We start from the raw sequence: 133,882 nt of genomic DNA, 5'->3' as shown, positions 1-133,882 counted from the left end.
TAATCAAATACTTGGGCCGGAGGCAAGCCTATGATATCTATAGGTTTTGTGATTTTTACGGAAGCATAGGTTAGAAGGCTCCTTCTTTTTCAAATCTCATATGGATTAGAAGACTTCTTCTTCTTCAAATCTCTTATGGATAAACTCTAATCAAATACTTAAACAATTATGGCTGGGGGTATGTTTCACCAATATTATCGCAGCATAAAATTATTTTGCTTGAGACAGTTTCTCATATTATAGTTTTGGAGCATCTTTCTAGTCTTATTGTTTAGTATTTAGATCTCAATTGTACGTGATATTTGACATTACATGGTTAGTTTTTATAAGCTATACCTGTATGTTTATTTTGGCATAGCAGAAATTCTTACAAACAATTTTGTGGGGATTTACTGAGCATGTCATAGAGACATATTTTAGAGTTCTCCGATAACAGGGACATTGACAGTTGGTGCATGTGAACCAATCATCAGAAGCCTTCATTGGTAACAGGGTTCACAAAATAGAACCATATGTGTGCCATGTGGGTGAAGAATTAAAAAAAATAAAATTGCTGACTGTTGAATTAAATGATTGAACCAAATTAGATTGAGTCAGTTTATTTTTTGGTTTACTATGGTTCACATGTAATTGGTCAAACTGGACTTAATTAGTCTAATTTGGACTGCATTATGATTTAATTTGTGCCTTTTTGTATGATACTTGATTAGTTCCATCTGATTAAACTGAGATAGACACATTATTTGATTTAATTTGACTGCGGTTTATGTGAACCAATCTGGCCTGGGTTCAACAGGAACCATAAAGGATCAATCTGTAATAGAATAAAGAAGACAGGGACCTGTGAATAATTTCTAGGAATCTATTTATAAATTTTTTTTACAGTTAAGGACAGAAGGGACCTACATGTAACAGCATGTTTGTTTTGCACACTACATGATTAATTTGTCCATTTTATTTTATCAACATTTGGATAAGTTGATAATTTATTTATAATATAATATTTTGAGATATCATAGGCTTAGGAGTAGCCACAACATCTTAAGTCATTATGGTGCATAATAAATTTTAGTCACATATGGATAAATGATTATTTAATGGCATAGTTACTCGGCCTACAGGGAGGTGGCCATTTTGGTGCATTAATTGGAATAAGATAGTAAACTAGACATGAAAATAAAAATTTTTCTAGGCCAACAGGTTTTATTTTGGTGTTTCTATTTGCTAGTCTTATCAATAAAGAATTAAGTAAATTCTATGCATTTTCCAACCCCTATCCACATGAATGTTTAGAATTTACTATTGAATTTAACAATTGGTTGATTCAAATCAGATTTATGTTTCATAGCATTGATGTATATTGGTCTTTGGTTATTATTTCTACTACTGCTTTTCTTAATAATTCTTCTCGTATTCTAATGCTATTGGGTGATAATTATTCTAACCGGAAGGATAAGATACTCTTAACTTTGGGATGTATGTATTTGGATTTGGCTCTATATGTAGATGAACAACCCATCCCTATGGAATCAAATATGCCAAATGAGAGGACTACTTATGAACGGTGGGAGCGATCTAATTGCTTAAGTCTTATGCTTATTAAGTCTCATATGAGTAAGAGCATTAGGGGCTCAATCTCGAAATGAGATAAGGTCGGAGACTACATGAAAGCTATTGAGGAACAATTTGTAAGCTCTAAGAAGGCATTATCTAACACCCTAATAAAGAAGCTTTCGAGCATGACACATGATAAAAGCAGGAGTGTGCGAGAGCATATTATGGAAATAAGGAACATTGTTGCTCAATTGAGATCCCTAGAGATTGAGACTTCTGAATCATTTTTAGTGCATTTCATTCTCAACTCTCTTTGTATAGAATATGGACCGTTTAAAATATCGTATAACACATAAGGTAAAATGGTCGATTAATGAACTATTGATCATGTGTGTGTAAGAAGAGGAGAGGTTGAAATATGAGACACCTAAAAGTGCTCATTATGTGAACGTGCTAAAAGAAATGCTAAGAAAGGTAAAGATATTCCTTAAAAAAAAAATTGTTGTACAAATGAAGCGGGATGGCAATAAGGATAAATACCACTTCTACATGAAAAAGGGATATTTTAAGAAGGACTATGCCAAGTATACGAAATGGCTCGAAAAGAAAGGTAATATCACATTTGTGTGCATGCTATGAATCTTGTGTTATTGAAACTCTCAATAATACTGCCTGGTGGATTAATTCAACTACTACAGTTTCCATTGCTAATAACGCACAGAGTTTTCTAAACTTGAGAAAACCAATGAAAAGTGAACAAGGCATCTATTCAAAAAACAGGATGCATTCACATGTGGAAGCAGTGGAGACTTATAAACTAGTTTTAAAATCTGGTTTTTGTAATAACCCCAAAATTTTTTTTTATTTTTTTTATATAAAAAAAGGGATAGAATAGTCCTTTAAAATTGATATAAGGGGTAAAATTGGAAGGAATCAAAAGTTAATGGCATAATAGTAGATGCGTTGAAGTGTTAGGGGCAAAATGGGAAGGAATCAAAAGATAATGGCATAATTGCAGATATATCGAAGTGGCAAGGGCAAAATGGGAATTTAATAATATTAAACAAAGGGTGAATAGTGTTTTGATGTGATTTAATTAGAGGGTTGTGCTGTCGGTGGAATGAAACCGAGAGAGAGGGAGTCTCAAGCGTGAAACAGAGAGGAAAGAAAGAAAGAAAAAGAGAAGAAGAAGAAGAAGAAAGAAGAAGAGGAAGGGGATTCGAGAGGGAAAGGGATCCCGGTTGCACTTCCAGCTGAAGGAAAAAGTGTAGATCTCCTTCCCCTCTACGCAAAGACCTCGATTTCCAAAAAGAAAAAGGTAAATATCCGTCCCTATCTAGTCTTTTGATGACATTAGGCTATACAAAGGGTGGATATAGTCTAGAGGGGTCGGATAAGGGTTGTAGAGGCGGTTAAAAAAGGAAGAATCAGATTTTGACAAATTTTTCCGGCACTACGGAAAAACTGTGTCGAAGTCCCAACTTCGGCAAATTATTTAGGGGGTCAAACGGCCTTCGATGATGATGCATGTTATCTCTTTGGAATCCTCTGTGAGTGTAGAATGTTAGGTAAAAATTTCATCAAATTTGGAGTCCTGAAAGTGGATCAAAACCGGGATGAAGTAACCCACTGTCAGTTCGGGTTACTGTTCATCCGGGTGGAAAATAAGGGATTTCATGCCATAATAGGGTATTAAGCCTAGATTAGGCTAAGGGAGACCTTGTACTCGTGCAAGGGAGTCCCTAATACACATAAATGATGAGTTAATTAATAGAAAAAGAAAAAGAGAAAGAAAAGAAAAGATTTAGGAAACGGGGGAGTTGAATCAATTAAAGTTCCCTATATTATAATTGGCACGTAGATTATAGCCCTTGATACAAGACTAAATGTATTGTAAATGCATGTCACAGTTGGGCAAGAAGCTAGGGAACAAGAGGAAGAAGTTCCCCACTGCCTGCTGTAGATTTTTGGAGGCGTATCAGGGCTGTGCCAGATTGACAGGTGAGTGGGAGTCATGTACTTTGCACCATGAGCATCCTTAATTCATTTTCATGAATGTCGCCAAGTGTGAATTGATTCCACTTGAGCATATTGATTGATATTGTAGTAGATTCCTCTATAATTTTGTTTCTCCATACTTGATTATCTTGTGCACGCATTTGAGGGAACATTGAGAGAAATTACGAGGGGTTGATGAGTAATCAAATTGATTCCGAATTGTGAAATGATTTCTTTTGTAAATTGATTTCATTTCCTCTATTTTAAAGACTTGTGAGTCGTAGCTTGATTATACTCCTTTATGAGTAATGAAATTGGATCTGAATTGTGAAATGATTTCCTTTGTAAATTGATTTCATTTCCTCTATTTCAAAGACTTGTACAGCCCTTCTCATGGTATATTGAGTTGCATTGTACTCCCGTGATTCCTCACTCCCAACCCTGATGTTAGTTTATGATTGGGTCATGATCGAGTGAGTGGTAATCTTGATTATACTCCTTTTTAGTAGAGTATTGGGAGGGTGCATTATGGCATTTATGCATGGCTTGGCAGTATCTGCAGGACACCTATAGTCGATGGGGGTTGAACATCGGCCTTTGTGCACATAGTAGCCTTCTGGGTGGGCGGAGCCCAGTCCCTTCCTAGGGGGGGACACGGCCCTAGGCGTAGGATCGGCCGGTCCTACGACTTATATTCTGCTTGCCGCCGGGCATAGTAAGACCCCGCGAGGTGCAGTATGGCTTTCCGCGGATGTAGAATTCTCGCGAGGTGCCGTTTAGTATGTAGATGTGAGATGGATTTCTGTTCTGGATACTGGCCGGCATTTATATGATCAGTGTGGTGTCTTATCCTGCATATGCATGTGACAGTAGGGAGTTGTTGCTGGTTCGCCTGGGGCGTAAAACCCACCTCCCGATAGCTGTCTAGCATTTACGTTATCGGTATGGTGTCTTATCCTGCATATGCATGTGACAGTAGGGAGTTGTTGCTGGTTCGCCTGGGGCGTAAAACCCACCTCCCGACAGCTGTCTAGTGATGATTTACATGATTAGTGTGGTGTCTTATCCTGCATATGCATGTGACAGTAGGGAGTTGTTGCTGGTTCGCCTGGGGCGTAAAACCCACCTTCCGACAGCTGTCTAGTGATGATTTACATATTGGTGTGGTGTCATATTCGATGTATGCATATGGCAGTAGGGAGTTGTTGCTGGTTCGCCTGGGGCGTAAAACCCACCTCCCGATAGCTGTCTTGTTGATGATTCAGCCTATTGACACCTGATTTATATGATTCAGTACTATGACCTGTTGAACATATTCATGAGTAGCATATATGTTGACTTGATTATTCCATATATGCTTCAGATGAGTTGATATTGATTGTGGTGATATTGATGATTTACTCCATATTCTTTATGTTGAGTTCATGTTCATCTTGTTATTGATCTTGAGATTTCATCTCGAGCCATGATTATATTCTGTCTCATGTGCATAGTACTCTCTACTCCACTCACTGAGTATTTATATACTCACTCCCCAGTTTGGTGTTTTTGATTGCAGGGCAGGTATTGTATAGAGAAGAGCAGGATTAGTGGTTGCCTGCTAGCTGTGCCGCTCCATAGTATAGTATAGTATAATGTAGATAGAGGTTCATACCTTTTGGTGTATTATAAACCTTCTATTGTATATAGTGCATAGTTACAGTCATAGATCCTGTTGTGGATATGGGTTTGACCATGGATGGATTAGGAAGCAGGTATATATATATGTGTGCAGATGAGTTATATGCCTGAGATGATGTATTGCTATATATTGTCCAGGTTTATTATGTGACAGATTATGTGATTGCTGCTCTGACAGGTAGTGTATTGTATGTATTGAGATAATCCTGACAGGTCACTATAGGAAAAGTGATCATTTTGTGCATGCATCATGCCAAATTTTTTCAAGATTTATTGATGATTGATAGGTAGTAGGGTTCTACGCGGTGGCTGGTGGCCTTATGCCTACCCGCACCCTAGGACCGTCGCGGCGGCCCGCCGGAAATGGGGCGGGGGTCGTGACAAAGCTTGGTATCAGAGCAAAGGTTAAGAAGAGTCCTGTCAGAGCAATAAAGTGAGTCAGGATTAAGTATAGGATTATACTATGGAGCATAAGGTTTTTCTGTATGTTAATTTATGAGTCATTTACAATTCAGTAAAATATATTATGACTCAGTGTGTAACGACTGCCCTCTCTTTTTAACTCTTTTAGAGACATATAAAGAATACCTCCAAGGAGAGGATCTGCTCGTCCTGGAAGGAGGATGGAGCCAGATATAGCATTGGATGCGGGTTCTGCACATGTCGAGCCCCAAAGAGAAAAACCTCCTCCTGCTGATAGACGGAGGGTTGATGATCAAGGAGATGTAGGAAATAGAGATGCATTGATGGAACAGTTACTGACGGAGAATCAGGCTCTGAGGGAGCAGATTGCTCGGGGGAAATCTCCTGCCCCGTCAGTAGTATCCATCTCACCTCCTGTACCTGTGCCAAGAAGTTTGGTCAGGCGGGCTCTAGATGATGAGGGGATTACTGTACAGAAATTTCTTAGGCTCAGAACCCCGGAGTTTAAGGGGGAAGAAGGTGAAGATCCTCAGAGATTTCTGGAGGAGACTGAAAAGATGATACGGAGACTGCCCTGTTCTGATGCAAGAGCTATAGAACTTGTAGGGCTTACAATGAAGGAAGATGCCTGGGACTGGTACCAGGGACAAGTGGAGGACAGATTGTACAGCAGGAATCCTCCAACCTGGGAAAAGTTCAGGCAAGCAGTGATGGATGAGTTTTTGTCTCCGGCTGAGAGGCAGAATCGGGCTCTTCAGTTTGAGAGGCTGAAGCAGATGCCCGGAATGAGCGTATCTGAGTACGCTCGTGAGTTCACTAGATTGGGGAAGTATGCTCCTTATATCATCCCCACTGAAGCTGCCAGGATAGAAAGATTCAGGCAGGGTCTGATTTTTCCGCTTTATAATGCAGTGTTGGCAGTAGAGGTCCCCACCTTATCTAGGTTGATTGATAAAGCAAAACAGTGGGAGACCAGAAACAAAGAGGAAAGAGCTGAAAGAGAACAGAGAAAAATGAGTATGGGGAAAGGGCAAAGCAGTAGAGATAGATCTGAGGGAGTAGATCTCTCGGAGGGCCCGATGGAGCAGTCTGTACGCTCAGCTCCACCTGCCCCACGTAATAGGAAATGGAGGGAAAGAGGTCAATCACAAGATACTTTTCTACCATCAGTACCTCGTCCTCCAGTCACTATGGCCAGAACTGAATCTAGGTTCCAATCATGGCCAGTATGTGGCATATGTGGGAAGCAGCACCCTGGCAGATGCAGAATGGGTCAGGGAGTGTGCTACAGATGTGGACAGCCGGGTCATTTTGTCAGAGAATGTCCGCAGGGTGCCACCCAGCAGTTTGTGCCTTTGGCATCCTATCCTTCTGTGCAGATGGACAGGCCTAGTAGTAGGGAGCCTGTAGGCAGAGGTAGAGGTCAAGCACAAACATCACAGCAGAGTGCTGGACCATCTCAAATGTCAGCTCCAGTAAGCAAAGGGCAAGGAAGGGTGTTCACGGTAAATCCACAGGAGGCACAGGCATCAAATGCAGCTGTGACAGGTATGCTCCTCATTGATAAGATTAAAGCTAGAGTGTTATTTGATTCTGGAGCTACCCATTCATTTGTGTCCCCTTATTTTGCTAAAAAGTTAGCTAAGGATAAGATATTAATGCATATCCCCTTAGCTATTAGTACACATGTAGGGGATAGTATAGAAGCGAAGTATGTATATCCTACCTGTGTGGTAGAGATAGAAGGTAAAACACTCCCAATTCATTTGATTTCCAATACCACACCGAGCAGAAAATGAAGAGCAAATACCCTCACCTCTTTGAGTAATCAGGTAATTTACTCTTTTAAATTCGAGGACGAATTTTATATAAGGAGGGGAGGATGTAATAACCCCAAATTTTTTTTTTATTTTTTTTATATAAAAAAAGGGATAGAATAGTCCTTTAAAATTGATATAAGGGGTAAAATTGGAAGGAATCAAAAGTTAATGGCATAATAGTAGATGCGTTGAAGTGTTGGGGCAAAATGGGAAGGAATCAAAAGATAATGGCATAATTGCAGATATATCGAAGTGGCAAGGGCAAAATGGAAATTTAATAATATTAAACAAAGGGTGAATAGTGTTTTGATGTGATTTAATTAGAGGGTTGTGCTGTCGGTGGAATGAAACCGAGAGAGAGGGAGTCTCAAGCGTGAAACAGAGAGGAAAGAAAGAAAGAAAAAGAGAAGAAGAAGAAGAAGAAAGAAGAAGAGGAAGGGGATTCGAGAGGGAAAGGGATCCCGGTTGCACTTCCAGCTGAAGGAAAAAGTGTAGATCTCCTTCCCCTCTACGCAAAGACCTCGATTTCCAAAAAGAAAAAGGTAAATATCCGTCCCTATCTAGTCTTTTGATGACATTAGGCTATACAAAGGGTGGATATAGTCTAGAGGGGTCGGATAAGGGTTGTAGAGGCGGTTAAAAAAGGAAGAATCAGATTTTGACAAATTTTTCCGGCACTACGGAAAAACTGTGTCGAAGTCCCAACTTCGGCAAATTATTTAGGGGGCCAAACGGCCTTCGATGATGATGCATGTTATCTCTTTGGAATCCTCTGTGAGTGTAGAATGTTAGGTAAAAATTTCATCAAATTTGGAGTCCTGAAAGTGGATCAAAACCGGGATGAAGTAACCCACTGTCAGTTCGGGTTACTGTTCATCCGGGTGGAAAATAAGGGATTTCATGCCATAATAGGGTATTAAGCCTAGATTAGGCTAAGGGAGACCTTGTACTCGTGCAAGGGAGTCCCTAATACACATAAATGATGAGTTAATTAATAGAAAAAGAAAAAGAGAAAGAAAAGAAAAGATTTAGGAAACGGGGGAGTTGAATCAATTAAAGTTCCCTATATTATAATTGGCACGTAGATTATAGCCCTTGATACAAGACTAAATGTATTGTAAATGCATGTCACAGTTGGGCAAGAAGCTAGGGAACAAGAGGAAGAAGTTCCCCACTGCCTGCTGTAGATTTTTGGAGGCGTATCAGGGCTGTGCCAGATTGACAGGTGAGTGGGAGTCATGTACTTTGCACCATGAGCATCCTTAATTCATTTTCATGAATGTCGCCAAGTGTGAATTGATTCCACTTGAGCATATTGATTGATATTGTAGTAGATTCCTCTATAATTTTGTTTCTCCATACTTGATTATCTTGTGCACGCATTTGAGGGAACATTGAGAGAAATTACGAGGGGTTGATGAGTAATCAAATTGATTCCGAATTGTGAAATGATTTCTTTTGTAAATTGATTTCATTTCCTCTATTTTAAAGACTTGTGAGTCGTAGCTTGATTATACTCCTTTATGAGTAATGAAATTGGATCTGAATTGTGAAATGATTTCCTTTGTAAATTGATTTCATTTCCTCTATTTCAAAGACTTGTACAGCCCTTCTCATGGTATATTGAGTTGCATTGTACTCCCGTGATTCCTCACTCCCAACCCTGATGTTAGTTTATGATTGGGTCATGATCGAGTGAGTGGTAATCTTGATTATACTCCTTTTTAGTAGAGTATTGGGAGGGTGCATTATGGCATTTATGCATGGCTTGGCAGTATCTGCAGGACACCTATAGTCGATGGGGGTTGAACATCGACCTTTGTGCACATAGTAGCCTTCTGGGTGGGCGGAGCCCAGTCCCTTCCTAGGGGGGACACGGCCCTAGGCGTAGGATCGGCCGGTCCTACGACTTATATTCTGCTTGCCGCCGGGCATAGTAAGACCCCGCGAGGTGCAGTATGGCTTTCCGCGGATGTAGAATTCTCGCGAGGTGCCGTTTAGTATGTAGATGTGAGATGGATTTCTGTTCTGGATACTGGCCGGCATTTATATGATCAGTGTGGTGTCTTATCCTGCATATGCATGTGACAGTAGGGAGTTGTTGCTGGTTCGCCTGGGGCGTAAAACCCACCTCCCGATAGCTGTCTAGCATTTACGTTATCGGTATGGTGTCTTATCCTGCATATGCATGTGACAGTAGGGAGTTGTTGCTGGTTCGCCTGGGGCGTAAAACCCACCTCCCGACAGCTGTCTAGTGATGATTTACATGATTAGTGTGGTGTCTTATCCTGCATATGCATGTGACAGTAGGGAGTTGTTGCTGGTTCGCCTGGGGCGTAAAACCCACCTTCCGACAGCTGTCTAGTGATGATTTACATATTGGTGTGGTGTCATATTCGATGTATGCATATGGCAGTAGGGAGTTGTTGCTGGTTCGTCTGGGGCGTAAAACCCACCTCCCGATAGCTGTCTTGTTGATGATTCAGCCTATTGACACCTGATTTATATGATTCAGTACTATGACCTGTTGAACATATTCATGAGTAGCATATATGTTGACTTGATTATTCCATATATGCTTCAGATGAGTTGATATTGATTGTGGTGATATTGATGATTTACTCCATATTCTTTATGTTGAGTTCATGTTCATCTTGTTATTGATCTTGAGATTTCATCTCGAGCCATGATTATATTCTGTCTCATGTGCATAGTACTCTCTACTCCACTCACTGAGTATTTATATACTCACTCCCCAGTTTGGTGTTTTTGATTGCAGGGCAGGTATTGTATAGAGAAGAGCAGGATTAGTGGTTGCCTGCTAGCTGTGCCGCTCCATAGTATAGTATAGTATAATGTAGATAGAGGTTCATACCTTTTGGTGTATTATAAACCTTCTATTGTATATAGTGCATAGTTACAATCATAGATCCTGTTGTGGATATGGGTTTGACCATGGATGGATTAGGAAGCAGGTATATATATATGTGTGCAGATGAGTTATATGCCTGAGATGATGTATTGCTATATATTGTCCAGGTTTATTATGTGACAGATTATGTGATTGCTGCTCTGACAGGTAGTGTATTGTATGTATTGAGATAATCCTGACAGGTCACTATAGGAAAAGTGATCATTTTGTGCATGCATCATGCCAAATTTTTTCAAGATTTATTGATGATTGATAGGTAGTAGGGTTCTACGCGGTGGCTGGTGGCCTTATGCCTACCCGCACCCTAGGACCGTCGCGGCGGCCCGCCGGAAATGGGGCGGGGGTCGTGACAGTTTTCAATTAGACCTTGTAAACATATTCTATGTTCCATCATTTTTTAGAAATTTGGTTTCTGTTTCAAGATTGATTTGTATTAGATTTGAATTTAATTTTCATGGGTTCAACTGTGGATCTTTTGAAAGATAAGAAAATTGTTGGTTCTGAAATTTTAGTTGATAATTTATTTAAATTTGAATTAGACCCCACTTATGAGTTTAGTCTTTTAACCCTGCATGATAATAAAGTTGGCATTAAATGTGGTGTTATTAATAAATGCTTCTCTAAACTTTGGCATAAGAGATTGAAATATATCTCCATAGAGAGAATTAAAAAGTTACTAGACTACAGAGTCCTAAAGGCTCTAGACTTTCCAGACTTTGGTACTTATGTAGACTGCATAAAAGAAAAGCAGACCAACAAGACCACTAAAGGTGTCAAAAGGAGTACTGAGCTTCTAGAAGAGATCAACACACAGATATCTAAGGACCATTTTCTACCCCATGTCTAAATGGTCAGAAATATTTTATTTTATTTATATCTCTATCTCTTATTTGATAAAGCAGAAGTACTTGATGCATTTAAGATTTTCAAAGAAGAGGTAGAGAAACAAAAGAAAAAAAATAAAAATTGAAAGCTCAGACAGGCGGAAGAATATTATGAAAGGTACACAGGAAAGAGATAAGTACCGGGTCTATTTGCAAAGTTTCTTGAAGAAAAGGGCATTATTATCCAATACTTAATACCATAACAAAATGGTGTAGCTGAAAAAAAAACCACACACTATTGGACATGGTTAGGAGCATGATAACCAATTTAAGTTTACCTTTATCCTTATAGAGTGAAGCCTAAAAACCACCATGTATATATCTTAAATAGGGTTCCATCTAAGGCTGTTCCTAAAACACCTTTTGAAATATAGAATGGATGAAAACTAAATTTAAGGCATTTACACATATAGGGTTGTTCAATTTAAGTGAAGGTTTATAATCTGCACCTAAAGAAACTGGATGCAAGAATAATCAATAACTTTTTTATTGGTTATGTAGTTAATTCCAAAGAATATAAGTTTTATTGTTCCTCACATACTCCAAAAATTGTAGAGGCTAGAAATGCAAATTTCTTAAGGACCGTGAATTTAGTAGGAGTGAATTTTCTTGTAGGATGGAATTTAAGAAAATAAGGAAATCACTTGTGGCAACCTTAAATACACGAGAGCTGGTATCTTTTCAAAGTAATCCAGAGTTGATATCTTTTTAAAGTAATCCTCTGGATTTCATTGAACATCAACCAATTCAATTACCACCACATCACAAGGAGACATGCTATGAAAGAATTAATAATATGGAAAGCACTATTCAAGATTTAGATGAAACAATGGAAGTAAGAAGATCCTCAAGAATTAGAAGGCTATTCAATTTCTAGCAATTATATCTGACTATGATGTTAGACCTAAAGATGATCCGATTTCATTTTCACAAGCCATGAGTGGAGAAAATTTCACACTTTGGTATGATGCTATGAAGGAAGAGATAAAATCCATAGCTAAAAATAAAGTATGGGATCTCGTTGAATTACCAAAAAGAGCCTCAATTGTTGGATGTAAATGGGTTTATGAGACCAAAAGGGACTCATCTCATAATATTGAACGATATAAGGCTAGACTTATAGCTAAGAGTTTCACTCAAAAAGAAGACATTGATTATCATAAAATCTTCTCTCTAGTTTTAAAGAAGGATTTATTTAGAATAATCATGGCACTGGTAGCTCATTGTAATCAAGAGCTATATCAAATGAGTGTGAAAATAGCATTTTTAAATGAGAATCTTGAAGAAGAGGTATATATGTGTCGATATTATTACATTCCAATTCCTTCCCGATACCTCCCAAGGAAAATCCCGAATTGGTTCACTGTTGGCGGAAGCCAATGTCCCGGGGACTCATTCTGACTTAAACAAGGGGTGGGTCTTTACCAACTTCAAAATCCAAGATTTAGGGAAGAAAAAAGAGGGGCACTCTTCATTCTTCATTCGAAACTCATGAATGTCGGGTCGGAAGTTTCTGCCTTGTTATCAAAAAGGGGGGAACAGAAACACAAGGAGACATGACAACGAGGATCGCCGACGGAACGAAATCGAATGCCATTAAGCAATTTAAGGATTCCAGTTTCACAATGTGAAGAGCTTGAAAACTTCCTGCTTTTTCTTGGATTGAAGTGGGCAAGAAGGGGAAAGGTAAGGCTGTTACTGAGGACTCCAGGGCCTTACTTGCTTGTGCAGAAGCTTCCCCCTCGGTTTGTGATGCTAAGAAGGGTGGGATAGTAAGGAAGGATATCCAATCTAAAGTCAAGTATGCCAGAACTCGTAGCCTTGTTGAAATAGTCTCCTCTTTCTTGTCTTTCTTCTCCCCTAAAAGAATAATATAGAACTGGAGATCCCGAAAAGGTTGGTTCTGCTTTCTTTTTGTTTTTTTTTTTGCATCCCAATCAGTATTTCTCACCTGGGAATTGGTCGTTACCCCCCTTCGGCCTGTGGCCTCGTCCCCCTCAGGGGGATTTACTTATTCGCGCACACATGCGCGCTGTAATGACACAAGGTGTCATTTTAAGGTATCACTTTATAGACGAAATCGCGCTATAACGCGATTTCTTCACTCCAATGAGGAATCATCCACAAACGAGCTTTACTCCAGCGATAATAAATCCTAATCCATCAGTGCCGTAGATAAATGGGTCCAGGATTACGCCCTGGATCATTAGATAAAAATCCGAAGATGAAGAGAGAAACAAAGAATATCACTACTGTATAAACGAATAGGTCGAATTCTAGCAGCGAATGAGAATAGAGGGTGTAGGATCGAAAGAGGAATTCGTTTTACTTTCTCGGCTAGTCTAGGGCCCTAGACCTGGCGGGAAACTACTCCAGCGATAATAAATCCTAATCCATCAGTGCCGTAGATAAATGGGTCCTTAGAAGGATTTACTCGGGAAAGCTTTTCATACTAGGTGATACATGTTGTCCTGTTGGGTAGAAAGGACACGGGGAGCCGCCGCTCCGTTGGGTGGTATTCCGAGGCAAGCTAGAGGTAGGTCTAAAAGATTATTCCGTCAGGCTTGCCTCAGTCAATCAAAAAGGCAAATGAGATTATATCTCGGGGAAGGCAGCAGAGCATTGCATTGTCTGAGGGAGTAGGGTGAGTAAGCAGCGCCTACCAAGCTAAGCTTTCGTCGAAAAGGCTAGACTGGTTCCTTTTAGGTTAGGCGCCCGCCCTTTAAGACCTCCTTCGTCCAAAGGCTGACATACCGTTTGCCAGTTTACCGCATAGATTTTTCCTTTGTTCCCATTTGACCACTGAAAGTCTCTTTGTAAAGACTCCAGGTGGTCAACTGTTGATAATGGTATTGGTGCAAAAGCTCTTGGCGTAGAAGGAGGAGCTCCTAGACCTACTGAGGAAAGGGAATCTTGTATAGATAGATGACCCATATTCGCCCAAGAAGAACAAGCCACCAAAGATCATAGTTTCTAACTGATATGGACAATGGGGGTGATGAGCCATCCGCAATACGGTAGCAGTAAGCACGGCTGTCCACCAGAGCCGTCGGATTCCGTCTAGGCTGGGGTACCGGCTGTAGGCCTTCTCGCCAGCGTGTTATTCAATTTCTATTTAGATTACTTTGATCGAACATTCATCAACCGCTTTCCGCATCTTCCTTTTGTTCGGTATATCCATGATTTGAAACCCTTCGGGTTTCTAATCTTCGGCTTCGGGAAAAGAAACCCTCCGGGTTTCTTATCCCTCGTCCCTTATAACACTCCTACGTGAAAGTGGTAACTCCGTTACCTCTTTCACTCCTCTAGAACACGGAAAGCATCACTTTGATCATCCAGTTCTGCACTTCTTGCCTTTCTTGCAGGGCCTCTTCCTTTGGTCGTCTCCTTGAGATAGTTTGCTCTCGAGACTCCTTCTCTTGTGTCGATTGTTCTGCTAGCTCCTCTTCTTCAGCTATAAGCTCTGAAAGTGCAACATCTAGAGTGGGCAGAGGAGATTTGTGCAGGAGCTGGCCTCTGATGGACTCAAACTCTTTGAACCGGAAGCGAGGAGGTGCACAGCTGGCTCTTATGTCTAGTTTCGCTCTCGAATAGGCGGCTCGAGATCCCCTTCTTAGCGCTAAGGTAAGGCTAAGGCGTAGTCCCATCTGCCTAGTCACGAATTGATGTGATGATCTGCAGCGCCTGCGCTGTACTGGCCGGACCATGTTGGATTCTCAAAATCAAGTATCGACAGGCCTAGTCGTTTGCCTCTGCTTCTTGCGGGGCAAGAATTTGTCGAGTTAGATCAGCAGAATATGAGGGCAAGATCGATTCCTATTTTCTCAAAAGAATCTCCAGCTCAACCATCTGCTTCGGATAGTATATTAAATGGACGACTGGCTTTCGCAAATACAGGGGGTTCATCCCCAGTTGCATTTGTGGGTCCGTTCTCTTAGGTACCTTCTGTTGATGCGGGGGACAACGCAAACTGCCATGAAAGGCTGACTTTCTTAGGAACAGCCAAGGCAATATCTGGGCGAGAGATCGTCAGATAAACCAAACTGCCGACCAACTGTCTGTACTGCGTCGGATCAGATAATGGTGAGCCATTAGTCGGACGGAGTTTTACGTTATGAGAAGATACCCATACCTTGTTGAATGAAAAATTATTACATAATAAGGTTGATTTACTCAATGTTCCAACAGAACAAGCAAAAGAAAACAAGCTTGGCTACATGACTACTATGTGGTACCTTCCACACTTCACCAATGCATGAATAATATCAAATTTCGTGAAGATAGGAGAATAGATGGCGACATTCGCCCTTTCGATGTGCACGAGGTCGGGTATCTTATCGGTATGGGCATGGATGTTCTTATTTGGACATCTTGTTTGGGCTATTGGATTTATGTTAAAATCAATGTAATGTAGCGATTGGGGGGAAATTCGTATATTGCATCTACTTGACTTTATGGAATTGATGGAAAAGAAAAATTCTTGAGAAGAAACTCTCATGTCCGGTTCTGCAATAGAGATGGAATTAAGAAACAACCATCAACTATAACCCCAAAAGAACCAGATTTCGTAACCGCAATTGGTGCATTGGTCTTTGCATCGTTAATGCTTTTTGCCGGTTGGTGCCATTATCACAAAGCTGCCCCAAAATTGGCTTGGTTCCTAACGGATTAGCAATCCGCCGCTTTAGTCCACTCAGCCATCTCTCCCCATCCCCATTTAAAAATGGAAAATTTTTTATGTGATGTGACATGTGAAGTAAAGAGTTGATAGTTTTCATAGGGAGAAGGGCCATCACTTAGTTTGCAAGCTAAAGAAATATATATATGAACACTACAAAAGAAAGGATATTTTCCGGCGCTTTATTTGGTTTTTACCGATGCTTTTAAGCGTCGGTAGAATTCCTGCCAACGCCCCCCAAAGCGTGGGTAAGACATCGGGCAGGTGGGGATGGGCTCAGTTTACGCCGACGCTTGACAAAAGCATCAGCCATGTATGCCGACGCTTGAAAAAAGCGTGGGCCATGTATGCCGACGCTTTTAAGCGTCGTTCATCTGCGAGTTAACTGACGCTTAGAAGCATCAGCTAATATGGACCGACGCTTGAAACCGTTGGTTTGTGTCGAACTAGGCCGACGCTTAAAAGCGTCGGCTTGTCGGTTTTGCCCGACGCTATAAAGCGTTGTTAAAGGCGTGCCAGATTCCATTCCACTTGCTATTGCCGATGCTTTAGGAATTTTTTTTAAAAAAAAAATTCATAAAAGCAATTTTTAATACTCTGTATACATTAAATTCCAACAAAATAAATACAATAAATCACATAGATAACAAAATGCACATCACAGACAAGAACTTTTCATTCAAAATATTCATATTATCATATTTGATTACACTGTACTTCAAAAACACACTAAAAACATACATCTCAAATTCCTAAGTAAACAATCTACGATGTATCAAGGGTCGACGGCATCATCTCTACGAGTAGATGAAGTATCAGCAACCTACAAGAAGAAAAATACTTTAGAAACTAAGAATACGAAAGTCATCACGCTCATACAAGAATACATTATAATTACGTAAAATATTTATATAGATTTAGTTATGTACCGGAGGAGCAAATCTCTACAAAAAAGATGAAATATGGTCAAGCTGATCCTGCAAAGATTGTATCTTTAACTCTTGGCTCTGCTTCAACTCCGTCATATCAGTCATATGACTCTGCCTCATCTTCTCTATCCTTGTCTCATATGACTGCTTTATCTATGCCATCTCTGTCTTCAAACTACAAACCTCTGCAGTGCTACAACCTTGTCTGGCATCTTGGATATATCGGCTCACTGCAGACAGCTGAGTGGGAGTAACTCCGACACCATAACCCCTCACGCGACCATAACATTCTGAGCCCATCAATTCGGCATAGACCTGAGCCTCGACGCGACTGGCCACGTCGGATGATGATGACTCCCCGACGCGCTCTGAAATAAGAGTTGTAGCTCTTTCCTATATCTCTCTCAAAAAAAATAGTCACATTAATATTTTAAAAGAAGTAAAATTAATAAAAAAATTATGAACAAATAAAAAATGAATACATACAACTATATCTCTCAACTTGTCCCGGACAAAGCTGCCATCTCGGTGAGTGTGGGTCATTTTATAAAACTCTACCTCACCAAGCTCCCTTCCATACTCTACTATCTACACATACGGAAAGTATATTGGCAAACTATATATCATGATACATGCTATATGTTAGTAGAGTTTCAAATAGTTTCAAAAAAACTTACGACTTCATTTCTACATCTTGCATAAATCTTCGAGCCTGAAGTATGAGGAACTGCTTGAGATGCTCGTGCAGCTCTACCAATATTAGAATATGTCTGCCAAAATAAAAGCACACAGTATAATATGATTCAATGTATATATTTGCAATCTATATTAATAATAAAGATAATATAAGATATTGAAACAATATACGTGACCTATCCTCTTTTAGAAAACCAGTCGTAAACAAGCTCCCTCCACTGCTGAGGGTATACATCAGGAGGAGTCATACGAGCAACCTCCTCCTCTGTCATACCCTTACGCTTGAAGTCCATTTTCAATTTTGCTTTATATTCTTTCCATTTGCGGTTAAGGAACTTTAGCACCCAATCATGGTTCTCTGAAGGGAGTACAAACTTACCGTACAATAAGATACAGAATGTTATAATAATATTAAACCTCAAAAGTAAAATTATGGTAGTAAGCAAATTAACATATAGGAGGTCTTAAATTAAAAAGAAAAAAATTAATTCATTACCTGTATAAGTCTAAGAAGCTCAACCTTATATGAAGGAAGCATGTCATTCCACTTCGTATAGTTGAGCGGACACAGCTGACCCTTCCATACAACTGATCCTAAAAAGTTTGATAGAAGACTTCCAGTTCTATTGATGGGCTGCCCTAATTCATTGCATCGGATGATGATCTTCTCATCCGGAGGAAGCTTCCACACATCCTTTGCTTGAGTGGATCCCCGTCTCGTCCTCACCGTCCCTTGTCCATCTATTAAAATTAAATAAAATGTCTTAAAAAATTGAAGATGTAATAACCCCAAATTTTTTTTTTTATATATAAAAAGGGATAGAATAGTCCTTTAAAATTGATATAAGGGGTAAAATTGGAAGGAATCAAAAGATAATGGCATAGTTGTAGATGCATTGAAGTGGTAAGGGTAAAATTGGAAGGAATCAAAAGTTAATGGCATAACGGTAGATATGTTGAAGTGTTAGGGGCAAAATGGGAATTTAATAATATTAAACAAAGGGTGAATAGTGTTTTGATGTGATTTAATTGGAGGGTTTGAGCTGGTGAAACCGAGAGAAAGAGGGAGGGGGTTCTCAGGCGTGAAACAGAGGAAAGAAAGAAAGAAAAAGAGAAGAAGAAGAAGAAGAAAGAAGAAGAGGAAGGGGATTCAAGGAGGAAAGGGATCCCGGTTGCACTTCCAGCTGAAGGGAAAAACGTAGATCTCCTTCTTCTCTACGCAAGGACCTCGATTTCCAAAAAGAAAAAGGTAAATATCCGTCCCTATCTAGTCTTTTGATGACATTAGGCTATACAAAGGGTGGATATAGTCTAGAGGGGTCGGATAAGGGTTGTAGAGGTGGTTAAAAGAGGAAGAATCGGATTTTAACAAATTTTTCCGGCACTACGGAAAAACTGTGTCGAAGTCCCAACTTCGGCGAATTATTTAGGGGGTCAAACGGCCTCCGATGATGATGCATGTTATCTCTTTGGAATCCTCTATGAGTGTAGAATGTTAGGTAAAAATTTCATCAAATTTGGAGTCCTGAAAGTGGATCAAAACCGGGATGAAGTAACCCACTGTCAGTTCGGGTTACTGTTCATCCGGGTGGAAAATAAGGGATTTCATGCTATAATAGAGTATTAAGCCTAGATCAAGCTAAAAGGGACCTTGTACTCATGCAAAGGAGTCCCTAATACACATAAATGGTGAGTTAATTAATTAAAAAGGAAAAGAAGAAAGAAAAGAAAAGATTTAGGGAACAGGGAAGTTGAATCAATTAAAGTTTCCTATGTTATAATTGGCACGTAGATTATAGCCCTTGATACAAGACTAAATGTATTGTAACTGCATGTCACAGTTGGGCAAGAAGCTAGGGAACAAGAGGAAGAAGTTCCCCACTGCCTGCTGTAGATTTTTGGAGGCGTATCAGGGCTGTGCCAGATTGACAGGTGAGTGGGAGTCATGTACTTTGCACTATGAGCATCCTTAATTCATTTTCATGAATGTCGCCAGGTGTGAATTGATTCCACCTGAGCCTATTGATTAATTGTTGTTGTATATTCCTCTATATTTTGATTCTCCATGCTTGATTATTCTGTACATGCATTTGAGGAAACATTGAGAGGAATTACGAGGGGTTGATGAGTAATCAAATTGATTCTGAATTGTGAAATGATTTCTTTTGTAAATTGATTTCATTTCCTCTATTTCAAAGATTTGTAGAGCCTTTTTAGTGGTATATTGAGTTGTATTGCACTTCTTTGACCCTCACTTCTAACCCTGATGTTAGTTTATGATTGGGTCATGATCAAGTGAGTGGTAGTCTTGATTATACTCCTTTTTAGTAGAGTATTGGGAGGGTGCATTATGGCATTTATGCATGGCTTGGCAGTATCTGCAGGACACCTATAGTCGATGGGGGTTGAACATCGGCCTTTGTGCGCACATAGTAGCCTTCTGGGTGGGCGGAGCCCAGTCCCTTCCTAGGGGGGGACACGGCCCTAGGCGTAGGATCGGCCGGTCCTACGACTTATATTCTGCTTGCCGCCGGGCATAGTAAGACCCCGCGAGGTGCAGTATGGCTTTCCGCGGATGTAGAATTCCCGCGAGGTGCCGTTTAGTATGTAGATGTGAGATGGATTTCTGTTCTGGATACTGGCCAGCATTTACATGATCAGTGTGGTATCTTATCCTGCATATGCATGTGACAGTGGGGAGTTGTTGCTGGTTCGCCTGGGGCGTAAAACCCACCTCCCGATAGCTGTCTAGCATTTACATTATCGATATGGTGTCTTATCCTGCATATGCATGTGACAGTGGGGAGTTGTTGCTGGTTCGCCTGGGGCGTAAAACCCACCTCCCGACAGCTGTCTAGTGATGATTTACATATTGGTGTGGTGTCATATTCGATATATGCATATGGCAGTAGGGAGTTGTTGCTGGTTCGCCTGGGGCGTAAAACCCACCTCCCGATAGCTGTCTAGTGATGATTTCAGCATATTGACACCTGATTTGTATGTTCCAGCATTATGATCTGTTGAGCATATTCATGAGTAGCATATATGTTTACTTGATTATTCCATATATGCTTCAGATGAGTTGATATTGATTGTGGTGATTTTGATGATTTACTCCATATTCTCTATGTTGAGATCATGTTCATCTTGTTATTGATCTTGAGATTTCATCTCGAGCCATGATTATATTCTGTCTCATGTGCATAGTACTCTCTACTCCACTCACTGAGTATTCATATACTCACTCCCCAGTTTGATATTTTTGATTGCAGGGCAGGTATTGTATAGAGAGGAGCAGGATTAGTGGTTGCCTGCTAGCTGTGCCGCTCCATAGTATAGTATAATGTAGATAGAGGTTTATACCCTTTTGGTGTATTATAAACCTTCTGTTGTATTTAGTGTATAGTTACAGTCATAGATCCTGTTGTGGATATGGGTTTTACCATGGATGGAATGGGAACCAGATTTTTATATAGTTGAGTTATATGCCTGTGATGATGTATTGATATATATTGTCCAGGTTCGTTATGTGACAGGTTATGTGATTGCTGCTCTGACAGGTAGTGTTGTTGTATGTATTGAGATAATCCTGACAGGTCACCATAGGAAAGGTGATCATTTTGTGCATGCATCATGCCAAATTTTTCAAGATTCATTGATGATTGATAGGTAGTAGGGTTCTACGCGGTGGCTGGTGGCCTTATGCCTACCCGCACCCTAGGACCGTCGCGGCGGCCCGCCGGGAACGGGGCGGGGGTCGTGACAAAGCTTGGTATCAGAGCAAAGGTTAAGAAGAGTCCTGTCAGAGCAATAGGATGAGTCAGGATTAAGTATAGGATTATACTATGGAGCATAGGATTTTTTTTTATGCTATTTGCTGGGTCATTTACAATTTAGTAAAGCATTTTATGACTCAGTGTGTAGTGACTCAGTATGTAGATATATAATAAATACCTCCAAGGAGAGGACCTGCTCGTCCTGGAAAGAGGATGGAGTCGGATATAGTATTGGATGCGGGTTCCGCATACATCGAGCCCCAAAGAGAAAAATCTCGTCCTGCTGATAGACGGAGGGTTGATGATCAAGGAGAGGTAGGAAGTAGAGATGCATTGATGGAACGGTTACTGGCGGAAAATCAGGCTCTGAGGGAGCAGATTGCTCGGGGGAAATCTCCTGCCCCGTCAGTAGTATCCATCCCACCTCCTGTACCTGTGCCAAGAAGTTTGGCCAGGCGGGCTCTAGATAATGAGGGGATTATTGTACAGGAATTTCTGAGGCTCAGAACTCCAGAGTTTAAGGGGGAAGAAGGTGAAGATCCTCAGAGATTCTTGGAGGAGACTGAAAAGATGATACGGAGACTGCCCTATTCTGATGCAAGAGCTATAGAACTTGTAGGGCTTACAATGAAGGAAGATGCCTGAGACTGGTACCAGAGACAAGTGGAGGACAGATTGTACAGTAGGAATTCTCCAACCTGGGAAGAGTTCAGGCAAGCAATGATGGATGAGTTTTTGTCTCCGGCTGAGAGGCAAAATCGGGCTCTTCAGTTTGAGAGGCTGAAGCAGATGCCCGGAATGAGCGTATCTGAGTACGCTCGTGAGTTCACTAGATTGGGGAAGTATGCTCCTTACATCATCCCCACTGAAGCTGCCAGGATAGAAAGGTTCAGACGAGGTCTGATTTCCCCACTTTATAATGCAGTACTGGCAGTAGAGGTCCCCATTTTGTCTAGGCTGATAGATAAAGCAAAACAGTGGGAGACCAGAAATAAAGAGGAAAGAGCTGAAAGAGAACAGAGAAAAATGAGTATGGGGAAAGGGCAAAGCAGTAGAGATAGATCTGAGGGAGTAGATCTCTCGGAGGGCCCGATGGAGCAGTCTGTACGCTCAGCTCCACCTGCCCCACGTAAGAGGAAATGGAGGGAAAGAGGTCAATCACAAGATACTTTTCTACCATCAGTACCTCGTCCTCCAGTCACTATGGCCAGAACTGAATCTAGGTTCCAATCATGGCCAGTGTGTGGCATATGTGGGAAGCAGCACCCTGGCAGATGCAGAATGGGTCAGGGAGTGTGCTACAGATGTGGACAGCCGGGTCATTTTGTCAGAGAATGCCCGCAGGGTGCCACCCAGCAGTTTGTGCCTTTGGCATCCTATCCTTCTGTGCAGATGGACAGGCCTAGTAGTAGGGAGCCTGTAGGCAGAGGTAGAGGTCAAGCACAAACATCACAGCAGAGTGCTGGACCATCTCAACTGTCAGCTCCAGTAGGCAGAGGGCAAGGAAGGGTGTTCACGGTAAATCCACAGGAGGCACAGACATCGAATGCAGCTATGACAGGTAATTTACTCTTTTAAATTCGAGGACGAATTTTATATAAGGGGGGGAGGATGTAATAACCCCAAATTTTTTTTTTATATATAAAAAGGGATAGAATAGTCCTTTAAAATTGATATAAGGGGTAAAATTGGAAGGAATCAAAAGATAATGGCATAGTTGTAGATGCATTGAAGTGGTAAGGGTAAAATTGGAAGGAATCAAAAGTTAATGGCATAACGGTAGATATGTTGAAGTGTTAGGGGCAAAATGGGAATTTAATAATATTAAACAAAGGGTGAATAGTGTTTTGATGTGATTTAATTGGAGGGTTTGAGCTGGTGAAACCGAGAGAAAGAGGGAGGGGGTTCTCAGGCGTGAAACAGAGGAAAGAAAGAAAGAAAAAGAGAAGAAGAAGAAGAAGAAAGAAGAAGAGGAAGGGGATTCAAGGAGGAAAGGGATCCCGGTTGCACTTCCAGCTGAAGGGAAAAACGTAGATCTCCTTCTTCTCTACGCAAGGACCTCGATTTCCAAAAAGAAAAAGGTAAATATCCGTCCCTATCTAGTCTTTTGATGACATTAGGCTATACAAAGGGTGGATATAGTCTAGAGGGGTCGGATAAGGGTTGTAGAGGTGGTTAAAAGAGGAAGAATCGGATTTTAACAAATTTTTCCGGCACTACGGAAAAACTGTGTCGAAGTCCCAACTTCGGCGAATTATTTAGGGGGTCAAACGGCCTCCGATGATGATGCATGTTATCTCTTTGGAATCCTCTATGAGTGTAGAATGTTAGGTAAAAATTTCATCAAATTTGGAGTCCTGAAAGTGGATCAAAACCGGGATGAAGTAACCCACTGTCAGTTCGGGTTACTGTTCATCCGGGTGGAAAATAAGGGATTTCATGCTATAATAGAGTATTAAGCCTAGATCAAGCTAAAAGGGACCTTGTACTCATGCAAAGGAGTCCCTAATACACATAAATGGTGAGTTAATTAATTAAAAAGGAAAAGAAGAAAGAAAAGAAAAGATTTAGGGAACAGGGAAGTTGAATCAATTAAAGTTTCCTATGTTATAATTGGCACGTAGATTATAGCCCTTGATACAAGACTAAATGTATTGTAAATGCATGTCACAGTTGGGCAAGAAGCTAGGGAACAAGAGGAAGAAGTTCCCCACTGCCTGCTGTAGATTTTTGGAGGCGTATCAGGGCTGTGCCAGATTGACAGGTGAGTGGGAGTCATGTACTTTGCACTATGAGCATCCTTAATTCATTTTCATGAATGTCGCCAGGTGTGAATTGATTCCACCTGAGCCTATTGATTAATTGTTGTTGTATATTCCTCTATATTTTGATTCTCCATGCTTGATTATTCTGTACATGCATTTGAGGAAACATTGAGAGGAATTACGAGGGGTTGATGAGTAATCAAATTGATTCTGAATTGTGAAATGATTTCTTTTGTAAATTGATTTCATTTCCTCTATTTCAAAGATTTGTAGAGCCTTTTTAGTGGTATATTGAGTTGTATTGCACTTCTTTGACCCTCACTTCTAACCCTGATGTTAGTTTATGATTGGGTCATGATCAAGTGAGTGGTAGTCTTGATTATACTCCTTTTTAGTAGAGTATTGGGAGGGTGCATTATGGCATTTATGCATGGCTTGGCAGTATCTGCAGGACACCTATAGTCGATGGGGGTTGAACATCGGCCTTTGTGCGCACATAGTAGCCTTCTGGGTGGGCGGAGCCCAGTCCCTTCCTAGGGGGGACACGGCCCTAGGCGTAGGATCGGCCGGTCCTACGACTTATATTCTGCTTGCCGCCGGGCATAGTAAGACCCCGCGAGGTGCAGTATGGCTTTCCGCGGATGTAGAATTCCCGCGAGGTGCCGTTTAGTATGTAGATGTGAGATGGATTTCTGTTCTGGATACTGGCCAGCATTTACATGATCAGTGTGGTATCTTATCCTGCATATGCATGTGACAGTGGGGAGTTGTTGCTGGTTCGCCTGGGGCGTAAAACCCACCTCCCGATAGCTGTCTAGCATTTACATTATCGATATGGTGTCTTATCCTGCATATGCATGTGACAGTGGGGAGTTGTTGCTGGTTCGCCTGGGGCGTAAAACCCACCTCCCGACAGCTGTCTAGTGATGATTTACATATTGGTGTGGTGTCATATTCGATATATGCATATGGCAGTAGGGAGTTGTTGCTGGTTCGCCTGGGGCGTAAAACCCACCTCCCGATAGCTGTCTAGTGATGATTTCAGCATATTGACACCTGATTTGTATGTTCCAGCATTATGATCTGTTGAGCATATTCATGAGTAGCATATATGTTTACTTGATTATTCCATATATGCTTCAGATGAGTTGATATTGATTGTGGTGATTTTGATGATTTACTCCATATTCTCTATGTTGAGATCATGTTCATCTTGTTATTGATCTTGAGATTTCATCTCGAGCCATGATTATATTCTGTCTCATGTGCATAGTACTCTCTACTCCACTCACTGAGTATTCATATACTCACTCCCCAGTTTGATATTTTTGATTGCAGGGCAGGTATTGTATAGAGAGGAGCAGGATTAGTGGTTGCCTGCTAGCTGTGCCGCTCCATAGTATAGTATAATGTAGATAGAGGTTTATACCCTTTTGGTGTATTATAAACCTTCTGTTGTATTTAGTGTATAGTTACAGTCATAGATCCTGTTGTGGATATGGGTTTGACCATGGATGGAATGGGAACCAGATTTTTATATAGTTGAGTTATATGCCTGTGATGATGTATTGATATATATTGTCCAGGTTCGTTATGTGACAGGTTATGTGATTGCTGCTCTGACAGGTAGTGTTGTTGTATGTATTGAGATAATCCTGACAGGTCACCATAGGAAAGGTGATCATTTTGTGCATGCATCATGCCAAATTTTTCAAGATTCATTGATGATTGATAGGTAGTAGGGTTCTACGCGGTGGCTGGTGGCCTTATGCCTACCCGCACCCTAGGACCGTCGCGGCGGCCCGCCGGGAACGGGGCGGGGGTCGTGACAGAAGACAAATATGAACATAAAATATGAACTTTAAATTGAATTACCCTGGATCCGGAGCTCATCCTCCGGGCAATCAGCAAGAGGCTCGCACTGAGATCCTGACTCGTGCTGCTGGTGCTCACATGGCTGCTGGAACTGCAGGGACTGATCAGAAGTAGATCCCATCTGAGAATGCAGGAACTCCACATCTCTAAATCGTCTCCCTCGGGGCATATTGTTACCTGGTATGCACAAAAAAGAATCAATATTTGGTTAAATGATAAATTTATACTAAATATAGTGCTAATAAAAGAGAATATAATAACTCATTCAACGTATATTTGATAAATTTTACTTACCATTATGAAACTACATTCTCATTCAATATCCATTCTAATCAAACTCGTTGGCGCATTTACTTCATCAGTTGGTACAACATTATAAGGCATACACTGAGTATAAGTATCATCGTTCTCCTTTTCTAACCTTTTTTCCATATTATACAAGTCCCTAGGTTTCGTCTTAATAACAAGAGACCAATTTTTATCTTTTGAGTCTTGCACAAAAAACACTTGTCGAGCTTGAGATGAAAAAACAAATGGATTATCTTTTAATAACACACCAGTATGTATCAACCTTGAAAAATTTACAAGTGTGAATCCATTTATGTTTTGCCTCAAACCTCTAGGTGAGTTTATATCCACCCAATCACATCGAAATAATACTACCTTAAACTTTCCATAATAATCCAGCTCATAAATATCTGTTAGAGCACCATAATAATTTTTCCCGTCTGCCTCAACCAAGCAGCAAACCCATAATTCTCTGATTCCATATAAGGGAGATGAAACCAAATGAACAAAGGGATATTCAAAGAATCTAGTATTTGACACATGAAACATGAAGAAAATACAAGGCATTAGGTGAAGGGATCACTTAGAAAAAGGAATGATCTGGAAATGGAATCTCCATTTGCAACAATCATAACTTTATATTGCCTAAGTCCTAATTAATGTGCCCCACAGCTTATTAATAAGCCGTTGGGCACATTAATCGGGTACAATCATCACTTTATATTGCCTAAGTCCTACTTAATGTGCCCCACAGCTTATTAATAAGCCGTTGGGCACATTAATCAGGTACAATCATAACTTTATATTGCCTAAGGTCCTATTGGCATCATAAGTAGGTAAGTGTCGCCGGTTTTCTCAGCCAGCTGAAGGAGAGGAGTTGGCCAGACACTGAAAGGAGCTGGCTCCTTATCATGCCTTCACACTAACACACTATGATTAACCTGGATATCTTAAGGTAATGAGACTGTTTTATTAACCATTTGCCAATAAGATTTCATTTTCTAATATACATGCAACCATTTGTCTCGAATCGAATTCGTCGAAATGCATGCAGTCTCACGTTCAATGAGCCACTGCATGCCAAATCATGACAGATAAGATTTCCAAAGGTCTAATTAGCTGGATGTTGCAGGGCATGTTAATGATGAGATCTGCAATTTCTATTGTTGGGAGATTCGATTGCTTCTTTGATGAGAGAAGGATTCGACTTGGCATCGCCAAGGGAGTTTATGTTTAATCTATGTAAGAGAGAGGACCAAATAGTGTATGGTTGTACTCTTTTGTGGAGTTGGAAGTTTACAATTGTATTTAGGCAACTTGAAACGGGTTTGGTAGAGAGTTACGTTGTAAAAGAGAAGACAGCCGGGACCATCACGAGACAAGAAATTGGGGATGATTGTATTCTCCTAAAAAGGACTGGCTGAAGTATGTGCCTGATTTGGCGTATACAAGAAAACTAGATTCTTCTGAACAAAAAAACATCAAGTCAGTGGTTTCATACTTTGTAGACAGTGTATGAGTATATTTTCTCAACTTGTTAACTTAATGAGAAGCCATATATTAATCGTTAACATATGCAAAGTTATGAACTTGCATATGTAAAGAGGCAAACCCCTTGTGTGAGGAACCATGTATTGCCATCATGCAATTGATTTTGAAACACAATTTGATCTTATGGATTGCCATGTCTCTTCCCCATTTCTGTAATGCATGCATGGCGTCTCTGTTTCATGAATCCACCTGTTTTGGGAGATCTTCATCCATTGATTCAGAAAAAAAGAAAGCCACAAAAGTTCTTGTTGGTCATGGCCTAAGTCTTTTATTTTTCGGGAAAACCAAAGTAATCCAAGTTACAAACAGAATCCAGAACAGTAAGGTAGTACACATGACACTGTGGTTCTCCCATCCTCACTCTTCCCAATTTCATTCATATGAGTTCCGTACGCACACCAACCTCTATGATTAACCTGGATATCTTAAGGTAATGAGACTGTTTTATTAACCATTTGCCAATAAGATTTCATTTTCTAATATACATGCAAGCATTTTGATGACATGGAATCAAGAAATCCTATCACATAATCACTATGACATGGAAGTCTTTGCTTTCAGCAAAACAAAAATAAATTAGTAATTGCTAGACCAATTGAAGCTGGTGAAGAAGAAGGGTAACGATTACTGTGGAGTGTGCTTCTAATGCAGAACAGAGAGAGAAAATTAGGGATACAAATTCATGTCATAAAAGGGTTATAAATTTAGGGATGGAGGCAGTTAAAATTCAAAAGATTTTACACCAACAAATCAAACAGATTTGAACAAATTATTCCATATTCCATATAGAACAAAAGCAATTGATGATGCATAGTGCAATACCTCGGGCGGAGGCGGGCCTGGATCGATCGGGACTTGGGGCCGGTCGGTCGACGCCGGAGAGGAGGGAGGAGGAGAAGATCCTCGGGCAGAGGCGAAGCTCGATCAAGGCTTGAGGGTAAGAGAACAAATTAAAAAAGGAAACAAACCCACGAACACCCGAAGAAGAGGAGGAGGAGGAGGAGAAGGAGGAGAACAAGTGAGAAGGAGGAAGAGGAGGGAGGAGGAGAAAAATACCTCGGGTGGAGGGGGTTGGGGGCGGTCGGTCAACGCCGAAGAGGAGGGAGGAGGAGAGGAGGTAGGAGTCGGATGGTCCGCGCCGGAGAGGAGGAAGATGGGGGCTAAGGCAGCGCCGAAGAGGAGGAAGACGAAGGCTGGGGCAGCGCCGGAGAGGAGGAAGATGGGGGCTAAGGCAGCGCCGGAGAGGAGGAAGACGAAGGCTGGGGCAGCGCCGGAGAGGAGAATGAGGGGGCTCGGGGAGTAGCTAGGGCAAGAATGCGGGCTCGGAGTCGGCTGCAGGATTTTAAGGGGGCTTCGGCGACGCTTATAAGCGTCGTTTTAGCGTTTCAATTAACGACATGTATACGCGTCATCTTATGGCACAAAAACGACGCTTTAAAGCGTCGTTCGGCTTTCGGCCTACGACGGCGCTTTTAAGCGTCGTCCACTGCTTCAAATTGCCAATGTTTCTTAAAAGCGTCGGCAAAATTTGGCGCGGGAGAGGAATTTACCGACGCTTCTTTCTAGCGTCGGCATTTAAGCGTCGGCTTTTCCCTCTTTTACTGTAGTGGGACTACAATAGGCTTTCCATCAATGGTATATAAAGTTCCACAATGTTCTTTCTTCATATGTTTTTTTAGAGAACATCGTTGATGAATGTATATATTTTAAGATTAGTGGGAGCAAATACATTTTTTTAGGCCTATATGTAAATGATATTTTACTTGCAAGTAGTGGCTTGGATTATTGTATGAGACCAAATAATTTCTTATCCATAACTTTGAAATGAAGGATATGGGTGAAGCCTCTTATATCATTGGCATAGAGATTCACAGAGATAGAGCCGAAAGAACTTTAGGACTGTCTCAAAAGCTTACATTAAAAAGGTTCTGGAAAGATTTAGGATGAAGGATTGTTCACCAATTGCAACACCCATTGTCATAGGGGACAAATTTAGTTTGAATTAATGTCCCTAGAATATATTAGAACGAGAACAAACGAAAAACATCCCTTATGCTTCTGCAGTAGGGAGCTTCATGTATGCATAGGTCTGCACTAGGCCTGATATTAGATATGCAGTAAGAATGTTAGATAGGTACCAAAGTAACCCAAGTATAGAGCATTGGAAAGCTGCCAAAAGGGTTATAAGGTATTAGAAGAAACTAAAGACTTCAAGCTTACATACAGACATTCTGACCATCTAGAAGTGGTTGGATATTCAGATTCGGATTTTACTAGATGTACAGATACAAGAAAGTCTACTTCAAGATACATATTTCTTCTTTCAGGAGATGTTGTATTTTGGAAAAGTATAAAGCAAACTATTGGTACATTTTCCACTATAGAGGCAAACTTTATTGCATGCTATAAAGCTACATAATAGACACTATGGTTGAAGAATTTTATATCCGGCCTAAAGGTTGTCGATTCTATTGCTAGGCCATTGAAGATATTTTGTGATAATTTGGCTGTAATTTTCTTCTCTAAAAATAACAAAAGTGGAAGCCAAAATAAACACATCGACATAAAGTATTTGGTTGTAAGAGAAAATGTTAAAAAGCAACAAGTGGCTATTAAGCATATAAATACTGAGTTAATGACCGCCGATCCTATGACTAAAGGTTTGCTAGCTAAGTTGTTCAGAGATCATGTATGTTTTATGAGACTTGTTGGCTCATTTTGAGTTATTTCTTTTAATTCTCTAAGTATTATGTATGTTTATAAACATATTTAGTTAATTAATGACATGATGTCCATTGTGCATATTAAGTAATTTATTATTTACAAGATCATAATCTATTTAGACCAATAAAGTTGGACCTTGAATGATTTATAAGAATATCATTCATAAAGTATCATGAGGTACTCGATTAGAAAGTATCATATATTAAAATACATGAAAGAAAGTACTCGCCTAGAGAGCATAACCATCATAATTCATGTATAGAGAATTTCTATTAGGATTAATAGTTACATAACCAGCTAATCAATTGAATGACAATAAAGCGATTGTGGCCATACTATTGTGTTAACTGTCACTTATAAAGATTGTCTAACTACGTCATGCAAGTCAAGTGGAAGAATGTTGGATTAGTCTCTATGTGGCCCACATAGATGGTTTAGTTGGATAACTCTAGGTGGTAGATAATTACCTACTATCTCTAGTTATGCCTAAGCTAGATTCTTGATGAAAGAAAACTGATGAGATTTTGGCTATCTGATAAGGGTCTCTGGCCTAGCCTATTTTTAAGCCTGTGATATCCATTGATTTTATAACTTTTACCGGGGGTATAGTTAGAACTTAGAAGGCTTCTTCTTCTTCAAGTCTCTTGTAGATAGACTCTAATCAAATACTTGAATAATTCTACATAATATTATTTTGCTTTTGATATATAGTTTCTCATACAAATAATATCTTTTGGCTAGTCTTTTTAGGTGAGGTCTTTGGTTGTTACAATTGTAATCCTAGCTTATTTATTTGAGTTTTTTCATTGTTGGTTGAGCCCACTAAAGGCCAAGTCGTTACCTTCCCCTTATTTCAAGTTTTTCCGAGGGTGGTTAAGCCCGCTAAAGACCAAGTCGTTGCCTTCCCCTTTATTATCCAAAAAAAAAAAATGTAGAACTTGCTTATTTATTAAAAACAGGAGGAGAAAACAAACACAAACTCTGTGACAACAACAGCTTCCCCAGCACAATCCATTAAACCCAGACACTTTATTTTCAGTCGGCACACTATGGTATCTGAATCATCCTTCGTTTAGACCATAATCTTGTTTGCAATTCTAGCCAACCTTCCGCTATTAACGTAGTCTCTTGGGCTGTGGAACGCGATTCCAGGAAAGATGAGCCCAGAAATCCTATAGAGGATTGAGAGAAAGCTTTCCTTGTAGTCCCGGCCTTGTGTTGTACCTAAGAAGAGAGCCTTGAAGAGGTCGCTCCAAGCACTTCAGTACATGGGAATCGTATACTTTGGATCAAAGTAGTTGGGGTTTGGGACTTCTATCACCACCTGAACGAATGATAAGAATTCATGAAACCAATTCTAACAGCAGAACAACATCATTAGCTAGCACCGTTCTATAAAAAAGATGACATACCTGTCCATGATGCCAGCCTTTGAAGTAGATACAGGTACCAAAATGCTTGAACAGAGCGACTGGAGGCATATCGAATGGGATTCGAGGGACAATATCATGCCTATAGACCATTCTGTAATAGTCCAATCTCACAATGGTTTTGATGTAAGTTCCAAAGATGGCATCTCCAACTCTCGGCTGCCCGTAAGTCATGACACCATGCATGGAACTCAAGATATCACGCTCATCATGGAAGGAAAGCAAAGCGGGGAAGATGGCTGCAAGTGCACCACCCAAGCTGTGTCCAGTCACAACAATCTTTGCATTCTTATGCTGTTGGATTAGAGACCTGAGCGCTTCTCTCAGGGCATAATATGCCACAGGTTTGTCAGGAGTGCTCTTGTAGTCCTTGGGGAACCCTTTGAGGAAGTTCTTCTCATCTTGGAGACCAAGTGCCTTGAGGAATCCCAGGTGGATGTTCCCCATTTTGCCTGTGAAGAGCCAGGAAAGATCGACATCGGTCGACCAGTCCTGGGCATTGAAAGGTTCGGTGCCGCGGAAGGCCAAAACAATCAGATCAGCATCCTCTGCCTTGTTGCAGAATATGAAAGCTTGCGTCGCATTCTTCTCGAGGAACTCCGTGAGATTCCATACTCTTCAGGTTGGTTAATTATTCTATGGCTGAATTCTTTCTTAAGAAACTTGGTGGAGTAGATTCTTAATTACAGACATGAAAATATATGCTCCCGTTACTCTCTGATTGTTTTAAATAGTATAGTCTCATCAGCAAAGTAACATCATGATTTTTCAGGCCAAGTTTGGTTTGAGTACTTACTGTTCCAGCAATCGAAGAATCCAACAAAGTGCATCTGCAAATATTAAAATACAAAATTAGCCATCTAATGCTCTCTCTCCCTCTCTTTCTCTATCTATGTATCTCCATCTCTGCAGCAAATACTGTTTTGTAAGCAAACAGTAGCAGGCATGGTAGGTGCCATATTAATCAAGATATTGTCGTTGCACAAAAATCTTTTGTGGATCCACACTACCAATATTACGAACTTTCCATATGAATTCTAAAATTGTCTGAGTTCAAATGTCTTTTTTTTTCTTTCAACTGTATGAGATTTACTTTTCTCAAAAACCGTGAAAATCTTGTTGATCTAGACCCGAGGAACACCTCATATGGGTCTGAAAAATTGTATCCCAATTAAGTTTCATCAGGTCAATTCCAACGCGATTGATGATTATGGTCAAAAATGTATGAAAACATGGGATGAAAACCAAATTAGTTGTCGGTCACTCTCTTTACATTCCTTTAATCCAAAACTCAAATTGAAAATTTAAACGAAAGCCTGTGGGTTGCAAAACCAGGGGAGTCAAAAAGGGAAGGAAACAAAGGAGGATTGCCAAACTGCTTAGGGCCTGTTTGGACAATCCCATGCAATCCAACAGGATTCACACAATTTTTTCTTAGAGCAGGCCAAACCAGATTTTTTGTTTCCACCCTACAAGAATGGAGTGAAAGAGGTCCAATTGATATGGGCTGTGTCAGATCTCATATTCGTTAATATTAAACATAATTGGTGCACATTGTTTAGAAGATATGTGTTGGATGGGCCAAACCCGATTCCTGCAAGATTTTTAGCCTGATCCTCCAGGAATATCTAAGCAGATCCTTAAGAGGACACAAATTGAAGTTATTAATCTTTGAAATACCTTGCCACCATTTGGCTTAGAAAGGAAAAAAAAAAAAAAATTGAAACACCTCAAAAGATGTCTTGTATATTATTAGAAAACATTAGATAAATAGAGTAGTTGTCCAAAAAATTGAGAAAATATTTTTTTTTAACCCTATATTATCAACTCCTTTTATGTGAAACCTGTTCTCGTAACCCACTGGGAATTTCTTTCAGTGACCATACCTTCCAGTGATTAGTGACTGCATTCTCGACATAGGCTGGATTCTCATATGCAACCTTGGCAGCCATCATGGAGAGATCCAAGATTTTTATATCACCGATGTTTGCCGCGGTGTCCATCAAGGGGAAGTATTGGATCAGCGAGTTTCTCTTTTGAAGCTCAAGCCGGCCATCAATGTGACCAATGAAGGATCGATAGCTTGCAGCATCACGGTTGGGGAAGACGACAGACACTGGAAAAAGGGAATGGGCATACCGTGCCACCTCCATTGTGTTAGAATTACATGATGCAATTAGTAACATCCATGAAGATAAAGCTAAATCTAGTATTACAGCTGCCCCTTCAGGAAATGGATATTGGAGAATGCAGTAATGGGACCAAAACTAATCTTAATTGGTTTTCAATTAATTTTGAGGGAAATGGTTGATTTAATATCTTTTGAAAACCAAACTGAACTATTGATTGTTGGAACCAAGCTGAACCAACTAAGGATCAAGGTGGTTTGTGTTAGTTCCTTGGTTATCAAAAGAAAGTATTAATAAAACCATAGTATATCATACTGGCTTGAACCGGATGGTACGGAGCATACCGTACCATACCGATTTAGTACCGGTATCCAATACGGATGACATACTGATACTTGTTACGCCAAATAAATCTATACCAGACCGTACCGACACTGTGCTAGTATGGTACCGATATGGGATCCGCTACCGAAATAACAAATCTTGAATGAAATCATTGACAACAAGTAGAGAACAACATATGCTGATAAATCACCTATTCAACAAACTTGCAGGGATATAATAAATTATTTTTAAAAAAAACAAAAAATAGCTATATTTTAAAAGAAACAAATAATAGCTATATTTTAAAAGAAACAAATAATAGATATAATTATCAACTTTATATTTTATTATAATGTCAATCAGTTATAGTCATGTTAGATAGAGTTATTGATCTGGAACCTAACTAATTTGCAGATTTTTCAAAATGATTTTGATTGCAATTCTCTATCTCAAAAATAATAATTAAAATCAAACAAATTTATGCTTAAACCCAAGCAAATCAATGATCTCATGATAGCACATATTTTCCACATTAATTTCTTGACGCCTACGTCACGGCCCTGGAAACAGAGTGTATGATCCATGTAACCAAAAAGCCTTCGAAAGTCCATAGCAGAGCTTCCGCCCTCTTTGTACTCTTTACTTTCTTTTGACTTGGCAGGATGTACTCAGGTTAGAGCTATATGAATTGCCGTTTTCACCAAAAAAAAAAAATTCTTCGAAATATATATATTTTTGGTACATGTATTTAAACATTTTAAAAGTAGTTATCCTGACTCCTGCTTTCATATAATTTTTGACATCTATCAGAAGCTGGATATTTTCATGTACATATGTCTGCACACATTTGAGAGAGAGAGAGAGAGAGAGAGAGAGAGAGTTTAATATTTTATCTCTTAAGAAGAATAAATCTTATTACGAAAAGTTCATTTTTGTCTTTTTCATAAAATGTATACCATTGATCCCTTCAGAAAAAGAAAGAAAGAAAGAAAATTGTACCATTGTTGATTTAAATGGAAGAAATGTCTAGGATTTTTTGCATGAATATCCTTCTAAAAATTCAAATTTGCGCAAATGCTCTCTTAAAATTTATATTTATTTTTGTACTCTCATAAAACACTATTTTTGCACAAATGCCTCTAATATAATGGTTCTTCTAACACCGTTAATAAAAACCATATTTATTTTAATTAAAAATAAAATAAAATATTGAAATTATTTTTTTATCCTCCATTGCGATCGCTTTATAAATATTTCTTTTTATACACCTACTTAGTAACGATATTGTAGTCGTTTCAATTTGAAACTGTTAATGTTTTAACGACGTTAGACAACATAGGTACATATGCAAAAATGAGGATAAAAGATAGTAAAATAGCAAAATAAGTGTTTTATGAAAGTGTACATATAAATAGTAATTTTAGGAGGGTGTTCGTGCAAAATTCGGTATGTAGGGAATATCTATGCAAAAAAAAAACCCAAATGCATACTATTGTAAAATGGTCACATTCCAGTGGTCGCAACTCTTCCTACGTACCGACATGAGTAATTATGACATCATAGGGTTGCTTAAAAAATAATAATTATAACATCATATCATGGGTCACTTCATCCTTGTTTTATCTTTGAAAAAAAAAAAGATCATTCAAGAAAAGAAGAACAGACTCAGGCAGGACTTAACTACCTGAACAGGTAGATAATTACCAAATATCCGGACCCCAAAATACCCCCTTTCTCTAAAAAAAAATCACTCAAAAAAAGAATAACAAACTTAAAATCACTCAAGTAGATATATAAGACTTGAAAGCATGCTCGGCGGGAGCTATCCCACCATGATTTGGAGTAAGCCCCAGGTGGAATTTTTTTAGGGGATATAATATGATATATCTCACATTAGTTATAAGACTTAAAAGTTATAAGGGCTCGTTTTCACTTCATTTCATTATATGAACGGTATATGCCCCTATCCTGATTCTCTCTCTCGCTCAAAAAAAAAAAAAAAAAAAAAACTCCAGTTCATGTTGAGCTTTTTTTGTATGTGTGTTTTTTTTACGGTACGGACTGTAAAATAGTTTGTGATCAATGCTGAAAAAGAAAATGGTAAACGAAAAAAAAAAGCCTGATGCACCCATGCATGCTTTTAAAGGAATCCCAGACTCCTCTTTTATTATCAGTGTCGCAGAAAACTTCTAAATTAAAAACAGAAAGAAATATACTCCTTGTGCCACTGTATGTGTCTTCAAGCTAAATGTGAAATCAAATAGTATCCATCCAAAATAAAGTTATATCATGTATATTTCAGCAAACAAGTTGTTAGAAAACCTGTGATAATGTGCCAAATCAAGCGTAGGATGCCACCATTAAGGGCTACCAAGTTCAGGATGAACTCAGCAATGATTCCCACCCATGCCATGGGCGTGCTAATGGCTGATAAAACCTTCTGGATGAGCAAGGTTATAGCAACAACCCATGGATCGGTGCCCTCGAGGGCGGTGGAGGCGCCAACCTCTACAAACTTCTATCTTGCTAGGCTTCTCTTAAAGATCAAAAGGCTTAGTATTTGGAGCAGTCCTACTTTCTTGGGGCGAAAGATCATGTAATCCCCAGTAGTCGGACATTTTGAAGCCATAGCAGGAGTAGAGGGGAGAGAGAGAGAGAGAGAGATGGTTGCTGGAGAGAAGGATTGAACACTTGAGAATGGGAGAGGGATTGGAAAGAAGAGGTGCAAGGCTTCATGTTGGCAAGGGCTGCTTTATATAGCAGGCAAGCTGCCTTCGCTTGGCTCTCAGCGTCATCACAGGTAATAATTTATCTATATCACATGCACAAATGAAGCAATGGAGATCTCACTTTTCCCTTAAAAAAAATATCATATATACATAACAATGGCCCACGTTATACACATAGCAACCAGAAGCTGTCGAGATAAGACTGCCGGCGACTTTTTTCTATTTGGATAGATCTCATCTCTCTTTATGTGATACATGGAGTAGCGCGCCTAATGACACTATGTAGAATGATTCCATGATAATCATCACATAGTATATAGATGATTATGATTGGAAGATTAAGAAGAATCTCGATTTTATATATAATTTGCTTCCTCCATCTCTTGTTATATCTCTTGATGTGTTTTCTTGTTTCCTTTCTATTCCAACAATGTATGGACTTCTTTTAGATAATCTAATCTTCTTGTTGAGTGAATATAGTAATTTAAAAGGTTTTTTTTGCATGAATACCTCCTAAATATCTAATTTTGCATGAATATGCTTCCAAAATTAATATTTGCATGTATACTCTCTTAAAATACTTGCTTTGCTATTTTACACCTTTTTTTTATCATTATTTTTGCATATGTACCCATATCATCTAACGTCTTTAAAAAAATTAATGGTTTCAAATTAAAATAACTAAAATACCCTTAATGGGTCGATGTGCAAAAAGAAACATTTATAAGGTGATCGCAATGAAGGACAAAAAAAATCAAAATTCTATTTTATTTTTAATTAAAATAAATATGGTTTTTATTAACGGTGTTAGAAAAACCGTCATATTAGAGCATTTGTGCAAAAACAATGTTTTATGAGGATACTAAAATAAATATAAATTTTAAGAAGGTATTTATGCAAATTTGAATTTTTTTGGATCTTATTCATGTAAAAAATTCTAATTTAAATTTCCTAACCTCTTGCCGAGTATAAATGAATTTTTTTAGAATGAAATTTCCAATGCACTATATCGTATATAATAAGAGATATTGTCGACTTCTGAGAGTGCACTTGGACATTATACTGCTACTTTGGAAGCAGGATAAACAATTCAAGGATTATTTATTGTCCATGATGAGCATTAGTAGTTGGTCAATGCTAAGATTGACTAATTCTTCTTTTATGTTGGATAAATTATCTTTGTCTCCATCTTAGAGCTTTATTTTATAATAGTATAATTGACATTATAACAATGATTGCTTTGTTAAAAAACAAATAAATCATTCTTTGTTGTTCTGTTTTCCCAATATTTTTTTGATCACTTTAGTAATCAAATGGAATACAAAATGGAGATGATCTCAGTTATAGGTACCAAAGGAACAGTTGATCTTTTGTTATTCCTAGTTTGATGAAAGTCCGTTTCCGCACTACAAAATGTTGCTTTTGACCCCAGAATCAAATCTTGTGAAACTAGGAGATCCAGTAGAGCAAGAGGCTGTAACTCAGATCGTTGTCGTCACCTAGACTTTCCATTACCATAGTCATTCATGCATCATCGGTTGCATGCAAGCGTGGAATGGAAAGACAAGTCGCATAATATATATATATATATATATATATTCAGTGACACATCAAAAATTCATGTTACACACTAAAATTCATCATATATGCACTGAGCCACATTCTTAGATACAATAAAGTCCAACTTGCTTCTATCGAGTGTCGGCATATATATGTCGGCAATTACCATTTTTTCTATTGCGGAAGTCCATCCTTGGATTAATTCCAGCTTTGGTACAGGTTATCCTGAGGGAAACAGAAGTCCATGCGAACAAAATCTCAAGCCAACAGTTCAGTCTGGCCCTTAGACCACCATTTGATGAGGACCGAACCATCCATAGAGCCAAAGTCTCGTGATAACGGGGCCCTTCCATTATTACCGTAAAGAACTGGAGAAAAAGAGAGAGCCACCTCGTGACGGCCACCCGGAAAGCATGCACGTGTTGTCTGTGAGAGGAGTGCCGATTCCATACGGCAGGGTGAAGACATACGGCTAAGCCAGGTTTGTGGAAGAGGCGTTTGGTCGGTGGTCCGTGTTGATTGATAAAACTTGAGCGAAGGGACTAAACACATGAACCTCCCGCCCCACCCATCTTTCTCTCTCTTTTCTTCCTTTTATAATTTGCATGCTTTTTCACGTTAAGAATGATTTTTTTGTGTCATGCCATGCACAAGTAAAGCTTAAACCAGATTGGATATCAATATTAGTTGAATGCAAAAATTTATATCCATATTTGTTTTAAATGAATTCGGATATCAATCGGATTCTGAAAGTATGATATAAATATAGGTATAAGCCAAAAATATTACTAAGTGGATTATAAATCAAATTAATATAGTACATAAATAAAGTTATATATTTTTTTAAAAAATTAATGAGTACTATATAAAGTTAAATAGAATTATAAAAAGAATCGGATAGGATTGGATAGTTGTCTATCCATATATTTTTTTATGGATATGAATACGGATACAAATATTAGTCCGATGCTCAAATTTTTATTCATATTCGAATAGACTCTGATATGAAAATAGATCCAAATGAATATTATCTAATCCACTTTCATCCCTATCCATCGCTTATGCAACGGCCACCAATGCGTTGTATATATATTACCATTAGGTATGGAGAGTGAACAATAATTAGCAGCAGTGGATCCATGCAGATTTAATCTCCCCACGTTTCCCATAGTTTAGGTCCCGCCATATGCGTGGATAGAGAAATGCAATAAATAAGATTAAAAAACCAAATAAATAAGAGGGAAATGGTGGGAGTAGTTGGGTTGGTTTGGCTATCTTGACAGTCCTAAAATAAATACAAGTAGATGAGATATTTATGCGTATTCGATCATAAGAGTATAAATAGTGGACATATTTAATTGCATTCTTTCTTCCCCAACCATGCCGGTCTTCCGCATCATTTTTTTTTTTTTGAGAAAATTAAATCGACATTAACTAGCCAAATCACATGCAAAACTAGATATTAAAGAAACCTAGGTGGACCTTTTACAACCATATACTATACACCCATTAAAAGGATCGGGTCGTATCTTTCCGGCACACAAATCCACTATCATGTCACCGATTTCATAGTTCTCAAAAATACTCCGAACTCCATCATTTCTTTGCCTGTACAAATCTCGAAATGGTCAGTGGATGATCTAATGATGGATTCGTGCAAATAAAGGTTAATCCTTCTTTCACACCCCTCACACCCCTATAACAGCCAATCCTCAAATTAATATATTATTCTCAGATAAAAATGCTGTCTTATCTTAGTTATGAGTGACTAGTTGAGCTGTTTTTTTCCGAAAGAATCAGAGTAGCAAAAACTCAAGGTGTGTTTGGTTCACGGCCAAGATCGGAATAAGAATGGATTAGAAATTGGAATAATCATATTCTCCAATGTATTTGGTTGATGATTGGAATCAAAATCGAAATTGAAATGGCATAGTATCGAAATAGAATACTAGAGAAGAGTTGGGATTGGAAATTTGAAGAATATTAGAGCAATTAGAGAATCTCTATTTGAGAGTCACTTATTCTCATTCTTATTCCAGAGCCCAACTTCCCCCAAGCAAACATGCCCTTCATGTATGGGAGAGAGGGTAGTGCATTGCATGCCTTTCATAGAATTTTTCACCATATACATGATAAAGGATGGAGGATTTGTTTGTAGAATTAAACACCCTTAATCTTGTCATATGAGTTGATTTGTAGTACATGATGAGCGATAATAGAACTAGTTGCATCTTTCATTTTCTCAGGATAGGACTATTTTGCAATAATCAGGCCAAGTTCCACTTGTTTCATCCTTGGCCCATGCCGGAACATGGTTCCATTTAACTTACCACCAAATCTCTCCTGCAAACAACTATATCTTAGAATGTATGATAAATCTGAAAAAGTATTCGATTTATATCTGTATCTAGATAAGAAAATATGGATATATTTAATATTCGATTCATATCTATATTCATTTAAAATAAATATAAATATTAATTTTAATATTTATTTAATATTTATATTTGTTGAAAAATGAATATAATAATATTCGATCTAGTTAAACAGCTAAAACACCATAGCTAGAGTAGAGACTTGAGTATGAAACAGATATATAAGGGCACCCCATCATAAACAGAAATATCCCATACACTACCAGAAAATGCGCGTATAGTGACGGAAAATTCGTGACGGACCGTTATCAGTCACTATTTGTGACGGATTAGTGACCGACAGAAATTTGGTCACCGTGGTGTTAACTTAGTGACCGATTAGTGACAGACCGGTCACAGAATGCGCGGGTAGGATGGGCGCCAGAACTTAGTGACCATCATAGTGACGGGGTATCTGTCAACAATATGATAACCAAAATTGCAACCAGACAGTGACAAATACAGCCGTCACAAATATCGTAACCCAAATATTTATAAATTTTTAAAAATTATTTTTGGCGGTGACAGGTTATTAACAAAAATTTCCGTCACCAAATTTAATTTTTAATTCCAAAAATATTAAAAATATTATTTTTGAGTAAATGTAAATTTTAAAAAAAAGATAAAAGGAGGAAAATCTAAAATGAAACTAAGTATGCCCGCCGTTCCGCCTAAATTTCTTCGATAACCCAAATTCCAATTTTTCTCCAGAAAACTCAAATTCCTTCTTCTCATTTTCAAATCTCATGGTGTCGCCCATGACCCATTTGCACCCCTATTGCAACTTTCCTGCAATGGGATTGGATTTTGGAAGAAGGTCTGGAATTTTTTTACCATGCTTTATAGTTCAAAATTATTTTTTCCTTCATCCAATCAGGTTTATAGATAAAAAATAGCTTGATATGAAATTTGGCTTGCAAACCGACTTAGCCCACAGCCTTATAGGTAAAAAATAGTTTAATATGAAATTTGGCTTGCAGACCGACTTCTTAGTGGAGTCCCGAGTTAGGGATTTGGGCGGCTTCCCATCTCCTCTCGTCTCCTCCGCCTGCGGCCTCTCCTCTCCGGCTCCCCCTTGCCGACCATTTTTGCCTCCCCTCCGGCTTCCCATCTCCTCTCCTCTCCTCCACCTCCGGCCTCTCCTCTCCTCTACCTCCACCTCCGGCCTCTCCTCTCCTCCACCTCCGGCCTCTCCCTCTCCTCTCCGGCTACATCACGCCTCCCGATCGCGGCTACATCACCTCGTCGACGCCCCCCTCCTTCTTGCTCGTCGGCTAGAGTTTTCAGAACCCACAACTGGGCTTCCCGGAGGTAAACCCTAACCTACCGAGGGTTTCATTATTTTTTTGCTCGGCGCCTGTGTTCATCTCCTTCTCACCCGGGATCAAACTTGTGGCTACATCACCCCGTCGGCGCCCCCCTCTTTCTTGCTCGTCGGCTAGGGTTTTCAAAACCCTAAACTGGTTCTTCCCGGAGGTAAACCCTAATGGGACTCTTCTGGCCCAGTTACAAGTGTCTTTTAGACTCTTTAGCATGTCTAGTGTTGCTTTAGCTAATGGGACTTCTCCATATACAGGTTTGAGGAGGCTCCAGGTTCAAGGTCATTTTTTACTGGGATCATTGCTTCAATTTCAGATATTAAATTTGGACAAGATGGAAGGCACATCCTAAGTCGTGATTATATGACGCTTAAGGTTCATACAGTTGTATCCCTCTTGCAATTTAATTTCTTTATTATTTGCTTTTTCTTGAGGGATTAGCAATATGAATTATGCTTGCTGGCAACGTGTCATGCTTTTACATTTTAACACATTCCAGAAAATATTCTTTTGTTTTGGAAGTTGTGTGCAGTGGTTTCTAAATTTGAGCAGTAATTTTGGAGACAAGATAATTAATTAGTATTTATGGAGGAACTAAGTCAGAAATATTTTGAACATAATATTTGATAAATTTTACATCCTTTTTTAAGCACATGATGGATCATTTTAATTAATCAAGAATCCTCGAGATGTTGTGCTAAATGATATGAGTTTTTGTAGTAATAGGTGAAACTTTCCTTTGTTTTGATTTTTTTGTTGTTGTTTAGGGCTTTTTTTTTTCTTTTTTTTTTCTTTTTTTGGGCGCGCGGGGGAGGGGGGGGGGGGGGGGGGGCGCATAAATTAGGGTCAGGTGAGGTTTTTTAGTCCATTATTGGTGTTAGAAAGGGTTTGGAGGAGGACAGATCTGAGCTCTGCTAGCTGAATTTGAGCACTCTCTCCTCTTCTTTTTCTCCCTTCCCCTTTCCTCTTCCTGTTTGAATTCCAACATCAACAAAGTAAATGGGACTGGTGCCTTTTTGACTGCATTCAGGGCCCCAGGATGGTATTCAGCAGAACCAGCTGGTGCTGGTCCTTGTCCTGCTTTGTTTTGGTTGATATAGTCTTGGATGGTCTGGGTCTGAGGGATCAGGGTCTTGGGCTTCTCCCAGGACCTAGTTAGTCACTGGTTCAATCTGGATTCCCAGTATGGAGAAGTACCGACAAAGCCTCGAATCCCTATTTTGCTCCATTTTATATCATGAAAAAAGTTCATAAAAAGTAAAAGTCGAATACCCATCTCCTTGGTTTAAGTCATGCACCCATCATCCTGGGCTGAGTGAGGCTGATACTCTTTATGCACAGACTCTCGTTCATATGCACACATACATGCTTCATGTGTGCTAGGTGATGGTAGCAAATGGTTGAACTCTTTTTTTTTTCTTCTGTCCCCTGGCTTTGGCACAATAAAAAACAAATATTGGTAAAGTATATGGCACAGCTTCGCTCTAGTTCATTTATAAGCTAGTAATTCTGCCCTTTAATTGAGACACATGAAAGTTTTTCCCTTCCCTTGTTAATTTTTTAATATGAAGAATGATGATGTTATTTGTCTAGCAGTATTGCAGCTCTACCTTGATTTTGTGTAACTATTTCTGGTGTCTGTAGGATTTACATGTAGCTATTTTTGATGTCTGTTTGTAGCATTAGTCTGTTATATCTTTTGTAGTCTTTCCTATGAAGCTCATGATGTTGGTTTTTGTTTTATTTTGTTGTCTCATTTAGATTTACTTTTCTTTTTTTTTCCTTATGCGATTTTTCCAGTTATGGGACATAAACATGGACTCTGGTCCTGTTGCAACTTTTCAGGTCCATGAATATTTAAGGCCTCAGGTAATTTGTTTTTGTTACAGTTTAGCTCATGTTAATTATAGTTGGCGAGAAAGATGTAATGCACCATGTACTTTGGTTATGATGGTTCTATTTTCATACAGCTATGTGATTTATATGAAAGTGACTCCATTTTCGACAAATTTGAGTGCTGCCTAAGTGGTGATGGACTACGGGTAGCAACTGGTTCTTACAGGTGTGCGTCCTACTGGCCTGTTTGTTAGGTTGTTGATCATGGTAATTTTACTTACTTATTACTGACAAAATGATTAGACTCAAAACCTTTTTTCTTGTGTGTGTGTTGTCCGCGGGGGTGTGGGGGGGGGGGGGGGGGGGATTTTTGTTTTTCTTGATGTAGAATTCGCTGAAATGTCATAATATGCAGCCACTGTATCTTAGCGCATATCCAGATCTGGCCAATACATGTTTAATTTATATGGTTGAAAATACATGAAAATTTTATACTTCACATTAGAATCATATTAGCTGAAAATTTGCATGCTGTTTTTTTAATATATATGTAGCTTCAATTACAAGGATATGGACTTGGGAAAGATTTAGCCCTTTATATTAGTGAATGATGGGGAAGGGTATGCAATGTCAACCCAAATTGTTGGTTTAGTTTTGAAAGCTATGGGATTAATGTCGATAATGCACAAGTGCTGGTACCCGATGATACTATGGTGTCTGAGAATCTACAAGTTTAAAATTGTGCTTGTAATTTTGCTGTTGTTAATGAATTTTTTCTTTTCTCTTTTGTAGAAATTAAAGTTAGGTAGGGAGCCAACAATAGTTGAATCTTTTAATCGAACGCATAAGACAAAGCAAGGCATGGGAGGATATGTAGATAAGAGAAGTGAAGCTGTCATGGTAAGTATAATTTTTTTATGATTCATAAATATTATTGAGCTTGCTCATGTTTATCTCTTGTTTGATCCACCATAATGTTTTTCTCTTCTTTTAAATCAACTGGCAGGCAAAGTATTCAGCTGAATACTCCAAAAAATATGGTGATGCCTCCACCTCAGATGCTCCTCCACGTGATTATGACTTGTGGTTTGAGGCAACTGGTGTCCCAACTCATGGCCATGTCTATGGCTTTAGTCCCCTAGAGGATCTCACTGGAATTATTGGGCAATCATCATCCTCTTCCACCTCTACAAGTCAAGCTCCAGAGCTGTACACTCATGAAGACCTTCTACGTATTCTTGAGCAGGAAAAGAAAAAATGGCAAGAGGAGGTTCTTCAAAAGATGAGAGAAGAGATTGGCTTTGGACCAAGGCATGCAGATCGGGGGAGTAATGGTGATTCTGGTTCTGCTGATCATGCTTCATTATGATTGTTTTTGCCTTAGATGATAGGTCTTTGCATTCCTAGGAGGAATGAAATCTCTGTTGATCTTTATGACATATTTTTAGACTTTGATTTTGATGGATTCAGGACATGTTGATGCCAATTTTGAATGACATTTAAAATGACTTTTGCGTAATGTTGAATGCCTTTGCTATTAATGATATTATTATTATTATTGTTATGAGCCAATCAATGTACCAAATGTACCAGGTTATTAGATTGCGATCGATGACCAAATTTTGGTTACTAAATTGTTTACCAAGTATTGTGACGAGTAGTCATAAACTTAGTGACAGGATTTTGGTTAATAAAAATTGATTTTGCTCAGCGCGTTTGTAACCAATTAGTGACGGTAAACTTATCACTAGGTCAGTGACGGGATTAATGACAAATGTAGTGACAAAATGTGTGACCATGTCTGTGACGACTAAATCTGTCACTAAAGGTTGTGACAGATTAGTGACCAAACTTGTGACCGCATTCTGTGACAAAATCAGTGACCAAGTTACCTTCGTCACTAACTCCGCAACTAGATAGTGACGGAAAATACATAATTTCTTAAATATTTAATTCTTGAATTTGTAACGGCTTAGTGACGGCGGTTCTGTCACGGAGGTTAGTGACGGAAATCGCCGCCGTCACTGAGAATTTAGTGACGCGTGTTTTTGTAACCAAGTCAGTGACGGAAGCTCCGGTCACAAATTCCATATTAGTAACCGGAAACACGGTATAGTGACGGGAATATCCGTCACTATACGCGTATTTTCTGGTAGTGATACTTCCTTAGAATTAATCACCTTTTCTACACCTTTGTAAGAATTTTGTAAAATCTCCCATACTTCCTTAGAATTGATAGCACTAGCAACCTTCTCAAAAGCGGCCTCATCTACCAAGGCCTAGATGAGGCCGCTTTTGAGAAGGTTGCTAGTGCTATCAATTCTAAGGAAGTATGGGAGATTTTACAAAATTCTTACAAAGGTGTAGAAAAGGTGAAGAAGGTTCGCCTCCAAAGCTTGAGAGGCGAGTTTGAAGCTTTACAAATGAAGGAGTCCGAAGTTGTGTCGGACTATTTCACAAGGGTGTTGACCATTGTGAACCAATTGAGGAGGAACGACGAGACACTTGATGATAATCGGGTCGTGGAAAAAATCCTACGATCCTTGGACCACAAATTTGATTATGTTGTGGCGGCCATTGAAGAGTCCAAAGACTTGGACACTATGACGGTGGATGAGCTTATGGGTTCACTTCAAGCCCATGAGCAAAGAATACTAAAGAGAAGACAAGAGCCATTGGAACAAGTTCTACAAAGCAAGCTCTCTATCAATAATAAAAAGAAGGATTCAAGAGGCGAAAGTAGCCAAAGAGGCCGTGGTCGTGGCCGAGGACGTGTTCATGGTAGAGGTCGAGGTGGATTTTATAGTCGTGGTAGAGGCCGTGGTGACCACAACAATATTGAGGAAGACAACCAAAATCATGGAGGAAGAGGACAAACAGGTAGAGGCCGAAGATATGACAAGGGTCAAGTTCAATGTTACAATTGCAACAAGTTTGGGCATTATTCTTTTGAGTGCTACTCTAATCAATCTAGTCAAGTTCATGAGAAAGCCAATTATGTCAAAAAGGAAGATGATGGAGATGACGTGCTTCTACTAGCACGAAAAGGAGGAGATGCTATCAATCAAAATATGTGGTACTTGGACTCCGGTGCAAGTGACCACATGTCGGGGCACAAAGAAATTTTCATGGAGCTTGATGAATCGGTGAATGGCCATGTCTCATTTGGAGATGCTTCCAAGATAAAGGTGAAGGGCATTGGTAAGATACTTATTCAACTCAAAGATGAAAGCCAACAGTTTATTTCCAATGTCTATTATGTGTCTGATATGAAAACCAATATTCTTAGTATTCGACAACTCTTGGAGAGAGGATTTGATATGCAACTAAACGAAGGAAGATTCTATCTAAGGAAACAAAATAAATTGATTGCTCATGTTCCTATGTCAAATAACCGCATGTTTGTATTAAACATAAATCATATTGTTGCTAAATGTCTAAGTGCATGTATGAATGATGTATCTTGGCTTTGGCATTTGCGGTCCGGACATGTAAACTTCGGTGCTCTAAAGCTTCTTTCAAATAAAAAAATGGTGAAGGGGCTGCCTTATATTGATGTCCCTAATAATATATGTGAGGGGTGTGTTCTTGGCAAACACTCAAGGAGGAGCTTTCCAAAGAAGTCTTACAACAAAGCAAAAACACCACTTCAACTTATCCACACCGATATTTGCGGACCAATCACTCCAAGCTCATTTGGAGGTCGTCGCTATTTTCTAACTTTTATTGATGATTTCAGCAAGAAAACATGGGTGTATCTCTTGAAGGAGAAGTCAGAAGCATTTCAAGCTTTCAAGAAGTTTAAAACTTTGGTGGAGAATTAAAGTGGCTATACTATCAAGGCGTTGCAGTCAGATCGTGGAGGAGAATTCACATCGAAGGAGTTTGAAGCTTTTTGCAAAACTCATGGTATTTGGTGACCCTTGACTGCTCCATACCTCAATAAAATGGCATCATGGAAAGAAAAAATAGGACTATACTTGACATGGTCCGAAACATGCTTAAAATAAAGGAGTTGTCGAAGGAGTTTTGGGGCGAGGCCGTCAATTGTGCGGTCTACTTGCTTAATAGATGCCCCAGAAAGAACTTGGAAGAAGTAACACCACAAGAAGCATGGAGTGGATACAAGCCTGATATCTCTCATTTGAAGGTGTTTGGGTGCATAGCTTATGCATATATTCCGGATCAAAGGAGAAGCAAGTTAGATGATAAAAACTTACCATGCATCTTTATCGGGTACAATGCAAGATCCAAAGCCTATAAACTCTATGAACCAAAGGAGAAGAAAGTCATTGTAAGCCGAGATGTGGAGTTCCAAGAAGACGGCGTTTGGAATTGGAACACTAACATGGCGATGATACAAGATGAAGAGCAGATCAAGGAGCAAATTAGAGAGCCAACACCACCTTCATCTCCTACTTCATCGGTTGAAGATGTTTCAACACCACTAAAGACAAGAAACATTCAAGATTTATATGAGGTGACAACTCCCTTAAATCTTATTTGTCTTTTTGCTAATGAAGAAATAATTTCTTTTGAAGATGCTATTAAAGATAAGAAGTGGAGGAAAGCCATGAATGAAGAGATAGAAGCCATAGAAAACAATGAGACATGGGAGCTTACTTCTCTACCAAGTGGGCTTGAACTAATTGGAGTAAAGTGGGTTTACAAAGTCAAAAGAAATCCACAAGGTGAAGTGGAGAAATACAAAGCACGACTTGTGGCTAAAGGCTACAAGCAAAAGGCCGGAATTGACTACGTGGAGGTTTTTGCTCCCATTGCTCGAATGGAGACCATTCGCTTGGTGATTTCTTTGGCAGCTCAAAACAAATGGAAGATTTTTCAACTTGATATCAAATCAGCCTTTCTTAATGGCTATTTGAATGAAGAAGTGTACATTGAGCAACCCAAAGATTATGTCAGAAGTGGACAAGAAGACAAAGTGTTGAAATTAAAAAGGGCGCTCTACGGTTTGAAGCAAGCACCTAGAGCTTGGAATTCAAGAATTGATGCTTATTACAATTGATCAAAGAATTCAAACAAGCAATGACAAAGGAGTTCGAAATGACCGACATGGGACTTATGTTCTATTTTCTTGGTTTAGAAGTGAATCAATTAGAAGATGGAATTTTTCTTTCCCAAGAGCAGTATGCAAAGAAAGTGATTAAAAGGTTCAAGATGGAAGATTGCAATCCTATTAACACACCAGTGGATTGTGGTGTAAAATTGTCCAAGAATGATGAAGGCAAGGTGATTGATCCTACACTCTACAAAAGCTTGGTAGGGTGTTTGAGATACTTGACATGTACAAGACCAGACATACTATGTGGCGTTGGTTTGGTGAGTCGGTTCGTGGAGGAACCAAAATCATCTCATTGGAAAGCGGCAAAGAGGATCCTATGTTATGTTCAAGGTACTCTAAGCCTTGACTTATTCTATTTTTATTCTAATAATTTTCAACTTGAAGGCTATTCTGATAGTGATTGGGGTGGAGACTTGGATGACCGAAAAAGTACTTCCGGATTTATATTTTTTATGGGTAATACGGCATTCTCATGGATGTCTAAGAAGCAAGCGATTGTTACTCTCTTAACTTGTGAAGCAGAATATGTTGCGACATCTTCATATGTTAGTCATGCAATATGGCTAAGGAGCTTGCTAAAAGAGATAAATATTGATCAAAATGAAGCTACACAAATTTACATTGATAGCAAGTCGGTAATTGCTTTAGGGAAGAATCCAGTTTATCATCAAAGGAGTAAACATATAGATGTTCGTTTTCATTCAATCCGGAAGCATGTGAAGAACAAAGATGTGGAGCTTATTTATGTGAAGACTCATGGTCAAGTTGCGGACATTTGTACTAAACCACTTGGAGTTGATCTCTTCAACAAATTCAAAGGTTTGCTTGGTATGAAGGATGGAAGACAATTAAGTTTAAAGGGGGGTGTTGGAAATAAATAAACTTAATTGTGCATTAAACCAAGAGATGTTATTTGAGATATTTGTGTTTTCAAAAAGACCTTTTATCTTACTTATAAAATTTACTTAGAATTCCTCTTCATAAGTAAAACCGAAGTGTCATTCTTAAATATGACTCTTAGTATTTTGTATAGAGGTTACTTAAAGGGTTGTAAAATCCTCTTTATAAAGGGTTGTTACTTGAGTCATTTTTTAAAGAAGAGAGTTGAAGAAATTCAAATATAGATAAAAGTCCTCTTAATTCCTTAGTGAAAAATACTACGGTATTCTTCTTCTCCTCCATCCACCTCTTCACAACCCAAATGTTTGCTTGAATCTATAGGGTGTTGGAATATAAGACCATTTGATCAACTGAAGTTTAGTTATTTGCTTTTTAATGCAAGCTTTCAGCTTCATTTGTTACAAAAAAGAAATAGTGAACGAAACATAAACAGAGACGGCCAAGTAGCCATTCCAAATCCACTTCTTATTTCTTCAGAAAAGTTCTTAAACTTCTAACGGACTCTAGGGTCTTCTACATATAAAACTTAAAGAACAACCACTACTTAAGAGTCTTTGCCGGTTATCCTTGCAAGCCTTCCACCGTTGACGTAGTCTCTAGGACTATGAGATGCAACTCCAGGCAAGATCAGCCAAGATGCCCTGTAGAGGATCGAGAAAAACTCTTCTTTGAATTCTCTACCTTGGGTTTCCCCTAGGAGAAGAGCCTTGACGAGGTCACCCAAACCATTCAGATACACTGGAATTGCATATTTTAGATCAATGTAGTTAGGGTTCGGCGAGTCGTCGATCAAAGCCTGTTAGTCACAGTAGAAAAAGAATGAAAAAATGATGTCATTAAGGATTTTTTTTTCTCCCTTCTATTTAGAGAATACCCATAGACTACCAAAAAAAAAAAAAAGATAGATAAAAAGGAACGCAGAATACTAAGATCTGGTTTACCTGTCTCTCGTACCATCCGTCGTAGTAGATGCAAGTCCCGCAATGCTTGAACAATGCCGTCGGTGGCTTATCAAATGGAACTCGAGGGACGATATCATACCGATACACCATCCGATAGTACCTCTTGCTCAGGATGGATTCCATGTATTTTTTGAAGGTAACATCTCCAACCCTGGGCTGCCCATATGTCATTACAGCGTATATGGCATCCAGGATATCGTTCTCCTCATGCAGAGCTAGCAAAGAAGGGAAAAGAGCAGCAAGTGCTCCACCCAAGCTATGGCCGGTCACAACGATCTTTGCATTGCTGTGCTTCTTCAGCAAGGTTCTCAGTGCATCCCTAAGAACGTAGTATGCCACTGGCTTGTCATCGCTCCAACTCAAGTCCTTTGGGAAGCCTTTTTGGTAGTCCGTCTCGTCTTGCAGACCGAGAGCCTTTAAGAAACCCAAATGGACGTTGCCCAATTTTCCCATGGAGAGCCAAGATAGGTCGACGTCGGTGGACCAGTCGCGGGCGTTGAAGGGCTCGGTGCCACGGAAGGCCAAGACGATTAGGTCGGCTTCCTCTGGCTTGTTGCAGAAGATGTAGGCTTGCGTCGTTTTGTCTTCAAGGAACTCTGTAAGATTATTTCACGCCATTCTCATCAGCCACATCTTTCATTACTACAAGTCTTGGGATTGTATTCTTATATATGAAGACAAACAAATGATTGCAAAGGACAAAGCAAAGAGTCGAGCATTTAGCTCTTGGGAATCTAAGGACGAAAGGACAATTGAAGTTCCATGTTTCTTTTGTTTGTCTGTTTAAGATAAAATTACGGAGACACCCTTCAAAGTTTGGTTGGGCCCCATGCATTCAAACCTTAAAAGTTTAAAAAATATTAGAAACTTCAAATTTGTTATCATATGGTCCAGGCATCTACCTCCATTATAAAACATTATCATATGAGGATCTCTAATAACTAAAGTTTTATAAAATTTCAAAATGGCCCTTCTCTCTAACTTAGCATGTAGCTTTTGTTCAAGCAAAAAATGGAGGAAAGAGAAAGAAAAGCTATATTGATGGAGCATTTTGAAATCTGTGTAAATGGATAGATGACAAAAGATAAAGCTATTTGAAATCTATGCAAACAGATGAATGACAAAGAATCTATGCAATTGAATGGACGGCAGAGAATGGAGCGCTTTGAAAGCTTTGTAGATAGATAAATGAATGATAGAGGATGGAACACTTTAAGATTTGTGCATATAGATGATGACAGAGAATAGAGCCCCTTAAGATCTGTAAAGGTGGATGAATGATAGATAATGATGTGCTTTAAGTCTGTGCAAATGAATTAATGATAGAGAATGCAGCATTTTAAGATTGCCTGAAAATCACAATCTAATGTCCTCTCTAAATCTAGAGTTTATTTGGTTTTTTTTTCTCACTTTGTTATCAATGTAAGGATCTAGATGGACAGCTGGGCCACATTACAACAAAAATAAAGTTTTGGTGACTAATTAAATTTTTTAAAATTTTGGGATGTTTTATAATTTTATTTTATTTTATTGGCCAAAGTGAAAACAAGATTTAGGAAATATTAGGAGAAGGATGCTTTTAGGAAATATTGGGCTCTTTTACAGATTGTCTCTACCGGTGGGAAAACTTGTTTACAACCAACCCTCGGCAGGTACCAGTCTCTATTTTCAGGTTTTGCACAGAAATGTTTTGTCCATACTTGGCCAGCTTGGTCTCTTAATTGCCCCATGGCTACGCTTGGGAACATTAATTAGCAAGGATAGCTTAGGTATAGACCATAGAACAACCCAAGAGAAACAATCCTATAAATCATAATTTTATTTGCCAAAAGAAATGCAATTTTTCTTTTTTTTTTGTCAAACCACGGCGTCTCTGGTCTAAATATAGGTTATGAGTAGGAGAAGACGTGTCACAGCTTAATAAGAACAGTGATAATACTTACTGTTCCAGCAACTGTAGAACCCCACAAAGTGCATCTGCATCCAATCAATATCAAAACCAGAGTTAGCCGGTATATATTTGATTACAAATGCTTATTGCAAGTATAAAGACAATTAATGAGAATTAGTTTCCAATTCACGATCTGTATTAAAACCCAACTCATTTACTCAATCGATGGTTCCATCGATCGGACTAAGTTTTGAGTTAAAAAAAAATTGAACCACTGCTCATTATATGGAGTTTGAGCAACAACAAATAGGCACATGGAAGGCCAAATTTTATATCTTTGTAGCACTGCAGAAGCATCAAGTTGCGACCCCATGGAAATATATTAATTCCATGTGCCCAGAGGCCTACGGCATTGTTCTCATGCAAGTTGGCAGAAAAGAAACAAATCCCTCTGCCAACTCAAAACCTCTACTCTTGATTGATATGGTTTAACAAAAATATCAACCCAAGCGGAAAAGAGCATGTATCATAGGTGACTTGGTGAGCCTCTATGAGGTTCATTTTCTTACCTTCCAATGGTTGGTTACTGTATTCTTGATATACGCATAGTTCTCATAGGCTACTTTTGCAGCCATCGTGGAGAGATCCAAGGGATCTGTTTCGCCAAGCCCTGTTAGCGTATCCATTAAGGGGAAATTATGGATCCAGGAACTACTCTTGTGGAGATCGGTTCGTCCATCGAGTTGTGCAATAAGCGACCGGAAATTAGCTGCTCCACGCCTGGGGATCACAACAGAAACTGCAGGGTATTGATTGGTTAATACTTTTCGTTAAAAGTATGTATGTATTAAAGGTGTATTATTTGACATGAGGAAATACATTATGATACGTAGTAAATACTCCAAAAAAGAAAAAAAGAAGTAGGTAGTTACTTATATATATGAAATATTATATTGTAGTTAAGTACAAAAGCCATGTGGCGGTGACTCGTTGTGGGACAAGTAAGTGGAAAAATCGACATGCGGACAAATTTTTAGTTGGTTAGTTGGACCAGGTCCAATGAACCAGATCCGGTCTATCTAATAATTTCTCGTTTCTTTAAAAGTTTAAATTCAAATTGTATAAGACATCACCTGCAGGATCTCCTTGATCTATTAAGGACTGAAGTTATGTTTTCATTTACATGTATGTTTAACATATGTTTTTTGTTTCATACATACACACAGGTTGATTGATAGATAGATGTGTATGTATTATATGTATTAAAGGTGTATCATTTGATATGCGGAAATGCATTATGTCGTATATACTCCAAAAAAGAAAAAAGAAGTAGGTAGGTAGTTATATATATGAAAAATTATTTTGTAGTTAATTACAAAAGTCATATGGTGAACCCTTGTGGGACAAGTAAGTGGAAAGATCGACCTTCTGCCCCGTTCTTAGGACAAATTATTAGTTGGACCAGGTCTAGCAAACCAGATTTGGTCCATCTAATAATTTCTCGTTTCTTACAAGAGAGACTAAGTCTTACGCAATTTTGAATTCAAGTTGTTAAAGAAATAAAGACCTCGGTTTTCTTTTGATTAAATGGGAGGGGATGAGAACCCATCCTTTATTTTCATTACAGTTAAGCAATATGAAAGATGCATCCTGGGGCCTAAAGCAATCCACTGAGCAAGCCAACGAGAGAAAACCTGTGATGACATTCCAGAATAAGCCTCGTACTCCACCATTAAGGGATAACAAGTTCACCAAAAACTCAATCACGCGCCCAATCCACTTCATTGGCATTCTGATCGCCGATAATATCTTCTGAAGAGCACACGTCAGGACGGTGATAAAGTCAGTCGGGACACCCTCGAGCCTGCCGGCCACCGAGCTGCTGCTCTCGACAAACTCACAACTGATCAGATGTCTTCTGAAGATGAGAAGGCGTAGTAGATGGAGCAGACTTAGTTTCTCATGCCGGTATATCATGTACTCATTCATGTGCCCATCACAAGAAGTTTCAGAAGCCATTTGGCAAAGTTGGGGGGGCAGGAGGGAAGGAAGAAGGGTATTGAGAAAGAAGAGAAGAAGAAGGAGAGGTGCAGCAACCAAAGGAAATCGGAGCACTTCTTATATAGAGAAGAAAGCACTACCTAAAACTTGCCTAAAACCAGATTACCTGTTTAGCTGCCACACACACAGCAAAATCTAGTAATGTAATGGTATATCTTTTACTAGTCATATAATGATGTCAGAGTACATTATCCTGCGTCGGTTGGATGATGAGCTGCTAAGAAGCTGCCATGGATGCACGTGCTACATGCAGTAATATTAAATTAAATTGTTTTGGGGGGAGTTTGCGTGGAAGACGGATCTCAAGTCTTCACGCGTGTATGAAAGTTGACACGAGTGTACGTGCAGGACGGGCAGTAATACATTGTTTGGGAGGACTTTTGGGTGGAAGACTGAGCCCAAGTCTTCGCACGAGTAGGACGGGACCACGACCACTTCAATTTTAGTAACGTGGCATCAAAAAAATCACCATGTACTAAATGTTTTTCTCCATCCAAATTATATACTAAATAAATATTGCAATGGGTTGGTGTTTATGAACAAAAGTTAATGCGTGTTTAACGTTTGTGGAATTTAAGATGGCAAAGAATCCCACCTAACTATAAGCCTCATCAAAGCTACTCAAGGTACATATAAAAATGATTTCCATATGGATTTACAAGGCATCTTGTTTATTGTACTCGGTCCTGCATGCACAGATAATAAAGCATCTTCAAAATATGCTCAATGTGTGTGGAATGTTAAAGACTTGTATTTTGCTTAAAAATGAGAGGAGAAAACTCAACTTCATTTTCTTCTTTTTTGAATCATATAAAACCTAAAGTCTGCAGCCTAGCTCTCTCACACTAAACAGATAAACTATATGTTATAATATGTATGTCCTTTATTGGCAAACATTGAGAAGTCAATTGTTAAGGCAAATTTTACTGCAGGACCAGATCAGAATCCTCATCTTATTATCATCAGTTGATGCTGATATATGCACTTTTACAGAATGAAATGAAAGGCCCAAAGTCCATGTTAGACTGCGTTATGTACCTAATTCCAGCTCTTGGCAATTTCGCAAACATTGAGAAGTCATTTTTGTAAGGCAATTTTGGTGCATGACCGGCTGATCAAGACTCCTCGTCTTACAATCATCACTAGATTCTAGTATTTGAACTTTTAATGGAAGGCCCAAAGTCCATGTTAGACCGAGTCATGTATCTAATTCCAGCTCTTGGCAAAGAAGTGAAATTTGAGCCACTGCGCTGGGCAAGTAATTTAGCTTTCTTCTTGCCGATGAAAAATTTTATTATAATTTTTTTTGCCATGCAGAGGTTCTTCAAGTAAAAGAAAGGGAACCATGCCCGTTGAGATGACCCTGCAGACCATCAATTCAAAGGTGCAGGTTCTGGTCTTTTGCATGAAAGATCATCCCGACCGCTCGATCACCCAGACAGCTTTGAGATACATGATCACGTGAGATGGCATGTAATTAGGCATGATCACATATCTCAAAGCATTATTGAGTGGTCGTGCATGCATGAAATCCTCAATTCAAGATGGCCTTGGGAGTTCTTTCGATTTATCTCAAGAAAAAAAGAGATAAAAAAAGTAAGGACAAGAGGAGTTCACGATGTGATTCTTTTATGCACATAGAGAAGCATATTCTTAAAATGTTGCATTCTTTCATTCTCTTCTTTTCTTTTTCTTTTTAAAAGAAGTGGTCCACCACTACTATTTTCTTTTTCAAAGAAGTGGTAGACCACCACTCATCTAATTAGCGATCCAAATTGCATCCTTTTATTCTCAAAGCGTGTTCACCTAGTTGTACTACAGCCAAATCACTAGGTCATTCAGTCTGGCTTAAGGTTCTTGGCGATAGATTTTATTGATCCTACTGACTTCTTTTGATTTAGTACTACTTCTTAAATTCATATATAATTAATTGAAATCTTAGAAGCATAGGAATTGGGTGATCTTAGCTTTAGTTTGTATTTCTTGGAAAGCACAAATCAACAAATTGAAGTTTGAGGTTTGCCAGATTGATTAGGTCAATCAGATAGATATGGTCGATCAAGGAAAGTAAGCTTGGCGCCTTAATTAAAGGGCTTAAACTTTAATAACTCAGTATCTCATCCAAAATGGCTAGCCGGAAGGTATTGTTTGGGTTCCTTGATCTTGTATATATATAAGTACCCAAGATCTACCCAACGAATAACTGATGTGGGACTAAACACACGCCCGCACGGATCCTCACATACTCCCTCCGTTCAAGTCCTGACGTCCTCGTCAGGCTAAGGGTTCAAATTCATTCAAATCTAATCATAAACACCACAATCGGTCCGTGGTCAACCCCAATGGATCCGTGTTGCAGTGTCCCCTAGTTCACATAAGTTATGGGCCGAGTCCACTCTGATACCATTTGTAACAACTCAGGATCTCACCCAAAATGGCTAGCCAGAAGGTATTGTTTGGATTTCTTGATCTTGTATAAGTATCCAAGATCTACCCAGCGAATAACTGATGTGGGACTAAACACACGTCCGCATGGATCCTCACATAAAAAATGTAAATGCCCGCATGTGGTTGGGCCGGCCTCTAAGCAAGGCGGCCCAACGCACGAGAAAGGGGGGAGGGAGACTCCCGATTGGCTCCCTCCCCTGTTTTCAAATTCTCCTCCCCCTCCTCCCGAATCCATCGGAAGGGAGGTTATAGGGTGATAAAACCCTACCATATCAGGCAAGGATCTCCTCCTTTCTCTGCCTAGGGCATCAGCCGAGAGGCTTTCACATACAAAAAAAAAGAGAAGGAAGATTGGGTTTTACCTTGCCGCGGGAGGAATCGGAGCGGTCGCCGTCGATCCGACCGGGAGGATCTCGCCGGAGGCAAGGTGAGTCGTCCCTCCTCCTTTCTCAATCTCTGGATCTTCATTCCTCTTGAATCCGGCCGGCGAGCCGTTGGATTTGGAGACAAGAAGCCCCGGTCGCTTTGTTTCTCCTTCCTTTCGACCGCCGTCGTCGGGGGTGGAGCGTGGCCGGCCGTCGCTGCACGTGGTGCATGGCCGGCACCACGTTGGGGGCCATCGACCGTTGGGGTCGCCGGCAACAGGTGGCCACTGCCACCGAACATGCCCACGAGGAGAATAGGAAGAAGGAGAGGGAGAGAGAGGAAGGGAGAGCCAGTCGTCTTTAACCTTCTCTTTTCTCTCTCTAGATTATCTCTAGTTGGGTTCTCTCTCTCTCAACTTACATCTGGGGAGATCATTATTTTGAGGGTTCTGGGTTGTCATTCATCTTGAGTAAATTTTAATATTTACTTGGTTCTGTAGGGGAACAATCTATTGGACAAGAGGACGTTGAGCAGGATTTTGTGCATTCCGGTTCTTTATCGCCGTGAGGGCGGGTGATTGGTTGTCTAAACTTTCAACAAAGGTAAGGATCCTTGTACACCAATCCTGCATGATATAATATTTTTATACTTAGATATATATGATATGTTATGATCCAGACAAATCAAAAATAGTTTTTATTAAATTATATTTTGATCGTGTTGGCTTGTGGTTGATATTATGATCGTATTCGCTTGTGGTTGGTATCATGATGGATGCATGCATGCGCATAACCTACACCTACATAATTGAACTGATAGATGTGATGCTCTAAACTAACCATGTGATATTGGTTGCCCCGTCACGGGCTGGAAACGTGACCGTGGTTAGTTTAAAGCCGGAAATAAATAAAAAAGAATTGATGTGTGGATGTAAACTGGATTGTATGAAAAGGGACTTTGGGTTTATCTTGTTATTATGGCAGGCCCCGTCACAGGCTAAAAATGTGGTATTTTGGTAGGCCCCCTCACAGGCTAGAAATGTGGAACTGTAATGTGCAGGCCCCGCCACAGGCTGAAAATGTGATACTTTGGCAGGTCCCCTCACATGCTAGAAATGTGGAACTATAATGTGCAGGCCCCGCCACAGGCTCAAAATGTGATACTTTGGCAGGCCCCATCATAGGTTAGAAATGTGGAACTATAATGTGCAGGCCCTGCCACATGCTGAAAATGTGATAATTTGGTTGCCCCACCACAGGTTGAGAAATATGACCGAGATTTGACCCAAAGTCGGAAAGATAATTAATTCGGATCAAGTTGAAGAAAAAGCATTGAAACTATAATACAGGTTTATGAGCTATCATATGCTATATCATTCTTGTGTGGCTGGACTTTTACTAATGTTTGATGTACATACTTATATTGATTATTTGAGCTTTGATAGCCAGTTTATGACTTCATGATATGTGCATCGACTTGTCGTGGTTTTCAGATTTATATTATTATTGTGTTGGTGTGGATGTGTAGGGATTCTTACTGGGCTGTAAAGCTCATTCCTTTTTGTTCTTTCTTTTTATCAGAGTTGCAGGATGCTTAGATTTGGATGGGATGGGCACAGAGTGTAAGTATCAGAGTCATTAGCTAGTTAGTTTGTTTATGCTTCTTTGATGACGATGAATATTTAAAGATCTTGTAATTGAACTAATTTGTTTATTTGGACATGTCGGACTTGCCTATTTGAATTACTAAGTTAATTATGGATTTGTTGGAATTTTTGTTAATCATAGGCCTTGCATGATCTTTAGGGCACTGCTCTAGGGCTCATGCGGCCGGTCGCGTACCGGACCCGGGTGCTGGGTTCAGGGCGTGACATAAACTTTCTAATAGGATGTGATATTGTAAAGAAAGAAAGCATTAAGTGGAAGTAATAACTCACATGTAGAGAAACAATTGATTGCATAGAGAAAATATTATTGAGAACAGTGGCAAGTGTTCACTGAAATAGAATGGTCATCACGATTGAGAATGGGATAACCCAATAAAGTCGAGGATGTGCAATTCTCTTAAAGCTCAATCAATCTCCTCCTAAGCAGAATAGGATGGTGCATTGGAGAACTTGGATCAGGTCCATAGATGCAACATCCCCTCAATAATCACCATGGTATACATAAACGATGCATAGAAGTCTTGTCCAATGTCATGATAGTCCAAGTGTTCACGAAAGAAGAGTGGGTGAGAGGGAGAATAGAGCATGCTCTCTCTTTTAGTGATGCAGATTGGTAGCTATCAACTTTTGGTGATTTCTTATCTTGATAATTTCTTCCTTGGAGGTTGCCGATGGCTTCCTATATGAATAACTCAATCTTATCCCAATAGCTTCCTTTAAAAAGTTAATTCTAGTATTTAAATCTAAATATGGCATTGTATATTTGACATGTGGCTAAGCACGATTTTTCAAGGATCATACATAAATGATTAACCAAATCTTGATTGGTCTTCAATTTTTGATCATTTATTATCATTAATTGATGATCGATTAACTTTTGGATGTAAACAAATACTTACGGTAAAAAAAATGCGAACACGCCATGGCCTAAATTCTTTTTTTTTTCTACCCCTTCTAGTTATGTACCATTATTTATAAATTCTATGATTCTCTAATGGGAGAAAGATAAAATATTTTGTTTTTTTATGTAAAAGAAAGATCCACTATCTTACCATTAAAATAATAAAATAAGTTTATCAAAATCAACTAATGGAAGATCATACTGTAAGTGCACTAGAACAACATATTAACCTAGTATAAGGATTGCATTTGGCTAACTTGAACAGGATTAGGCTGGGATTCGAAAACAAGACTTGTTTTGGATGTGGACTGGATTTGCATCGCTAAATTTCCAATTCAAACTCTAACCAACCAAAAAAAAACTTGTACACTACATATTTCAAACCTCTTTAAATATAACAAATTAATTAATCTTCTTATTTATTGAACATTACCTTCTATTGAGCATCAATGCTCCATAAAACTGGATATTTCTATCTTTTTGCAATGCAGGCATAGTAATTTATTTTTTTGGGTAACTTTCAGTTTTTAAGCCAGTAATTTCATTTCTTTGAGAATATATCCATTCCACCGTGCAAGATATTAGACTGAGCGGTTCCACACGTCTCTTAGACGCAAAAAAGTGGCTATATTCCAATTATTGCACTAGAATTTTCCCATGACGATATCATGTAAAGAAAGCATCGACCCATGAATAATTTAATGTCTTGACAAATTAGTGGGTTCGTATGAAACATGAAGTGTGGAAAGCGTCCAAAAGCGCCAATGGGCTATTTGATTTTACCTTCTCTCCATCTGCATGATAAATATGAACCATTCAATCTATATACTTGACAATAGGTGTGGTGGCAACCACAAAATTTATCGCTTCATCAATCCCCATCCTGTAATGACTACCATGTTGACTTGATGAAAGGAGCAGGTTATTTGGCCCAGTCACAAGGGAACAAGGCATCAGCTTTTGGAGCTTCCTTTATCCCTACCCCTCAACAAACGGGACCTTAGTGTGATGGAAATTTGTTTGCCCCCTTGGATGGCTGAGCTAGAATCTATAATAATGTATACATAATCTTAGGTCGAGTTTCCACTCAAAAATGACGTGACAACCATTAGGAGCAAATAATGAAGATAAGATTTAGCCTTGACATAGACCATGCTTTCAGAATTTGATATTTCTAATGTTGAAATCGAATCGGATATGAATATTCATATTTATATTTATTTTATTTGACGAATACAGATGCATATATAGATGTAGATAGATACTGAAAGTATAGATATAAATATTGAATCATGCAATATATTTTTCTCTATCTTTGGCTGCAAATATATTCGGAAAAGAAAATTAAAACAACTTTTTTTCTACACAAAAGGAAAAAATTAGAAAATTAATTGCAAGCTTTCCAAATTTGTTAAGTTTCTGATGAAACAAACAAATTAAACAATTAGATCCTCCAAAAAAACCAAAAGTTTATTAAGCGCTTGTTCATGAAACCAAACGTACCCTTGGTACTCGCAATGCACTTCCCTTCTCGCAATGTACTTTCCTTGGGTGACGAACCTCGCGGCAACTCGAGCGTTCCGCCCCTTTCCTTCTAATTTTTTTTGTGCCGTATCGCGTAGCAGCAAACCCCTTGTATAGTCGTATGCGTCATTATTATGCAACGAGGCCCTCCTCTTCTAATGATTTAGATAATAAGAGTGAATAGGCTTCAAGGTTAATTTGTGAAGTTGCTCGGAAGCCAAAGTAAAATTAAGGTCAAGGGATGTGGATTACTAAAGACAAGGGAAAGGAACACAATCTCGTTGAACCGATCCATAATTTGTCCGCACCATCATATCAATTAATGATGATCATCTCAATGTCTTAATGAATCTCCCACTTCCTCTCTGATTTTTTTAATGTTGTCATCAGGCTATCAGCAGATGACATTTCTATTCTCTGAGATGCCTTATCTGTTTATATCTGACCTCAGTAGAAAAAATATATTTATTTTGTTCCATGTTTGTAGCCTACTTTGGCTTATGGATATGCTGAGATAATATTGTGCAATGCATATCTCCTTTTTTTTGAAAGGCATTTACAATTTGGACGGTTCGGAATGTCCAAAAAAACTGCCTTCGAAAAACTTTGGCCTCACCATTCATCTGTTATGGTTACATCCTTCTGCAGTTCGACTGGGGACCATGCCCTGCTACCACTGTCAACAATTAATGCGCATGGCTTCTGCTGATCTCCGGCTCACTCAACAATTAATGCGCATGGCCTTTGCTGATCTCCAACTTACTCAACAATTAATGCTATCTACGGACCTCAAGCCCTCCACGGTAGACAATTGAGCTACTCAGCCACGTCCGATCAGCCACGACGACTCACTGGCTCCGGCCCGATCTCCCACGGCAATGCATTAATTCATATGATCATGCTCCATCACGACGGTAACCCGTTCGCCCCGTCACATCACAGGTACACTTGTACCCCTCTATAAAAGGAAAACCCCTCATCCTTAGAGGGGGCTGGACTCTAAAACTCCAGAGAATACTCTCTCTCCCTCTACCCATTAGCCCCCTCTGACTTAAGCATTGGAGGGCCAGCGCCGGAAACCCCAGCGACCGGCTTTTTGCAAGTCCCCCGGAGGACGCCGCTCGCCGATAGACCGCCACCCGCCATCTCACATCAGAGCTCCTCCTTCTCAGCCACTGGTCGCCTCCGGGTCCAATTTCCAGCAGCAAGCAACATTTAGGAAATGGATATTGGAGAATGCAGTAATGGGACCAAAACTAATCTTGATTGGTTTTGAATAAATTTTGAGAAAAATATTTGATTTAATATCTTTTGAAAACCAAACTGAACTATTCATTGTTGGAACCAAGCTGAACCAACTAAGATCAGGGTGGTTTATGTTAGTTCCTCATCAGTTATCAAAAGAAAGTATTAATAAAACCATTGACAACAAGTAGAGAACAACACACTACAACAAATGTTGGTTTTGCCGACTGACTTTTCCCGACGCTAGGGGAAAGCGTCGATAAAGTTTGGCTCAGCGCCAACCTTTTCCGACGCTTTGGGTTAGCGTTGGAAAAGCGAAACAAACAACGACGCTCTGAAGCGCCGTTAGAAGTTTAAGAAACAACGACGCTTATAAGCGTCGTTAGAAAACTTAAAACCCCAACCCCTCGCTCGATCGGCCCCCTCTCCTCATTTCCTATCTGCGAGCCCTAGCTGCGAGCGCGCCGACTTCCCCGCTGCCGTCGACCTCTCCTTCTGAGGTAAGCCACCTCCTTCTCCTCCTCCTCCTCCTCCTCCTCAAACTAATCTCACCTCCATCCCTAGCCCCGATCGGTGATCGAAGACTCCGCTACTCCGCCACCGTCGACCTTGCCGTCGTCTGAGGTAAGCCTCCTACTCCTCCTTCTCTTCCTTCTCCTCCTCCTCCTCCTCCTCCTCCTCTTTGTTTTCTTCTTGTCTTTAACTCTCGCCCGGCCCCGTCTCCTCATCCTCTGCCGGTCGATGCCCTAGCTACGCGCCGACATCTCACCTCCATCCCGAGCGAGCCGTAGCTACTCCGCCGCCGTCGACATCGCCGTCGTCTGAGGTAAGTGATCCTCATACTCTCCGTAAAGAAATTTTGGGGTAAATAATTCCAGTTTTCATGTTACTAGCAGAAATTCATTGCTATTTGTATGGTATTTCTGATGATTCTGTCATAATAATGGAGTCTATTTCATTCCTTAGCATCAGGTGGTCTATTTTATCTAATTATTTCATTGACAGTCTGATTTGGGTCCTGACATAAAATTAAAATATGTGGGAGAATAGATGGTGTTTTCTTCGAGAGGTAGATTTCTGCCTTTTATTTGCCAAGCCTATTCTCTAAGCTTAATTTTTGCATTGTTTGGATCCAGAATTTTGCATGGATAAATAAGAGTTCCAAATAATCCCATTCCTTAGAATAATTAAAGTTCCAATGATGCAACATATGTAAACAGTTTAACTACCTCTCCCAAAACATCTGAAAACCAAGATCATGTGAACTCTTTTATATCCCTAAATGTCTTGGCCAAATTAGTGAGGGCATTGAAAAAAAAATCTAAAAGAAGATTGCATGTTATGAACTACATTGCGAAACATCAATGCGATATGCATCGCAATGATGTTTAGACTAATGTACCTCATTGCAAGACACTGAAACCGAGATCATATGAACTACATTCCATTTTCTTGTCCAAATGAAAAATGCTGACAAAATTGGAATATGCCCACAAACAGTAACTTGATCTCATTTATCAGAATGCTACTTAAAACACTAAGTAAAGCCAGACCAAAGTGCACCGTAAACAATATGGCCAGTTAACAGAACCCTGAAGCACCAACAATTTCAGACAGGTTGTGAGCTGACAACTCTGTAGAGCTATAGATATACACATCCAAAATTTTGTAAGTACAAGTAGCTTCTGTAACAAATAGTGTAGAAAACAGAGTCATATATGGAAGAATAAAAAAAGTGGGGAGGATCCAATTAAAACAGGATGTCCTCCGGATGAACACCAACAACTTTATACGACATAGAAACCTATTTACCACAACTGTACAAGAAGGAAGACCACTTTCCAAACTTTTCCCATGCAGCATTTAGGAAATGAAAACCACCTTCTATAATATCAATTATCAAAATCTCTCCCAAAACCATAGAAGAATTCCAGTGCCACATCTACTATCCCCCTTTCTTTTGGCCTGATAAATAGAGCTCCTCGGTCTGCAGGGGAAAACTACCAATCAAGCCTTCTCTCAATCACAGGAAACAATCCGTATATTGATAATGATGCCTCCTGCTGAACTCCAACAGGCTCCCATAGGTGCGGTCTGCTGTGCTCACAAAGAAAGCCTCAGTATCAGGGCTAAAGGACATGCCAGCAATCTCCCCTTAAGTACAGCAAGGGACTCCGATAGATTTCTCACATCCCATAGCCGGCAGGTCGTGTCTTGGTTCCCTGTAGCCAGGATGTGTCCATCTGGGTGCCAAGCTGATGCAAAGGAATAATCCAAGTGTCCCTTGAGATTTCCAATTACCTAAACAATGATACCATAATAGAAAGCCAAAGGATGAGGCTGGGAAATGATTACCACACATATCATGAAATCAGAAATATAGAAACAATGCTTACTTTTCCTGACTTGGAATCTGCTATAAGACAGTCTACGTTGTCCCCAAGAACAGCAAGAAGCTTTCCATTAGGACTAACGGAAGTACTCCGTAGAGAGCAATGAGTTACATCAGGATAGCAAAAGAGATTCCAAGACTATTCTCTAAGCTTAATTTTTGCATTGTTTGGATCCAGAATTTTGCCTGATCATCTTTCATGATCTAGCTTGGGGTTCGACCGATCTGGATCAAATTACTGAACAACATATGCTTCTCGGAATCTTATATTTTGTATTAATAAAATTTGCCAAGATCTTTTTGTACCATGAGTTCGTATTGGTGATTCATACCCTAATTTAGTTTAATATTTTTTTATATTACTTGCAGTTCAATCAGTTTTTTAATAGAATGGACAAAAGTTGGATAAATAAGTCGAGATCCAGTGCCGAATATTTGAATGGAGTTCAGAATTTCGTTAAATTTGCTTTTGAGAAATCTGAAATGAATGAGAATATTTTTTGTCCACGTCAAAAATGTGTAAATTGTTATGCTATCGCTCCACAAATTGTTGAAGAACATTTGGTATGGAATGGTTTTCTGAAGGGTTATACAGAATGGATATTTCATGGAGAGTCTAAATTGTCGTCTTCATCTAACCAACCCTTAATTATAGAACACACTGCTAGTGTTGGATCTAGTAACACAGATATTTCACTGGCCGAACATTCAAATTGCGTGCAGCTCTTATATGGACAATCAATGATTTTCCTGCATATGCTAATGTATCCGGTTGGAGCACTAAGGGGCGTATTGCATGCCCTTCTTGTGGAGATTCAACTCATTCATATTGGTTAAAACATGGAGGAAAATTCTGTTATATGGGTCATCGAAGATGGTTAGAAGCAAATCATCCATTTCGACATCAGAATAATCAGTTTGATGGCACCATAGAGTTGCGATCTGCACCTATTCCACCAACTGGAACTGAAGTTCTTAAACAAACTCATGGCACTAACTATATACCTGGTAAGGCATTCAACAGTTCAAAGAAGCGGGGAAGGGGGGATGTTGGCAGCTCAATGACACAGGTTTTTGAGGACGCTGACAACTTCGAGAATGATGACAGCATTTATGGACAGGAAAATGACGATGGCACAAACTCGGTATCTACACAGAAGCAGTTATGGAAAAAAAGGAGCATTTTTTTTTGAATTACCTTATTGGGAGTATAATCTTCTTCGACATAATCTTGATATCATGCATATAGAAAAGAATGTGTGTGATAACTTGATTGGAACAATGTTAAATCTTGAAGGAAAGACTAAAGACAACTTGAAAGCGCGTCTTGATTTGAAAGACATGGGCATAAGACAAGAGCTTCATCTGAAAGAACAACCCAATGATAAATATTTTATACCTCCTGCATGTTACACAATGTCTACTACAGAGAAAGATCTTTTTCTAATGGTTTTGAAAAAGCTGAAGGTTCCAGATGGGTATGCATCGAATATTTCAAGATGCGTTAATCTTAAAGAGCGAAAACTTACGAATCTTAAAAGTCACGATGGTCATATTTTGATGCAAGATATCTTTCCATTGGCTTTAAGATCATCAACACATAAACAAGTTCTTGCAATTGTGTCTCAGTTATCATCCTTCTTTAAGGCATTATGTTCCAAAGTTCTTGATCCCAAGGAGCTTGATCAATTGGAGTCTAATGTTGCACTAACACTGTGCCATATGGAGAAGATCTTTCCTCCTGGTTTTTTTACTATTATGGTTCATCTAGTCATTCACTTGGTTGGGGAAGCTAAACTTGGTGGACCGGTTCACTATCATTGGATGTATCCTATTGAGAGGTGATATTCTTAAACTCGAATGTCCATATTTATTATTAATATGAATATATATTCTATTATCTTCGTCGATGTTGATGTTGAGCATTAAAATTTTTTGTTGAAGGTATCTTGTGCGCTTAAAGGAATATGTACGCAATCGAGCCTATCCCGAAGGATCGATTGCGGAGGGATATATTGCTGATGAGTGTTTGACATTTTGCTCGAGATACCTTGAAGGAGTTGAAACTGCTTTTAATCGACCACAAAGGAATTACGATATTATACATAATGCAGAGGAGTACAAGTTCTCATCTGGTGGAAGATTTGTGGAAAAAGCTGAAAGTACTGTAGTTCATCACAAATTATTGGCACAGGCACATCGTTATATCTTACTTCACAGTGACTTAATATCCGAATATCGCAGGTCAGTATGGTTATAAGAAATCACAATTTACTGTCATATCAGATATAATATTCAAAACAAATAAATTATTTCTCGTGCAGAGATTTTTTAGTGGCTCAACGAAGCGCCAACAATAACATTCATCCTACCCCAAGGATTGAGCAAAGATGGTTGGTTGAGTTATTTCCTGAATGGTTATTAAAACAGGTTAGACGTTGAATCCTATTAGGTCTTTTATTATATTCTACGATCGGAACTTTGAAAAATTAATTATTATCTGACTTAAATTTTTTTAGGTACCGACTATGATGGAGAGACATTGTTCCAATGAATTAATAGTCCTTGCTCGAGGTCCGAACAATATTGTCAACAGATATGATGGGTTCATTATAAATGGTTTTAAATTTCATACAAAAAAACGTGAAAAATTTAGAAAATCCCAAAATAGTGGAGTTATGGTTGAGGCGGACGGGAAAAATTATTATGGTGCCCTAACAGATATTTATGAGTTGGATTATTACTGAAACTTTAAGGTAGTATTATTTCGATGTGATTGGGTGGATATAAACTCATCTAGAGGTTTGAGGCAAGATATAAATGGCTTCACACTAGTAAATTTTTCAAGGTTGATACATACTGGTGTGCTATTGAAAGATGACCCATTTGTTTTTTCATCTCAAGCTCAACAAGTGTTCTTCGTGCAAGACTCTAAAGATAAAGATTGGTCTCTTGTTATTAAGACTAAACCTAGGGACTTGTATGATATGGGAAAAGGGTTAGCAGAGGAGGATGATGAGACTTATACTCAGTGTATGCCTTTTAATGTTCCGCCAATTGATGAACTGAATTCTACTAGTTTGGTTAGGATAGATTTTGAATGAGAGCTGGCTAGTTTCTTAATGGTAAGCAAAACATTAGTTACTATTTTGCAATTTATAAATTATTTATATACTTTTAATATTTAACTAATATTGATTCTTTTTTGTGCATACTAGATTACAATATGCCGCGAGGAAAACGTTTCAGAGATATTGAGTTTCAGCACACATCCGTGGGACCAAAGACTCATATACAAAAATTAACAAACAATTGGCATTCTTTTTGATCAAAAGTCCAATTTTGATCTTTGCTTTTGGGTATTTATTCCGGATTTTCAGATATCGTAACTTTTTTGCTTATATTGTTGATTGAGTTCTTTATTATGTGTGACTGCATTAGCAAAATGGGGGGTATAATACCATAACATTGAATCTATAGATTGAGGATATTTTGAAAAAAGGGGGGGTACCCCCACAAAAAAACCCTCAATATTCTATGAATTTTTTTTTCTATTCAATATCAAATCGCAGAAAATTCGAATTATGGTGTCGAAATGGATTTATACAAGGATAATAATCATAACAGGAGTATTAAAATTTAGAAAACACATATCCAAGTTATAGACAAATGCAGCTTAATCCTTGAACCAACCTTTTGTCAGCAGCAGCAATGCATAGAAGCTCATTGGTATCTGCCGAAATCAGTTGTCTTACTCCATCAGACTGCAAAATCTCTTCTTTTAAGAATTTGATGTTCTCGTCTGAAAGTGACCTCCACAAATTAGCACCTTTGGCAATTGTATTTGCAACTTCAAATGCCAGTATTGAAATTTTATTTCCTCGAGATGTAATTCCAGAGATAAATCCACTGCCAGCATTCAAGTTTGACATGCTACTTCCAAGGGTATCCAAGACCTCCACAGCCCTCTCTAGGCCAGCAATGCCAGCCCTTCCCAAAATTGAACTTGTTTCTGAAACCTAAGAAACACTGGCAGTTTGGCATCAGTGCATACAGATAAAATACAACAAATTCTACCTTTGACAGCAAACTGTTATCCACATATATCCAACTAGAAGTGACAATATTCATAATATGATAGTTAAAAAAAAGGAAAGGAAAAGAAATGAAACGAAAAGATTCAAAGTATTTCTATTTGAACATATTCGATCATTTAATTGTCCAAAACCATGGGAGGAGATAAGAAGATTGAGTTTCTAGCACAGATTACAATTTAATACAAGCTCATGATTTTGCAGAAAAAATAAAATCAAGTATTGCCAGGTGAATATTCTTCCATATTTTAAGAAAATGCTACTGGCAGCTAAAGTAATGCATGAATGATTAGGATAGAAATCACCACATGAAAGTTATGTCAAGATTTTGACATGGGCTTGGATAAGATACAGTAAATCAGTAATTTTGAGTATTCATTTCAAATTATCAATTTCAAAACATCACCAACAGCGTTTACAACTGCAACACAGAATTTGGACTTGTATCTCCTATTATTAGTCTTCTTCTTGAAGATAAGTCAGCATTTATAAAGTTTGTCTACACTCAATCTGAAAAATAAATAAATATAAACAAGAAAGAGAACAGGGATTGTGATAATGGATTTGTGGGTGAACCACATGTTTTAGCAAATCTAATAGTTATGCTGCATCATATATAAACATTACTCATCACGCATAGATTGTTCAGAAACCCTGGTATATTATGTTTGTCCCATACGTATGTGCAATGAGTTCTGGTTTCATCGTATATTAGTTCTCCCACAAATCAACAGCTTTAAGTGTGTTTCCTATCTTCACCTCTAAATGTTTTTGGCATCAGATTCATAGCTCCTGCTTGCAATTAGACCTCCATATCTTACTATTCTGTATCAGGATAATGCTCGTGTGTTTGCATTGACAGTCGGTCTCTGCTCCAAGTAAGTTTTGCATGCGACATTTAAATTTTTCAAACTTCCAACAGATGCTTAGTGACTCATTATTGTTGCAGGCTGGGGAACTGGTCATGTATTTAAAATCTGTTGCTTTAAGAGCTAATATTTGGACCAGCTTAAATGATCATGTAAAAGTAATGTACTTTTAATATTTATTAATTGTGAGAGAATAAGGAGTTTGGTGCGGGAATACAATATAGTTGAGAAGACTATCTTAAATATTCTCAATTCAGAAGAGGATGGTGGCAGTTATAAGAATATTAAAAGTAATGTACTTTTAATATTTAACTAATATTGATTCTTTTTTGTGCATACTAGATTACAATATGCCGCGAGGAAAACGTTTCAGAAATATTGAGTTTCAGCACACATCCGTGGGATCTACTTCTAATCGTTCCCAGCAGCCCGATGAGCCCCATACTCAGTCCGGGTCCCAGTCTGAGCACGCCCCACCTGCAGATCGTCCAGACACGGATGACGTGAACGTCCTGGGTAATTTGATTTATAGTTTTTATATTAATTTCTCTTACAATCTAACTATTTTAAATCATTTACCTTTAATGGACTTGTTATTTTATAGATGGACTGGGGAGAGTGAGGAGAACACGAGGGCCCACTCGAGCACGGGACGTATGGAGCCTACCTGAGGATGAGAAGATTGTCGTCCATTGCAACGAACTGGGGCAGCCCATCAAGAATGCTGCAAGCATTTTATCCACTTTTTTAGGATCAGTTGCGCGGAAGGGACAATTGTGTCCGCTCAACTATACGAAATGGAATGAAATGCTTCCTTCGTATAAGATTGAGCTTCTTAGAATTGTTGAGGTAAAGAATTGAAGTTGCTTACTATTTTCAATTATTTTTTGATTTAACATTGATATAACATTTTTGACTTTGATGTAGACAAAGTTTGTCCTTCCTGCAAATAGCCATGATTGGGTGCTGAAGTCCGTCAACCGCAAATGGAAAGAATATAAGGCAAAGCTAAAGGCGGATTGGAAGCACGAGGGCATGACTGAAGAGGAGGTGGCCCGTGTTTGTCCTCCAGATGTAATCTCTCATCAGTGGAGGGAGCTTGTCCACTACTGGTTTTCCGAGAGAGCTCAGGTTGTGTATATTTTTTCAATACCTTAGATTGTATTTAATATTATTATAGATTAGAAATTTATACATTGTATAAATTACATTGTTTATTGTTTTTCGGGGAAGACATATTCCAATATTGGTAGAGCTGCTCGAGCATCGCAGACTGTTCCTCACACTTCAGGCTCCATGAGTTATGCGAGGCGTAGAGCTGAATTCGTAAGTTTTGTTGAAACTCTTTAAATTTATCTTAAATTATTCTATCATATAGCATGTATACTCGTGAAATATACTTTTTGTTATAGGTGGATGATAATGGGAGGGAGCCTGGTAGGGTGGAGTTTTATAAGATGACTCACACCCACCGAGATGGCAGCTTTGTCCGGGAGGAGTCAAGAGATATAGTTGTATGTATTCATCTTTGACTTGTGCTGTATTTTTTTTTGGTTCTATTATTCGCATACATTAGTTTGATTTTTTTTTGAGAGATATAGGATAGGGCAACAAATCTTATTTCAGAGCGCGTCGGGGGGTCATCATCATCCGACGCGAACAATCATATTGAAGCTCAAGTGCTTACTGAATTGATGGGCCCAGAGCGTTATGGTCGAGTGCGGGGTTACGGCGTTGGAGTTACCCCCACTCAGTTGTCTTCAGTGGGCACATATATAAGAAATGCCAGAGAAGGTAGTAACACTGCAGAAGTTCGTCATCTTCAAGCAACTATTGAAGAGCTGAAGCAAAACCAAACAAATTTGCAGTCTCAGCTTACGAATATTACATCCATGTTACAACGATTTCTACCTTCTCAGGTAATTAACTTTATTATATTTCAATACTTTACATATTATCAATTATGATATATGAGTTAATGTATCACATTATTCCTAACTTTTAAGGTTTCTCTTTTTTTTTTTGTAGATTCCTGATTCTTCAAACGCTTGTAGACATGATGATGATGGAGCTGAATCCCGTCCCTGATGCATTCTAGATTATCTTTTATGAGTTTGATATGTACATGTTTCTTATTTTTCAGAGTACATTGTAATTTGAAGTCTATTAAGCAAATTTTTAATCAGATATGACAATATTCATATTTCGAATGATCTGAGTGTTTATGTCAATGTATCAATTTAATACAAGTTTATATTGTTATATTGACTGTATTGTAATGTGTGTTATGTCAATGTATCAATTTAATACAGGTTTATATTGTTATATTGACTGTATTGTAATGTGTGTTATGTAATATGAATTCATATTTTTATTTTTAAAAAAAAAAACAATTCCCGACGTTTTTAAGCGTCGGTAAAAGACCCCGTGGCACAGTACTGGCACGCTTTCACCAACGCTAAAAAGCTTTAAGCGTCAGGGAAAAACTTCGTGGGACAGCACTGGCATAAGGATCTACCGACGCTTAAAAGCATCGTAAGTTTCCGATGCTAGTTAGCGTCGGCGAAAACCAGAGAATTTCATACCGTCGGGTTATTGCCGACGCAAATGCGTGTTTTTGGCCGACGCTATATAAGCGTCGGTATATCCCTGTTTTTGCCGACGCTTTCGTCATGCGTCGGCAAAAAATTATGCCACTCTAGTATAATCGACGCTTTGGTGACGCTTTAGATTGCGTTGGCGGTACTTTAGCCGACGCTTATAAGCGTCGCTATAGGTCAACAAAAGCGTCGGGATAGCTCAGTTTTCCTGTAGTGACATATGTGGATAAATAACCTATTCAGCAAACTTGCAAAGAAATGCCAACTGGACTAATATTCGTTATTCAAAAATATCTATATTTTCTTTGCTGCTTACTTGGGAGAAGCTTTTTGGACACGTTATATAGTTGCCCCTCCACTCCTGCACCACATTCTCTCTCTAAACTCTTTTAGCTATACTCACGTTAGAACGGTGTGAGTAGCCGTTAGACCACCCCCCATAACAAACAATATATATATATATATATATATATATACAAATAATATATATAATAAATTATTAAACCCAAGCAAATCACACTTGATTTAGTTGCGGATATTTCTGATGACATTTGGTGATGACATATGATCCCTTGATAGCACATATTTTCCACATTAATTTCTTGACAACTATGTCACGACCCTGGAAACAGAGGGTATGATCCATGTACCCAAAAAGCCTTCGACTATATATATTTTTGGTAATTATAAGCGTCGATGTTAGACGACGCGTATAAGCGTCGTCGAAGGCGAGCACACCACCCTAATCCAACGACCGACCCCGATCGAGCCCTCATTTCTTCTCTCCGGCGCTGCTCGAGCTTCCGTGTTGCTCCTCTCCGGCGCTGCCCTAGGTTCCATCTTGCTCCTCTCCGTTGCTATCATCACTTTTGTCTTGCCCCTCTCCGGTGCCGGCCGTCCGACTCCAACCCCCTCTCCTCCTCCCTCCTCTCCGGCGCCGACCGACCGACCCCAACCCCTCCATCCGAGGTATTTTTCTCCTCCTCCCTCCGCTCCCTCCTTCTCGCTTGTTCTCCTCCTTCTCCGCCTCCTCTTGTTCGTGTGTTCGTTGGTGTTTCTTCCAAATTTTACTGATTCTCTTGCTTGGCCTCCGCCCGAGGATCTCCTCCTTCTCCCTCCTCTCCGGCGCCGTCCGAGCAGTCCTCAAGCCTCGATCGAGCGGTATCCCTCCAGTCCGGAGACCGGCGTCGACCGACCGGCCTAAAGCAACGAGGTACTGTTCTTTTTATCTGATTTTTATTTAAAGAAAAACCTAGGTGGGATTTCATTACCACCTGGAGGAAACATTCCTATGATTTCTCGAAAACAACCCTAGTATCTTCATGGTAACTCCATTGAACTGGGTTAACATTAAGGAACAACCTTTCTTCATCAAAGAAGAAAGATAGAACTAGGGAAGGGACCTTATTTCTTGATTAATTACATTAACGAGAGATACACAATTTTTTTCCTAAATATAGGTTATGAACAGTGATAATACTTACTGTTCCAGCAACCGTAGAAACCCACAAAGTGCATCTGCATCCAATCAATATCAAAGCCAGAGTTAGCCGGTATATATTTGATTACAAATGCTTATTGCAAGTATAAAGACAATTAATGAGAATTAGTTTCTGATTCATGATCTGTATTAAAACCCAACTCATTTACTTAATCGATCGGTCCATCGATCGGACTAATTAGTTTTGAGTTAAAAAAAATATGAACCACTGCTCATTATATGGAGTTTGAGCAACAACAAATAGGCACATGGAAGGCCAAATTTTAGATCTTTGTAGCACTGCAGAAGCATCAAGTTGCGACATATGCCCACGGCATTGTTCTCATGCAAGTTGGCAGAAAAGAACAAATCCCTCTGCCAACTCAAAACCACTACTCTTGATTGATATGGTTTAACAAAAATATCAACCCAAGCGGAAAAGAGCATGTATCATAGATGATTTGGTGAGCTTCTATGAGGTTCATATTTCTTACCTTCCAATGGTTGGTTACTGCATGTATTTTTGATATACGCATAGTTCTCATAGGCTACTTTGGCAGCCATCATGGAGAGATCCAAGGGATCTGTTTCGCCAAGCCCTGTTAGCGTCTCCATTAAGGGGAAATAATGGATCCAGGAATTACTCTTGTGGAGATGGGTTCGTCCATCGAGTTGTGCAATAAGCAACCGGAAATTGGCTGCTCCACGCCTGGGGATCACAACAGAAACTGCAGGGTATTGATTGGTTAATACTTTTCGTTAAAAGTATGTATGTCTTAAAGGTGTATTATTTGACATGAGGAAATACATTATGATACGTCGTAAATACTCCAAAAAAGAAAAAAGAAGTAGGTAGTAATTACTTATATATATGAAAGATTATATTGTAGTTAAGTACAAAAGCCATGTGGTGACTCGTTGTGGGACAAGTAGGTGGAAATATCGACTTGCGGTCCCATTTCTTAGGACAAATTTTTAGTTGGTTAGTTGGACCAGGTCCAACGAACCAGATCCGGTCTATCTAATAATTTCTCGTTTCTTTAAAAGTTTAAATTCAAATTGTATAAGACATCACCTGCAGGATCTCCTAGATCTATTAAGGACTGAAGTTATGTTTTCATTTACATGTATGTTTAACATATGTTTTTTGTTTCACACATACACACACAGATTGATGGATAGATAGATAGATAGATAGATAGATAGATAGATAGATGTGTATGTATTATAATTATTAAAGGTGTATCATTTGACATGCGGAAATGCATTATGTCGTATATACTCCAAAAAAGAAAAAAGAAGTAGGTAGGTAGTTATATATATGAAAAATTATTTTGTAGTTAATTACAAAAGTCATATGGTGAACCCTTGTGGGACAAGTAGGTGGAAAGATCGACCTTCTACCCCGTTCTTAGGACAAATTATTAGTTTGACCAGGTCCAGCGAACCAGATTTGGTCCATCTAATAATTTCTAGTTTCTTACCAGACAGACCAAGTCTTATACAATTTTGAATTCACGTTGTTAAAGAAATAAAGACCTAGGTTTTCTTTTGATTAAATGGGAGGGGATGAGAACCCACCCTTTATTTTCATTACAGTTAAGCAATATGAGAGATGCATCTTGGGGACTTAAGCAATTCACTGAGCAAGCCAACGAGAGAAAACATGTGATGACATTCCAGAATAAGCCTCGTACTCCACCATTAAGGGATACCAAGTTCACCAAAAACTCAATCACGCGCCCAATCCACCTCATTGGCGTTCTGATCGCCGATAATATCTTCTGAAGAACACACGTCAGGACGGTGACATGGTCAGTCAGGACACCCTCGAGCCTGCCGGCCACCGAGCTGCTGCTCTCCACAAACTTACAACTGGTCAGATGTCTTCTGAAGATGAGAAGGCTTAGTAGATCCAGCAGACTTAGTTTCTCATGCCGGTATATCATGTACTCATTCATGTGCCCATCACTAGAAGTTTCACAAGCCATTAGGCAAAGTTGGGGGGGGGTGGAAACAGGAGGGAAGGAAGAAGGGTATTGAGAAAGAAGAGAAGAAGAAGGAGAGGTGCAGCAACCAAAGGAAATTGGAGCACTTCTTATATAGAGAAGAAAGCACCTGAAACTTGCCTAAAACCAGATTACCTGTTTAGCTGCCACACACACAGCAAAATCTAGTAATGTAATGGTATATCTTGTAACTAGTCATATAATAATGTCAGGATACAAATCATGCATTCATGCGTCGGTTGGATGATGAGCTGCTAAGAAGCTGCCATGCATGCACGTGCTACATGCAGTAATATTAAATTGTTTTGGGGGGAGTTTCGGTGGAAGAAGGATCTCAAGTCTTCACGCGTGTATGAAAGTTGGCACGAGTGCACGTGCAGGACGGGTAGTAATAAATTGTTTGGGAGGACTTTTGGGTGGAAGAGTGAGCCCATGTCTTCACACGAGTAGGAGAAGTTCAAGTACAAGTGCAGGACGGAACCACGACCATTTCAATTTTAGTAACGTGGCATCATCTAAACATCTATTTTCTATCTTGTACTCTTTACTTTCTTTTGATCTAGCTAAATATACTTACATTAGAGTTATATGAAATACCGTTTTACCAAAAAAAAAAAAAATCACCATGTACTAAATGTTTTTCTCCATCCAAATTAGATACTAAATAAATATTGCAATGGGTTGGTGTTTATGAGCAAAAGTTAATGCGTTAACGTTTGCGGAATTTAAGATGGCAAAGAATCCCACCTAACCATAAGCTTCATCAAAACTACTCAAGGTACATATAAATATGATTTTCTCCATATGGATTTGCAAGGCATCTTGTTTATTGTACTCGGTCTTGCACAGATAATAAAGCATCTTCAAAATATGCTCAATGTGGAATGTTAAAGACTTGTATTTTTCTTAAAAAAAAGAGAAGAAAACTCACTTCATTCTCTTCTTTTTTGAATCATATAAAACCTAAAGTCTGCAGCCTAGCTCTCTCATGCTAAACAGATAAACTATATGTTATAATATATATGTCCTTTATTGGCAAACATTGAGAAGTCAATTGTTAAGGCAAATTTTACTGCAGGACCAGATCAGAATCCTCATCTTATTATCATCACTTGATGCTGATATGTGAACTTTTGCAGAATAAAATGAAAGGCCCAAAGTCCATGTTAGACTGCGTTATGTACCTAATTCCAGCTCTTGGCAATTTGGCAAACATTGAGAAGTCATTTTAATTTGTAAGGCAATTTTGGTGCATGACCAGATCAGACTCCTCGTCTTACAATCATCACTAGATGCTAGTATTTGAACTTCTAATGGAAGGCCCAAAGTCCATGTTAGACTGAGTCATGTATCTAATTCCAGCTCTTGCCAAAGAAGTGAAATTTGAGCCACTGCTCTGGGCAAGTAATTTAGCTTTCTTCTTGCCGATGAAAAATTTTATTAGAATTTTTTTTTGCCATGCAGAGGTTCTTCAAGTGAAAGAAAGGGTCCAAGTGTTCACGAAAAAAGAGTGGGTGAGAGGGAGAATAGAGCATCCTTTCTCTTTTAGTGATGCAGATTGGTAGTTATTTCAAGTAATAACTATCTACTTTTGATGATTTCTTATCTTGATAATTTCTTCCTTGGAGGTTGCCGATGGTTTCCTATATGAATAACTCAATCTTATCCCAATAGCTTCCTTTAAAAAGTTAATTCTAGTATTAACATGTGGCTAAGCACGATTTTTCAATACATAAATGATTAACCAAATCTTGATTGGTCTTCAATTTTTGATCATTTATTATCATCAATTGATGTTCGATTAACTTTTGGATGTAAACAAATACTTATGGTAAAAAAAAATGCGAACACGCCATGGCCTAAATTCTTTTTTTTTCTACCCTTTCTAGTTATGTACCATCATTTAGAAATTCTATGAATCTCTAATGGGAGAAAGATAAAATATGTTGTTTTTTTTAATGTAAGCAAGAGAGATCCACTATTTTACCATTAAAATAATAAAATAATTTTATCAAAATCAGATCATACCATAAGTGCACTAGAACATCATATTAACCTAGTATAAGGATTGCATTAGGCTAACTTGAACATGATTAGGCTGGGATTCGAAGACAAGACTTGTTTTGGATGTGGACTCTAAATTTCTAATTCAAACTCTAATCAACAAAAAAAACTTGTACGCTACATATTTCAAACCCTCTTTAAATATAAGAAATTAATTAATCTTCTTATTTATTGAACATTCCCTTCTACTGGGCATCAATGCTCTATAAAACTGGAGATGCATAGTAATTTATTTTTTTTGGTAACTTTCAGTTTTTAAGCCAGTAATTTCTTTTCTTTGGGAATATATCCATTCCACTGTGCAAGATATTAGACTGAGCGGGACCACACATGTCACTTAGACGCAAAAAAGCGGCTATATTCCAATTATTGCACTATAATTTCCCCATGAAGATATCATGTAAAGAAAGCATCGACCCATGAATAATTTAATGTCATGACAAATTAGTGGGCTCGTATGAACCATGAAGTGTGGAATGTTGGAGTAATTCAAAATTCTAAGCCTATTCTTCCTTCTCTTGTGTTCTTTCTTTAGTCCTACTCAATGGTCTTTATATAGTCTTCAGCCTTTTTAACCTGGTGAAGCAAAAAAAATAGGAAGCTCACATGTGCACGAGCCCAATAGAGGCCCAAGGCAATTTGGCATATTCGATCCGAAAATGGGTTAACCAAGCGCGTCGTGCTCGATCATCACGCGTAGGGAGGGACCTCCCTCCCGGGCGCATCGCGCTCGATCATCACGCACAGGGGGACCCCCCTCTCAGACGCGTCGCGCTCGATCATCACGCGCAGGGAGGGACTCCCTATAAGGGTATCAAGTAAAGAAAGCATGGACCCATGAATAATTTAGAGCCTGTTTGGTTCGCGGAAAAAGAAGGGGGGAAAGTGTGGTCAATGGAAAAGTAATGAGATGCCTCTTTGAGCCTCTGAACAACCTGATGAACCGCGTTAAGTGTTTGGTTGGAGTTTTCAAAGGAGAGAGACAGAAAAGTTGTATTCCCATGAGAATATAATTTCCACATTTCATGGGAAAGTCTTTCTAATGAGAAACATATAAAAGTTACTTTCCCATGAGGAACATGGGAAAGTTACTTTCCCATGAGGCGGGAATCACTCCATTTTTATTTTTTCTCAAAAAGGCCCTTCAGCATTAAAGAAGCATTAAAGAGGCATTAAAGACCTAATTTTTATTAAGGGTATAATAGGAATTATATATAACTTTCCAAGAAAAGTGGATGTTCAACCAAACATAAGCACTTTAGAAATTTGTAACTTTCCTATGGTCAACCAAACATGCTAAAAGTACTTTCCTAGGCATCCTCTTCCTAGGAATCTGCTTCCCAGGAATCATATTCCGAGAAGGAAAAATGCTTCCCGCGAACCAAACGACCCCTTAATGTCAAGACAAATTAGTAGGTTCCTATGAAACAGGAAGTGTGGAAAGCATCCAAAAGCTCCAATGGGCTATTTGATTTTATCTGTATGTCCTTGCATGATAAATATATGCTTGGCAATAGTTAATGACTAGCTACATCAATCTCCATCCTGTAATGACGAGCTACCATGCTGACTTGATGAAAGGAGCAGACTATTTGGCGCTCGATCATCACGCGCCGCCGCCGCCACCCCCCCTCCTCCCTGGGGGGCGCGTTGTGCTCGATCATCATGCGCAGGGGGGACTCCCCATGAGGATATCATGTAAAGAAAGCATGGACCCAGGAATAATTTGATGTCAAGACAAATTAGTGGGTTCCTATGAAACAGGAAGTGTGGAAAGCGTCCAAAAGCACCAATGGGTTATTTGATTTTATCTGTATGTCCTTTGCACCACCTCGATAAATATATACTTGGCAATAGGTAATAATTACCGGACGCGTCGTGCTTGATCATCGCGCTCGATCACCATGCGTCCTATGAAATGCATGGACCCATGAATAGTTTAATATCAAGACAAATTAGTGGGTTCCTATGAAATAGAAAGTGTGGAAAGCATCCAAAAGCGCCAATGGGCTATTTGATTTTATCTGTGTCCTTTGCACCTCCTCTCCATCTAAATGATAAATATATACTTTGCAATGGGTATGACTAGTTACATCAATCCCCATCTTGTGCCGCCTCGCAATCCCCCCTCCTGGGGGTGTCGCGCTCGATCATCACGCGCAGGGGGACTCCCCAGGAGGATATATAATGACTAGCTACATCAATCCCCATCCTGTAATGACGAGCTACGCCTCCCCATGAGGATATACAAAGAAAGCATGGACCCATGAATAATTTAATGTAATGACTAGCTACATCAATCCCTATCCTGTAATGACGAACTACCATGCTGACTTGATGAAAGGAGCAGGCTGTTTGGCGGGACCTCAATGTGATGCACATTTGTTTGGCCCCCTGAATGGCAAAGCTCGAATTTATAATAATGTATACATAATCTTAGGTCGAATTTCCACTCAAAAATAACCCGACAACAACGCGACAACCATTAGGAGTAAATAATGAAGATAAGATTTAGCGTTGACATAAACCGTATTTTCAGAATTTGATATTTTTAATATTGAAATCTGATCGGATATGGATATTCATATTCATATTGAATCATGAAGTATGTTTTCCTCGTAAGGATATCTTTGGCTGCAAATATATTCGAAAAATAAAAAGAAAATAATTATTTTTCTAAAGAAAAGAAAAGATTTTCAGAAAAGTAACCGCAAGCTTTTCAAATTTGTTAATTTTCTAATGAAACAAACAAATTAAAAAGTTAGATCTTCCAAAAGAACCAAGAGCTCGTTTGGTGTGCGGAAAAAGAAAGGGAGAAAGTGTGGTCAACGAGAAAGTAATGAGATGTCTCTTATTTAGTTGGAGTTTTCAAAGGAGAGAGATAGGAAAGTTGTATTCCCATGGAAATATGATTTTCACATTTCATGAAAAAATCTTTTCAATGAGAAACATGGGAAAGTTACTTTTCTATAAGGCGAGAATCACTTCATTTTTATTTTTTCCAAAAAGGCCCTTCAGCATTAAAGAGGCATTAAAGACCTAATTTTTATTAAAGGTATAATAGGAATTACATATAATTTTTCTAAAAAAATGGATGGTCAACCAAAAATAAGCACTTTGAAAATCTGTCATTTTTTTATGATTTACTAAATATACTAAAAGTATATGCTCAGGCATGCTCTTTTTAGAAAATTTTTTTTTAATAATTATATTTTTAGGAAAAAAAATATTTTTCGTGAACCGAAGAAGCCCCAAAAGTTCATCAAACGATTGTTCATGAAACCAAATGTACCTTTGGAATTTTTGCCAAAAAAAAACGTACCTTTGGAACTCGCAATGTACTTTCCTTGGGTGACGAACCTCGCGGCAGCTTGAGCTTTCCGCCCCTTTCCTTTTAATTTTGTTTGTGCCTTACCGCGTAGCAGCAAACCCCTTGTATAATCGTATGTGTCATTATTATCCAACGAGGCCCTCCGTTTCTAATGATTTAGATAATAAGAGTGAATAGGCTTCAAGGTTAATTTGCGAAGTTGCTCGGAAGCCAAAGTAAAATTAAGGTCAAGGGATGTGGATTACTAAACACAAGGTAAAGGGACACAATCTCTTTGAACCGATCCATAATTTGTCCGCACCATCATATCAATTAATGATGATCATCTCAATGTCTTAATGAATCTCCCACTTCCTCTCTAATTTTTTTAATGTTGTCTGCAATCAGGCTATCAACATATGACATTTTTATTCTTTGAGATGCCTTATCTGTTCATATCTGACTTCAACCCAGAATCTCATCCAAAATAACAAGTCGGAAGATATTATTTAGGTTCTTTGATCTTGTATAAGTACTCAACATCTACCCAGCAAATAACCGATGTAGGACTAAACACACGCCCGTACGGATCCTCACATACTTTCTCTGTTCAAGCCTTGACATCCTCGTCAGGCTAAGGGTTCAAATCCATTCAAATCTAAACACAAACACCACGATCGGCACGTGGCCAGCCTCAATGGATTTGTGTTGCAGTGTCCCCTAGTCCACATAGGCTATAGGCCGGGTCGGCTCTAATATCATTTGTAACAATCTAGGACCTAACCCAAAATGGCTAGCCGGAAGGTATTATTTGGATTTCTTAATTTTGTATAAGAACTTATGATCTACCCAGTGAATAACCGATATGAGACTAAATACACGCCCGCACGGGTCCTCATAAGATAATATATGTGTACACTTATAGACCAATCCAATTTGACTGCACATCAATGCATATCTCCTCTTTTGAAAGGCATTTACAATTTGGAGGATTCAGAATACCCAAAAAAAAAACTGCCTTTGGAAAACTTTTCACCCTAGCTCTCAAAATTAAAAAAAAAAAAAGATATTGGATGATCTTTGAAGTAGGCAATGATTCGTGTATTATCTAGGAAAATTAAGAGAGTGGTTATTTTGTTTTTTTCACATCAACTACCCTTGTGATTTTCACAAGCCTGAATTCCACAATCTCAATGATATATGTATGTATGTATATACTGAAATCTCAGGGATTGACTGTTTTAGTTTGTTTCTGGTGCTTTGATTTGGTATGCTATTGTACCCCATGTTAAATTGTGGTCCTAATGGGAGCCTTTACCCTCGGCACTAGGGCTGGAAGTGGGCCGGGCCACACCCCTACCCAAACCTATAGCATCAGCATGAAAGTTATTCCAAACCTTTCTATAACTGTGAGATAATATGGAAGCACTTACAAAAGTTTCATTTTATAGAGGATTTTCATTTATGATACTTGTAAAAAATATAAAACAAAGGAATGATGTATTCCCATGCAACCAAACAAGAAGTGGAAAAAAGATTCCTACAAAGAAAGGGAAGAAAGGTGAGGAGGGGAAGATCATTCGCACCTCAATACCTTTTCTGCGCTTCACAACTTCACCGAGCGCTCCGCTTTACGACGATAGGCTGGTCGGGGCTCCTCTTCACAACTTCGCCGAGCTTGGACGATCGACGACTGGTGACCAACGATGAGCCGACAAGAAGAAATGGAGAAACCCTAGCTCTACGCCTCCACCGCTCTACACCTCTGCAAATCCCAACCAGTATCGGGCAACAACCAACTGGGTTTAAACAATAAAACCCATTCGGCAATCAGCCAATCACCCAAGGCCAAATGGAAATGGGCAAACCGCGATTCAGGCTACTCCTCGAGCTGGAAGTGGGCTCGGGTTTGGGCCGGGCCCGGGTCGAGCCAATGAGATACCCGAGCCCGACCCGAAATAGAAATGGGCTTAATTATTCAGCCCGAGCCGGCCTGAAATGCATTGGGCCTAGCCCATAGCTCGGCCCGCGGGCGGCCCGACCCGATGGGCTTCAGGCCGGCCCGAGCCCACTTCCAGCCCTACTCGGCACTCACAAATGTATGTATCTCACGAGTCGTCGGTTTTTCTTTTTATTTAGAAAAATATATTAAAGTCGGTTATATTGCTATTTTCTGAGCAAACGGTGACCCATACCCACACTCTTCCAAAAAAATATTTAAATCAAGATTCACCAATATGATATAAAATATTTTTAGCATACTGAGTATCAGTACATCATCCGTACCAAATATTAATACCAAACCGGTATAGTACATCTTATACCCCCTGGTATGGCGTAGATTTAGATAGCCATCCATGGATTTGGAGATGGAATCTTATTTTCCTAAAAAGAAACACAATTAAAAATATCATTTTGTAGCCCTCAGAGACCGGTGTCTCTTGTATCATTCTAGCATGTTCCATCTGAAGCAGATCCTGCACCAGGAACCTAGGTTGATCTCACTTGATAAAGATATAAGATTCAAATCTAAAGCAAACTGATAGCAGAAAATAATTTGATTTAGCACAAAAGCCTCTCATTCTAGAGATGCTAAGGGGTACATAAAGCAGAAACTACCCGTAATAACGAACTTGCAAAATGGATCTGTTTATCATTAAATTCAATTTGCATTAAATTCAAAAAAATTCATCCATAATGTAATAAGTTACGATCCATGCTGGTGCTTTCGAGATGATGCACCACAAGTCCAAGTTGCAGAAACAGCTCCATATAATGCATCACACGTCCAAGTTGCAGAAACACCACCATACGTCCGGAAAAATATGAATCAGGCCTTTTATTTTCAAAATGTTTTCCCAATAATGATGCCATCAAAACCATACCTCTATTCCTCTATTACATCCTTCGAATCACATCCATTATCAAAACAAGCTTGCTAATGAATTCTAATTTGACAAATCCTGTTCACACATTGTAGTGCCATGCACCATATTGCATTCGATAGAATTCATCACAAAATAACCACGATCTGATCTCATGGAGGCTATTTTCCATGGCCGAGAACTGAGGCCCCATCAAGAAAAAATCAAATCAAATGGCAGACTACAAACGCTTCCACCTCTCCACTTGCATTGCTATGACACAGCTAAAAAAGAAGCCTCCCTTAGCAATCAGAATATCAAGCCAACAAAACCATACGAGGTTATGGAGCTGTAGCAGTTGAGCAATCAAGGACCTTCTACAATTCCGTCATGCCTTCAGCTCATTATGGAAAACATGTTGCATTGCATGCTAGTTGGAATGTATCTTGTACTCTGTTGATACCGCGGAAGGCTACTTGGCATTTCAGCCATCAAACGTTACCTGTATGAAAAACAAACCAGTTCAAACAATCAAAAATTAATCAAGAATTAAGACTCATGATATTCATTTGATTGCTTAGACTGGTTTCCGGAAACTCCATAATACCACTGTCTAGACAAATATTAATGAATCACAGTGAGAAGAATAGGCAAAGAGGGTGGCAAAATCACATCATCGTCCAAATGTCCCTTTAGATAATATTATCCATATAACTCAGCATGTGTTAGAAAATTCAATTACGTTCACAAGTCAGAACCAGGTACCATGTGACCCCATCCTCATATTCTGAAAATTGTACATGAATCTATGGTAGAAACTTATTGACCAATGTCTAGATGTCTTTTAAATATGTTGCACAAGTTAAACCAATATACTTCACAAGATGTGATTCCCAGGCTGCTAGATGAATAAGGTTCTGTTAAGGCCATAGTATATCTAAAGAGGATATCTCTATATCCAGACAAGTTGGTCTGAGTTGTTTCCTTTACTTACTGTCTGCAGGATCAACATGCACAAAGAAACTGGCAGCAACAATTAAATAGCATAGAATAAGCATTAGCCCCTTGAAATAGTTTGCAGTTCCTTCCTGAAAAGGGGGGGAGAACAGTGATCAGAGAAATATAGAGAGATCAATTTGTTTCTAGTTTCTACAATGCAGCTACCTCAACTATTTTGCAAATTTTAAAGTGCAAACATAAATACCGGCAGTTCAAGACATTAATTAACTAAGAGCTCACTATTTTAAGGAGTGGACAATTTGGACCAGCATTAAATATGCAAAAAAAGGGGTAAAAAACACAGTAAGTTCAGTTTATGAATTTTTAAGACAAGTTGATATTGCAATATTGTTGAAGGATTCCAACAAACCACCACCAAATTGGTGGAACAGGGCATGTTAGCAATAATTATGGATGTACTCAAGGATATGCCCTTTGTTTTCTTTTTTCTTCTGTTCTTTGCCATTTTCCTTCTTATTCCAAAAGAAACATCTAAATGTTTCTCTTCCTCTTTTCTTTCATTCCAATTCTCTCTTGCTCTCAAAGTTCTCTATCTCTCTTTCCTCTTCCTTTTGCTTCTCTGCTCTTTTATTCAGATCCTTCCTTTTTATCTTTCTATTTTCCTTTCTCTCTTCATTTTCTTCTCTTTTCTTCTAGATGACTGGCTAGGCAGTCAGGGATCCCTATAGCCAAGGGATTGCCATGACAACTGCGAAGAAAAGAAAAACAACAGCAGTATGTCGAGCGATCTTGGCACTGCTTAATTTATTCACATGTCAAGGTCAAGACTGCATAAATTATAAGAGTCTGAAAACAGTGTAAATAATCAGAAAAGTCCAAAAATTCAATAGAACGATCTTGGCATTGCTTCAATTGTTCACATGTCAAGGTCAAGACTGCCTACAGTAGGACATTCAGAAAACTGGGTAAATTATCAGAAAAGTCCAAACAGCCAACACAAGGATCTTATCACCGCCTCATTTCACATGTCAAGATTAAGACTGCCTACATTAAAGAAGTCAGAAAACAGTGTAAATTATCAGAAAAGTCCAACCAGTCAACACAGGGAAAGGCATGAATTTGCCATAACTGGACTCGTGGTTGATAACTAACTCATCATAAATTGGAAATCAGCAAGGATGAAGGAAATGGGTACCATGCAGAGGATGTCAATCAAAATGAGGAAGGAAAAATTTACCCAGTAACTAGGACTGTCGAACAAGCGAGCTGTTATTGCGCAGCTTGTGTTCAGCTCCCATGACAATGAAATAAGTGACATGAGCTAGATTTTTGAGATAGAAAAATAAATGAACAGAACACAAGCTAGCTCAAATATATATTATAATTATAATTAAACAAAAGGACACATATATATGTAATATGTTAACTATAAATTAAAATATATTAATATAGTATTCAATATTGATGAGTTCTATTTTGAAGAGGAATAATTCTGTCACAAGATTATGATCTGGCACATAAAATCATAGCAGAAATCATCAAATGCCCTAAGGTTCCTCCCATCTCCATTTTCCCCTGGGTTTGATGTCTCTTCCTCTCAGACTCCCAAGCAATAACCTCTCCCCAAGTCCCAGCTCCACACCTCCCAAGGCCTCACTGCCAACCTTCGTCGACCATGGCCCTCTCTGTCTCCCTGCAACTCACTTGCCTTCCCCTACCTTAATCCTCTGCTCTACATCTATGCCGCTTGTCCTCCTCTCTCTAGTGGTCCTTTATAACTAATTACCATGTTGTCAGCCTTCCTCTCCGCCACACCACCACCATCACCTCCCTCACTTGAATCATCATGAAGGATAGAGATCAAGGGCTGCCATCTTTTCTAGGGTTTCTTCATTCCCAAGCTCCGATAATGACCAAAGCCCTCTCTTCAAGTCTTCTAGGTGATGATCTATTCTCTCTAAACTCAACAGCATCACCTCAACTCTAGCCTATTTCAGGCCTGATCTTTAATTTACTGAACTGACCTGGATCTAGCTTTAGCTACTTTGACTTGAGCTCAAGAAAAGTTCAAGCTCAGCATAACTTGTTTTTGAGCCAAGCTGAGTCCAGCTTGCTCATGTTCGGCTCATTCACAACCCTACCCATAAGCATACATCTCTGAATCCATTCTCAAAACTCTGACATAGACCAATCAGCGTAAACAAAATGACCTTCAATCTAGAATCCATTAATTACAGAACAATATTGTTTTTTTTAATTTCTTTAAGGTAAATAAATTTCATTAACTAAATGGCAAGTTACAAGCCTCAGAAAGCCTACTATGCTAAGTGCCTGCCCTATCATCCTCAAAAAATAGATTGCTGGTAAACTCCAATAGCCTTGGGTAGAAGAAGACAATTCCTCTTTGGGAAAGAAGAGCATCACTGGTCAAGCAAAACTTTCAGGGAAGATAATTCCAACAAATAAGAAAATAAAAAAGTTCAATCCCAATACAGATGCATGAGATCTAAAGTAGATGTTGTCTGCTCAAAACAAACAAGATAACATGTTTCAACAACAATAGTAAAAAATTTAAAGCTTAAGCAGCAAAATAAATGTAAATGTCTTCCAACAGAAATTTCAGAGTTTCAGAATGGACCTGTAGCATAAATGCCACAACCAGTACTGTTATAAAGAGAGTAGCGGTCTCAAATAGTTGAAAATTCAAGTCCATGTGCTTTCCCATTATCCAACCAACAACCACACAGAAAGGAATCTGCAATCACCAGCACCATGTGATATTTAACGACCATGAGACAAATAATTATCATATATAAACAGCTTATACACATGTCAGTTTCTTCTATTCTTGTAGTAACTGAAGATGCAGCAAAGTTCTATTACGTAATAGTTAAAAGTAACAGAGCATCCATGGGAGGTTGCTGCAGCCTGGATATGATGCAGGAGCTTCATTCAAATGGATAAACTTAGGATCTAGAATAATCCTATTGACCTTCAATAGTATCTGGATTGAATTAGGATTGAGCTTCTTATTAGAAGTCCTTGTAGCTCAGTGAAGTGGCTCTTTTAGAGGTTTAACCTCACCAAACCCATCTATATATTGACAAAGTTATACAGCTGTAAACATTTGGGCCAAGATAAGTGACAAGAAGGTGTTTTTGTAGTTTATTTAGTTAGCTCAAGATGGCCTAAGATCTAACCCATGTGAGTTAATGGTCCAGGGTACTATGAGGGTAAATATTGTCCATAAAACTAAATAATGCCAAACACAACTATGCATTGTAAAGCACATTATTGACTAGATAATGAAGATTATTTATTTGAAAAGTTCACTATATTTTTAATAATGCAGCCCCAATTATCTTAGTTGACTCCTGCATCAATACATAATCAGCAAAAGGCCAGATATATAGTCCCCTTCTTAACAAACAGATATTTTTTCTATTGAAAATATTATTGCTTTCGCTCCTTCACACCCACCTACCACAAGATAATTCTCAAATTCATCGATCAGAAGCAGCCTGAGTATAAACATCTTCTGTTTCCTATCCACTCTTGTACTTAATCAGCAACTTTCTTATTCCTGCCTCTCATTTCGTTGAAGCAAATTTAGCTTCTTCTCAGGTGTAGATAAAAAGATTGACAGAATGAGAGGAGAGGGGGGGATCGACAATGAAGCACCCCATTTAAGGGTGCAAGTTCATTAATCATTTTGAGCAATATTAGGCCATAGTCACCTGCCTGTATCTATTTCCTGTTTGATCAAAAAAATGATTATTTGCTCAATGATTATTGGGCCATACCTAAGCTTCTTCTTAAGTAGAGATAAAAAGATTGACGCAGTGGTGGGGGGGGGGGGGGGGGGGGGGGGGGGGGGGGATCAATAATGAAGCTCCCCATCAAGTAGTGCAAGTTCATTAGTTATTCTAAGCATATTACAGAAAAGTCCCCTGCCTGTATTTATTTCCTGGTCGATCAGAGAGAATTAAAAGTTAATTCATGATAGGAAGATGCAATTGAATGATATAAATCATTTCCTCTAGGGAAAGTTCCCAGGCCCTTCACTGCTTATAGACTAAGAAGAACTTATTCTAATACAGCACCATAATTTAAACCTGTAAAAATGTTCAGAGGATTACCACAAACATTGATATCTGTGTAGATGATCCAATTGCAACCCCCAGTGTTATGTCCTACAGTGAAAAAAGAATGAAGTAGATAGAGAAAACTAATATGCAATGACTTCAGTTGTATGAATATGCTTTTCAAAACACTTACAAGTTTATCCTTCATGGCAAACATAATTGCACTTGCATGCTCAGCAGCATTGCCAACAATAGGAAGCAAAATGACACTAATAAAAGCCACTGGCAGGTTCAATGAGTCGGATGCTCCCTGAAAGAGAACCAGACAAGACAGTAAGCTATTCATAGAATTATCATCATACTACAATCCTTAGCCAAAAGGGTATCATTCAAGAACTCTTCAGTATTTCTGGATGACCAATCTGTTGGATAGCAGCATGTTAAAAAAAAGTCTTTCTAAAAATCACTAATGGGTATGCAAAAGCATATTGGAATACATTGTCTACCATACAGAAATGAAGATTGACAATTTGACATTTTCCAAAAAAAATAATATAGTTTTTGGAAAGGTTAGATTTCTGATGGCTGAACTTATTTAGAAGCAATGCAATTAACTTTAGTACTATATCCGGAGAAAGGTTTTAAAATACAAACCAAAAACACCTAGAGTAACAGTTGCATTGACAATTGACACATTATCAACAAAATCTCAGCAATGACAAGATGCTTGGATAAGACAATTAAGCAACATCATGTCAGCTGCATCCAGCATATTTTCCATATATTTAAATGTAAAATTGACTGGAAATTTCAAGTTAGAGACAAAACATAACTGATAAGACAGATATGAAAATCTAGACCACTACGTGCAAACACCTAAGACATCCACTTTTATAGTCTCAGAAGCTCAAAGCAGGTATTAATGGAAATTAACTCTCAAATACATGCACCAATGTGAACACCACTATTGCCGGCCCCAACCTCAGATGGGAAAGATTGAAGGTTGACATAAGTTGATAGCCAGCTAATAAAAACATGTCAAACTATGATGAGATAGACCCAAATTTGATATGGGTGAATGTTAGGGTATCCCACATAACATCAGAAGTGTCCCCAAATAGGATTAATTGGCAAAAAAGATTCATAAAGCTGTCACTAAATAGTTGAGATACAGGACGAAGGTTATGCTTATGGTATACATGCAGCGATGTTAGCATCCAGCATGACCCTAGAGTCTCTTAACAACATCAAAAATGCAAGGTGTTCATGCCATAAAAAGCCTGGACAGACCAGCAAAAGAACTAGAAGGCTCTAACCATGGTTTGCCATACCGGCCGGTACGTACCGGTCCGGCCTGGGACCGGTACCGGATCAGCATGAAACCAGTACCGGTAGCTTATCGTTGGAGAACCGGTATAGGACCGTACGGAACCAGTACAGACCGGTACGGAACCGGTACAAACTGGTATGGAACCGGTATGGGATCAGCGTGGAATTCGGAACTGGTACGGATCGGTACCAGACCGGTCCGGGCCGCCACCGGTACCCGTACGGAGGACCTCGGCTCTAACCATGGTCAAAGGCATTTGTTGGTAGGAATAAGTGGCAAAACAAGATGTTTAGATCCACTGATAAAAGGTTTGTTATTTAACTCCATAGTTTATCATCGAAAGTACGATAAAGGAAGCACAATTGTTAATCAGAAGCCGGCAACTATATAGCTTGAGAATCTGGTTTTTTTATGGAGAAAATCTGAATTAATAATAAACAAAAATCTTTTAGCAATTAACAGTAGAGAGAATGCATGCGAGGATCAAAGAATTGTAAGTAATGTCCATGCCAGTTCTGGGCTGGCAAGGTACAACATTGTGCCAACAATCAATATAGAACAACATGAGCCAAATCCAAAAGTGACACCTGCAGACAGTAATATATGTTAGCAGAATCTTTTTTTCTTTCCTTGTAAAATAGGCCACTGTAGTTGTTAATATTGAACAAGACACATTTTTTTGATAAATCAAACAAGTTCAACTCATATCTTTGGGTCAAATTAAGCATACATGTTTTTAAGAACAACCTAAATGCACAACGTACATTGTTTCAAAAATATTGGACCCTAGACAAATACATGTTTACTATGAATATGATCCCAATGATCCAAAAGAAACATGATGTTTAAAATTGTAATCAACTGAAAATATAATTTGAATAATCAATATTTTACATGAAAGTATACTGTATTTAAGGGATGTCAAAACTAGTTATCAAATGACAATATCAAAACTTGAACCCAATTAGGCTATTTTTGGACTTATTAGATTTGGATGGGAAAAATGGGGGAAATGCTTTTCTTTGCCAAATTTGTTCTGTTCATTGTTATACAAGCATAAATCCATGAGTATAATCTTGAACTAGAATATATAGTTTCAGTGTTATAAAAGAAAAACCTAGCATTAGCATGTTAGGATATTAAAAAAATGAATATAAAAAAAACTCTTTGAATGTTGGATTGGCCCTTGACTACATAGTTCTCAACTTTGATCTCACAAATGCAATTCTTATAGCTTGCATAGTACTAAAGTATCTCTGGTAAAGGATTGGGAGGCAAAATATATAAAAAATAGGCAATACTAATGCAGCCCTAGGGTTAAGGCCTGTTCATGAGGGTTTATGAGCTTTTGTAGGTCTAGGTTGGTTTAGAGAACAGAGAAGACTGCTGTTCAACAAACTGTGTGCAGAAAGTTGCAATTTTCCAGTGGAATCAATAAACCAGTGGCTACAGTGGCTTTACATTAGGTTTATAATTTAGAAGGGGATATATTAGGTTCATATTTTAAAACATGTTTGTAGCGGAAAAAATAGCATTCCAAAATTTCAGCACAAAGAAAATAAAAAAATTCATCAGAACTGACATTCAGATCAAATATGGCCTCTAGCATGTGCATGAAAAAGAAATGAAATGTTAATTAATGGTTCCATTACTTATCATGCAAATCAGTCATAAACAGCAAAAAAAAGCAGTATACAGCAGGTTTATCATGAATCAGTCATAAGCAGCCAAAAAAATCAGATTCCAGCAGGTACTAAAGTGTACACAAAGAAAAGGGATGAGAAGAGGAAAAGAAGCATAAGCATGTGTGTCAAAGAGAGAAGGGGGGAGGGAGAGAGAGAGAGAGAACCAAAAAACCCACAAAATCTTCCAAAAACCTAAAAATATAAGGCATATGGCTCCCCCTTTATAGACCCTAAGCCCCTCTTCAAACAAATCACCAAACAATTCCTGACTTGTACAATTCATTTCAATAAACAATTCAACTGTTAGATTGAGATATAGAAAAATCTCCTCTCTCCGATTTATTTTTCAATATTAGAACTACAAAGAGATATTTCTAAAACCTAAAAATAGAGATAACAGCACAAATAAGAAACAGATAAAAGGAAAAAAAAGAACTGAACAATTTGTTACCTCTATGGCATTAACAAGGTATTCAGAAAGAACAGAAACCCAAATGGTCAAAACAGCAAGCCATGAGATTGCTTCCCATTGGCCTAACTCTGGAAGTTCCACTACATCAGAATCATCCTCGTTCTGCCTCTCTTCCTATCATACCCACTAATTATTGAAATGTACAATAATTATATAACAAACAAAAATATCAAGACTAACAAAAGCTACATGCATGGATAAACACGAACTTAGCTATATCACGTCATCGACACTGAAAAATAGAATTGCATAATGCTGCTCTGGACTGGTCTTCTATGAAAACATCTTCACTATAAAACATGATATCACAAATTATCTATCTGATAAGAAAACAGAAAGTGCCTAAAAAGGAGGAGGCTTTTAAAAGAAATTGAAGTCTAGTCTAGTCCTTAAAAGAGGAACTATAGCAATCAGAATACGGAACAAGCTCCGGAATGGTGTGAGAGAGGGAAGCAAGAAAGGCTCCTTTTATTAGAATCTTGAACAGTGATTCATGCATCAACAGGAAAGAATTGCATGCAAAAGGAAATGAAATTACTACATTATTAGGGAAATGTTTTACTCAGTGACAGAAATGAAGTTAGTAAAGAATCAGTTTTAAGCTAGCAATGCATTTCTATAGAAAAATGAAATATAGCAGTTCTGAAAACAGGAGTCTTGATACACTGGAACTCTATAACGAACACAAATAATAACAATTAAAGATGATACTCAGAAGAACATTACAACTTCAGATCTCTCAAGAAGTGACTGTTAACAATAATCATAACTAAAAATCCCTATCTCTATCATTTGGGTTTGGCATTTTGACATTCTCGATAATCTTATTAAGTAAACAAGTCTGATACAACATAAAAATATTAAGAAAGAAAGGCAACTGGCTCTCAACAAAATTTAGAATTGTTTATGTAGATGATAGAACCAAAGTCAACTTCAGACATACATGGACATGCTTCAGTCTGCATGAATCTTTTTTCTTATTCCTCTGCTGTCTCTTGTAAATAAACTTACTGAGCATAGCAACTGATAGATCATTGATGATTTATGATTAACAACCAAGAAGAATTTTTGTGTCTAGAGAAACATGTACACAGGATCCTATAAGGAGCACCAATTGGTTTTGTGATATATTAAGAAAACATATTAATATTTACATGGTAAGTAGGAAAAGGTAGGTCAACTAACTAAAGTCTTCACAAATAGTTCTTGGGTCATCATTTACAATAACTATTCAGTTAGAGCGATAAATCTCTTCCTTGAAAGACAGTGTATTGTCAGGAAGGAAAATAGTGTTGCTTGTGTAAATAATTATCCAAAATGATCATCACCAATGACTTGTCCTGCCAAACAGGAGGAAATTATGGTGCATCACTGTCGGCAGAGAAGGTTTCAACAAAGGAAATGGAAAAATTTCTATGACCAGCTGTCTATCTATTGTCAATTTGTAAGGAATTCCACCTAGGTGGGTTTGGGCAGGAGAAGGAAAAATTAGGAAACCTAAAAGAACAGTTAACATGTATGAGGATATAGTTTATCAATTAAACAGTTCAAGCCAAGGTAGGCCAAACCGAACCGAACCTCCCGGTTCGGCCCGTACCGAGCTGATCCGGTGGAAAACCAGGTTGGTTCATTCATTAAAATTGGTTTCGGCCTCAAACCGGTCGGAACGGATTCCGAACTGACCGAAACTAGTCAAAAAAGGCCCGAACCGGCAGAATCAGCCGGTTCCGTTCGAACTCAGTGTGAACCGACCCGGTTTGGAACCGAGCCCCCTCCCTCTTTCCTTCTTTTGTTAAAAGGTGTTGGGAAGGCCATGTTTCCTTTAGTGTCTTAAGGCCTAAACGGCTCCTCCTTCCTCTCAATTTGCGAAATCACACTGATTCAGCGTGATTGAAGAAAAATACAAGCTCAAATAAAGTGTGCTTCCTCTCTCCTATCTCATTCCCTCTATTTTTTGGGGAGAGGGGCTTGAAAAAATAGCTCGAAATTTGCAAAATGAAAAAAGATCATGCCAAAATTTTTGATTTGGACTTAATTTTATTATATGTTGTAGATCTATGAATGATCTACATGATGACATAAAAAATTTTAATTTTTGGATTATATATAATTTATAAAAATTAAAAATATATATTTGAATTAAAATAAAATATATATATATATATATATTAATAAATAAAATTCAAAAAAAATATAAAATTAGAAACGTATGTAGAGACATACAAGGTACTCTTCCAGACGGTCTTCTCAAATGGTTGTGAGCGCAATTGGTCAATTTTCGTCCTCATCCACAACAAGCACAAGAACCGTGTGACACTGAAGCGCCTCAACAAATTTATATATATTCACTACAATCTGAGGTTGAGGATGAAGTGCATTTAGGAGAAAGTGGAAATAAAGTATACAGATCTAATCAATAGTGCTTTCGTTGATGATGAGAATAATCCTATGATCGGATGGCTCGCGGACCAGCAGCAGGAGCTGGAGCTTGATTGATGAGGATCAGCTCCACGACCAGCCAGTTTCGTAACCAGCGAGGCCAGGGTCGATGCAGGGCAATGGGTAGAGAGCAATATTCCACGCATCCTTCCAGCTGATCAACCCCAACCATAAGGGAGCCGATCACCACATAACTCTTTACCCGAGACATTCTCTCAGAGATATGATAGAGAGATGCTTAGACAAGGCTACTACGCTATTCAGTTGACTCGGTCAGGAGGGCGACAAACATCCTTCCAATATAGCCAGGCAGAGAGGGGCACGAAGAGTAAGCAGGCAGAGAGGGGCACGAAGGATAAGCAGGCAAAGAGGGGCACAAAGGATAAGCAGGCAGCGAGTGGCACGAAGAGTAAGCAGACAGCGAATGGCACGAAGGATAAGCAGGCAGTGAGTGGCACGAAGGATAAGCAGGCAGCGAGTGGCACGAATGGTAAGCAAACAGCGAGTGGCACAAAGGGTAAACAGACGGCTGCCAGCACACAAACAAAAATAATAAAAGGCACCTGCAGCCCCAATGGAGAGTGTGGAGGAGGAGCCAGTTCACTCAGATTCAGAGATCAGGAGCAGTAGTTTTGGTAGTCCTGGATCTACTGGCCAAAGAGTGGAGGACATGAGACTGCCGTTTATGAAGCGCGACCGTAGGGTGGTCTTCGATTCACCAATGAGTCTCAGTTTACGTATGCTACATAGGATAGAGATCACGATGTACGATCTGTTAGAGCCCGCAAGAATCTGATTGCATATAGGAGTGGATTTCTCAAGGTTATTTAGGAGGACACGCAGCTGCAGATGACCTCGCACGCAGAGAAGAACCTATAGACGTATCAAGTTCCAAGTCATATACTGGATCCTATTACCCGCAGCCACATGCAACCTATGACTTATACGGATACGGATATGGTACGTCTAAAAAATCTTCCGGTGACTACTATTTTACAGAGTCCGGAGCATCTTACGAATCGAATTTTGCTACCGGCTTATTTGGCTGGGCTCCTTCACAATCATTTTATCAACCATTTTATCTACCATTTTATCAACCAGAGGATACCTCTCAGAGCCAGAGCTTCAATGAGAGATCCGAGAGTGCTTATAACTCGGAGCGCGTTTCTTATGGGATGAACATACAAGACTACAACGCCGCTTAGTTAGAGGGGTAGGCTGATATACCTCCTGACTATCCTAATAATTCGGATATCTACGAGAGATATTGCTACTCGACGAGATTTTAAATATCGGTAATTTTAAATATCGGTATGTATGTTGTACTTTAAATATATGTAATTGATTGTATTATTTTATATTTTTCACCTCACTACTTGATTTAAGGATATTTCATGTTGCTTTTTATAGCATGCAATATCTTACCAATCATTTTATATTTTGTATCATTTAAAACAACAATATGCATCATTTAGGTTAAACCGGGATCATAGAAACATTAAAAAAAAAATATCAAATTAGACTTAAAATCATTGAAAAAGTTGAAAAAGATTGATTACCAATTAATTAAACTTGAAAAACTCAAAAAAAATTGGGTGTGCTGGTATGGAACCAGTATGCCCAAGCATACCGTGTCGGTCGGTACCGTACTAACCCGTCTGCCAACCAGCATGGGTCCTGGTACCGGTTCGTGGACCTTAGTTCAAGAAAATGCAGCAAGATAGCAACCCTCCAAGTTATTCCATGCTTGGAGAAAGAATCTAACAAAGAGGGAACTAGGCAAGAACTGACTTATTGTCTAACAGTCAAGCCTAAACAAGGCTGCAGATGTGTGTCAGCAGAGAACATGCCACTTCGAAGGGGTTCTCATTGCCTTTTTCATTTTATCAATTCAATTTGGTACAGAATCAGGTTCGGTATGAAAATTCCAGCAGCTTTGGATTAGCTAAAGTATGCTTGCCTCACCTTGGTGGAAATAAGACTATCAGTTCATAAGTAGAGCCAAAGAAAACTGACTAGAAACCATAGCCTAAAATATCAGGCCAAGCACATGTAGTGGTGTCATAATAATGTGTTTTCAATCCAATTTATCCAAACTCTGGAATCATTAAGGCAAGGTTGAATTTTTATTGGGTGAAAGAAAACAATTCTACATTAGTATGCATTCTCTGGCAATTACATAATTAAATAGAATATTTGTACAAGTTATTAATTGGTAGTCAATATTTTCACATGTTCCTCTCATGTAAAATATGTATTTTTATTCCTATGCTAATTCTCAAACCACATCAGCTGGAGGCATGGACCAAACCGAAATAGGATTTTATTTTCAAAGGACCAAAGAGAAAATTTAAGCTGACCCGAGAATAGTAGTGGTCACCAGTGGATCTGTACAGTTATTCTGATATAAATGGTAATTCAATTCAAAGCTTCCAAGTTTGGTCAGATAACTTACTTCATCAATTGGATTGTAAAGATTGTGGTGGCTCTTCAGTTGGAAAACAAGGTAGCTAGCATAAGCTACAAGCATCACACAACTGCTAAACCTTGAAAGAGAAACTTCTGACTTTCCATATTGCACCTCTGAGTGTGTAAAGTGAAGAACAGCTGGAAATGTTAGACCCATTACAGCCATCAGCAGCAATCCTGAATTTACGACCGCAGCTGCCTGTCATAGATGAATGCTGCCTTTTAATTGTATTTATATATCAGACATCAAACAAGAAGGACCTGCTTTAAAAATCGAACTAAAACTGCATTCATATTAAAATGTTTACCTTGTTGAAGACTTGATCTTTCTTGGAATGAACCATCCCGCCACAGAAGAAAGCACAACCTAGAACTAAAAGCATATTTGATAATATAGAGCCTAGCAATGATTGCTGGACTACACGAATCATTCCATTTTTCAATGCATAAATCGCTATTATCATCTCTGTTGCATTTCCAAATGTAGCATTTAGAAGTCCCCCAACTGCAATTGCCATAATGCATACATCATTGACATGCTACTGAAATATGGCTGCAGGTAGATAGGCTCTAAAAAGCAGAGTGTCTAGTCTACCACTTAAAACTGTATGAGCCATTTAAAGACAAGACAGCCCAAGGTGTACCTGTGGGTCCAGTGTAGAATGCAAGCTGTCTGCACGATAAGAATGGTGGCATGTCAAAGGGCAAATTGATGAAGTAACAATGGACAAGTCTCCCAAAATAAAAGAAACAATTCCATGCAAACAACGAGACTTACTCAGTTGCATAGCCCAACCGCTCAGCTAATGGAGTTATTCCTATCAAACTGAAGAAAAAAACCAAGCCCTGCAATGTAGTATTATTATAATAATAATAACAATATAAAAATAAAAGATGCAAACATTATAGGGTAAACTTTTCAATGTTTTTACCCTAGAAAAGGGGGGGAGGGAGACACATCATGAATAGTTTCCATCAGTCATTATAAAAGCGAATGTCCTGTGAAATATGTAATTTGCATCCTCCAAAAGTGACTATGCAATCACGACGCACCAACAAACAGATCAACTGATAATGAACCTAAAAGATTTTCAATGATTGGACCCACAAATAATGACAGATTGAGCACATCAAGTGACCTGGGTGGCTATAGATGCAAGTGTACTAGTTTATTTCTCAGATATAGATCTTCATTCCATATTACTAATAAAGATATGAATGGGGAAAGAATGGTAGAAGACTCAAGATATTTTGGTAGTCCAGGACAACTATAAAATAGTAGTGCACTCACATGATTTTTGGAAAGATAATGGAGAATGATTGACATGGGTCCAAATGGTAGCAACATGTTGATCTTCGCTGTGAATATAACAACTTTGATACTTTTCCACAGTCGTTCAAGTATTCTTGAAAAGATCCATGATTTAGCAACATTTGAAAGTGATGCATTATCAGGTATCTCTACAGTGGGCGTCTTCTTTGCAGACTGTGATGAACTGACAAGAGTCTCCATCTCAATTTCCAAGTCTTCCCTTTCAGATCCCATCTGCATATCAAGACAACATAAATACAGTTAATTAATAAGAAAAAAAAAGTGCTCAAGAAACTAAACCTATCTTCATGATTTTGAATGTGGTATCTTTTTTCAGAAAATAACAGTGGGAACACCACTTTTGTGGGTTCAAACCCAGAACCTCTCCCCAACACATGTTTTAAGGAGCAACGCGCCGGTCACCAGACCACAACTCCTGTCTATGCTTAAAGACAGACTCAGAAGGGGGAAAGGCTTACTAACCAACTGAAGCACCACATTAAACTCAAACAAAATCAGTCATTAATATTGATGCATCATCAAAGATATGCACCTAAAATATAAATAAATACATGCCTACTTGAGTAGATGCATTATGTTTGCAACAACCAATTATAGAAGTGTACATCATGTCAGTTACATGCTTAATGAGATACTTTTATATGTCAGCAGATCTTTGTAGCATCCCACTTAATTAGGTTTTCATCTCAGCCAAAATGCTTGCAACAGCTCTTTCTGTTTCAGCCAATGTAGTTCAAGTATCACTATATATCATCTAAAACATTATCAATATAGTAGATGATAATTTTAATATATTTTCCCTATTTGTTACCCAGCTATGCAGATTGGGCTTTTCGAAAACTTAAATACAATACAGACGAATAAAAACTTGATAGGCGAATATTAATTTCAGCAACTAACTAATAAATAAATATGCAAAAAATAAATGCAAACAAATCAAATAACACAAGCACGCAAAATTTATAGTGGTTCGGTGCCAACCCTGCACCTACGTCCACTCCCTAAGACATCTTTCTTAGAAATTTTCACTATAATTTCTTCAGGATTACAGTTCGATTGTTTTACCCGGGCTCAGAATCAACCTAGTTGATTTTTACAGATAACCAAACAAAACCAACACCGAGTCTATCCCTAAGTTCAACACAATCCAGTTCAAGGTTTGGATGGACCTTTTTCTAAGTTTCAGTCTCTGAAACTTGCAACAACAGAGTATAGAAGGTAATGTGCAAACATAATAAAGTACAGCTCTTGAATAATAAATACAAAGTGATAAATGGAGCTTGACTCAGTTGGTTGGCTTTGATCGATCTTGAATACACTTTACCAACTCTCAGTTGAAGAGGATATGATATTTCAACTCTTAGTATATACTCTTACGTATTTTTCTCTTTAAAGCTCTCTTCTTTTTTATTTCTCTTTCTTGCTCTTGTTTTTTTTTTTGGTACTTCTATTTTTTTTTTGGGTGCTCCCATGCATTTATACCATTTGGAAGTAGCACTCTTCTAACCATTAGACAGGTTAAAAAAGTCGTTGTGAGATGAAAACAACCATTCTGATTTACAGAAAAACTAGTCGTTACTGTTGTCAAGCACAGAGGGATCGACTCGACATTTTCATGAGTCAACTAGTAATATCCAGAAGTCGGCTCATGATCTTCAGGGGACAACTCAAACTTGTTGTTTTTGTTGCGCTGTGTCTTTCTTCTGCAATAATTGTGGAGTCAACTCTCTCAATTCAGGGGTCGACTCATCTAGTGACAGGGGTCGACTTGATGTTTTCAGGGTCGACTCTTCAATTAACTGAGTTTGACTGCTATTTGTCTTTCCACTGTGGTCGTTTAGAAGTCGTCTTGCTTGTTCTGGGGTCGACTCTTGTTAGACTAGAGTCGGCTCATGTTTCTTATGGGTTAACTCATCAACGTGATAAAATTTTCAGCTCTCTAATCTTTTTTTTGTAGCTATTCAGAGGTCGACTCGCTTGTTTCTAGGGTTGACTCGTATTAATTGGAGTTGGCTCATGTTTTTCATAGGTCGACACGCCAATACAATGAATTTCATAGCTTTCTGTCTATCTTCTAAAATTGTTTTGGGGTCGACTCATGATCTGCTAGAGTCGACTCGTGAAAGTGTATCAGTCAGTGACAGTGTGCCCGAGTCGACTCATTGCTAGCTGAGGGTCAACTCTTGAGATAGCGCAAAATGAAATTCTCTGTATTTGCATGCAAGCTTCCAAAGATTGCTTCAAGGCCTTTTTGGAGTTGTATTTCTTGGTGTAAAGCTTCAGATAAATGATCTTAATTAGACAAATACTGGAGGCTTTCTTCTTGACTTTCTAAAATCAATCGAATATACTCAAGGCAATAGATTAGTGATATTTTTACTCAATTATTTTGCATCATCAAAATCGACCCTTTAGGATCAATACTATCAATTTTCAATACTTAATATTAAATTAATATGTAAAAAGCCTTTTTTACTAATATTGGCTGACATTTTAATGCATCAGTCATTTTATATTAGTTGAGGATACATCCAAACATCTTGATTATTAAAATATCTCACAAAAAAAAAAAATAAACATTCCATATTGACCAAGATAAACCAAATCTAGGTTTATATCAGTATGAACCAGTCATTGATATTGTCAACATCTAGGAGCCAAAACCTTGGTTCGAATTCTTGAACTGAATGACTCTGGTCCCATGTAAAACAAGGAGAGCAATACCACTTTGCTTTATGAAAACAAGGCAAGAATTGATGCAATGACATGCTTGTAACCATGGCACTAGAAAACTTGTGTTTCATAGGAGTGTGGTTCATGGTTGTGAGCGAATGGATATAAAGGAAGAGAGATGCTCACATTGTCTTGGTTCTAATGCTTGTTGTGTTAGATACTAGATGTTCTTTTGCAATTCTAGGAGTGCTTTTCTTGTCTTGGTATGTCTTCTCTATAATTCCTTGTGTTAATCTCTCTTTTGTGATTCTCCTAGGCTGGAGAAGCATGGAGAAGAGTTGTTTGGTGGTAAAGATAACCCTTATAAGCTGCATACATTTTTCAGTTAAATCTCTCACTTCCCCCTACAGACATAGCCAACAACCAACGATGCAAATCGCTATATAACAACCCAGGACCTCACCCAAAAAGACTACCGGAAAGATATTATTTAGATTTCTTCGTCCTGTATAAATACACAAGATCTACCTAGTGCATAGCCGATGTGAGACTAAACACAATCCCGCACAGGTCCTCACATGCTATGCCTCTTATTATGTGTTATTTTCATTTATTTTCCCTCATTCTTTTGTGGTGTGAAAAATGTTTTGTCATCCAATCTACAGAGTGTACCACAAACTTAACCGTACAAGATCATTGTCTCTTCAACCATCAAATTATCTACCATTAGAAATAAAGGAAGATGGTCGCGGTAGTAGAGAATCCTTCCTCCGAGCTTCAGTCCTGGCTTTAACCCAAAGACACAATTAGGTTGAATTGAAACTTAACCAACAAAAGGTGATATACAATAGATTCCTCAGCGCACAGCACAACTTCCAGACCGCGGTTCCAATAGAAGATTCAGTTATAAAACACATGCGACACCATAACTTTTTGCAGAACAAGAAACGCTTGGCATCCAAAACCATTCATGAGAAACTAGCGACGCAAATGTCTCATCTAACAATGCATGAACAGAAACAGAAATTGAATCAAACTTCACGTAATTCAGACTCATCGGCAGCAAAAGAAATCACCAATTGCCGATGTAGTAGCCAGACAGCATATCCTCAGCATCCAAGAGAAGAATACATGACACAGATCCAAAAAGTCCTAACACAAGAAAACTTGAAGAATCATGAGAAGATCGAAAGCATCGAATCTTACCAAAAATCTGTCCTCTTTCCCTCCCTTACGGTCTACTAAAACCGAAAAACCGACAGGAAGGGGTTGCAATCCGCAGAGCGACTCGGGATCCCTCCACTCCGACAATGATCCTCACCAAATCCGACATCAAGTTCTCCACGCGAAGGAAGAGAAGCGACGCAATGAGTGAGACGAAGGGGGCGACGAAAGATATCGAAGGGGACAGCCCAGCCGGCCGGGCTGTTGAGCTTGAGAGAGACAGCAAAGGAAAAGGTCGCGCGTTTTATTTCTCTTTGCAACAAAATTCTCCGCTCCGGCGAGGAGAACAGGAGAAAAAGGAAATTTATAGGTTTGAAGGAGGGGGGGAGTTGGAGGACCGCTTTCCTCATCGAGGAAACTTCGTGGAAGGTGGTCGGACCCCAAAAAAAAGATAAATTATTTTCCCACCGAGACCGAGCCACAGGGTGAGTCGGGCCGAGTTGCCGAGTGCGGCGCGCGACGGAACGCTCACAAATATTGCTTGCTGGCGTGGCGTGGGCAAAGGGAAAATGATGCTGGAGAAGTCCTGGTCAGTCCTAACGGTGAGAGTTGTAAGGGTCGCTTGTTACTTTAGGATTTTCGGATTATGATCAATACTAGTGTGCCTTTCTGGACCAAATATGCATTTAGAGAGACTAATGAAGTCAGGGACTGAGTGGCTTTATATGTAGCTAGTCACTCGGAAGATGCTCGTTGGGAAGAAAGAGTTGCCTAAAGCGTTTTGGGACTTACTGTTTTTTTGATCTTTTTAGATGTATCCATACTAAAATTGTATGAATCATCTGCTTTAGCAACAAAAAAAAAAAAAGAATAAGAATTGTTTTAGACTAAGTCAAGAATTTTCGGTTGGTCGAGTCACCGTTGCCAGTATTGAAGTTTTATTTGGTACGTTCGATTTAAGGAGGAAAACTGGTGCATTGCAGGACAAATTAATGAGGATGATCGTTATGGAAAGAGACGTCGCAACCCTGTAAATCTTAGGAGATTTGCCGGTCAAACTTTAACTGCAGGATGACTATTATTTATACATCTAATTTTTTTTAGAGGTTTCTTTTTTTTTTGATAAATAATTTTTTTGTTGATTATTTGCTATCGTGTATTGTAGATGGTTTCTAGCCGGAGTCCCCTGTGAGGTGCTTTTCTCCACTTTTTTGAATTTTTAATTCATCCTTATTTCATTTTATTTTTCTGGATGGTAATTCTTCTTTATTTTTTCCGTGCATGCATCTAGAGACTCGAGTTTGCACGCTTTTCTGGATTTATCTCTAGATGCTTGTTTTATTTCTTCAATACGCGAATCCAGAGACTTAGACTTTGCATAGTCCGTATTCTCTGAGCGCATCACATCTCAATTATTTTTATTTTCTAGGATTCTCCTTTTTTCCTCACTAGAGTTGCTTGAGAGAGAAGGGTAAGGAAGAAAAGTGAAGCCATCCATTCCACATTCCATATGGGTCCTAGCGTAAGTGTGGACAACCATTTTTCCATTTGATTCCATTAGAAATATAATGAACCAACATCAAGTATGCAAATAAATATTGCAGAGAAAATTTGCATACCTAGCAATTCCAAAAATTTGATCCTCTAAGGATTGTTTCACGTGTTCCAAAGTTTGAACCTCCAAAACTTGATCCGCCAGCGTTTCTACTCGGTGAAGGAACACACTATAAGAGCAATGTCCACTAATTCCACAGCTTGAATGCCCCAATCAAGAGAGATCACAAGAAGATGCAAGAAGAGAAATTTTGTTCATGTGTCTCTTCAACTAGGGAGGAGGGGGGCTTTATATAGGCTCCCCAAAAAACATAACGAATGGGGAGGGGGGCTTTATATAGGCTCCCCAAAAAACATAACGGATGGCCGGATTAGATCCGGCCATCAATGGCATTTTATAGCTGTTTTGCCTTTGGGCTAAACAACATATAACGCCTGGCTTAAAGCCATGCATTACTGCTAGGCTTTGGGGGGGGAGCGCCCACTAAGGGCGCCCTCCCAATTATTACATCTTCCACTCGCACACAGTGGGCACGACCCCGATCATGCATCCCGTTAAGTATTCTCAGTCTTGCTCATACTAGCAAACAGATTGTGCGACCACCGAGCACACATGTAGAAAAAATATGGAAGCACTACACCAAATCTCTCACCAGAGAAGACCAGCATAGCAACATCCCTAAGTGTCTCGTTATGCCCTAGACCCATTCAGACACATCAGATCAAGCTTTTTTTAATCCCTCTCAAGCATTAATACTCAAAACAAAGCTTGATCCTTAAACTATTACCATGATGTATTCACGATTATGTCAAGATACAAAATAGTGCCATAACCTGTCGACAGCAAATACACTCACTGATGTGTCAATGAATAGTCTTCCCTTCGCTCTCATGCCACTTAACCTTGGTCTAATTGCTTTTCCAGCAATGCCCCTTTAGACTACATCAATCATAGTCATAGGCAACATGCTAGAGTAGCTGACATCAAAACCTTAGTCTTATGACATAGTCAAAAGTAAACAAGGGCATAAAATAAGTCAATTAAATAACTCAAGGACTCACACAGTGAGGAAGTAGGGATTCATTCTCTCACTTCCATAGTTGGTCTAATTAAACACATGTAGTATGAAATACATGCTACAATGGAGTTCTCTTTGATAAAGAGCATATGTCTAAACTCTTAAACATCATACAGATCTTAGTCTAGTTGCTATCAAGCGCCTAACCTGAGTTCTCATTTTACTCGTCTCCCCAGGGTGCCAAAAGTGAATCGCTCATCTGGCTAATCCCAAGCTACATGGATTGTGGGTTTTCTATGTACAGTCCATACACTGAAAAAAAAACGATTTCATCTTAGCTCCAACTAAGGCGACATATTTTTGTTTATCATCCTAACTTGTTCCACAAACCTAAAAATATTGTCTCATCTCAGCTCGATATCCAAGCGCCAAAGGCCATTGCTCGTATGAGTGAGCCAATCTTTGTCTGTTGACATACCTTTACATACTATAATCAGGTAGTATGTTCATATGTGTGATCTGTTAGCATCCCACATATGCCATGAAAATTTCGAATAATTTTCAGATTGCAGCGGAAAAACTATGCGGGATCCGTTCATCGCATGAACGTATTTTAAAACCATTCGTTTGTAGATAGATTAGAATTAAATTATTTTAAACTATTTTAAAATCATTAAGAAGATCAGATCTTCACCTTGTGCGGGTAGATGGTCTCCGCAAATCTGATTTACGTGGTATTTGATCAAGGCTCAGTGGAAGCCGCACACGCGTCCGGCCTCTACAGGTATCCACACGAAGTACTGACTCGATCGAAGCCTTTGGATCTCACCGAGGTGCTAGCTCCCTTGCAGAGATGGCTATGGATGGCTGAAGTCCTCTCCTTTGAATCAACCTTTGATTGGATTGAGAGGAAGAAGAAGAAGGATGGATTTAGGAAGAAGAAAACAAGACCCGCAGCCTTTCTCTTTTTCTTCCTTTTGGAACCAAGATGAAGAAGGAAGAGGGCGTCCCAAGCTTTTCTTTTTCTTCTCTTGATTGTGGCTCAAAGGAGGAAGATGGAGGAGGGTGCTCACGGCTGGAATGAGGAGAAAACATTCATTTTTTTTTCGAAATTCCATGCTCCCTTTTAATTAGTTAAGAGATAAGGATGAGTTCCTATTTTTTAGGAACTCATCTTTATCTCTTCTTTTGGCTAACAAGGAGGGGCGTGCGCCCCTCCTCTTTCTCCCACGCACACCCCAAGGGGAGGGGCGTGGGCCCCTCCCTCAAGTTCATTTAAATCTGCTACTTAAATAAATTAAAGGAGGTTTTAATTTGGGTCTAGAGCATGAGTCCAATCCTAGTCAAAATAGGACTTATATGGACCTATTTCAATTTCCTCCCAATCCTAATCTAATTAGGACTTAATTGAACCATAACTCTATTGAACTCTTCAATCCTAATCCAATTAGGAGTCATGAAATTAATTAGATTAAATTTAAAATTAATTAGGACTTAAGAAAATCCTAATCTAATCAGGACTTGTTCAAATTTCAGCCCTAAGACAATTAGGACATTAGAAATCCTATTCCAAATAGGATTCTAATTTAATTTGAAATCCTAATCCAATTAGGACTCCAAGGATCCTACCCCAAGTAGGACTCGTGATCAAGTCCAATTAATTAAATTTAATTAATTAAATTAAATTGCAATTCGATTGCAATTGTTCCTTCTTCCAACCACTAACTCTTAGCGGGTTATCCATTTATCAATCTAATTGATTATTTATGATTCCTAATCACATTCAACCATCGGATCGGTCAATACCTCTAATGTGTGTGACCCCATAGGTTCTATTCTGACTGGTAGTGAGATATATTGCGATCTCTATCACAATATCATTGAAAACTCCTTTCAATGGGTTGAAACAATTTCAACTCAACTCATCAGGGTTTATCGACCATCAAGATGATCCCTGTGAGTCTCACCATCCACCAGTGACACCTAGCAGTATGTAGTGGCCACCCAGCAGAATAGAATGATGAACCTCTAGGTGCAGTTATTGTATGATACAGTCCTTCTATCGTGGATCCCTACAGACCGGAGGTCATGGATAACTCGTCAAACCCCGTCGTCTGTCATATGTCTAGATTTATTCGACTTGAGTTCGATAGTGGAAAACTCTTTCTCCACTTTATATTACTGCCCTGGCCAAGGTCTTAGAACTCAGTCTAATAAATCACATAGGATCACTCCTCTTCTATCAAGGTCGATAGATTCCATGTAAGTGCATACCCTACTCCTACAGTGAACTTACTGCAGCCAATCTACACTACAAGGACCCATATGGCTAGAGACCATGTATACGTGTAGTCAAACTACAATAACCTCACTGTGAGTAGCCGAAGCACCGCAGGTCAAAGGACCAGTCATACTACTGCAACATCAAGCAAGTCACTGACGAGTGGATAGACATCCAAGTGACTTCTTGTCTTGGTCACGCTCAGTACCCTTGTTCTCTAACAAGCACCTGCACTATCACTTCAGTGTCCCTACACTGTGGACTCGAGTCTCGTCCATCCAGAAGAATAGTGATCTGTGCACTGATCGGATCGATCACCGTCCTCGTGATGATCCATTGATCAGGAGCATTTAGAAATTAATCACCAATGATACATGGCTCAAATTCTCAACTCTTGAGAATATGTATCATCATCTTATTAATTCCTTGGACGATTCATAGACACATAAACAATATGAATGAAAGAGATGCCCATTTATTATTCAATAACAATAAAGTCAAGTACAAATTTATGTCCTAGAATTAATAATGTGTCCGCCAGATTGGCTTCTAGGGCATACATCTAACAATCTCCCACTTGCACTAAAGCCAATCAGACATATATCTAAGTCCCATCTTCTCAAGGTGGGCTTCTGTCTTCTGCTGATTTAACTGCTTAGTGAGCGGGTCTGCCACGTTGTCCGCGGAGTCTACTCTCTGCACCTCGACATATTTCTTCTCGAGGTATTCGCGTATGAGGTGAAAGCGCCGCTCTATATGCTTGGACTTCTGATGAGACCTTGGCTCCTTAGCAAGAGCTATGGCGCCATTATTATCGCAGTAGAGTGTGATGGCATCCGATGGCATTATATCTAGCTCTGCAATGAATTTGTTGAACCAGAAGGCTTCCTTTGCAGCTTCAGAGGCGGCGATATACTCAGCTTCCATGGTAGAATCAGCAATGATCGGTTGTTTGGAACTCTTCCAATTTACCGTACCACCATTGCACAAGAACACATATCCAGATGTAGACTTTCTATCATCAATATCAGTCATAAAGTCTGAATCTGTGTATCCTTCTACCTTTAACTCTGATGCTCCTCCAAAGACCAAGAACAAATCTTTAGTTCTTCTTAAGTACTTAAGAATGTTCTTCACAGCAGTCCAGTGCTCTTCACCTGGATTCGACTGATATCTGCTAATGACACTCACAGCAAGGGCTATATCAGGTCGTGTACACAGCATGGCATACATGAGGCTTCCTATTGCAGAAGCATAAGGAATCCTGCTCATGCGTTGAATCTCTTCAGATGTGTTGGGGCACATCTTTTTGGAGAGATGAATCCCATGTCTAAGGGGTAATAGACCCCTCTTGGAGTTTTCCATACTGAACCTCTTCAGTACCTCCTCTATGTATATCTTTTGTGATAGGCCAAGCATCCTTTTAGATCTATCCCTATAGACCTTTATCCCCAAAATGTAGGATGCTTTCCCAAGGTCTTTCATGGAGAACTCTTTTGATAACCAGACCTTGACCGAGGTTAGCATAGGAATATCATTTCCTATCAGGAGGATGTCATCCACGTACAGTACGAGGAACACAACAGCACTTCCACTAACCTTCTTGTAAACACATGGTTCCTCTTCGTTCTTGATGAACTCAAACGATTTGATCGCATCATTAAAACGAGTGTTCCAACTCCGAGATGCTTGCTTTAGTCCATAGATGGACCTTTGCAGCTTGCAGACCTTGTGATCACCATCACTAGAAGTGAAACCCAAAGGCTGCTCCATATAGATATCTTCATCAAGATATCCATTTAGGAAAGCAGTTTTCACATCCATCTGCCATATTTCATAATCATGAAATGCTGCAATGGCAAGCAATGTTCGAATGAATTTCAGCATGGCTACAGGTGAAAAGGTCTCCTGATAGTCAATGCCTTCGCGCTGACTATACCCTTTCGCTACTAGCCTTGCCTTATAGGTCTCTACCTTTCCATCCGAACCTATCTTCCTTTTATAGATCCATTTACATCCAATAGGTACTATACCTTCTGGTGGATCTACTAAGGTCCAGACTTGGTTGGAATACATGGAGTCTATCTCTGACTTCATGGCTTCCAGCCATTTCTCGGAATCGATATCAGATATCGCCTCGTCGTAGGTATTGGGATCCTGTACATGTTCCCTATCTGCCATGAGAAACATTTCCTCGGTGTCCTCTACTAGTATACCTAAGTATCTATCGGGAGGATGGGAGACCCTACTAGATCTACGAGGTGGAGGAGGTACTACGTGTACTGGCTCTGTATGAATAGGTTCTATAGGATCCATGACTCGTTGCTTTTCAGAGACTCTCTCTTCAAGCTCAATTTTTCTCCCACTGCTTCTATCAAGGATAAACTGTTTTTCCAGAAAGACGGCATGTCGGCTCACAAACACATTGTGATCCTCTGAGATGTAAAAAAAATTGTATCCTAATGACTCTTTAGGATATCCAATGAAACGAGCACTTATGGTCCTAGGCTCTAACTTGTCCGCCTGTAGTCGCTTGACGTGGGCCGGACATCCCCAAATCTTGAGATGACCAAGACTCGGCTTCTTACCATGCCATATCTCATACGGTGTGGTAGGAACGGATTTAGAGGGAACTCTATTCAATAAATAAATTGCGGATAATAAGGCATCTCCCCAAAGAAACATAGGTAGATCAGTGAAGTTCATCATGGATCGGACCATATCCAATAGAGTCCGATTCCTCCTTTCTGACACCCCGTTGAGTTGAGGTGTACCCGGAGGTGTCCATTGTGAGACTATGCCATTTTTCTTGAGATAATCTCGGAATTCCCCACTAAGGTATTCTCCTCCTCGATCTGATCGAAGAACCTTAAGGGTTTTTCCAGTCTGTTTTTCTACTTCATTTCTGAACTCTTTGAACTTTTCAAAAGACTCAGATTTGTATCTCATAAGATACACATACCCATATCGTGAATAGTCATCGGTAAAGGTAATGAAGTATGAATAACGACCCCTGGCTAGCACATCGAATGGGCCACACACATCAGTGTGTACCAGGGTAAGTATTTCAGTGGTCCTCTCCCCATGTCCTACAAAGGATAACCTAGCCATTTTTCCTTGAAGACAGGACTCACAAACTGGATATGACTCAGAAGTCAATGGGCCAAGAAGCCCATCTTTCTCCAATTTGTTCATTCTGTCCTCTCCAATATGGCCAAGCCTGAGGTGCCACAAATACTTCTGGTTTATCTCATCTCTCGATCTTTTAGATCCTATGGCATCCACTACTTGCTCAGACACATTCACAGACACATCAATATGCAAGTGATAGAGACTGTCAATCATGAAACTACGTGCAACTAATTTATTTCTGAAATAAATAGAACAGCAGTCTTTGTCAAAAGTCAAAACATGACCATCCTGTGCTAAACACGAAACAGAAATCAAATTCCTGCTAGCAGCAGGGACATAATAACAGTCTCTAAGCAATAAACTAAATCCAGACGGTAATCGCAGAGGGTAGGTGCCCACAGCTACAGCAGCAACTCTTGCCCCGTTGCCAACCCGAAGGGTCACTGCACCTTCCGCCAGCCTCCTACTTTCCTTTAGACCCTGCATAGTAGTGCACAAATGAGCACTAGAACCAGAATCTATAACCCAACTAGAAGTAGAAGAAACCGTAAGGTTAGTTTCAATCACGAGCAAGTCTAGCATACCTTCAGAAGGTGTGTCCTTTTTGTTCTTCAGGCTCTTGAGGTATGAAGGGCAGTTCCTTTTCCAGTGGCCGTTGACGTTGCAGTGGAAACATTTTCCTTTGTCATCAGCCCTTTTCTTATGAACTTCCTTCTTAGGCTTTTTGTCTTTCTTGTGCTTCTTTGCAGGCTTCTTTTTCTTCCAAGTAGACTTTCTCTTGGAACTAGAAGTCAGCTCAGCAGCAGAACAGAGCCCCTTGAACCTCCCTTCAGCAGTTACCAACATATTCAACAATTCGGTCTTTGCGCATTCAATTTTATTCATATGGTAGTTTACTATAAACTGACCAAATGAATCAGGAAGGGATTGCAGGATCAGATCTATCTGCAGTTCCTTATGCATGGACATACTGAGCTTCTCAAGCTCCTCGAGGTTCTTGATCATAGTCAGACAATGATCGTGGACAGACTGCCCCTCACGCATCTTTGCCTTGAAGAGCCTCTTGGACACTTCAAAGCGTGCAGTGCGGCTCTGCTCACCATACAACTCTTGCAGATGAGCCAGTATTTCCCTAGCAGTCTTTATGTTCTCATGCTGGCATTGAAGTTCGTTAGTCATGGATGCCATGATGTAGCACCTGATCATCAGTAGGACGTGCTGGTAGCCTAGGGATATCATTCTCGAGCACATACCCTATTTTCTCACAATTCAGAATAATTTTCAGGTTTCTAAGCCAGTCTTTATAGTTGGTTTCGGTCAGTCTGTTGGTCTCAAGGATTCAGGTCAAAGGGTTTGAAGCTGACATTGTGATCTGTAGAGAGTAAAGATTTTAGTTAGACTTTGTACTTGAACTTAATTTGTTCTAGGGACTTTTAAAACAAATATGCTCCCACTATTTTCTCGAATCCCTCATACTCCCCTGATGGAGAAACGAAAACCCTATGCGACTAGGATTTTTAGTGGGTACTGCGGTCTCACCGATTTACATGCCGCCTCACCTAACAGTTATTGGTGACATATAAATGGATGAGTGTACAACTCTTGTACAATGCTTCTCAAGCAAATTGCAGTGGTACTTGGTCTCTAAGTCATGAAGACCTCACCTAACAGTTATTGGCCCCATTACTTAGTTAAGTCAGACCCACCATATAACCGCAGAAATAAAGTCGTCATTGGGTCCTCACCTAACAGTTATTGGTGCCCAACCCCACCTTTACCCCACAACATCTCATGTCTAATAGAGAGGTCCAGTCCCCCGATGCAACTTGCCCACTGTGTCCAGCCGAAACAAATCAACACCGAAAAGACCTTAGCAGCTCTACTACGGTGGAAGACCTATGGACTTAATATTGCATAATCAAGTCTTAGTGTTTGCAACTTGAGTTCTTCATAAGAAGTAATCGAACAATTGGCCAGGTAAGCAGGTGGGAGGCTCCCCTTACTCAGAGAGTAAGGTCCTAATTAAGTAACCACCTTATAGGCTTGCCTAGACACCAATTAGATCAATTAATCTAATATGACTAACTCATGTTGGTTCACCCTCGACTGATTAGGGAGGTTTCGATTTAGGTCTCACTCGATCGCGTATTCACATCTCATGCAAATATAAGTCTACCCGCATAATCATAAGCATTAAACATCCAGGCATTTATCAAAAATAAAATTAAATGGTGATGATCATGGATCCAGGATGGGGTCATTTTACAAGCACATGCACGTCAATTGGTTTGATCGTCTTCAACTCTTGACTCGATCTTGATCCTCTAGGTCCAATTGTGATCAACTCCTTGATCCATCTTCAATCAACCCTTGAACTTGATTCGCGCATGTTGAGCTTGTTGATGTACATATCGATCAACCATCGACGTGCAACACACATCACAGTTTACATCCCAGATTACTTTAAAAATTAAATAAAAATAAAAATAAAATTACAACCCTTTTCATTGAGACACGCAGGCCTCTAATACATGAATTTAAGATGCACGCAGGCATCTGAAAATTAAAATTACATGCATCACAGAACATCACAGAACATCGCAGAACATTTCAGCACATTCAAAGGGTCCATCCATGATCATCACCATATGCATCACATGCATAAAAAATTATTTTCAGATCTGTAATTTAACTGATTATATCATCTCATGACTTGCTGATCATGCATGATTTGATTCTAAACATTTGTAATCACATTATTAATGCATTAGAATCATTAATCTAAGCATCCATTAATTAGTATGCAGAAAAAACAGCAAGCTGAAAATTCTGCATACTTAATTTTCAGCAAGCATAATCCCTTAAATTTTAGATCTAAAATGCCTTGAAAAATTTAATTCTAATCTTAATCTACATAACCTGGCTCTGATACCACTGTTAGCATCCCACATATGCCATGAAAATTTCGAATAATTTTCAGATTGCAGCGGAAAAACTATGCGGGATCCGTTCATCGCATGAACGTATTTTAAAACCATTCGTTTGTAGATAGATTAGAATTAAATTATTTTAAACCATTTTAAAATCATTAAGAAGATCAGATCTTCACCTTGTGCGGGTAGATGGTCTCCGCAAATCTGATTTACGTGGTATTTGATCAAGGCTCAGTAGAAGCCGCACACGCGTCCGGCCTCTACAGGTATCCACACGAAGTACTGACTCGATCGAAGCCTTTGGATCTCACCGAGGTGCTAGCTCCCTTGCAGAGATGGCTATGGATGGCTGAAGTCCTCTCCTTTGAATCAACCTTTGATTGGATTGAGAGGAAGAAGAAGAAGGATGGATTTAGGAAGAAGAAAACAAGACCCGCAGCCTTTCTCTTTTTCTTCCTTTTGGAACCAAGATGAAGAAGGAAGAGGGCGTCCCAAGCTTTTCTTTTTCTTCTCTTGATTGTGGCTCAAAGGAGGAAGATGGAGGAGGGTGCTCACGGCTGGAATGAGGAGAAAACATTCATTTTTTTTTCGAAATTCCATGCTCCCTTTTAATTAGTTAAGAGATAAGGATGAGTTCCTATTTTTTAGGAACTCATCTTTATCTCTTCTTTTGGCTAACAAGGAGGGGCGTGCGCCCCTCCTCTTTCTCCCACGCACACCCCAAGGGGAGGGGCGTGGGCCCCTCCCTCAAGTTCATTTAAATCTGCTATTTAAATAAATTAAAGGGGGTTTTAATTTGGGTCTAGAGCATGAGTCCAATCCTAGTCAAAATAGGACTTATATGGACCTATTTCAATTTCCTCCCAATCCTAATCTAATTAGGACTTAATTGAACCATAACTCTATTGAACTCTTCAATCCTAATCCAATTAGGAGTCATGAAATTAATTAGATTAAATTTAAAATTAATTAGGACTTAAGAAAATCCTAATCTAATCAGGACTTGTTCAAATTTCAGCCCTAAGACAATTAGGACATTAGAAATCCTATTCCAAATAGGATTCTAATTTAATTTGAAATCCTAATCCAATTAGGACTCCAAGGATCCTACTCCAAGTAGGACTCGTGATCAAGTCCAATTAATTAAATTTAATTAATTAAATAATTGCAATTTGATTGCAATTGTTCCTTCTTCCAACCACTAACTCTTAGCGGGTTATCCATTTATCAATCTAATTGATTATTTGTGATTCCTAATCACATTCAACCTTCGGATCGGTCAATACCTCTAATGTGTGTGACCCCATAGGTTCTATTCTGACTGGTAGTGAGACATATTGCGATCTCTATCACAATATCATTGAAAACTCCTTTCAATGGGTTGAAACAATTTCAACTCAACTCATCAGGGTTTATCGACCATCAAGATGATCCCTGTGAGTCTCACCATCCACCAGTGACACCTAGCAGTATGTAGTGGCCACCCAGCAGAATAGAATGATGAACCTCTAGGTGCAGTTATCGTATGATACAGTCCTTCTATCGTGGATCCCTACAGACCGGAGGTCATGGATAACTCGTTAAACCCCGTCGTCTGTCATATGTCTAGATTTATTCGACTTGAGTTCGATAGTGGAAAACTCTTTTTCCACTTTATATTACTGCCCTGGCCAAGGTCTTAGAACTCAGTCTAATAAATCACATAGGATCACTCCTCTTCTATCAAGGTCGATAGATTCCATGTAAGTGCATACCCTACTCCTACAGTGAACTTACTGCAGCCAATCTACACTACAAGGACCCATATGGCTAGAGACCATGTATACGTGTAGTCAAACTACAATAACCTCACTGTGAGTAGCCGAAGCACCGCAGGTCAAAGGACCAGTCATACTACTGCAACATCAAGCAAGTCACTGACGAGTGGATAGACATCCAAGTGACTTCTTGTCTTGGTCACGCTCAGTACCCTTGTTCTCTAACAAGCACCTGCACTATCACTTCAGTGTCCCTACACTGTGGACTCGAGTCTCGTCCATCCAGAAGAATAGTGATCTGTGCACTGATCGGATCGATCACCGTCCTCGTGATGATCCATTGATCAGGAGCATTTAGAAATTAATCACCAATGATACATGGCTCAAATTCTCAACTCTTGAGAATATGTATCATCATCTTATTAATTCCTTGGACGATTCATAGACACATAAACAATATGAATGAAAAAGATGCCCATTTATTATTCAATAACAATAAAGTCAAGTACAAATTTATGTCCTAGAATTAATAATGTGTCCGCCAGATTGGCTTCTAGGGCATACATCTAACAATGATCATCATCAATCATGCTATATGACAAAGTACCAAACAATGAATAGCATTAATATCCCAAATAGGTGTACAAATCATAGTCAACTGTAGGAAAAATTACAATCTATGCAACCCTAGACTTTTAACATGTGCCTTAAAAGCATCTCTTGCTATAGGCTTAGTCAAGGGGTCCGCAACCATGCGACTTGTAAAAATATGCTTCAGACTACCTCCTTATGCGCAATCATATCCCTCACGTAGTGATATCAAATGTCTATATTTTTGATTCTTCCATGATACTTGGGATCCTTAGCATAAACAATTGCTATCGTACTATCACAATGAATCGTCATAAGATCTGAAGCATCCTTGATAACTCGAAGGTGCTGAAAGAACCTCCTCAACCAAACTGCTTCTTGAACGGCTGCTGAACATGCTATATATTCTGACTCCATAGTCTATACAAGATTATTTCTTTCTACTCCAGATAATGGCGCCATTATTAAGCAAGAAAGCATAACTAGAAGTCGATTTGCGCTCATCTAGATCGCTGGCCCAATCAGCGTCAATGTAGCCAATAAGCTGCAAATCCGAACCCTAATAGCAGAGCACATAGTCCATCGTTCCTTTGAGGTATCGCAGAACTCTCTTGATAGCTTTCCAATAGAGGAATCTGGGGTTTGACTGAAATCTGCTAACTAAGTCAACCGAATAACATATGTCCGGTCGTGTATACATCATAGCATATATCAAGCTACCTACAGCACTAGAATAGGGAACATGAAGATATTTTCTCAATCTCTTCTAGAGTCTTAGGATACATTTTTTGACATAAGTTTTCACCTTTTGCTATAGAAATATCAATAGGCTTACAATCATACATCTGGAAGTGTTTAAGAACCTTTTCAACATAGGTTTTTTGAGACATGCCCAGAAGTCTCTTTGAGCGATCTCTAAAGATCTTAACTCTCAGAATGTAGTCTGCCTCATCCATATCCTTCATTTCAAAATTGGAGGATAGCCATTCTTTTGTGGCGACAATTAACTCCTTATCATTTTCGGCCAATAAGATGTCATCAACATATAATGACAAAATAATGAAAATATTCTTGGACTATTTAATGTAGACACAATGGTTCTCCTCAATCATCGTAAACCCATTCGATAGAACGGCTCGATGAAATCTAGGATACCATTGCCTAGATGATTGTTTCAGGCCATAAATGGATCGTTTGAGCTTGCAGACCCTGTGCTCATATTCTTTGACCACGAAACCAACTAGTTGATCCATATAGATCTCCTCATCTAGTTCTCCATTGAGAAAAGCAGTCTTAACATCCATTTGATATAATTCCAAGTCAAACTTTGCAACAATGGCCAAAATAAGGTAAATTGAGGTAAACCTCACAACCGAGGAGAAGGATTTCTCATAGTCTATACCCTCCTTCTGGGTATAACCCTTCGTCACAAGGCGAGCTTTATGCCTTTCTATTGACCCATCTGCCTTGCGTTTGACTTTAAGAACCCATATGTTAACAACTGCCTTTCGCCCTAATGGTAGGTCTACCAGATCCCAGACCTGATTTGTCCTCATTGACTCCATCTCATCATCCATTGCTTTTATTCACTCATTTTTAGTAGAAGATGAGAGAGCCTCATCAACTATTTTAGGCTCATCATAATCATGCGGAGCAACCATGAAAGCTTCCCATTCAATCTCAAAACAATGACGGAGAATATTTCTACGTTGACTTCTATGTGGTTGAGGTTGTTGTTGATCATCCTCTAATAGTATACTCCCACTATCCCTAAAAGTTCGAGAAATTTCTTCCTCATCCTTTACTAGGCTAGTTGGAGTGCCTTCCCTTTGATCCACAACTTCATGGAGTTCTAAGTTTCTATCAACCTCTCCTCTGCTTGGAAATTCATCTTGTATGAAATCTACATCTCGTGATTCAATTTCAGTCACACTTCCATCAGATTGTTCACCTATTAAAATATAGCCCTTGGAATGCTCTGGGTATCTTATAAAGGTACATTTCTTTCCTCTAGGGCCCAACTTTCCGTACTTGTGAGAAGTACGTGAACAAAACCCGTTGAACCCCATGGCCACAAGTTATTCAAATTAGGTTTCTCGCCGGTCCATAGCTCGTAAGGGGTGGAAGGTACTGATTTAGAGGGCACCCAGTTAAGAATGTAGGCAACAGTCAATAATGCATCCCTCCAATAAGATATCGGTAGGTTTGCTTGCACCATTATTAACCTAACCATCTCTAGATTGTACGATTTCTTCTTTCCGCCACACCATTTTGTTGTGGCATACTTGGTATTGTCAACTGCTTCTTAATTCCTTTCTCATCATAGAGCTTTTTAAATTGCTCAGATAGATACCCGCGACCACAATCAGTTCTAAGAGCTTTAACACTCTTGTCTAATTGATTTTCAACCATACTAATATATTGTCTAAAACAATCCAAGGCTTCAGACTTATGGGAGATCAAAAAGATATAACTGAATCGTGAAAAGTCAATCTACAAATGTGATAAAGTAGACACCACCATGTCTAGACCTCACCCTCATTGGACCACAAATATCAAAGTGGACTAATTGTAATGGAAACGATGCCCTAGTGGCCTTTCCGAATGATTTTCTCTTTTACTTTCCAATTAGACAATATTTGTGAACAAACACCAATAGCCCAATAACGCCAACTAGTAGAAGAACAACCAAGGTGTATAGTGGAGATAAGATAACTAAACTTGTATTTTTCTGGTTATCTTCAAAGGATTACATGACAACTACATATATAGCCATGGATGGAACACAATCCAACCCATGCATTAATTACAACATAGAAAACTAAGAGACATATCAAATGCAACATAGAAAACTAAGAGACATAAACTGTCGGCCTTCCCCATGAATGCATGGAATACGAAGAGATAGCTATTAAGATATGCTTCCATAAATGCACTTACACAAATTCCAACACTCCCCCTTAAAGTGCATTTCTGGAAAAGAGACCAAGTTTAGCTCGGAGATACTCAAACTGGCCTTTGGAGAGAGATTTTGTGAAAATGTCAGCAGCATTGTCCTTGCTTCTCACCTCCATGACATTAATGGAACCATCAAGCACCTTTTCACGAATGAAATGATGCTCGATCTCTATATGCTTAGTCCTGGCATGACAAATCGGATTTGTAGCTAACTTGAGGGCACTCTGGTTGTCGCCATGAATAATAGATGGACCTTGAACAGGAGAATGAACATCTCCAATTAGCCGCCTCAACCAAACACATTCCTGAGCGGCTGCATTCTGCCTCAGTAGTAGAAAGGGAAATAGAATCTTGTTTCTTACTACATCAAGAAATACAAGATGAACCAAAAGAAAACACATAACTAGAAGTAGACCTCCGATCATCCAAGTCGCCACCCAAGTCAGCATCCGAATAACCATGCAAGCAAAGATCAATACCCTTTTTATAAAACAAACCCATATCAAGAGTAGAATTCACATACTTGAGGATTTGCTTTGCTGCATCCAAATGTGGCTTCCTTGGTTCTTGCATATATCAACTAATAAGACCTACAGAAAAAGCAATATCAGGTCTTGTAATAGTCAGGTAGATAAGACTTCCAACAAGAGTTCTAAAGGAATAGGGATCAGGAAGAGTTTTGCCATCAGTTCGCCTTAATTTGACATTCTGATTCAAAGGAGTAGAACCCCACTTGCCATGATGCACACCAAATTTTTTGACAAGCTTTGATGCATAAGCCTCCTGGGAAACAAAGATCCCATCCTTTACCTTCTTTACCTCTAAACCAAGAAAATGGCTTAATTCTCCCAAGTCCTTCATTTCAAAACGAACAGAGAGATCCGCACGAAGCTTTGCAGCCTCCTTTTCATCATTTCCTATGATGATCATATCATCCACATACAAAAGCACAACAACATGCAAGTTGTCTTGTTTTTTGACAAATAGACTAACATCTGAATCAGAAGAAAAATAACCACAAAACTGCAAGTATTAGGCAATTTTTCCATACCATGCTCTGGGAGCTTGTTTCAACCCATAAAGGGCCTTCTTAAGCTTGCACACATAATTAGGATGAGCGGCGGAAACGTACCCTGATGGTTGCTCCATGTAGATTTCTTTGTCGATTTCCCCATATAGGAAAGCATTTTTTACATCTAATTGCCAAAGCTTCCATCCAAGATTTACGGCTAAGGCTAACACCGTATGAACTGAAGTCATATTGCTACAGGGCTGAAAGTTTCTTCATAATCTTTACTATACTTCTGAGAGAACCCACGAGCAACAAGCCTTGCCTTATAACAGTCTATACTCCCATCTGCTTTGCGCTTGATTTTGTAGATCCATTTGCAAGTGGCAGGATCAACTTCCTTGGGCTTTGGTACAAGATCCCATGTCTCATTCTTCACAAGAACCTTTATCTCCTCATCCATAGCATCTTCCCATACTTTGACACCTTTAGCTTCTTTAAACAAAACAGGCTCATGATCATCAAGAGGTTCTGAAAAGAAACAAGAAGTAATATTTACAAAGTCCCCATCTCGATAACGAGCAGGTTTCACAATTTTTCTTATGGACCTCCTTAAAGTTGGTGCACCATCAACTTGTTGCACTTCTTCAGCACTGGATTGCTCAGAACAGCTCCCCCTGTCACTTTGCTCCACCACTTGTGAAGATGTAGAATCAGTAGAGGAAGAAGCCAAAGGAGCACTAGGTGATAATGGAACTTCAGTGATAGGATTTGAAGCTTTTGTGCACCCAGTATTAACATCTTCGAAGACAACATCTTCTGGAGAGAAGTAAGAAGAAATTTCATCAAATACAACATCTCTAGAAACCAAATACCTCTGTGTTTCTGGATTCATACACTTCCACCCCTTCTTCCTCTCATCATAGCCAATGAAGATACACTTCTTGGCCTTAGCATCAAGCTTGCTCCTCTGAGAAGATGAAACATGAACATAACAGGGACATCCAAAAACCTTGAGATGTTGAACAGTAGGCTTCTCTCCAAACAAAAGTTCATAAGGGGACTTCATGTTATTCGGACTCAAAGGAATCCGATTAATGACATAGGCTGCACACGCCATTCCTTCTGCCCATAATGCCTTCGACAAGTCTTTTGCATAAAGCCAACTCTTGCATGTTTCCATAAGATGGCGAATCTTCCATTCTACGACACCATTTTGCTGTGGTGTATCCGCACAAGAGAGCTCCCTTTTTATGCCATGCTTGCGGCAAAATGAAAAAAAATCATTTGAAGTAAACTCTCCTCCATTGTCTGTCCGCAGCTTCTTTATCTTCTTTTGTAGTACTTCTTCCACTGTCTGTTTAAACTCGTGAAATTTAAAAAATACTTTTGACTTCTCCTTGACAAAATATACCCAGGTGAATCTTGTAAAATCATCAACAAAGAGTAACATATAACGAGAACTAGAGTAAGAAGCAGTTTGGGTAGGACCCATCAAATCACTATGAATAAGCTCCAAAGGAGCCGTGCATCTTGAAAGAGATCTATCAAAAGGACGACGATGTGCCTTGCCATACTGACAACCCTCACATACTTCAACATCAGAAAATGTAGTAAAATTAGGAAGCCCATTTACCATATTTCTTTTTACCATAATTTTTAACTTGTCCATATTAATATGGCCAAGTCTAGCATGCCAAATTGAGGCACCATCATTTGCATTCATTTTAGCAACATATGAGTTAGAAGCTGATAAAACATATAAGCCTTTTACTCTTTTACCAGTGTGGATTACTTCCGCCTTTAACTCCTTAATATTGCGGAGAAACTGGACATTCTTTGGGCCAAATAGAACATAGTGACCCGCATCCACGACATTAGCCACCGAGAAGAGATTCTTCTTCATCCCAGGCACATGATAGACACTTCGAAGAGTAATAGAACTGCTACCATTGCATGGAAGAGTGACAGAGCCTTCTTGCTCTACTTCGTGGATTGTATTATCGGCCGTTATGATAGCCTCATTTCCCTTATACTGATGGAGATTTGTCAACTTTGATTTATCACCAGTGAGATGGTGGCCGCATCCAGAGTCGACAATCCAATCATCTAGGGAGGTGATGGAAGCCATAGCTCCTGTTGATGAGATATCTGCTACAAAACACTTGCTCCAATCCTCTTCAGCTTCATTAGAGTCACATTCTTTAATGGCAGCATTACCTCCTTTGAGCTTGACACGATAATTCTTTTTAATGTGACCAAACTTGCCACATCTATAGCATTGAATCTTCTTCTTGCCATCACCATTGAAAGATTCCTCCTTTTTGTCTTGGCTCTTCCTACTCTGGCTCTTCTTGTTGCCAGAGAAAAGAGCCTTTCCTTCACTTCTTGAAATAGAGGTTTCTGCCATTTGTCGAGCAAGAGATTCTTGGGAAGCAAGAAGGTTTTCAAACTCAATCAAGGATGGTTGTGTATGCCACCCTTGAATAGATGTGATAAAATGATGCAGCACAAGTGCAGAGGAAGAGGAGAAGGAGGAAGAACAAGGGAGGGAGAAGAAAGAAGAGGTTATAGAGACGCAGGAAGAATAGAAGGGGAGGAGGAAGAAGAGAAGAACAAGAAAGAGGCTAGGGTTTTTTTTCATTCAATCATCAGTTGCCTCATACATGAGAGGGGTGGTCTTTATATAGACCTTACATATTGACCCAATTATATAAACCCAATTGACCAGTCTAATAACAAAATAACGGACCAAATTGACTTGACTAAAATAAAAACAAATAATGCAATAAAAGAAAATAACTCGGACTCAAATGGACCCAATCCGGGTCTGACTCAATCCGGAGGCTCAGGATCATCTGGACGAAGGGCTCTGATGTCCCCATCAACTCCTTCCGGATGAAAAAAACTCGGGTCTGGCCGGCTATCGTACTGCTCCAGAATATCGGGGTCAAGGCGCTGCAACTGGGCACTGGAAATCCACGTCACGTCAGACTTTGGTCGATCTTTCCACCGAATAAGGTAACGTTAGTAATTGATATAACCTGCTCATCTAATATATATTATATTTGTTCTCTGCGTGCATGAAATTTGGGAGGTGGTGGCTCAACAACAGGTAATAGGTCAGGGTGTCCAACATAGGCAGGTATATCAATAAAGGGGTCAGAAGACATGAATATTGTCTTTTTGTATGGGACTAAATCTTCAATATTAAATGTCGCACTAATTCCATAGTCATCAGGAAGATCCACAACATATGCATTCGATCTGATTTTCTTTAAGATTTTGAACGGTTCTGCACTACAAGTTTGCAATTTCTGAAACGTTTCCGAAGAAAGTCGTTCAAGCCTAATTCTTATCATGACGTAATCTCTTTCACTTAACTCTTTATAACGTCTTTGTAAATCAGCAAGAGATTTATATTTTAAGTTATTAAAGTGACTACAATTGCTAATTTCTTGATGCAATGAATGTGGATGTGATGCAAATGATTGTGCAGACTCAAAGACTCTATACTGATGAGACATGAAAAACAGGTCTATGGGTTGCCTAGGTTTATAATCATGCACCACTTCAAATGGACTCATACTTATGGACATGTTAACTGAACTATTACATGTAAACTCTACTATCGGTAACATTAAATTCTAGGTCCTAGCATATGCATTCGGTTTGAGCCTATGGTGTGGAAGGTTGGACAGAGATGCTTCGGGAACTAGATCAATTGTGCGTTGGATATCACGCATTGGAGAAAGTACACCCGAAAGATCATCAGGAACTACATCATGAAACTTCTCTAGAAGGGAACCTACTACCGAGGAATGTTCAAGGTTGGACTCCGCATGGGTATCCTTAGCTACAAGTGCCAACTCAGGTGGCTGGCTCTCAATATCTTTCACTACCTCTTCGACAGTAGTGATGTGAAGTAGCTTGGTTGTACTTAGATCAATAGTCTCCCTTTGGAAATCATTTTGGACAAAGTCTAATTCTGTGGGTTCGTCTTCAAAGTCTTCTACATAGTATTCTATACTTGGTTCATAGACTTCTTCGAGACATTCGGTCTCTTGGATCCTAGCTTTTGGTTCAGTAATCAGGTAAGTCTTGGCAGGACATTGGGACACAATGTGGTCGGAATTTTGGCACCAGAAGCATTGGATTTGGCTTCGAGAAGGAGGGTAGGAACCTAATATTCCTTTTTCCTTATCAGTTGAAGGGTTCAGACAGGCATCAGGGAGGTCCTAGGCGGTGCTGGGGTTAGGCCAAGCAGATTAGAAGGATTGAAAAGCGGTTTAGGTTGTGGGAGATAATTTTGATTAGGTCGGGCTCCTAGGACCAATGGTCGAGGGTCGATGGGCCTCACCAAAGGTAGTCTTAAGAAACAATCTACATCTTGAGCCAACTAGTATGCTTGGTTAAGAGAGGTAATCTCTCGAAGAAGTAGTTCTTTCTGCATCTCCTCGTGAAGTCCTACCCAAAACCTAGAGAGGGTAAGAGTCTCCTCTTCTATTACACCGCACTTCATATGAAACTCCTCAAATCGTGCAATGTAATCAGCAACCGTCGATGTCCCTTGAGTTAGCTTCTGCCACCTATCCATAAGGCGTTGTCGGTACGAAAATGGCAGATACTTCTCATTTAGCTTTTCTTTCATATCCTCCCATGTAGTTATACGAGAAAGCCTTTGGGTCTTACGCATATGTTCAACATTATGCCAGTACCAGTGAGCTTGCCTAATAAGCTTCATTTTGGCAAATCACACTTTTTTACGTCAGTCATCTCGTTCCACTTAAGGTAATTATCCATGGCGGCTCTCCAATCGAGATACACGCTTGGCTCGGGTTGACCAGCAAAGGTAGGGACCTCTATTCTTACGGTACGCAGCAGCCTCTCATCTAGATCGCGCTGGTGATCAGAAGGTGGTTGGTTCCTAGGAGGATGGGGAAGGACTATAGGTGGTGCGGCCAAACCGATTTTAGGTTGAGCTGTAATGGGGGTTGGCAGTTTAGGGGTCCTAGAATTTCGCATGAGCTCACGGATCTCTTGTTTGAATTCCTCGTGTCCAGCCCACATGACATCGAGTTGTTCTATGAGAGATCTATAAACGTCGGAGTTCATGGTAGCTACAGAGGTTTTAGGTTGATTAAAATAGTACTCCCGGTCACTACAGGTTGGCATGCAATAACAACACTAAGTGATGATGTGAAATGCAGTGTTTCTAAGGAAACCCTAATAAATATGATGCAAGACCAAATTTGATGCAGGACAACCTATTAATGCAATCTATTATGATTTCAGAAATCAGCAAGTTTTTACAAGAATAACTTAAAGTTTAAATGTTGCTGATTTTTTTACTTCGGTTATTCAGAATTAAGGATTAAGATTATTCAATTTAAGAAATTAGATTGCAATCAAATAGTACAGTTATTCCGATCCTAAAGTAATCTGATCGAATAATATTGAGAAACGTCCTGTTACTAAGATGTGCTAATTTAATATCAAGATTTAATGGGTAATAGGGCGGGTTCAGAAGTGAAAGGTTCAATGTTCTGAATTGTGACAGCAATATAAGTTTTCAAAATGTAGCTATCATGCAAGAGGACTAGAAGATAATTAAATGAACAAGCCCAAGAAAAGTGAAAACCTATCACCTGTCGTGAAGTAGTCGACCAAAATCGTTTGCTCGTGGCTTCCCAAGCAGTGGAGACGATTACACAATGCCGACACTCAATGGGGGCTGATTGCTGAATCCAAGCTGTTCAGTTGAAATGGACATTAAGAGGATGCTGCTGTGGGCCTATAGTAGTTGTACAGTATGAGCTTGAAAGGTCTGCAGGCATGTGGCTGCAGTTGGCCCGTGTAATGAAGAAAGGACGGTGGGGTGGTATGGCCCTGTTGAGGGGAGGGTGATGGGGCATGTGTAAGAAACGGCCTGTTGGGCCCTCAAATTGAATGAGGGAGTGGGGATGGGTTGGAGCGCGGTGGCGGAAGGGAGAAGATGTAGTTGGGCCCGACGGTTCGGATGGGTTGATAGGCTGTGTGGGCGGACGGGAGAGGGAGATGAGGGGCGGATCGTGGCGGCGGAAAGGGAGAAGATGAAGAAGGTGGAGCGCGGCGGAAGGAAGAGGGCACGGGTGCAAAGGCGGAGGCGGTGAAGGCGCGGCAGAGGCGGTGGTGGCGCGGCGTGCGAGCTTCGACGGCGGCGGGAGGTGGCTTGGGCTTGGGCGGCGCGGCCACAGAAAGAGGGAAGAAGGAAGAACATGACAGAGGTAAGGATTTTTTTTTTCTTTTGCGAATCCGATTGGATTCGGGCTATCGGGCTCGACCCGCTCCGATAACCCGCTGCGGTCCGTCACGTGCAGATCACGTGACACCCCTTTTTTTTCTATTCTCTCTCTCTCTCTCTTTTTTTTGGACAGACTCGGGCTAGCGGGTTTGGGATCTTAAGAGTCAAACTTCATGGTTAATCCACATAGTTTGGTAGCAGAATTTCCACCAAACTTTAACTTTAATGCATTTCATATTGCCTCAGCCATTAGATACTCCTCGAACTCACCAATCAGATCATTGTCCATGCTACTTAACATCGTAAAGGGCGCACAACGATCTTTCTTACGCCAGTTCTCATAAGCATCAAGATCTTTCTTATGTTGTTCGGTATCTCCTATTTCAGGCTTAGGTAATGAATTTGTCAAGGTCTCCATGACCTCTTGTTCATCCAAAATATACTGGATCTTTCGATGCCATAAGTCATAATTATCCCCATTCAACTTCTCTCCCTCCCTTATTCAGATCAGCGATAATAAATTTCGAAGCCATTTCACTACAAAAATGCACACAACGGGATATTACACACAAGTCTAAATATTTTGCCGCATCTATCTAGGTCAAAGTAAAAATAATTCTGACATGTCGCTAGATTGAAAATTCACTAAGCTTCATAATCATCTCCAACGCCACTATGTCCAATCACTAATACAATAAACTAATTTTTGCGCAAAATAATGTATGAGAAGAAAAATAAATTTCTAACTCTACCATACTCCCACTTTCTAAAATAGATGTCACCACTGAGGATCTGCCATTAATAGCCTATTAGGTCAGTCACTAATAACGACAGTTCTTACTAGGGCCATCACAGCCTTTTGGGCTAGACACTAAAAGTAACAATTCTTACTGGGGCCATTAATAGGATAACCTTTATCCTAGGTCCTAGTAACCTTTTGGGCCAGTCACTGAAAGCAACAGTTCTTACTAAAGCTACCAGACCGGCTCTCCTCTAAATCAATACCAGTTTTCTGAATCATTGTAGTTGGATCAAATAGCACAAAGTACTACCAGTAGCCTTCCTTATTGTGCTATCACTAATATTTTCTAAAGCAAATCAGTTGGGTCAAATAACACAAGGTACTACTAGTAGCCTCCCTTGTTGTGCTATCCCTAACTAAACATGGTATAGATCAAAAATAGGGATACATTCATTTTTATGCACTCCAAAATATGCTAAGTATTTCTCCAAGAAATTAAATAATACTAAGCATTTTCCAAAATTATAACAACACATAAAAATAATGTGTTAATTATAGGCCCAACAATTTAATAAATGTGCATATAAAAAAAATATAGAGGCCCATAGTTAATTCCAAGTATTTAAAAAAAATTAAATGCAATAAAGGAATTTAAACATTAATGCACATATTACAAGCAATAAACCCCACAATTAATTCCAAGCATTTAAAAAAAATTAAATGCAATAAAGGAATTTAAACATTAATGCGCATATTACAAGCAATAAATTCCATAGTTAATTTCAAGCATTTAAAAAAAATTAAATGCAATAAAGGAATTTAAACATTAATGCGCATATTACAAGCAATAAACCCCATAGTTAATTCCAAGCATTTAAAAAAATATAATAAAGAATTTAAATATTAATTCAAATCTAAATGCGTATAAATTAAGCATTTTACCAAATATAAATGCTAATAATTTAACAATATTTAAACAAATAAATATTGCTTGCTCATACAATTTACCCATAACAGCCCAATAATTAAGGCTCTCAATAACTAATAAGGGAGCCAAAAAATGTTTATGCATTTTTCTTACCACATAAGATTAATATAAATAAAGGCGAGTTATAAAATGCATTTAATAGTCAACCAAATTTGGCATTGAATTGGGCAAGTTAAAATCTCCATAAATCGCGCATGTTATTTAAAAACAGATATTAATCAGTATTTAATACAATTGAAAATTATTCAATGTTAAAATGCTTGCCAAGTAGCCTAATGGTTGTTAGGCTAAAATTTTTTGCGAGAGTACTAGGGTTTGAGCACTCATGCCAACATTTTTAGTAACTAAACAGAAATAGGCTTTGATAACAAAAATGAACTAGGTGGGATTCTTAGTGGCCCAAAGAGTCACAACTGATTTTTTTTTTTTAGCCGCCGTGTTTTTTTCCAACGGCAAATATTTGGAAAAATAGGGAAAAAAATTTCTATTCCAACAATGTAAACATTGAATAATCAGAGAAAAAATTTTGTGTAAATATTTTAATATCCAATGAACATGAAAACAACCTAAAATAGCTTTGATACCAATGTTAGAAATATAATGAACCAACATCAAGTATGCAAATAAATATTGTAGCAGAAATTTGCATACCTAGCAATCCCAGAAATTTGATCCTCCAAGGGTTGTTTCACGTGTTCCAAAGTTTGAACCTCCAAACCTTGATCCGCCAGAGTTTCTACTCGGTGAAGGAACGCACTACAAGAGCAACATCCACTAATTCCCCAGCTTGAATGCCCCAATCAAGAGAGAACACAAGAATATACAAAAAGAGAAATTTTGTTCATGTGTCTCTTCAACTAGGGAGGAGAGGGGCTTTATATAGGCGCCCCAAAAAACATAACAGATGGCCGGATTAAATCCAGCCATCAATAGCATTTTATAGCAGTTTTGCCCAAAGGCAAAACGGCATGTAACGCCTAGGGGTGGCAAAATATGATCCGACCCGCCAACCCGACCCGTGTTCGACCCGCCATAAACAGGTTTGGGTTTGGCCTAAACAGGTTCAGGTCGTAAACAGGTCGACCCATTTAATCTGTTTATTAATTGGGTCGGATACGGGTTTTAGATGTCTGACCCGTTTAAACCGTTTAACCCGTTTAACTGTTGGGCAGGTTAAACAGGTCTAAACAGGTTAAACGGGTTAAACAGGTCTAAACAGGTCTAAACAGGTCTAAACAAGTCGGGTTGGGTAGGTTAAACAGGTTGGGTTGGACAGATTAAACAGGTCTAAACAGGTTAAACGGGTCAGGTTGGGCAAACAGGTTAAACAGGTCGGGTCGGGTTGGGTAAACAGGTTACCTGTTTATTAAACAAGTTAAACGGGTCGGGTCGGGTTACCTGTTTAATAAACAGGTCAGGTTTAGGTTTGCAATTCCTGACCCGTTTAATAAACAGGTCGAGTTCAGATTTATTTTCTGACCCGACCTGTTTATGCCTGACCCGATCCGATTGCCACCCCTAGTAACGCCTGGCTTAAAGCCGGGCGTTACTTCCAAGCTTTTGGGGGGAGCGCCTACTAAGGGCGCCCTCCCAATTATTACATATTCCAACTCTTACTCATGTTACTATATCTACTCGCATCATGTAAAAGCATATCTAATTTGCTTCAAATATCTCTACTGTATAAAAAGACTAGTTTAGTTACTAGAAAGAAAAAAAAAAGTAAGTTTTGAAACCAATAAATATTCATTGCAAATTCTATTTATCATTTTTGGAACTGTTGAACCGAAAGTACTTTTCATTCTTTTCCAAATTACATGTATAATTCTAGCTATATACAAATAAGAAAACAAAGCTAAAATTTTTGTTTCAAATAAAGAACCTAACCTAATCACAATCATAACAATAAACCTATGAAAATATCAAAAATATCAACTTCCAACAAAATAAGAAAAAAAAAAAATACAAACATGCAAGAAAAAGTTTTTACTAAAAATGTGGTAAAGTAAATAAGTAAAATACCAACTACAGATGCAGAAAGAAATAATTGGTTATGATATTTCCAAAAGTAAACAAATATAAAATTACAAAAAATATATAAACAAACAATAATCAATTTATTTTGAATGCTATTTTATATGATTATGTATACTATAATTTAATTTTTATTATATTTTAAAATATGTATTACATGTGCTTAGTGCTAATTCTTTAAAAAAGACAAGCATTTACAATGAAGAGTATTATGCTACTAAGTGGATAGCAAACTTGGATTCAGATCATCTAAAGATCTTCATGGATATATACACCTCGTTAGAACTGAATGATTTCTTGCTTGCTGGTACTATGGGCTACTTATATAAACTCATCCTATATAATTAATAAATCCAATTTACATCAGAGAGAGCAAGAGTGAGAGAGATAGAGAGAGAGACAGAAGAAAAGGACAAGCAACTCTTATGATTAGAGGCTAAGTTATCAAATAATATAGATAATTAAATACTTAGTTAGATTTAGAGATCTTGGCCATCTCTATGATCTTCGATATGTATTGTGATTGTCAATATCTTGTTCTTATATTGAACTAGAACATCCAAGCTTCGGCTGTGAAGCTCCATAATGTTTATGCTCATTAATATCCATCCTACCATGACCATCATGGACCTTAATAGATATATCAAGTATTTTTTTAATAAAAAGAAAAAAATAGAAATCAATGTTCCCGTGTTGAAGGTGTGTTGATCAAATTATATAAACAATAGGAAAAATTTTAATTTGATTGGGCATCTTAGCTATCTGTAGCAGCAGCTCTTATGTGACAATCATTATCATACAATTTTCTCTATCAGCAGAACCAATTGCCCTATGGATATTATGCAATGGATAAAGATAACTTGTGGTTTGAACTTTTACTTATCTATGCTATGCTCCATCTAGAGAGTCCACAGTAAATAAAATTTTGAACCAGGTTCTTTAATACAGACTTTAAATTACACATAAATACCATTGACTTTGTCATATTTATTTGGGCTAGTGATTAGCTAGTCTCTTGGATTTATGAGTGCTCTAGAGATTATCCAATCTTATAGGTTGCATTCTTACAACAAAGCTCACCTTGGTGAGTTCTTAAAAGGATAAATACCATAGGTTTTTGTCCTCAATGGAAAGAATTAATGGAGTGGATTTTCATGATTTGCTGTGTAATTTTTTGCTTCGTTAGAATTTGAACAACTTGATACCGGATTTTGTTTATTTACGGATGGAATAGGCTCACTATTAGTTTTTGGTGCCCTCGTAGATGAAATTTGCATTAGAGAAAAAACTAGATTCATCAATAAAGTAATGTAGTAAAGTAAGATCTTTTGTGCCAAATGTTGGAGCACTTTAAGATATGTGCTAACAAATGAATGATAAAGGATAGAGAGCTTTAAGATCTATGCAGATTGATGAATGACAGAGAATAGAGCCCTTTGAGATCTGTTTAAGTGGAATGACGATAGAGGATGGAACGCTCTAAGATTTGTGCAGGTTGATGGATTATAGAGGATGGAGTGCTATAAGATCTGTGCAGGTGGATGAATGATAAGGACAATCTCTTTAAAGCAAGGGTATTTTCATCTTTTTTCACTTTATTAATAGTGTTAAGATCCAGATAGATGGTTGGGTCATATTGCAAAGAAATTGAAGTTTTGGTGGCTAAATGATAACTTTTTAAACTTTTAGGGTCCAAGTACAAATAGCCCAAACTTTTGAATTGCAGAGATGATGGCCCTCCCTCTTCCTCCAACAAGCTTAAGGTAAGTGGCGGAGGAGAGTTTGATTCCATTGGTGAAACTAATCAAAAGAAGAACAGTAGCATCGACTGCTCTTGCTCTGATGGTTCCTGGTGTTCCTATGGTCCACTTTGAGATTTGTGCAAGCAGATGGATAACAAACGATGGAGCACGTTGAAATTCGTGTAAATGGATGAATAATAAAGGATGGGGTGCTTTAAGATCATGCAGGTATATGAATGATAGAGGACAAAGTGCTTTGAGATAAGTATAGACAAATGGATAATAGGGGTAGAGTGCTTTGAGATTTACGCAAGTAGATAGATGATAGAGGACATAATACTTTAAGATCTGTGCAAGCTGATGAATGATAGAGGGTCTTTTAGATCTGTGCAAATGAATGGATGATAGAGCACAAAGTGCTTTAAGATTTATATGGGCAAATAGATGATGCAGGATGAAGCACTTTGTGATCTATACAAGTGAATGGATCACAGATGAAGCACTTTGAGATCTGTCTTGGCAAATAGATCATAGACAAAGCACTTTGAAATTTGTGCATGTATATAGATAATTAAGGCTGGAGCACTTTAAAATCTATGCTGGAAAATGAATGGCAAAGGATGGAGCGCTTAAGATCTATACATGTGGATGAATAATAGAGAATGGAGCACTTTAAGATTCATTGGAGCACTTTAAGATTTGTATTAGTGGATGCCTATTGCAACAAATTTGATATGATTCTCTCTTCTAACATCTCTTCTAGATCTATAATAATCATTTCTACTTCCCGTTGTCTAATATTTGTTAGGAACACATGTAAACAATTGACTATCCTTTTAGGTATCCAGAAATAATTATCTCGATGTCCTCAATTGCCTGAAAAATATCTAGAATACTCTCATCTCTCTCACATGGCGTTTCAATTTCTAACTTTGTTTCGTCAAAAAAAAAACTAATTTTTCATGAGAAATTAGAAAAAAATTATATATACACCTTTTAAGTTTCAGTCAGTTACATGTAGACTTGAAAATTTTAATTTCAATTAGGCATCCAAACTTTATTTTCATTGTAATATAGCCTAGTAGCCTGTCTGGATCTTAACAGAGGGAGAAAAAGACAGATATATCTTTGATTTAAAGAAGCTGGATCATGGCTTTCATGCAATCTCAAAATACTTCATCCTCTATTATTCATCCGCCTGCACAA

General features: G+C 38.9%; 6 protein-coding genes and 1 pseudogene across 15 annotated transcripts; 4 read left to right on the top strand and 3 right to left on the bottom strand.

Annotated features, from left to right (window-relative positions):
* The first annotated feature begins 3,937 nt into the window (after positions 1–3,937).
* Positions 3,938–18,705, top strand: LOC148703356 (uncharacterized). 3 transcript variants are annotated; one of them, XR_016413133.1, is made up of 3 exons: positions 3,938–4,585; positions 4,697–7,617; positions 18,504–18,705. XR_016413133.1 is itself a non-coding variant. In XM_089930642.1 (2 exons), the coding sequence occupies exon 2, from the start codon at positions 5,856–5,858 to the stop codon at positions 7,452–7,454; it is 1,599 nt and encodes a 532-aa protein (XP_089786768.1). In that variant the 5' UTR covers positions 3,938–4,585; positions 4,697–5,855; the 3' UTR covers positions 7,455–7,873. The 3 variants fall into 3 exon arrangements, 1 of the variants encoding a protein (XP_089786768.1); XM_089930642.1 differs by lacking the exon at positions 18,504–18,705 and having other exon boundaries at positions 4,697–7,873; XR_016413132.1 differs by having other exon boundaries at positions 4,019–7,617.
* Positions 18,706–31,504: 12,799 nt separating this feature from the next.
* On the bottom strand, positions 31,505–37,255 carry LOC103701728 (triacylglycerol lipase OBL1-like; annotated as a pseudogene). Its single transcript, XR_015986952.1, has 5 exons — positions 36,779–37,255; positions 33,890–34,119; positions 32,800–32,833; positions 31,986–32,617; positions 31,505–31,897 (listed from the first exon to the last, which is right to left on the bottom strand). The product of XR_015986952.1 is annotated as a triacylglycerol lipase OBL1-like (transcript).
* Positions 37,256–42,069: 4,814 nt separating this feature from the next.
* LOC148703355 (uncharacterized) lies at positions 42,070–45,833 on the top strand. Of its 2 annotated transcripts, none has more exons than XR_016413131.1 (6): positions 42,070–42,635; positions 42,736–42,853; positions 44,279–44,347; positions 44,449–44,581; positions 45,107–45,214; positions 45,321–45,833. XR_016413131.1 is itself a non-coding variant. In XM_089930641.1 (6 exons), exons 5-6 carry the CDS (start codon positions 45,176–45,178, stop codon positions 45,681–45,683), a joined length of 402 nt encoding a protein of 133 aa, XP_089786767.1. In that variant the 5' UTR covers positions 42,104–42,635; positions 42,736–42,853; positions 44,279–44,347; positions 44,449–44,540; positions 45,107–45,175; the 3' UTR covers positions 45,684–45,833. The 2 variants fall into 2 exon arrangements, 1 of the variants encoding a protein (XP_089786767.1); XM_089930641.1 differs by having other exon boundaries at positions 42,104–42,635; positions 44,449–44,540.
* A 4,805-nt stretch (positions 45,834–50,638) lies between these two features.
* LOC103719224 (triacylglycerol lipase OBL1-like) lies at positions 50,639–55,242 on the bottom strand. Its single transcript, XM_008808366.5, has 5 exons — positions 54,845–55,242; positions 53,720–53,949; positions 53,203–53,236; positions 51,239–51,855; positions 50,639–51,093 (listed from the first exon to the last, which is right to left on the bottom strand). The coding sequence occupies exons 1-5, from the start codon at positions 55,167–55,169 to the stop codon at positions 50,842–50,844; spliced, it is 1,458 nt and encodes a 485-aa protein (XP_008806588.1). The 5' UTR covers positions 55,170–55,242; the 3' UTR covers positions 50,639–50,841.
* An 11,238-nt stretch (positions 55,243–66,480) lies between these two features.
* LOC149753450 (uncharacterized) lies at positions 66,481–68,431 on the top strand. 2 transcript variants are annotated; one of them, XR_016413130.1, is made up of 3 exons: positions 66,481–67,594; positions 67,698–68,183; positions 68,273–68,431. XR_016413130.1 is itself a non-coding variant. In XM_089930640.1 (2 exons), the coding sequence occupies exons 1-2, from the start codon at positions 66,852–66,854 to the stop codon at positions 68,011–68,013; spliced, it is 1,059 nt and encodes a 352-aa protein (XP_089786766.1). In that variant the 5' UTR covers positions 66,481–66,851; the 3' UTR covers positions 68,014–68,427. The 2 variants fall into 2 exon arrangements, 1 of the variants encoding a protein (XP_089786766.1); XM_089930640.1 differs by having other exon boundaries at positions 67,698–68,427.
* Positions 68,432–71,279: 2,848 nt separating this feature from the next.
* LOC148703354 (uncharacterized) lies at positions 71,280–73,058 on the top strand. Its single transcript, XM_089931135.1, has 6 exons — positions 71,280–71,565; positions 71,644–71,847; positions 71,950–72,042; positions 72,129–72,230; positions 72,318–72,635; positions 73,029–73,058. Exons 1-6 carry the CDS (start codon positions 71,524–71,526, stop codon positions 73,056–73,058), a joined length of 789 nt encoding a protein of 262 aa, XP_089787261.1. The 5' UTR covers positions 71,280–71,523.
* An 11,935-nt stretch (positions 73,059–84,993) lies between these two features.
* Positions 84,994–104,044, bottom strand: LOC103719208 (vacuolar cation/proton exchanger 3-like). 5 transcript variants are annotated; one of them, XM_008808333.5, is made up of 12 exons: positions 103,696–104,044; positions 99,775–100,029; positions 99,262–99,329; positions 99,128–99,156; positions 98,792–98,988; positions 98,470–98,682; positions 93,555–93,689; positions 90,282–90,398; positions 90,143–90,196; positions 88,642–88,758; positions 86,038–86,131; positions 84,994–85,545 (listed from the first exon to the last, which is right to left on the bottom strand). In XM_008808333.5, exons 2-12 carry the CDS (start codon positions 100,027–100,029, stop codon positions 85,535–85,537), a joined length of 1,290 nt encoding a protein of 429 aa, XP_008806555.1. In that variant the 5' UTR covers positions 103,696–104,044; the 3' UTR covers positions 84,994–85,534. The 5 variants fall into 5 exon arrangements, with proteins under 5 accessions (XP_008806555.1, XP_008806556.1, XP_088577671.1 ...); XM_008808334.5 differs by lacking the exon at positions 93,555–93,689; XM_088721545.1 differs by lacking the exon at positions 86,038–86,131 and having other exon boundaries at positions 103,696–104,033.
* Positions 104,045–133,882: the final 29,838 nt, after the last annotated feature.

Source organism: Phoenix dactylifera, chromosome 5 (assembly GCF_051530095.1).
Source record: "Phoenix dactylifera cultivar Ajwa chromosome 5, Ajwa_hap1_PhDact_Kaust_v1.1, whole genome shotgun sequence".
NCBI classification, from domain to species: Eukaryota; Viridiplantae; Streptophyta; class Magnoliopsida; order Arecales; family Arecaceae; genus Phoenix; species Phoenix dactylifera.
The sequence above is the reverse complement of the archived record's forward strand: the minus strand, read 5'-3'. Positions and strand labels throughout refer to the sequence as shown.

Bases quoted from the DNA above. Each gene is read 5' to 3' on its own strand.
- LOC148703355 (XM_089930641.1), top strand. From the start codon at position 45,176: ATGGGAGGATATGTAGATAAGAGAAGTGAAGCTGTCATG. The intron at 45,215-45,320 runs GTAAGTATAATT...ATCAACTGGCAG, and splicing joins AGAGAAGTGAAGCTGTCATG to GCAAAGTATTCAGCTGAATA.
- LOC148703354 (XM_089931135.1), top strand. From the start codon at position 71,524: ATGCTTCCTTCGTATAAGATTGAGCTTCTTAGAATTGTTGAG. The intron at 71,848-71,949 runs GTTGTGTATATT...TTTTCGGGGAAG, and splicing joins GGTTTTCCGAGAGAGCTCAG to ACATATTCCAATATTGGTAG. The intron at 72,043-72,128 runs GTAAGTTTTGTT...TTTTTGTTATAG, and splicing joins CGAGGCGTAGAGCTGAATTC to GTGGATGATAATGGGAGGGA.
- LOC103719224 (XM_008808366.5), bottom strand. From the start codon at position 55,169: ATGGCTTCTGAAACTTCTTGTGATGGGCACATGAATGAGTACATGATA. The intron at 53,237-53,719 runs GTAAGAAAATGA...GATTGGATGCAG, and splicing joins CAGTAACCAACCATTGGAAG to ATGCACTTTGTGGGGTTCTA. The intron at 51,856-53,202 runs GTAAGTATTATC...ATAATCTTACAG, and splicing joins GTTCTACAGTTGCTGGAACA to AGTTCCTTGAAGACAAAACG.
- LOC149753450 (XM_089930640.1), top strand. From the start codon at position 66,852: ATGATGACAGCATTTATGGACAGGAAAATGACGATGGCACAAACTCGG. The intron at 67,595-67,697 runs GTGATATTCTTA...TTTTTGTTGAAG, and splicing joins TGGATGTATCCTATTGAGAG to GTATCTTGTGCGCTTAAAGG.
- LOC148703356 (XM_089930642.1), top strand. From the start codon at position 5,856: ATGGAGCCAGATATAGCATTGGATGCGGGTTCTGCACATGTCGAGCCC.
- LOC103719208 (XM_008808333.5), bottom strand. From the start codon at position 100,029: ATGGGATCTGAAAGGGAAGACTTGGAAATTGAGATGGAGACTCTTGTC. The intron at 98,683-98,791 runs GTAAACATTTTA...CATCTATGACAG, and splicing joins AAGATCAAGTCTTCAACAAG to GCAGCTGCGGTCGTAAATTC. The intron at 93,690-98,469 runs GTAAGTTATCTG...TGGGTATGATAG, and splicing joins TTTACAATCCAATTGATGAA to GAAGAGAGGCAGAACGAGGA.